Source organism: Ursus arctos, unplaced genomic scaffold, assembly GCF_023065955.2.
Source record: "Ursus arctos isolate Adak ecotype North America unplaced genomic scaffold, UrsArc2.0 scaffold_10, whole genome shotgun sequence".
NCBI lineage: Eukaryota > Metazoa > Chordata > Mammalia > Carnivora > Ursidae > Ursus > Ursus arctos.
The window spans coordinates 51,174,287-51,318,465 of NW_026622764.1; the positions used below are offsets into that span (position 1 = coordinate 51,174,287).

General features: G+C 38.9%; 1 protein-coding gene, 1 long non-coding RNA gene and 1 pseudogene across 4 annotated transcripts; 2 read left to right on the plus strand and 1 right to left on the minus strand.

Annotated features, from left to right (window-relative positions):
• The first annotated feature begins 23,449 nt into the window (after positions 1 to 23,449).
• On the plus strand, positions 23,450 to 82,444 carry LOC125281807 (uncharacterized). Its single transcript, XR_007188937.2, has 4 exons — positions 23,450 to 23,632; positions 61,297 to 61,402; positions 62,543 to 62,645; positions 82,273 to 82,444. It is a non-coding gene; the product is annotated as an uncharacterized LOC125281807 (long non-coding RNA).
• On the minus strand, positions 33,680 to 120,669 carry EPSTI1 (epithelial stromal interaction 1). Of its 3 annotated transcripts, XM_026493327.4 has the most exons (12): positions 120,236 to 120,604; positions 104,016 to 104,074; positions 102,273 to 102,356; positions 98,971 to 99,044; positions 98,225 to 98,308; positions 89,096 to 89,169; positions 73,415 to 73,508; positions 65,479 to 65,511; positions 63,254 to 63,337; positions 48,269 to 48,342; positions 44,078 to 44,177; positions 33,680 to 37,825 (listed from the first exon to the last, which is right to left on the minus strand). In XM_026493327.4, the coding sequence occupies exons 1-12, from the start codon at positions 120,412 to 120,414 to the stop codon at positions 37,817 to 37,819; spliced, it is 948 nt and encodes a 315-aa protein (XP_026349112.1). In that variant the 5' UTR covers positions 120,415 to 120,604; the 3' UTR covers positions 33,680 to 37,816. The 3 variants fall into 3 exon arrangements, with proteins under 3 accessions (XP_026349112.1, XP_057164400.1, XP_057164401.1); XM_057308417.1 differs by lacking the exon at positions 33,680 to 37,825 and having other exon boundaries at positions 38,907 to 44,177; positions 120,236 to 120,669; XM_057308418.1 differs by lacking the exons at positions 33,680 to 37,825; positions 65,479 to 65,511 and having other exon boundaries at positions 38,907 to 44,177; positions 120,236 to 120,668.
• A 19,225-nt stretch (positions 120,670 to 139,894) lies between these two features.
• On the plus strand, positions 139,895 to 140,462 carry LOC113251095 (40S ribosomal protein S2-like; annotated as a pseudogene).
• Positions 140,463 to 144,179: the final 3,717 nt, after the last annotated feature.

Genomic DNA, 144,179 nt, shown 5'->3' on the forward strand with positions numbered 1-144,179 from the left:
GGTCATTCTTAAATGAAATTCTTTTTTTTTGTTTTCTGCCAGTGCATGCGGATAAAGAATACAACGTCTCCTAGTGCAGTTGGTGGTACTGCCCTGATCCATGCTAAGCCTGTGGTTTCACCTACCACCACTGCTCTGTATTATAACTGCAAATGTCAACACAGTGAAAAAAGCAAAACTGAAACTAGTTTTGACCTCACAGACACCCTGGAAGTGTCTCCAGATTACCAAGCACGCATGAACAATACTTTGATGTCCACTGTGTTCATATATTAATATAAAGACATGATGGTAGCACACTTAGCTTCAGGACAGAGCAGAGAAACAAGGGGAGAAAAGAGGGGTGGGGATCCATTTTTTAAAACACAAAGTTTCATCCCAGGCCATAATATTCAGACATCTGGTTCTATAGTACAGATACCTTGTTATTTTTCCCCTGTTGTTAACAACTTTTTAAAAAATCATACTAGCTAATAAAAGCATATTTATATGTTAGTTTCCAAGGGCTGATGTAACAAATGACCACTTCTGGTATTTCAAAACAACAGGTTTTTATTCTCTAACAGTTCTACAGAACAGACCTCTGAAATCAAGGTGTCAGCAGGACCGTGTACCCTCCGAAAGCTCCAGAGAAGAATCCTTCCTTGCCTCTTTCTAGCTTCTGGTAGCTCCCCCAAATCCTTGGTGGTGCTTGGCTTGAAACTACATCACGCCAGTCTCTGCCTCCATCTACACATGGCCTTCTCTCTGTATCTGTCTGTCATCTCCTCTTATAAAAACACCAATCATTATATTTAGGGCCCACTCTAATCCAGCAGGACCTCATCTGAACTCAGTCACATCTGCAAAGTCCCTATATCCAAATAACATCACATTCATAGGTACTGGGGGTTAGGACAGAATATATTTTTGGGGGGCCCCAAAACAAGGGGTGTGAATTGCTATTAATTTATTATCATTATGTGGTACAATGGGTTTGTGTCCTTTAAACCCCTATACTGCATAATAATGAATTAACAGCAATTAATGCTCCTCATTTGCTTTTGATCTTCAAACAGAAATATTGGGGAAGAAATTTTATTTTCTGAAACAGTTTAATTGAGGTATAACTGATATGCAATAAACCACACATTTTTACAGTGTACAGATTTAGTAAGTTTTGACATATGTATATCCCCAGGAAACTATAACCACAATCGAGATAGTATACATAACCTTACACTCAAAAGTTCCCTTGTGCTCCTCTGTAATTCTTCCTTCTTGCCCCTCCCCACCCCCACCTCATAACCCCAGGCAACCACTGATTCACATTTTGTCACTATTGATAGTTTGCATTTATAGAGTTTTATATAACAGAATCATGAAGCGTGTACTCTTTTATCTGGCTTCTTTCACTCAGCATAATTGTTTTGTGATTTGTCCATGTTGCCACAGGTATCAGTGATTCCTTCCTTTTAATTGCTAAACAGTACTCCATTGTATGGATATACCACAATTTATTTGTCTATTGATGTACTAATAAAAATCCAGTTGCTTCCTGATTTGGCTATTACAAATAAAGCTAAGAAAAAAACTTTCAAATCTTTGAAATGCAAGGAATTTCCTTTTACTATATCTTATATATTTTATTTATTTACAGACCTAACAAAGTATTAGTTGCTGTAAGTAAAACTAAGCTTTTGTGGTTTCCAAGAAGGTTGGATTTTCCACTGGTATGGACTGGTAAGCCATTTGTAAAGGAAGATGCATGATAAATCAAGAGCCAAAAAAAGCTAATTTTCTCCTCAGTAATCCTACTCTTAAGAACTTAGCCTAACGAATTGATTTAAAAAAAAGAGAGAAAGAAAAGGAAAGCTGGTGAAGATATGTTCTTCAGACCTCTCTAGAATAGTAAAACTTCAGAAATGATCTAAACATGTAACAAGGAAATACTGAAACAACATGAGAGAGTGCTTCAGATATAACATCTATTCAAAAAAGCATAATATAAAATTATGTCTCGATTATGATTGTAACCATATAAAATTCATATATGTTTGTGGATGAGTGAACTTAAAAGTTATTAATGTGTTATAGTTACATAATTATGAATAATTTTTTACTGTCTTTATTTTTGCCATAAAACTTATATGATAATAAACATCAGGAGGAAACAGTTGGCTGCTCCTAAATCACTAAACCTGTAAGCTTCTTCTCCTTGCTGATATGCAAAACTGTGTGTATCCATGTGACCCATTCTCTATCATCAGTGAAATAAAGCAGGATGTTGTCAGAGGCCCAATATAATCTACCCCATATGTATTGCTACACTCAGAACCTGGAGGCTTGTACTAGAAAGTCTTCTCTACTCTGGGAATCTTATTTCAACTGAAGAGTATATACATATAAATGAAAAAGATGGAAAATATCAAGTTCTGGTGAGGTCTCACCCACCTGCTGGTGGGTGTATGACTTGGTTCAACTGCTTTGGAAAATTATTTTGCCTTATCTAATGAAGAGCATACTGCATACACTATGACCCTAAATCTCCCTTCTAGGTCTATACCCAACAGAAGTGCATATGTATGTTCAGCAAAGATATGTACTAGTATGTTGACGACAATATTATTCGTAATAACTCCAAACTGGAAACTCTTCAAATGCTCATCAACAGAAAGTGGATAAAAAAAAAATATGGTAGAGACCCACAGAATCCCTTATGACAATGAGAATGAACAATTTACAATTACATATATTCATGTAACTGAATGTCACAAATGTTGAGAAATAAGCCAGATGCAAAAGTGTATATACTATACAGTTCCATTTATATAAGTACAAAGCCAGGAAAAATTAATCTTTGCTTTGAGTTATCAGGATAATAGTTGTCCTTGCAGGTAGAAGGGGAGATACTGAAAGGAGCATAAAGAGGCTTCTGGGGTGCTTAGGATGTACTATTTATTGATCCAAGTGCTGGTTATATTGAGTGTGTTCAGTTTGTAGAAATTCATCAAGCTGTACACTTATATGCACTTTTCTGTAATGTATATTATACTATAATAAAAGTTCTTCTATAAAGTCAATAAGTATTATCAAAAGCTTTAAGAGTGTTACCAGGAGCTTTCTTTTTTATGTAGATACTGAAAAGAGGGCCAGTTGGCAGAGTTAGGATAGTGTTGTGAATTTACAACGAACTAGAATATCAGGGTTATATGGCACAGTGCATCTGGGGAACTTTGTAACCAGCCAGGAATGGTTATTGCTAGTCACAGAGCTGAAACCTCTCAATAAATTTTGTTTCCTCCACTGCACACTGTCTGCTGATTGGCAAAGAAATAAAATACAGAATCAAGGAAGCCAGAATGCCCTCTCTGAGAATAAAATCTATTGCCAATATGGCACACAGCTGCACCTCCATCCAAAGTTGTATGGAGCTGATGAGAGGTCCAAGCTGCTATATGACTTGGAGAGCTAGTGTACATCCCTTTGCCAGAAGCACAGTTAGAAAAAGCAAACAGAAAACGTACTTTCACTAAGATCCCCAAAGGAAGGAAGGAAAATTCTTCTCCAACCAAGAGAGGAGAGAAAGGTAAGATAAGAAACCAGATAAGAAGCTGGCTAAAGATCAGCTCCAGGAAGCACAGGAGAAGTTGTCTATCTGCTTGAAGAAGTATTATTTTCCCTTAGTCCTCACAGAATGCCCAAGAACTACTGGGTTCTTGGAAGTTTATAAGGGGAAATAAAGCTGACCACACCTGAAATTACTGATCAATTTCAGCATCACTTAAAGTAGGCCAACCAACGCTCTCCTCTTCCTAATGTGACACCCCAGGAAGCATGAAACCACCAGCTGTTCAGTATTCTTACTACAAGAACTGAACCTGAATCTCGTCAATCCTTTATATTCAAGAATCTAAAGGAAACATAAGTAAAAAAAAAGTGTTAAATGACATTATAAGGATACAATAAGCCAAATATAGAAGGTGGGAAATTCTACAAGGAAGTTAACCTGGTTTCTTCAATAAATAGAGGCATTAAAAGGGAAAGGGAAATGAAAACTTGCAAATTTAAAAGAGATTTATAAGCCATATCAGGAAAATGCAATGATTGGCATTTGAATTCTCATTCAAACAAACCAACCATAAAAAAGACATTTTTGGGGAAATCAGGGGGATTGACCATAAACTGGATATTAGGTGATTTTAACAAACTATTATAAATTTTGTTTTAAGTGATAATGGTTATTATGGTTATGTTTTTTTAAACATCTCTATTAGTGATTCATACTAAAGTGTTAATCTGATAAAAATAAAGTGTAGGTTTCCTTTAAAATATTCCAGCAAAAAATAAATGAAAATATTTTAAAGTCAGGCAGAATACATGAAATAAAATAAAGTGGCAATAATTGTTGAAACTAGGTGATTGGCAGTGGAGATTCACCATATTATTTTCTCCATCTTTGTATATGTCTTAAATTTCCCATTTTTAATTTAAAAATAATAAAAGAATAAATTAGAGTTCTGACAATTGGCCTGGAGCAATTTTCATGATTTCTTATTGAGTAGAAAGAGCAAGATGAAGTAAAGTGCATGTAACAATAATAAATAATCCATTTTTGTAAAATGATGACCTGTTTTACAATATACACATTTATTTTTACAAATATGTGGGTTATATAAATACACACATAAACAAGCACATAAACACATATGTATATATACATATATGTATATATACACATATATGTATGTTTACATGTGACTTTATAAGATGAGCACTGAGAATTACTTGGAAGGGCACAAGCTAGGTTATAAACATGGAGTAGCTAGGGGTACAGGCTGTTATGGGTTAGGAAAGAGTAGGTAAGAGCAGATGAAGAAAAATATTTCACTTAAAAAAAGGCATTATGTAGCATTACCTTGATCGCAAAACCAGACAAAGACCCCAGCAAAAAGGAGGATTACAGACCAATATCCCTGATGAACATGGATGCCAAAATTCTCACCAAGATACTAGCCAATAGGATCCAACAATACTTTAAAGGGATTATTCACCACGACCAAGTGGGATTTATTCCTGGGCTGAAAGCGTGGTTCAATATATGCAAATGAATCAACGTGATACATCACATTAATAAAAGAGATGACAAGAACCAAATGATCCTCTCAATTGATGCAGAAAAAAAAAAGCATCTGACAAAATACAGCATCCTTTCTTGATTAAAACTCTCCACAGTATAGTGATAGAGGGAACATACCTCAATATCATAAAAGTCATCTATGAAAAGCCCACAGCAAATATCATTGTCAATGGGGAAAAACTTTTTCCCTAAGGTCGGGAACACAATAGGGATGTCCACTATCCCCACTGCTGTTCAACACAGTACTAGAAGCCCTAGTCTCAGCAATCAGAGAGCAAAAAGAAATAAAAGGCATCCAAATTGGCAAAGAACTCAAACTCTCACTCTTCACAGATGACGTGATGCTCTATGTGGAAAATCCAAAAGACTCCACCCCAAAATTGCTAGAACTCATACAGGAATTCAGCAACGTGGCAGGATATAAAATCAATGCACAGAAGTCAGTTGCATTTCTATACACTAACAATGAGACAGAAGAAAGAGAAATCAAGGAATCGAACCCACTTACAATCGCACCAAAAAAGCATAAGATACCTAGGAATAAACCTAACCAAGGAGATAAAGGATCTGTACTCTGAAAACTACAGGACGCTTATGAAAGAAATTGAGGAAGACACAAAGAAGTGGAAAAACACTCCATGCTCATGGATTGGAAGAACAAATACTGTTAAAATGTCTGTGCTACCCAGAGCAATCTACACATTCAATGCAATCCCTATCAAAATACCATCGACGTTTTTCACAGAGCTGGAACAAATAATCCTGAAATTTGTATGGAACCAGAAAAGACCCCGAATAGCCAGAGGAATGTTGAAAAAAGAAAACCAAAGCAGGTGGCATCACAATCTTGGACTTCAAGATCTATTACAAAAATGTAATCATCAGGGGCGCCTGGGTGGCACAGCGGTTAAGCGTCTGCCTTCGGCTCAGGGCGTGATTCCGGCGTTATGGGATCGAGCCCCACATCAGGCTCCTCCACTATGAGCCTGCTTCTTCCTCTCCCACTCCCCCTGCTTGTGTTCCCTCTCTCGCTGGCTGTCTCTATCCTGTCAAATAAATTAAAAAAAAAATCTTTAAAAAAAAATGTAATCATCAAGACAGTATGGTACTGGCACAAAAACAGACACATAGATCAGTGGAACAGAACAGAGAACCCAGAAATGGACCCTCAGCTCTCTGGCCAACTAATCTTGGACAAAGCAGGAAAGAATATCCAAGGGAAAAAGGCAGTCTCTTCAACAAATGGTGTTGGAAAAACTGGACAGTACGTGCAGAAGAATAAAACTGGATCATTTTTCTTACAGCATACACAAAAATAAACTCAAAGTGGATGAAAGATCTAAATGTGAGTCAGTAATCCATCAAAATTCTCCAAGAGGAGAACGCAGGCAACAACCTCTTTGACCTCGGCTGTAACAGTTTCTTGCTACACATGTCTCCAAAGGCAAGTGAAACAAAAGCAAAAACAAACTACTGGGACTTCATCAAGATAAAAAGCTTCTGCAGAGCAAAGGAAACAGTCAGCAAAACCAAAAGACAACCTACGGAATGGAAGGAGACATTTACAATATCTTGGCTAGTATCCAAGATCTATAAAGAACTTATCAAACCAAAAAACAAATAATCCAGTCAAGAAATGGGCAGAAGACAGATATTTCTCCAAAGAAGACATCCAAATGGCCAATAGACATATAAAAAAATGTTCCACATCACTTGGCATCAGGGAAATATAAATCAAAACCACAATGAGATACCACCTCACACCAGTTAAAATGGCTAAAATGAACGAGTCAGGAAATAACTGATACAGGGTGTGTGTGTGTGTGTGTGTGTGTGTGTATAAAAACACAATGGAATATTACTCAACCATCAATAAGGATGAAATCTTACCATTTTCAATAATGAAGATGGAACTGGAGGGTATTATGGGGAGCAAAATAATCAGAGAAAGACAATTATCATATGGTTTCACTCATATGTGGAATAAAAGAAACAACACAGAGGATCATAGGGAAGGGAGGGAAAACTGAATGGGAAGAAATCAGAGAGGGAGACAAACCATGAGAGACTCTTACCTATAGGAAACAAACTGAGGGTTGCTGGAGGGGAGGGGAATGGAGGGATGGGGTACCTGGGCATTAAGGAGGGCACGTGATGTAATAAGCATTGGGTGTTTCATGCAACTGATGATTAACAAAACTCTACATCTGAAACTAATGATGTACTACTATATGTTGGCTAATTGAATTTAAATTTTAAAAAAAGGCATTATGCTATGACTCCATGCATGGATTTGTATGAAATGATATAAATGAATGTATATCTGCATGTATAAAGAAAGTTGTTTAACTTAAAAAAATAGCAAAATCTGCTCACATTTCTGAAACTCAGCTGTTCTCCTAGCACTGGAGCCTGGTGTCTCTAGTGAAACTCTACAAGTCTGCCTGTAAACGAGGCAAGAACAAACCACGAGCTCTCATGGCGACGCGCAGTGAGCTGAAGTGAAGCAAGCAGAAATGGGTGTGTGGTAGGTTGTTTGGGATGGGGGCTGACTGGAAATCAATACTTCAAAAATACACCGAAACACTCACCACTGTGGTATAGTCATGGATGGCAAGGAAACAAAATGAAATGTCAGTTGAGCATACAAGAGAGGACGAATATCTTTTTCAGAGCCCAGGTGTCAGGCAGAAGGTGCCCCAGCATGAGGCAGTCATGGGGCAGAGGGAAAGCAGTGACCCAGGGATCGAAGGTCCGTTGTTTACACTTTACCTTGGCTCGTACACATACCAACTGCATGACCTTGGAAAAGAAACTTGACCTACTGGCCTCAATTTCTACACATGCAAAAATGAGAATAAAAACAACACCTCCCCTAGGATGATCGGATGCCATAATATGCTTTTACTTTACTTTACTTTAAAAAGTGCCATACATTTGGAAGTGCCAAAAAAGATTGCTTGGCCCCCCATACACACATATGTGCACACCTCACTATGCACACATACATTCCCCTATACAAATGCTATATATACATAAGTGTGACAGCAACACAACTCTCCTTCCCACTCACAGATGGGAAAGCCAAGGCTTAAAGGCCTCAAAATGCTAAAGGTCACGAAGTGACCCATTATGATGCTATTGGGATCCAGCAGAGATACACGTATTTTCTAAGCACTCTCAAACATAGTTGTTAAATATTATTTCTAATCTGGAGAGGGGTCTGTAATCCTTGACCTGAAAAGCTTCTAAACCCAGCTGTTGTGAACTAAATTATGTCCACCCCGAAAATTCCTATGTTGAAGCCCTACCCTTCAATGTGATGGTATTTGGAAACAGAGCCTTTGGGAGGTAACTGGGTTTAGATGAGGACATGAGGAGTGGGCCCTCATGAGAGAACTAGTGTCCCCATAAGAAGACACCCCAGGGAGCTTGCTCTTTCACTCTCTGCTATGTGAGGACACAATGAGAAGGTAGCCGCTCTCTGCAAGCCAGAAAGAAAGCCCATACTGGGAACAGGAACCCAGAAATCTTAATTTTGGACTTGCCAGCCTCCAGAACTCTGAGAAAATAGAGGTCTCTTGTGTAAGACCCCTAGGCTGTGCTACTTTGTTACGGCAGCCCAAGAAGTCTAAGACACCAGGTCAGGGGTCTCTAAATCAGGCTTTCACATTATTCTGAACTTCCCACATCACAACACTGTCATCTTGTATTGTTAGTGCCACTTCTAGGTGTGGCCTTGGGCAAGTCACTTAAAGCTTCCCTGTGCATCTGTTTCCCTTTCCGTACAACACGGATAATAATGGAACCTAGCTCAGAGGACCTTCCCTCACTGTATTGTCAGGATTACGTGATGTAATACATGACCTCACCTAGAACAGTATCTGGCGAAGAGTCAACACTGAGAAAACATGAGAAGCTGTCGTTGTTACTGTTGTTTTTTTATTGTCACCTGTCTACTTGGCTGAATTATAAACTTCATAAGGGCCTAGTGACCTTGATTATCTTGCTCACAATTGTCACCCTAAGAAAAAACACAGTAACTCAGCCATAAATAAATATTTGCTAAATGAACAACTAAAGGATGAGAAAGGAGAGAATGATTCAGCACAAGGGAAAACATTTTCAGGAGGTACATACTGCATCTATAAACAGAAACAAAAGCTATTTTCTCGGAGATTTTAAGCAGAAATTTATAAGTTGCAATTTAATTGATTCAACACACGGCCAAAAAGATGAGGAAAGAACAGTATAAAATTCTTGTGCATAATAAAACATCCAGCATGGAATGGTTGGCGGTGTGCTCCATCCCAAAGCCCATTAAAGCTGCTTGAACAACTACCGTGTGGATTTTGGTTTTTCATTTAATTTTAATAAAATATTTTACTGGAGGAAGTTTGGGGTGTAATAGCAATGAAGTGTGTCTACTGCTTTAGGTGACATTTCATTTCATTTCTGGACACCTGTGGAGATGAATATACTCATCTTAATGCCTTGGAATTTGGGCTGCTGGTTATCCAAAAGCGAAATGTCATGTACAAAAACTTATTTTTTATTGTTTAATATCCAACTGTCTGCCCAGCAAATCAGAATGGCAAAAACAATAGCTATTTCAGGAGAGGGCACCACATGCATTATAGAAAATGCATCTCATTTGGAACTTCAGTCCTATTCTTGATGAAAGATCGATGAAAATGTGAACTTTAAAATATTCCTCATTGCTTCCTGAACAAGGGTGATTATGAGCCTTTAATTTTGTTTGGACTGAAATCATAAAGCAAAGGCAGGGATATATTGCAGAGCGGGAGTCACACCATCTGCATAAACAATCCATATCTCTAGGCAAACCTTTTATAGCCTAAATAAGTCTGGAAGACAATGAGAGCAGTAAGTAAGTTAGATTTAAAAGCGAGATGGTGATCTGTAGCTCAAGGAAGTCAGAGCAGACAGAGAGCCTGTTCATTCTATTACCAGGACCACGGCTGACAATTTTTGAACCTTATCGCATATCTCAAAACAGCAGAGCATAATTCCCACCCTGGACTAAATTGTCTGAAGAAATTTAGCAATATCACTCCGCTCTGCTAGAGTATAAATAATTTGCTCAAATGCATAACTTAGTCTCCCCAAAATAAGGAGGGAGGATAATGCTCTTCTGGTCTATTCTCAGTAGCCTTTGGGGATGCAGCCTAGATGAAGCTCCCCAGAGATTTCTAACATAATTGTTTATTTTGGGTAATACCCATGTGTCATCTCTGTCAGACCGTCCCTGCACCAATCCTTATAGAAAAGGATGAAAGAACATATTTGTGAAATCTTTATGCACATTTGTTTGGGGAGGTCAAGTCATGTTGGAGGGAGAATCCAGAAAGTTTATTTCTCCTCCTCTGAAAATCCACGGTGGCCATCAAACTAGTGGTTCCATGTGTTAAGCTAATTAGATAAAGTTTTCATCATGTTGTTTAATTTCTTTATGAAAAGGTACTCCCTCATTTTGCATATATTTGTTCAATGGTATCACCTTGAAGCTCTGACCATGCCACATTGGTGATCATTTCAAAAGATGTATTACCTTCTCTTTTCTAATGACACTTCACGCCTCCCCTGGGTACTACCATTTAGTCACATGGCTTTAAATATTATCTATATGCTAATGATACCCACATGTATATCTCCATCCCTGACTTCTGCTTGAGTTCCCGACTTTTATATCTAATTCCCCACTTGATTTATTCATTAGGATGAAGACCAGGAATCGCCAACATAAGGAATCACAAACATAAAAACAGCATTTTTGTCTTCCATTTCACATGTATTTCTCTTACAGAAGTCGCTCACTTGCTCAAGCCCCAGATCTAGGATTCATCCTTGATTATGTCTTTCCTTCTCCATCAGCAGTCCCTGGTAGTTGGTCTCCAAAATAAATAGTAAACAAGTACAAACACAAATCAATATGAATTAACAAAGTGGTAAGTGTCATGAAGACTAAGAAACAGGGTGATACAAGAGGAAGGAGTGAGGTCCTACTTTTGATATGCAGTGAGGAAAATCTTTTAAGGAAGGTGACAATTCTGCCATCACAGGGCAGTGTGAGGCAGGAAGCTAAAGAAAATAAGAATTCTGCATAGAGCAAAGTTCTAGGAAGGACTTCCTTCTCTGGAGATGGAGGACTAAAGAAATTCCACCCATCAGCTCGGTAAAGGGGGAAAAAAGCTTACAAATTGCTGGGAATCTGGATGGAAAACAAACAAAATCTTTTCCATGAAATTGAAACCCAATACCAGATATGGTGTCAGAAGTTACAATGTCCAAGGAATATAATAAATTCAAACCAAGAGAATATTATAAAAACTGCTCTAGTACTAGAGATCCCCTGAAGCCCGAGCAAAAGTAAATGCAAAATTGAGCCACAAGGGAGTACATGACTTACACGGGAAAAACAATCCCAGTTTAATAGGAGCTTACAGTAAAAATTTACAAAACACACAACAAATGAAATTACTTGAAGGAGAATAACACACACAATCATTAGTAGATTTAACACCATATGTTCTAGGGTACTTGACAAAATACTCTGAAAGAGATCATAAAATAAGAACCAAAACTAAAATGGAAGAGCTGAGAACTAGGAAAAAAAATGAAACAAGTTAAAAACAAAAACGAAACACATATTACCTTTAAACTTTAAAAAAAAAATTAGCTATTCCAAAACAATCTACAAAACAAGCTAGAGGCCTCATATTTCCTGACTTCAAAACATATTACAAAGCTAGTAATTGAAACAGTGTGGCAGTGGCATAGAGACAGACATATAGACCAATGGAACAGAACAGCCCCTAAATAAAACCACACATACAAAATGCCAAATGATCTTTGACAAGGGTGCCATGACTGCTAGATGGGGAAAGGACAGTCTCTTCAACAAATGGTGCTGGGAAAACTGGATATCCACATGCAGAAGAATAAAATTGGATTCTTATCCTACACCATACATGAAAATCAACTCAAAATGGATTAAAAACTTACGTGTAAAATGAAAAACCATAAATAAAACTCCAAGAATAAAATATAGGGGAAAGCTTTGTAACATTGGTCTTGGTGATGATTTCTTGGATCTGACAACAAAAGAACAAATAGACAAGTGGGATTATGCAAAGGAAACCACCAAAAAAGTAAAAGGGCAACCCACAGAGTGGAAGAAAAAATTTGCAAACCATATATATGATAAGGGGTTAAATCCAAAATATTTAAGTAACTCCTACAACTCTAGCGAAAAAAACATTAACTGGATTATAAAAATGGACAATGGACCTGAATAGGCATTTTTTTTCAAAGATGGTCAACAGGTATATGAAAAGATTCTCAACATCACCCACCATCAGGGAAATCCAAGTCAAAACCACAATGAGAGAGCACCTCACACCTGTTAAGATGGCCATTCTCAAAAATCGAAACAGAATAACAAAAAATAACAAGCATTGGTGAGGACACAGAGAAACTGGAACTTCTATGTGCTACTAGAGGAAATGTAAAACAGTGCAACTGCTGTAGAAAACAGTATGGAGGGTCCCCAAAACACTAACGATAGAACTACTATATGACCCAGCAAACCTAAATTCAGGGTATTTATCCAAAAGAATTGAAATCAGGATCCCAAAGAGATTATCTGCACTCCCATGTTCATAGCAGCACTATTCACGACATACAAGAGGTGGAAGCAACCTAGTGTCTGTGAACAGATGAACAGATAAAGAAAATGAGGTATATACAAACAATGGAATATTATTCAGCTTTTCAAGAGAAAGAAATCCTGTCATATGCTTCAAATGGATGAACTTCGAGGACAAAATGCAAGTGGGATAAGCCAGGCACAGAAGGACAAATACTGCATGATTCAACTTACAGGAGGTATCTAAAACAGTCAAACTCACAGAAGCAGAGAGTAGAATGGTGGTTGCCAGTGGCTGGGGGAGGGAGAAACGGGGAGTTACTGTTCAATGGCTATAAGGTTTCAAATATGCAAGATGAAAAAGTTCTTGGACATTTTCCGCACCACACTGTGCCTATAATGGACAACACAGTGCTATGCACTTAAAATTTTGCTAAGAGGGTAGATTTCATGGTATGTGTTTTTTAATCACAATAAGAGGTATTAGAGACAAGTTTACATTTTAGTAAGCTGTTGTATTTCAAAAAATTATTTATTACAATTTAAAAACTCAATGAATAGATTATAGCAGATGAGAACAGGCTCAAGAGAAAACTAGGAAACCCCAAATATATTTGAGGAAATTACACAAACTGCAGCACAAATACAAAGGAATATAAAATATGTAGGAGGGATTAAGAGACTTAGAACATGAGGGGAAATTGGACATATATCTAGTAGAATAACACCAGAGAATGGTGAAAAAGCAGTCTTAAGGTCTGATTAATCACAGAACTCTATTCTCCTAGACATAAAGTGTGCTCCAAGGGTGAGCACACACTGACAATTCCAAATATTGATAGGGTAGACAGATGAGGGTGGGAGACATCTTTTCAGTGGGCTGCAAGATACAACGTCAGGAGAAGGTACTGTGCCTTGGGTGGGGGTAGAAGAATGTGCAGCAAAGGACGGAAATATTTTATAACTCCTTAGCTTTTTTCCACAGCTATTCTTCCTTTACACAAGCAATGTCCAGGGGTGGGGAGCTCTAAACACAAAAGCACACACTTATGAGCACCTACTGTGAACCTGACAGTTTCCTAGGCAGTGGGAGGAGTGAATAAGACCTGATCTGTAGAGGCGCGCCTGGGTGGCTCAGTCGTTAAGCATCTGCCTTCGGCTCAGGGCGTGATCCCAGACTCCTGGGATTGAACCCCACATCAGGCTCCCTACTCCACTGGGAACCTGCCTCTTCCTCTCCCGCTCCCCCTGCTTGGGTTCCCTCTCTCACTGGTTGTCTCTCTGTCAAGTAAATAAACTAAATCTTTAAAAAAAAAAAAAAGAAAAAAGGAAAAAAAAAGACCTGATCCGTAGAGAACCAGAATGCCGTAGAGAACCAGAATGTCAGGGCCTGAGAGGGGCTGGGACCCAGGCTTCCTAATGTCTAGGTCAGAGCTCCTTCTGCTCTGTCTTCCTCCCTCATGATTCTACAGCACTGTGTGCCAGCCATGACAATGACTGAAAGCTAAATAAAGGTATTTTAACCTCCTCTCGACCCTGGTTTGAGTTCATAATGAAACGAAATACACCAGCCTCCCTCTAGTAGCGAGAGCTGCTCTCACTGCGTTCTTTTGGCACGGCTTGGGGTCCCTGGGCTCTTTGAAAGGATTGGTGGGGATGAGTGTCTATGTTTTATGATTGTTGTGAAAAATCCTCTGCTCACAGCCTAAGGGAGAGCAAGGCCGTGTGCAGAGTGGGGACCAAACAGTGCAGGCAATTGGGCATGCTGGAACCTGCAGCCAGGCGGCCCTGGATGGCGGCAGGGTCTGCTGAGTGATCAGCACAGGGCAGCAGACACAATGATCACAAAGGGGGCTGCAGAAAATGGAAGAAAACACTGCAAAATAAATAAGCACTGCCACACTCCACCCTTGACAAACGGCTGAAATAATCTACTTAAACCCTTTTGCATTTAAGGGAAACCTAAGTGAAAATCCAAGCAAATCAGCCCAAAAGATTTCTGAATCAGCAGCTCCCTCTCCAACGCTATGAAATGGAAGTCCTCCTTTCTCCTGGAAATCATGCCTTGAGCTCCACTAGAGCCAGGGTGGCTGTCGCCGGATGTGTTGAGGGACAGCCCTAGTTTATAGCTGCTGGCTCAGGTGTTCCCTCTTTTGGCGTTTGTGCAGGATTTTGTAAGTAAAGCGGTAGTTCTGGTAGCAGCAGCAGCAGCAAGAATAGTGGTGGCATAAGCTAGCCAGGATGGGCTCAGTACACTTCCAAGGGGGGATGACCCTCGGGGGTGGTACCCCCCAGAGCCCCCGTCAGGACTGCAGGACTCAGCTGCCCCAGCTGTTGACCCACATCAGAACTGCTTTAGATGAAAGTGTCATCTCAACATGGCCACGTCCTCTTCCCAGGGCACCCGTGTTCAATGACTTGTTTAAGAAGAAGCAGAAAGGCCTGGCCCAGCTTCAGAGCTCCCCATGGGGTTGGCCTGTGTCGAGGTTGCCTTCTGCTTCTCCTTCTGCCCCGGCCGCCTCCCCTCCTTTCTCTCCCAGAACTGGTGTCTGAAGAGCACTCCCCACAAAGTCCTGCACGCCAACTCCATCTCAGAGGTGGCTTTCTGAGTAGCTCACAGCCTCCGACTGGTGCCATTTGGTGCTTTCACTTTTGACATTAGATGTATCTGGTCATCCACGAGACACACAGGTAGTGAACAGAGTTCTTACTCTGGTTAGATCAGAGGATGCCCAGAGGTAACCTATCTCACTTTTCCCAGTCTTAACTAGACACAATGTGCGCCAGACTCTGTGATGGCCAGATGCCTCTTCAAGGGAGGACTTGCCACCCGGGTGTGGGCAGCACAGTGAACAGCCAGCTTCTACCTGTCAGCCCCTACAGGGTCTGCTCAGCTGCAGAGAGTGGCCCCATCCAAGGTCACGCACCTTCCAGGACGGTCCACACCTGGGGACTGAGTAATAAGTAGGTGTGAAAGCCCAGCTACTTGGCCCAACTCAGGACACCTCTGATGGGCCACCCTTGCTCCAGAACGCCCAGCCAGGTTAGCCAAGTCTCTGTCAAACCTGCATCACAGTTGGACATCTTCTTCCCAATTCTGCTCTTCCCCCTTCCTTTCTTCTTGATCCCCCCAAAAAACCATCATAGACCCCAAACCTCCTCTCATCATCTTCTTCTGGATAATTCGACCTGCAGCACCACATAACACCCCCCTTTCCAGGACAGCTTGTTCACTTAACAAAACAAGTGCCAGAACACTAGCAGCAGGGAAGAGCTCTCATCCATCTGGGATGATGATGAGAGAAGATTTGGTGCTGCTGCCTCTAATGGCCTCTTGATAAACCAGCCAGTTGTGGGGTGACCTCTGTCTTAATTTAAGAGATGCCTGAAGTCAGCAGGCCACCATTTCAGCACAGTCAGTGAAAAACCAGGGAAATTTTAGCCTAGATGTACTTGAAATATGGGTAACGGACACTGAGCAGTCCCGTCACAGTGTATGGAAGCAAATACAAATGCTCTTGCTACAGTGGTTTTAACACTAATGGTATGCTGTATGCATCTACAACTATTAAATTTTGTTAATATTTGATAACACTTTAAAAACTGGCAACAAATATTTTGGTATTAATTTGCTCAAAAAATGAAAGGGACTGTATAATGGAAAAACAAATAACTCTATTCATGACAAAGTTGATGACAAACCTATCAATTCCAGATGCTGATCGATACTTACCATCTACTATGGGGGCCATATATCACTGATACCACAAAAACCAGAAGATGTAAATCTGCTAAAGTATTTGTATTAGCTCCCAAGACTGACACACGCAGCTGTGGAAAATATGCAGGAAAACAAGACTTTCATTTAGACCAAATTACTACTGTTCTAAATTAACTTTATTCTATTAATTATTATCATTAATTTATTGATTTCTATTTATTCTATTTATTAATTTAATAAATTAATTTCATTCTATTTTTCTTGTGCACAGATGAAAAGTGTAGATAGCTATTAATGTGCTGGCTCCACTGGCAGAAAAACGTTTTAAGTAATTAAATGATGCCACTTTTATATAAATGTAATCAGATGCTATAAACTGAAAAACAGTTATTTTTAATAATGATTCCTTTTTTAAAATTTTAATTCATGGTACCAAAGTAAAGCATTTGGTATTTTATTCTGTTGAAGGTAAACATCTGACATTACTAAAAGTGAGATGCTGTTATAAACTCAGTTAAATGGGGTGCCTGGGTGGTTCAGTTGGTTAAGTGTCTGACTTTGGCTCAGGTTGTGATCCCAGGGTCCTGGGATAGAGCCCCACGTCAGGCTCCCTACTCAGAGGGAGCCTGCTTCTCCCTCTGCCTCTCTCCCTACTCCTGTTCTCTCTCTCTCAAATAAATAAAATCTTCTAAATAAATCAATCAAATAAATAAAATCAATTAAATGAATCACTGCTGCTGTAAATTCAGTTCTTAGTCCAAACCAAAGATAAAGTTATCCTTGCATAAGTACAATTTCTTTTAAGAGAGAGCACACATGCACGTGTGCACCAGGGTAGGAGCAGGAGAGGGAGAGAGAGAATCCTCAAGCAGACTCCCTGCTAAGCATGGAGCCCATCACGGGGCTGGATCCCACAACCCATGAGATCGTGACCTGAGCCTAAACAAGAGCCGGATGCTTAACCGACTGAGCCACCCAGGCACCCCAAGTACAAGTTTTGACGGAGCACAGTACCATGATAAAACCACATTTTCTCTTAAAAAACTTATGGAGTAGAAATGTGCTCCGAATTACGTGTAGTGCAACATAATTTACACTTGCATTCATTTCAAAAGAGTACCAGTGGTTACAAGAGTCTATAAATATTAGTGTGTGTGTGTGTGTGTGTATGTATACAGAATATTTAAATATATATATATATATATATATATATATATATATATACACACACACACACAGTGTGTGTGTGTGTGTGTGTGTGTGTATAAAGAATAACTTAAGGCGCCTGGCTAGCTCAGTTGAGCATCTGCCTTCAGGTCAGGTCATCATCTCCAGGTCCTGGGATCCAGCCCCGCATCTGGCTTCCTACTCAGCAGGGAGTCTGCTTCTCTCTGTCTCTCTCCCTCCCCCCTGCTCCTTCTCTCTCTAAAATAAATAAATAAAATCTTAAAAAAAAGAATAACTATACATTTTCTGTGAAAATCTGATTCTGAATACAAAGCAGTATGTATAAGTAGGATTTTAGAAAAATTTGAGCCTTTGAAAAAATAATTTGTAAACCAATCTAAGTGCCTGATGATGGTGTTGAACTCTATAAATGAGCCTTCTAAATTTGGGCCATATGTTTCCAAATCAGTTTTGGAAATTTGTTATCAACATTTTCAGTGAGTGGAAGATCAAACTTCAGTTTCCCAGAATCTCAGCAAACTGGGATTATTTTAGGTTTAAAAACAGCAAAGGCAAGACACTAAAATTTGTTCCCACAAAAGAGTTGAACAAATCAAATAACGACAGCTCAAATGATGTGTAAGATTCAATTCTAAATTTCAGAATTGCATTTGGAATATCTCAATTTGTAGAAAGAATTTCTTTTATAGACTTCCTATTTTTCACTGGACCAGACTAGGATAAAATCAAGAATTAAATTTTTGCAAAATATAAACTTGGCAAAATAGAGACAGCTAACTTGACAAGCTCTGCCTTATAAAAATACTTTTTGAAGAAAGGTACTCTCAATGGAAGCAAAAGTACCCTTGAAACTACATTAGAATCGAGAATATCACCCACTTAGAATTTATTCTGATCCTATTAAGTATGCTAGAGAAAGTAGTCTCCAACATGATATGGTCTACAGAAAGGTTAATTGAAGGTTCATCTCAAATTTGTTAGCCATAAAATGCAACTTTAAAGAAAAAGTCAGGTAATTTTTTTTTTGTAGTTTAAATAGCAAGATCATATGGGAGAAAAAAAGCCCACATCTTCAGAAAAATGCAGTGCCATGGTGTGTGAGATAAATGTGTTTTAAGGTACTGGTTTAAAGGGTGAATAATGATTCTAATTTTTTTTAATGTTTACTTTTCAATATAAAGCAGTTTTAAAGTTTATTCTAATGTACACACATAGATGTTATTATACATTTTAGGAAAAATATGTTTAAGTAGTTCTTGAATATAACTTTTATGGGTCCATCAACATAATGAAACTACTTTATCAATCATTAAAGAAACATTTCAAAAATATAGTTATTTTTAGTACCTCCTTTCACTCTCAAAAGAGTGCTCTGGTTTGAATGGTAAGTTCTATGGTCCCCCTAATTACAGGGTCATCAGGCTCTTTGCACTTTAAAGAAAATGAGTGTTCTCTGGCTCCCCTTTCTAGGCTCCTCTTCTAGGATCAAAGGCTCCCAAGATGTGAAGGTTCTCAAAGAAAGATTGACTCTCTTCCCTAAAATTTTCAGTGTATATAAGGATTTCTTTGGGAACCTATTATAAAGCAGATGCCTGCCCCCTGCTCACAAAGTCCAAGATGAGGCTCTCTAGTCTGTATTTTGCCCAAGACCTCCCCATCTCTCAGGAGATTCCTGGCAATCCAAACCACACTTTGAGAAATGTACCTGGCCAGTTCTCAAATCAACTTCTAGAAGCTTTTCTTGGCCTGGAGTTGAAATCTACATCCCTGAAGTCCCACCCACTAGTAAGAATAGTCACGAAGAAGGAAAATGGAGCTCACTTCCCCGTGATGGACCTTCAGATATGGCAAGACAACGGTTATCCATTTCTGGAGTTTTCTCTTTTCCAGCCTGATTAAATTTAGTTACTTCAACTCTTCAAAACATAAAACCACACAACATAAACTCATACAAGGTTATTGAGAATACAAAATATTCCCACAAATAAAGATTAGGCTGATATGGCTTGGGAATAACGTTGAGTAGAAATGTTAAAGATTTTAGCTAACAGTAAACTCAGTAGGAGTCAACAGTATTAATCATTACAGGAAGAAGAAAGAGCAGGAGAATAAGTAGGAAGGAGGAGGAAGGAAAAGGAAAAAGAGGAAAAGGAAAAAAAAATGCCTACCTCTAGCTGTTCGTATCAAATGATGCTGGTTACTCAGATGTTGCCCTAACACATTCCACTGTTTCCATTTACACTTTTTTGATCAAATATCTCCTACGTCCTGGAATACAAGCTGTACCCCTCCACTAAAGCACCAGCTATTTTCAAACCCATTCATCTTTTAAGATTCAGCTCATGGATCAGGTCCACAAGTGCCCAAGAATTTACTCCTCCTTACTCTATGCACCCACTGTCCCCAAAGAGCCTTACATGTCACCATGCCCATCTGTTAACACATCTCTTATGGCACGTACAACTTCAAGTATACTATATAATTTAGATGTTATGTTTACTGCTAGTCATCTATCTGTCCTCTACTATAAGCTTCATGAGGGCAGGGCTTTGGTTTTATTTAAAACCCTTCTCCAGTACCTGGAAGAGTGCCCAGCACACACTGGGCCACTTAATATTTGTTGAATAAACAAAGAACTAAATTCATATTTTTTTCCTCTAACTGTAAGAACTATAGGGCAAGAACTATGTCATATTTATCTCCCTAGACAATACAACATAGTGTACACTCAACAAATGTTTATGGAATGAGAAAAGAAAGAAAGGGAGAAAGGAATGGATTATTTGACAACTGTAAAATAATGTCCATGTTAAGGGCTTATTATGGTGCTAAGGAAGGGGACCACATACTAGATAGAGCAGCTGGGCCTATCAAAGGCTTCCTCGAAGATCCATAAAACACTTACTTGTACATGTAATAATGCATTGGATATGGATTAAACTAGATATTTAGGCCCTTTCCAAATCTGGATTCTACAGTTCCCAGGTAGTAGAATTTACCTATCTCCAGCCAGCTTGCTTTTCTCCCTTTCTCTACCCTCAAAGCTCCCCCTCCTTAGATGGGTAAACTCATTGGCAAGTTTTCTCAGAGCCCTGCACTGCAATTCATTCAGAGCCAGAACCTCAGGCTCATTTACAGCCAAAGCATGCTTTTGCAGAATCTCTTCACCCATCTTGGGTTTCAATTCTTCTCTTAACAATGTTCTTTCTACCCTGTTTAGTCCAAAGACAGCTCTCCTTAACAGAGAAGACAGGAGAAATGGGAGGAAAGGAGTTCTGCTTTCTTCACATTATCCATCAACGTCACACCATTGGCTTGAAGCAACCGGCCTCTTCCTTCTCGTTCTTGCTTAGAAGTTAAAGCCTTCCATTATCTGCCCTTAACCTGTTTTTCTTCAAAAGCCTCAGCACACTCGGGCCTTTGTTCTTCTGTTCTCTGTTACTGGCCCTTGCCTCTCTTTCACATAATCTTTGGCAATAGGCCTCTCTTTCCACTTTTTGGCACATGCCCTTCTTAAATGTGAGTTTCTTGGTAGAGAGTGCTGCCATGGTAGCTCTAGATGCCTTCTCTTTTCGTCTTCAACATGAACAACATGTGTAATTACAAAGATAGACTATAATTTTGACAGCTCACTCTTCCCTATGAATCCCCCTTCAGTAGAATTATATCCATCTTTTCTTGAATTCATTGAAATCTGCCTTCTCTTAGAGTTGAGGACTTGTCTTAGCATTTCAAGTCTTCTTTCTGCTTGGCTAGCAAAAATGCTGAAATGACAGTTACTTCCTCAAAAGATTCCCATTGCTTCCATGATACCATGGGAGTGAGGTGCAGGGTGCTGAAGAACCAGGTACTTCTATCTGACAATGGTCTCTTTACAACATACCAAGGGACCAAATAAAGTGGATGACAGTAAACTGAAAGAAAGGGGACAATTGCTAAGATACTGTGGAAGTCTGACAAGCCCTACCAGTAAGTTCTGTGTGGATGAACAAAAGGAAGACTGTTGAGTCCTGCAAGAGTTGATGGTGTTCTACAGTAAGAGGTATTCTATGAAACGGTGATAAAGTAGGAAGGAGGAAGAGCAAACATTTTCAAAGAAAGAAGAGCAAAAGCTAAGAAAGCATCTCAACTGTTTTAGTGGATGGCAGAGATATCTTCTCACATCTCCCAGCAACCCAGTAGTTCTTCTTTCTCTTCAAGGCATTGCTAGTGATCAGCAGGCATTAAAGGACAGGCTTTGACAACATCCTTTTTGCCAGCCCTTTGGTTTGTGCCCACAGCACGTTTACCTGGTCTATCCTGACTGCTCTGTTCCCTGAGGATAGAAACTGTACACTTATCTTTGTGTCTCCACAGACCAGAATATAAATACTGCATTTAAATTGATTTCTGATTTTTCCTAATTCATAACGTTCAATTTCAAATGTTCTTCTCTTATCTGTTTCTGCTTCTCTCTCTTGTTTCTCAATACTAAAACACAATTTCTGCTCCATTTTAGCACCATTATGGTTTATAAAATACAAAAATTAAAATGTCTAACCAGTTCATAATACAGTATTGATCACTCACATAGCATTTTGTAGAGAATGAAACAGTCCTCCCTCTGATAACTGACTAAATGGTTCCTACAGCTTAGCTGCAGCAGTGCTCTTCAGGGAACGAGAAGGGAGGCCCCGAGCACATGCATGCAGCCCTGAGTGGCAAAGCAAAAGGGCGGTAAGCAGCTTGCTAGGGACATGAGTGCAGCACCAGTCTCCCTGTATCCTCTGCTCCAGAAATTGGCACAATGATGTGGCAATAAATGGAATGAAAAAGTTCCTCCATTTGCCCTTATATGCTTTTAAAAACCCTCACTTTTGAGCATATAATTCTGTGAGGAAAAAAAAAGATCTATGATCCCTTTTAAGCTCCCCTGTTAAACGGTGGACTATTCAAAAAGAAATGGATTCCAACACAGAGCTTCCTCCTGAAAGAAATGCCTAACACTATTTATTCTCCCTGTAATCCTTGTGGTAACTTGAAAGGCATAATTTTTCTTCCTCGTGTAAATGTATTATACATCAACCCAATCGTATTTCATGCACATCCGCACAGAGCCAGCTACTATATGCACTAGTTCACAGGGTTAAAAACAAAATATCCACAGCCTCTTCACGATTTCCTTCTACCCATTACAGTTCTATCGCAATGCCTGCTACCTCCTCTGGAAGCTGCACCCCAAACACCTCTTCCGCAGGTCCAGCTAATCATCTGTTTAACATACTGGAAGTTAAAACTAAGCCTGTAGGTGTCACTATGATTATGGGTTTAACTAAAGTTAATTACAAACTTTCAGTTAGTTACCAAAACTTTGAATTTTAACTTAACGTCTTCATTGTTTTATAAATGCCAAGAATTTTATTTTGGAGAAATAAACGTCCACATTTACCTTACGTACAATGTAATTTCCCAAAGATGTTTTCTGAAAGACAACCAAATCTTCAAGCTAAAAATAAGCTTACCAAATTTTAATAACATCTAATAAAAATCAATCTGAAGAAAAAAAGTCTAAGTTTTTTTTTTTTTTTTTCAGCTTAAAAGTGTTCAGGGAACATAGGAGAATTTAATACAACGAATGTGGGTGCTCAGGTCTATGCTAGGAATGGAATAAGATCACCTGCCCCATATTGCCCATAACCACTCCCAGCAGTTTTTCATTTTCTTACGATGAGTCACTGGACGGGCTGCTGCTTTGCACATTTTAAAATCTATCCACACAGAACCCGCTTCTAGGTTTTGGTTCAAGATGGCGGCTAGGAGACTCTGAACTCACCTCCTCCACAGAACACACCAAATTACACCTATGAACAGAACAGTTGTTCCTGAGCGGAACTGAGAGCCGACTGAACAGCTACTGAACCACCAGAGAGAGAACAGCCGGAGAGATGGAGACACGGTAAGGAGGAGAACCCTCATCCCCGCTGCCGCCAGCGGCAGTCGGGAGGGAAAGCACCGAGGGCTCAGGAACACGGGCACAGAGAAAAAGCTGGGGTTTAAAAGAGGAACTAGCAGAGAAAAGAGACAAAGCTAGATCTCTGCCATGCGGTGGAGGAGCTCTCCAGGTCAGACGGGCTGGAGAAGGACACCGTTTACACTCCCACCCTACCTTACAAGCTCAGACTGCAGCAGGGTCGCGGGCGCCATAACGGGCAGGCGGTCCTCTCGGTGAGCTTGCGACTTCGCTGAATCCGGGGTCCGAAGTCCACCCCAACCTTAGTCACCCCGCGGCAGAGAATAAGAAGGCGGAGTTGAAAAGGGCTCAGCAGCCGTTGGAATGCTCTCTCCCCTCCACCTTAAAATCCTAGACCCGCGCAGCGTCTGGATACCGTAAGGGGTGGGCTCTGACGCCATAATTAGTGAGTCCTGACACCATAACTGGCGGGTCAGATCTCACAAAAGTTTGCAGCCTTCCGCAAGCCCAAGGTGTGCAGGCCCACACCAGCCCCTGTTGCGCTGCGGCCCAGAAAAAAAAAAAAAAAAAGCCAGTGTTTGAAAGGGCCAAGGAAGTGCGGCAATGCTTCCCTCCTCACACCTTAAGAGCCCGGATTGAAGCCGGGTGTGGCCACCATAAGGGGCGGGTTCAGATGCCATGATTAGAGGGTCTAGTAGTCCCAGTGAGATTGGCGACCTCAGCAAGCAAGGGGTCCTCAAGCCCATACCAGTCCCAGTTGCACTGGAACTCAGGAAAAAAAGCCGCAGTTAAAACTGCTGAAGAACTGCGGGAATATTCTCTCCGCTGGCACCTTAAAGGCCCAGACCAGAGCAGGGTCCAGCTCATTGTAAGCTTGGGACCTGTGCCTGCCTAGGGCCCACAAGCCCACACCAGCCACCCTGTGATGCCAGGGCACAAAAAAACAAGCGGCGATTTTGTGGGTTTTTAAAATTTTTTTTACCTAACTTTATTTTACTTTTTAAAGTTTTGTCTTTTATTGTTTGGGTGGCTTTTTTGGTTTTGTTTTGTTCTCTTTTTCTTTGTTTTTCTTTTTTTCTGTTATTATTTTTTCTTTATTCTTTCTGTAAAAAGCCACAGTTTAAAGGAGTAAGTAGCATATATAGCCACAGCTCCAGCCAGCCTGCAAAATCAGAAAGCACACACAGTCTGCACAGGGAGCATCAAACACGACACCATTGCTTCACCCTTACGAGAAGTAGCCGTTTTGCCTAGTCCATAGAACCAAACACAGAAGGTGGAGTAAAATAAGAGGCAGGGGAATATACTCCAAAAGAAAGAATAAGGAATAAACTTCACGGGGAGCCTGGGTGGCTCAGTCATTAAGCGTCTGCCTTCGGCTCAGGGCATAATCCCCGAGTTCTGGGATCCAGCCCCACGTTGGGCTCTTCTGCTGGGAGCCTGCTTCTTCCTCTCCCACTCCCCCTGTTTGTGTTTCCTGTCTTGCTCGGTGTCTCTCTCTGTCAAATAAATAAATAAAATCTTTAAAAAAAAAAAAAGGAAAAAAACCTCAGAAAAGGAACTAAATGAAACAGAGATAAGCAATATGCCTGATAAACAATTCAAAGTAATAATCATAAAGATACTCACTGGACTAGAGAAAAGAGTGGAAGAACTCAGTGAGACCTTCAATAAAGAGATAGAAAATATTTAAAAGAACCAATCAGAATTGAATACAATAATGGAAATAAGAAACACACTAGAAAGAACCAACAGTAGATTAGAGGATGCAGAAGAACGTGTCCATGATCTGGAAGACAGGGAATTGAAAAGCACACAAGCTGAACAGCAAAAAGAGGAAAGAGGAAAAAGAGGAACACTAAAAATTGAGATTAAAAGATCTCTTGGACAACATCAAGTGAACACACACACACATTACAGGGGTCCCAGAAAAAGAAGAGAGAGAGAATGGTGTAGAAATAATAGCTGAAAACTTCCCCAACCTAAGAAAGGAAATAGACATCCAAGTCCAAAAATCACAGAGTTCCAAACAAGATGAACACAAGGAGGCCCACACCATGGCCCATAATAATTAAAATGTCAGAGGTTAAAGATAAAAAGAGAATCTTGAAAGCAGCACGAAAGAAAAAGTTACCTATTAGGAAAAAACTGTAAGACTATCAGCTGTTTTTTTCAGCAGAAACTTTGCAATCCAGAACGGAGTAGTGTGATATATTCAAAGTGTTGAAAAGAAAAAACCTACAACCAAGAATACCTGGCAAGGTTATCATTCAGATTTGAATGAGAGAAGAGTTTCCCAGTCAAACAAAAGCTATAGGAGTTTATCACTACTAAACCAGCTTTACGAGAAATGTTAAAGGGACTTCTTTAAGTGGAAAAGAAATGGCCATAATTATACATAAGAAAAATATGGAAGAAGGATGTAAAATATGCAACATATACATAAAATGTGGAGAAGGGAGAAAAAAGGGAAGAGAAGGGGGAAAAGAAAAAATATATTTTTCTTTATTTTTTAATTTTTTTTTCTTATTTCAATGCGTTTGAATTTAAATGACCATCAAATTAATATGGACTGCTATTTACTTAGGATGTTCTATACAAACCTCATGCTAACCACAAACCCAAAACCTGTGATCCACAAAAAAACAAAGAAAGCCAAACAAAACACTATAGATACTCATCTATCACAAAGAAAGACACAAAGTGAATAAGAAAGGAACAAAGAAGAATTATTAAAAACAATCAGAAAGCAAATTTTTAAAATGGCAGTAAGTACATACCCATCAATAATTACTTTACATGTATATGGCCTAAATGCTCCAATCAAAAGGCATAGAGTGGCAGAATGGATTAAAAAAAAAAAAAGACCCACCTAAATGGTGCTTACAAGAGACTTACCTCAGACATAAAGATGCATATAGCCTGAAAGTGAAGGGATAGAAAAATATTTACCAAAGAAAGAAAGAAAGAAAGAAAGAAAGAAAGAAAAAGAAAGAAAAACATTTACTATGCAAGTGGATGTGAGAAAAAAAGCCAGGGTAGCAGTACTCATATTAGACAAAATAAACTTTAAAACAGACTAATAAGAGTCAAAGAAAGGCATTACATAATGATTAAGGGATCAATCCAATAAGAAATTATAACAGTTGTAAATATCTATGCACCCAACACTGGAGCACCTAAATACAAAGCACATAAAGCAAATATTAACAGCCATAAATAGAGAAATTGATGATAATACAATACTAGTAGGGGACTTTAACACTCCTCTTACATCAACAGATAGATCATCCAGACAGAAAATCAATAAGGAAACAATGTCTTTGATTGACACAATGGCCCAGATGGACATTACAGATATATACAGAACATTCTATCCAAAAAAGACCAAATACAGATTCTTTTCAAGTGCACATGAAACATTTTCCAGAATAGATCACATATTATGCCATAAAACATACCTCAATAAATTGAGAAAGATTGAGATCATACCATGCATCTTTTCCAAAAACAACAGTATGAAACTAGAAATAAATCACAAGGAAAAGAAAAACTAGAAAAAGTACAAACATGTGGAGACTAAACAACATGATACTAAACAACTAGTGGGTCAATGAAACAAAAAAGGAAAAAAAAATACATGGAGACAAATGAAAACGAAAATACAGTGGTTCCAGATCTCTGGGACAGAGCAAAAGCCATTCTGAGAGGGAAGTACATAGTAATACAGACCTCTCTGAAGAAACAAGAAAAACTTAACCAATCTAATCCTACTCCTAAAGGAACTAGAAAAAGAATAAATCCCAAGGTGAGTAGAAGAAATAATAAAAATCAGAGCAGAAATAAATGATATAGAGATTAAAAACACAATAGAAAAAAAAATCAATGAAACCAAGAGCTGGTTCTTTGAAAAGATAAAGCTGACAAACCCTTAGCCAGAGTAATCAAGAAAAAAAAGAGAAAGGATCCAAATAAATAAAATCTGAAATGAGAGAGAGGAAGTAACAGCTGATACCAGAGAAATACAAAGGATTATAAGAATACTGTGAAAAATTATATGCCAACAAACTGGACAACCTAGAAGAAATGGATAAATGCCTAGAAACATACCCTCTTCTTCCAAAACTGGACCAGGAAGAAATATAAAATCTGAACAGACTGATTACAAGTAACAAAATTGATAAAAGTCTAGGACTATATGGATTCACAAGTGAATTCTACCAGGCATTTAAAGAAAAATTAATACCTATTCTTCCCAAACTATTCTAGAAAGTAAAAGAAGAGGGAAAGCTTCCAAATACGTTCTGTGAGACCAGTTTTACTCTGATACCAAAACCAAACATACCACACACACACACACACACACACACACACACACACAAACTACAGGCCAATATCCCTGATGAACATAAATGCAAGAATCCTCAACAAAATATTAGTAAACTGCATACAACAATACATTAAAAAAGATCATTCACTATGATTAGGTGGGATTTATTCCTAGGGTGCAAGGATGGTTCCATATTCACATATCAATGTGATACATCACATCAACAAAACAAGTGATAAAAATTATATGATCATTTCAATGGATGCAGAAAAAGCATTTGACAAGATTCAATATCCATTCATGATAAAAACTGTCAACAAAATGGGGTTAGGGGGAACATACCTCAACATGGTGAAGGCCATATATTAAAACCACAGCTAATAACATCCTCAATGATGAAAAACTGTGAGCTTTCCCTCTAAGGTCAGAAACACAGCAAAGATGTCCACTCTTCCCACTTTCATTCAACATAGTACTAGAAGTCCTAGCCACAGCAATCAGACAAGAAAAAGAAGTAGGAGGCACCCATATTGCTAAAGAAGTTAAACTCTCACTGTCTGCAGACATGACACAAAAAACAAAAACAAAACCTAAAGATTCCACCAAAAAACTACTAGAGTAATAAACAAATTCAGTAGAGTGGCAGGATACAAAATTAATACCCAGAATTTATAGCATGTCTATACATTAACAACAAAGTTGCAGAAAGAGAAATATATTAAAAACTATTTACCATTGCACCAAAAAGAATAAAATACCTAGGAGGTGAAAACTTAACCAAAGAGGTGAAAGAGCTGTTCTCTGAAAACTATAAAACATTGATGAAAGAAATTGAAGGTGACAGAAGTGGAAAGATATTCCTTGTTCACAGATTAGAAGAATTAATATTGTCAAAATGTCCATATTACTCAAATCAATCTACAGATTCAGTGCAATCCCCATCAAATACCAAAGCATTTCTTCACAAAACTAGAACTAGAACAAATAATACTAAAATTTGTATGGAACCACAGAAGACCCTGAATAGCCAAAGCAATGGCCCCAGAGAAACAAGAACAAAGCTGGAGGTATCATAATTTCAAATTTCAAGATATACTACAAAGCTATAGCAATCAAAACAGCATGGTACTGGCACAAAAACAGACACATAGATTAATAGAACAGAATAGAGAGCCAATAAATAAATAAATAAATAAATAAATAAATAAATAAATAAATTTATATGGTCAATTAATCTGTGACAAGGGAGGCAAGAATACATAATGGGGAAAAGACAGTCTTTTCAATGAATGGTGCTGCGAAAATTGGACAGCTACATGTAGAATGAAACTGGACTACCTTCTAATGACATACACAAAAATAAACTCAAAATGGATTAAAGACCTAAACCTGAAACCGTAAGAATTCTAGAAAAGAATGCAGGCAGTAATTTCTCTGATATCAGCCACAATGACATTTTTCTAGATATATCCCTGAGGCAAGGGAAACAAATGCAAAAATAAACTATTGGGACTACATCAAAATAAAAAGCTTTTGCATAGTAAGGGAAACCATTAACAAAACAAAAAGACAGCCTACTGAGTGAGAGAAGATATTCACAGATGACATATCTACTAAGGGGTTAGTATCCAAAATATATAAAGAACTTATACAACTCAACACCAAAAAAAAAAAAAAAAAAGAACAAAAAATCCAATTTAAAAATGGGCAGAGGACCTGAGTAGACATTTTTCCAACATAGATATATAGATGGCGAACAGATACATGAAAAGATGCTCAACATCACTCATTATCAAGGAAATGCAAGTCAAAACCACAGTCAGATATCACCTCACACCTATTAGGATGGCTAAAATAAAAAACACAAGAAACAACAAGTGTTGGCGAGGATGTAGAGAAAAAAACCTCATGCACTGTTGGTGAGAATGTAAATTGGTACAGCCACTGTGGAAAACAGTATCAAGTTTCCTCAAAAAATTAAAAACAGAAATACCATATGTTCCAATAATTCCATTATTGCGTATTTACCCAGGAAAAATGGAAACACTAACTTGGAAAGATATATGTATCTCTATGTTTATTGCAGCATTATTTACAATAGCCAAGACATGGAAGCAAATTAAGTGTTCATCAATAGACAAATGGATAAGGAAAATGTGTGTGTATGTGTGTGTATATATACACATACTATGGGATACACATATATGTACACACACACGATGGGATATTACAAGCTATAAAAAAGGATGAGATCATGCCATTTGAGACAGCAAGGATGGACCTAGAGGGTATTATGATAAGTGAAATAAGTCAGACTGACAAAGACAAATACCATATGATTCTACTCATAAATGGAATCTTTAAAAAAGTAAATAGGGTTGCCTATGTGGATCAGTCAGTTGGGTGTCCAACTCTTGATTTCAGCTCGGGTCATGATCTCGGGGTCATGGGATCAAACCTGGTGTCTGGCTTCATGCTCAGTGGGAAGTCTGCTTCTCTCCCTCTCCCTCTGCCCCTTCCCCTGCTCACTCTCTCTTTCTCTCTCAATAAATAAATAAATCTTTTTTTAAAAAGTGAATAAACAAAAAGAAGAATCAGAATTATAAATATAGAGAACAAACGGATGATTGCCAAAGGGTAGGGGTGTGGAGTTTGGCAAATGGGCTAAAGGGAGATGGAGATAGAGGCCTGCAGTTATAAAAGAGTAAGTCACTGGGAATAAAAAGCAGAGCATGAGGAAAACAGTCCAAGATACTGTAAGAGCATTGTAATGAGACAGATGATAGCTACACTTGTGAACATAGCATAATATATAAAGTTATCAAATCACTAAGTTGTACACCAGAAACTAATGTAACATTGTGTGTCAACTATACTCAAATAAAAAATTAAGTTACATTTTTAAAAATAAAAAAAATCTATCAACATAATACCAAGAGGAAACTACAAAGGGCAAAGATTGATAGATCCAAATACATAAATATTTGAAACTCAATACTAAGTTAAATAATACTATATTAAAAGATATACAAAAATTGGAATTCTTACAACATATCTTTACAGAGACCTTTTACAAATCAATTGTACACACACACACACACACACACACACAAGAAGATAAAGAATGACGGTAAATCTATGGAAAAAAGAAGGTTTAAGCCTTCAAATGACATTTTTTGCTCAGCATATAAGCAATGATTTACAAACCACAAACAGTATTAGGTATAGGGCATGCTTCTGGTGGCAATAAATATTTGTGCCACCTTTAGGGAAAGTAATTTTACTATATATATTAAAACCTCTATAAATTCCAATTCAAGGTGTTTGTCCTTATCAAATCATTAGACAAGTAACTATAAGGATTTTTATTGCAGGGATTTTGACATACATATAGATAGAAAAATATCTGAGAGGGTGCATACCAAAATAATACCTATGGTTGTCTATAAATAACACCTGAAAAATCACTGGTTTATTCCTTTTTATTACTCATCTGTATAAAGTTTCTATAACAAAGACCTATTTTGTAACAATTTGTCTCATTTTTATACTCTTTTTTTTCAGAAGAAGAAAGCACTTCAAAAGCATAGAAATTGTGATGAAAACTTTGAGATTCCTATCCAAAGTTATCCACAAGTCAGATTTTATTCCAATTGATTCAACAGGGCAGATTAAATGTGAAAAGCAAACAGTAGGCTCCCTTACACAGCAACTCTTGCTTCTTTTCTGCTTACTTCCACCTACATAGAGAATTGTTCAAAAAAGATGTTTATAACACCATACATATTCTAGATAATTTTGGCCAGGAAGTCACAATTTTCCATACCTGCCCAATGATTTTTTCTTTTTTTAACGAGACTAGATACCTGAACAAAATCTTTGTTTTAGGGAGGCAGGATACAGCAGGCAGAGGAAGGGAAATTAATGCCAACTGTTCTGATATCCACTAAGGTAAAAAGGCATCCCTTTTCCCTATATCAGCTCCGCATTACACACTGGGAAATAGCAGCATGTGAGGAATGCTGGGCGTAGACACAAAAATCAGAACATGACTGTGGACTCTAAGGTAGCCAGGCTGGCAGGTGCAAGGCTGAAATGGCTGCATGCCACAGCAGTAAAATGCCTGCAACATTCACACATTTACAATCATTTTGGTGATGTTTCCAATCCAGGCTGAGGGATTTAGTTTTCCCCATATTAGGCAATGACAAAGATTTCAAATGGACCAAACATTTTATGTTAGTGTCAACAACACTAACACAGCTTCAGCTGGCAGAAGAGAGGAAAACCAAGCATATCGGCATTATTTACTCCAGAGAAGCTAGCTGAGTGTCATCTGTTCTCAGCCACCCACCCTACCCAATGCAGCCCTATCTATACTACACCTTTGTCTTGCTTCTGTGAGCCCCCTCCCCTCATTCTCGGCCCCAGAACCTAAAGTCCCAATGCTTCCCTGAATACACATTTGGAAAGTTCATTTCAACAGAACAACTGGTAACACAGAAGATCTCTTAATGCTGCAAAGCATTATTAGTTTGGGGGAGATTTCCACAAGATGGTGGCATAGGAAGATCCTGAACTCACTTCCTCCCAAGGACACACCAAATCTACAGCTACATATGGATCATTTTTCTCTGATAAAGATCTGAGAACTAGATGAACTGCTTCTCCACAACAGGGGATTAAAAGACCAATATTGAGATGGGTAGAAGTAGAGGCACAATCTCACCAAAAACCCACCCCCAGCCTGGGACACACAACAGGGATGTCACCAGTCTGGCACTTCTGCTGGAGAGAGGGGTTGGTGTCCACGTCAGTCACCCCAACCCCTGGGACCTGTACCAGAGTGATGAGACCCCCAAAATCTGACTTGGAAAGTCAACAGAGCTGACATTCAAGGGACCCAAAGTGCTGTAGGAAACTGAGACTTCCCTTTCAAAGGACTTGATACAGTCTCATTTGTCCCAAGACCCAGCAGAAAAGCAGCAGTTTCATAAGCATATAAACTTATGTGAAGGAGATTCATTTACTAATCTAAAAGCATCTGCTAGAGGGGTATGGGACAGCTGAAACTACCCCTGCCGCCAGAGATGGAGGTACTAGCAGATGCCATTTCTGGACACTCCATCTACCCTGCTAGCACAGGTGGGTGAGCCTGGACACAGAGCTGTCCCACCACTTTGCTAAGACAGGCAGGGGCCAGAGGTAGCAGCACTATCTTGCTGCCTTGCTGAAGCCAGCAGCACAGGTGGCTGTAGCATTCCCCTACTCCCTGGCTAGGGCAGACAAACTGGAACAGTGGCAGCATTCTCCTATTCCCTAGCTAAAGTCCATGAAGTGTGGAAGGTTGCAACACTCCCCCATTCCCTGGCTAGGGCTAGCAAGTGTAGCCATGGTGGCATTCTCCCATTCCCAACATAAAGCTAGTACACTATGCTGCTGCATTTCTGAAGCCCCTGGGCATGTTCAGTCAAGACATTTTCCTGCTGCCTTTCTGAAGCCAGAGAGTGTGCCTCACCCCTTACACTTTCTGCCTAGCTAAAGCCAGTGGGGGCACATAGGAATGCCCCTTAATCACCTGGCCCTGGTGGCCAAGGGGGCTAGCATTTGTGAGCTCCATAGGAATGTAACAATGGGACAGTTCTTGGAAGGCCATCAACCCCAGGGCACTGTATAGACAGAAGACTAAAACATAACCGCAGTTTTCTTGTGAAAAGGTTTATTTACTTAACCTGGAGCTTCAGCCTGAGGAACAGGCTTCCAAAAAAAAAAAAAAAAAGGAGAGAATGCTTCCAAATTCATTTTATAAGGCCAGCATTACCCTGATGCCCAAACCAGACAAGGACACCACAAAAAAGCAAAATTACAGGTCAACATCCCTGATGAACACAGAGGAAAAAATTATCAACAAAATGTTAGCAAACCAAATCCAACAATACATTAAAAGGATCATACACCACGATTAAGTGGGATTTATTGCAGCATGCAAGGATGGCTCAACATCCACAAATCAATTGCAATATACCACATTAATAAAATGTAAGATAAAAATATGATCATCACAGTAGGTGCAGAAAAACATTTGACGCAATTCAACATCTATTCATGATAAAAACTCATTAAAGTGGGGATAGAGGGAATGTACACAACCCACAGCTAATATCATACTCAATGGTGAAAAGCTTAAAGCTTTTCCTCTAAGATCCAGAACAGAAAAAGGATGCTCACTCTCCCAACTTTTATTCAACATAGTATTGAAGTCCTAGCCAGAGCAACTAGGCAAGAAAAAGAAAGAAAAGGCATCCAAATTGCAAAGGAAAAAGTAAAACTGTTAAACTATTTGCAGATGATTTGATACTATAAATGGAAAACCCTAAAGACATTACCAAAAAAAATTCTATTAGAATAAATGAATTCAGTAAAGTTGCAGGATACAAAATTAATATATAAAAATCTGTTGCATTTCTATACACTAATAATGAACTATAAGAAAGAGAAATTTTAAAAAGCAATTCTGTTTACAATCACATCAAAAAGAATAAAATACCTAGGAATAAATTTAACCAAGGAGGTGAAAGACCTGTACAATGAAAACAATAAGATATTGACGAAAAAAATGAAGGTAGTACAAATAATTGGAAAGACACTCTATGAGAGACTGTGGACTCTGGGAAACAAACTGAGGGCTTCAGAGGGGAGGGGGTGGGGATTTAGGATAGGTTGGTGATAGGTATTAAGGAGGGCACGTATTGCATGGTGCACTGGGTGTTATACGCAATAATGAATCATGGAACATTACATCAAAAACTAAGGATATACTGTATGGTGACTAACATAACATAATAAAAAATTATTGTAAAAAAAAAAGGAAAGACACTCTATGCTCATGGCTTAGAAGAATGAATATTATTAGAATGTTATACTACCCAAAGCAATCTACAGATTCAATGTAATCCCAATAAAAATCCCAATGGCATTTAAAAAAAAACCAAATAATTCTATAATTTATATGGAACCACAAAAGACTCCAAATAGTTAAAACAATCTTGAGAAGGACAAGCCAGGGTTATCATTCTCCCTGATTTCAAACTATAATATAAAGCTATAGTAATCAAAGCAGTATTGTACCTGCAATAAAAACAGACACATAGATCAATGGAACAGAATAGAGAACCCAGAAATAAACCCATGCATATATGACCAATTAATTTATGACAGAGGAGGCAAGAACACACAATGGGTAAAGGACTGTCTCTTCAATATATGGTTGTGGGAAAACTGGAGAACTATATGCAAAAACAAAAAAAAAAAGAAAGAAACTAAACCACTATCTTACAGCATCCACAAAAATTAACCCAAAATCAAATTAAAGGCTTGAAAATAAAACCTGAAAACTGAACACAAAACTCCTAGAAGAAAACTTCTTTATAGTAAGCTCCTTGACATCAGTCTTGGGGATTTGTTTTTAAATCTGACTCCAAACACAAGGTAAACAAAAGCAAAAATAAACAAATGGGACTACATCAAACTAAAAAGCTTCTGAACAGTGAAGGAAACCAACAGAATAAAAAGGCAACCTAGTGAATAGAAGATATTGGCAAATCGTGTATCCAATAAAGGGTTAATACCAAAATATATAAAGAACTCAATAACAAAACAAACAGTCAAGTTAAGAAATGGGCAAAAGGGGTTGCCTGGGTGACTCATTGGTTAAGCAATGGCCTTCAGCTCAGGTCATGATCCTGGAGTCCAAGGATCGAGTACCGCATTGGGCTCCCAGCTCAGCAGGGAATCTGCTTCTCCCTCTGACCCTCTCCCCTCTCATGCTCTCTCTCACTCTCCCCCTCCCAAATAAATAAAATCTTTAAAAAACAAAAAAGAAAGAAATGGGCAAAAGATCTGAATAGACATTTTTTTCAAGAAGACATACAGATGGCGGACCGATACATGAAAAGATGCTCAATATCATTAATAATCAGGAAAATGTTAATCAAAACAACAGGAGATAATCACTTTACACCTGTCAGAAAGGCTATCACCAAAAGACAAGCAATTAGTGTTGGCAAGGATGTGAGGAAAGGGGAACCTTCATGTGTTGGTGTTAGTGATGTAAATTAGCTCATCCACTATGGAAAACAGTATGGAGTTTCCTCAAAAATTTAAAAATAAAACCACCATATGATCCAGCAATGCCACTACTGGGTATCTATCTGAAGAAAACAAAAACACTAATTTGAAGAGATACAGGTACCCCTATGTTCATTGTAGCATTGTTTACAGTAGCCAAGATGTGACAACAATGCCTAAATGCCCATCAATGAATGAATGGATAAAGACATTGCAATACTAAGCCATAATAAAGAACGAAATCTTGCCATTTGTGATAACATGGATGGACCTTGAGGGTAGTATTCTAAGATAGATAAGTCAGAGAAAGATGAATACTGCATGGTTTCACTTATATGTGGAATCTAAAAACAAAACAAACAAAACCCAAGCACACAGATACAGAAAACAGATTAGTAATAGCCAGAGAGGTTTTAGAGAAGCAGGGGACTGGGTGAAGGGGATGAAGAAACACAAACTTCCAGTTATAAAATAAGTAAGTTATGGGGATATAATGTATAGGACAGGGAATATACCAAATAATATTCTATTAACTTTGCAAGGTGATAGATGGTAACTAGACTTACAGTGGTGATCAGTTTGCAATGTATACCAATGTTGAATCACTATATTATACACCTGAAACTAATATAATGTTGTATGTCAATTACATGTCATTAAAAAATAGTATTAGTTTTCCGGCTGCAAAAATTATTTGCTCTTCCAACCTTCATTCTAAGACTAAATGCGATGCTCTCCTATATAACATGGAGCTGGGACTAGAGCATAAAGCATGGAAAACCAATATTCTTGCACTCTAAGGTCTCTAACCTGGTTAAAGGGCATAAAAGTAGAATAGGAAAGCCTACTGAATTAGCTATAGGACATAGGTTGCATAGAGAAAAGACAAGTTTCCAAAACACCTAAAAACCACACATTGTATCTATATTTGTATCCAGTTGATTTTTATATAAACAATGGCCTTTCAGGCAATTAACTGGCCCACTATGAAAAACCAGAGGAACGGTATTAGTAAGTAAATCAATACCAAAGGCAGATCCAATAATGACTGCAGTCCTACATTTGATCTACATGGACTATAAAGAATATAAAAATGAGACCCATCAAAAGAGAAAAACTCAAGAGCTTTTCATTAAAAATAAAAACAAACCATTTATACAGAATTATTTCAAAATTTATTAAAAATGCGTTTAAAAGAGTATAAAAGATTTATTTTTTTCTTTTGCTCAAGTTTGTACCCTGGGTTAAGTAGAACTCAAAATTTTAAAAATGCCAAATCTTCCCCAAACGTGATCTGAGAATTACATAAGAATTAGCTGCTTTGAGAGACAAGCATGCAGCACCCATAGCTCTTGCAAACCTGAAAGTATCAAATGATTCCCTCCTTTTTCATCTTACTAACATTGCTGTAATTAGGCTTCCAATAAGATGTGAAACCAACGAGCGAAATAGTATAACATTTCACTGGCAGTAGAAATTAAATATGAGCTCAGCAATCAGCTCCTGCAAGCATGCAAAAATAATTACAGGGAAAAACTGGTCATCCCCAGTTGTTCCTTCAGCTGAGTGGATGGGCAATTGAAGTCAAGGTAAAAACAGTGAGGATGAAAAGAAAAAAAAAAACTGAGGATAAACAAAGGAGCATTACGGAAAATCATCAAGTGAGGTTCTTCAAGGTCAGTTGACAAAGGACAGATGTAAGTAAGTATTTCTCATATATCCTGGAAAAAAAAGAAAACAAAAATGAGTATAAGCAGCAAAACAAAATTCAGAGATTCTGTAAGTACAAAATGAAGTTCCCTCAAAGAACACTCTTTACTATATTGGGCTTAAATGCCTATTTTTATTTAATGATTTGTCCCAATGTCATGTTTTAATTTTCAAGTCCCACTGCATTTGATTCACAAAATAGTCTCTGTCAACAATGTAATGGCTTGTTGAGTGACAGCTCATCAGCTGTGTTCTTAGAGATAGGTTAACATAGGTCACAAATAATAGTGGTCACAAATACTGTCACCCACCTCCATAGTGACAGCAAGGACAGGACGAACACAGTGTGAAGCAGAGCAATTTCAGTGAAAATGTATGGAGTAGAATGGCATCATGTTATGCAGCAGAAAGGTGACTTCTAAGGGGACCTCCAGGAAGGGAGCTATACTAAATGAGTCCCTTCCACTCCTACCCTGGGCAAAGGGTCAAGAAGTCTCCATCAAGCCTCCCAGAATGCTGGGCAACATTACGCTTGGGATTCAGACTATTGCTGTTCTAACGTTCTGGGAAACTAAAATCTCAGGTTGCCTCATAGGTCATGGCAAACATGCAACTGCCCTTGAAGACACAGGATTTAAAGTTTCCACAGCATTTCAAAGAGTCTCACCTACTGGTATTAGAGAAAACAGAACTTGAAGTGATTCCTTCAAAGTCCTACCCTAGTTACATCATAAAAAGGAGTAGAGGAGTCTAGAAATCCAAAAAAATTTTTAATGTAAAAATAATTTTAAATTATCAAAGTATACACGTGTATATGTATGTATATATATATATATATATATATATATATATATATATATATAAAGGGATATGAGATTAATGTGATTTAAATTTAAAAAGATTAAAAGATAAAGATCAATCTAATTTGTCTACCCAAAATACACTTATCAAAGACCTACTAAAGTGTTCATATGATGTTACTTGAAACAATTTTTTCAAGTGTTCATATGATGTTACTTGAAACAATTTTTTCTCTCTTTGGCTTTCATCATTGTTGTATTTTCTGCCTTCCTCCTTTTCTTCTTCTTCAGCTTTTTATTGATTCCAGTAGTTCCTTCAAGCCCCATCTGTGAACTCTCCTCTCTCATTCCTGGGGGAGCTCAGGTGTCATCTATCAACTTCTGAATAAATGACACAGTCTAAATACATTCTGTATATTAAACTTTTGTCCACTTGTTATTTACAAAACATGTCCAGGATAAAAATCTTCATATATGGCTTCTCTTCTTTCTTTTGTGTGGCATCCTTTGATGAACAGATGTTTCATTTTAATAAATATTTATAATTTCCTTTTGGTTAATACTTTGGGTCTTAAAAAGTCCACCCTAGCTCAATTTTATAAATAGTCTATTTTCTTCTATAATTTGAAAAGTCTTCTTTTCTACTTAAAAGCCTTAATCCACCTGGAACTGATTGGTTATGATTTCATGTGGGTAATCAGCTGTCCCAATAGTATTTGTTGAAGAGTACACTTTCTCCCAATGATGTGCTTTGCCTTCTGTCATATGTCAGAATTCCAAAAAGGGTTGGGTCCACCTGTGCCAATTACAGACTGTATAAAATGTTTAATCAAGTCTCCATACATACTTCTTTATTTTTAGTAGTGAATTGGTTATTCTTGGTTGTTTGCTTTGATCATAATTTAACTAAATCTATAGATTATTTGAGAGCTCATTCCTATTCCTATCCATTAATAAGGTATAACTTCATTAATTTATCCTTAAGATCTTTCTATAAAAATTTTATATATTTTGTGAAGGTTATGTGCATTTTTGGTTTTGTCTTTTTAATATATTATTTCTTAATTTGCAGTTTATAGAAATGAAGTTTTTATATATTGATCCTACATCTACCAACATTGTTATCTTCTTACTTATTCTAATTCTTTTGGCTTTTCTGAGTAGATAATTGTATCATCTATGATTTATGAAAGTCTTTTCCTTTCAACTCTTGCATATGATTTATTAGAAATGCTTTTGATGTATTTCTATTACAGATTTTTGCTCCCTTTATTAGCTAAAGAAATGTCCTTTCTATTTCTTTTTTCCTTGCAGCTTTTACCACAAATGAGTATTGAAATTTATCAAATGTTTTTTTCTGTATCTAGGAAATGATCATGCTATAATTTATGAGGTAAATCATCTCAGTTTTTTTTTCTTTTGTTTATTCATTTGTGATAAATCAAGCTTGCATCTGGGATAAATCCAATTTGATAAGGATATATTATGCTTTTTAAAGAAATTCATTATTGAATCTGTCAAAATTTTGTTTGTGATGTTTTTAAATCTGTGTTTATGAGTGAGCCTATATTCATTTATTTTTTCTGTATAGTCTGTGTGTGATCTTGATTCAAGTTATATTCACTTACTTAATTCTTTGGAGATTATTTTCTCATTTTTTCATTTATCTGGAAAACTTTCTAGACTTTTGTAATAATCTGTTTTTTGAATATTTAGTAGAGCTTTTATGCAATATGTCCAGGCTGATTTTTATTTTATACAAAGATGGTGACAAGTTAATTTAGATAGTGTTTGTATCATTTTGAATTCCCACCAACGATGTGTGAATGAACACTTCTCCCCACAGCCTTGCCAAAAGAGTATATTGCCAATCTTTTGTTCTTTTGCCAAAATAATAGATGAGAAATGGTATTTTGATTTAGTTCTTAATTTGTGTTCCTTTTATTTTGATGTATTCATTGAGTGCTTTAATTCCAAAGATTATATTTCTTTATTCCTAGAAGTTCTATTTTGTTCTTTTTCAAATCTTCTTGGTTGTCTTTGTCTCTTGTTTTTGCTCATTATTTCAAATCCAATATTTATTCCATCAAATGTTTTATATATAGCTATTTTAAATTTAGTATCTCAGCATTTTAGTATATCAAATCATTTGGTTCTAAATTTTTGTTGTTTTGCCAACCCTCAATCACAGCCACCTGTTTCCTTGTGCCTGTGCTAAATCCCAATCACTGTCTTTTGCTTGGGATAGATCAGTGAACAAAACAATTAAAGGGCTCTGATTGATGCAATATGGAACATACATCTCAGGAAGAGACTAAGAGCAAATAGTAAATAACACATATAAGCAAATAACATTAGAAAGATATGTTAGAAGTTGCAGCACAGAAAAAGAAGGGGAGCCCAGAAAAAGGATGGCTAGAGCCAGGGATAAGGGTACAAGTGGCAGCTTTAAGTAGATGGCCAAGGAAACCTCACAAGGTGGGATTCAAGAAAAGGCTTGGAGAACAAATCATATGGAGAAGAGTATAGAGGGGACAGCCAGTGCAAAGGCCATAAGGTGAAAGCAGCCAGTTCCTTAAGTTTTCGAAGCGCAGCAAGAAAGCTAGTGTGGCAGGGAGGAATGAGGAGGAAGGGAAGGGAAGGGCAGTGGTAGGAGAGCACTAGAGGGATAAAGTGCAGTCTAGATCAGGAAGCATCTGGTAGGCTACTGTATGAACTCTCCATGTGATTTGGAAAGTCATGAGAGCCACTGGAAGATTTTAAGCAGGGAAGTGACAGGATCTGGCTTCTGTTTCCAAGGGATCCGTCATATTGAAAATAGGTTGTATCTGGGTAAGTGTGGAAGCAAGGAAAGGATCTAGGAGACTATTTCAAGAATCTAGATGAGCACTAACAGAGTTTGGAAGCAGGATAACAGTGGTGGAGGTAATGAGAAGCTGCTGGTTTGTACATATTTGGAGGAGAAGTCAGGAAGATTTGCTGATGGATCAATTGTGAGTGATGTGAGATGGGTTGTACCAATATATAAAAGGAAAAAGTGCAGATGGAGCACTCAGGTAGAAGGAGTCAAAGGTTAACTTTTAGACATGTTAAGGTTGAAATGTCCATTAGACATGCAAGTAGAGATGTTGAGTGGATTAAATTGGATATGCAAGTCTGGAGTCAAGGAAGAGGTCAAGGCTGGAATTAGAAATGTGGGAGTAACAAACACATAAATCATATTTAAATTTATGAGAATGAATGAGGCCATCAAGGTGTTAAGTGAACATAAAGTTCAGAAGGTGATCCAAGGTGGTTTTCTGAGTTGCTCCAATGTTGAGAGGACAGCAACATGCACGAGATTCAGCAAAGGAGAATGAAAAGGAGTAGCCACTGGGATTGGTGGAAACCCAGGAGTGTATAATGCCCAGAAGCCAAGTAAACAGTTTCAGAGAGGAGGGAGTGATTCACCATGACAAACGATGTTGATAGGTCAAAAGAGGAAGACTGAAGAATAACCACTGGATTTTGTGATGTGGACCTTGTTAGTGACCATGACAAGAGCATTATGGTTGGATTGATAAAGTCTAAATCATGATTTAAATGAGTTTAAGAGAAATGGGAAGAAAGAAATTACAGACAGCTAAAGGATAGCTACCTATTGAAGTTTTGCTTGAAAGGGGAACAAAGAAACAGGACAGTAGCAAGAGAGAGAAGGGTATCAATATAATTGATATTTCTATTTTATGCTGATGGGAATTTTCTAGTTCAGATGAACATTTGACAATTCAGGAGAGAGGGGAGTATCGTTAGAACAAAGTCCCCCGGTAGGTGGATGAGAAAGAATCTGGTCCCCAAGGAGAAGCAGACATAGAGGTAAGGATTTATAGGGAAATGGACGTGGAGGTAGGGGCATGAGGAAGTTCTCACCTTTCTGTCACCGCTTCTTTCAAGTAAGGGAAGAGCTGATAACCACTTTGGACTTAGCCAAGACTGTCCTACTAAGGAAACTTTAATAATCTTCACTCATATCACAAGAAAATGATGTTCCTTTCTTTTTATCCATGCAGAATCTAAGCAGAGATTTTTAGCTCACTTCCATAAGGCCTACCAGTAGTCAGTGGTGAACCAGATTTCCAAATCCTCGTTCCCCTAACAGCAGCCCACATGGTATTCACTTACTCTCAACCATCATCTTCCCCTCAATCCCAGGTATTTTTCTAAGTGCTTTCTAAATTTCGAGAGTTGGTAAGTAGAGGGAAAAATGTGCAGAGTTTCCAAGTCTTGTCCAAAATCCAAGTTTCAATTATGTCTCACAATTTGTAAATTCCATGAACCTGGATAATGTCTTCAAGTCACAATGCCCCATTTTCCACAGGACTCCCACTTATATATTCTTATGAATAAGTCAATAATTTATAAATTGTAACTCGTGATACAAAAATACTGTGTTTTGATCCTTTCCCTCTCTCTTCCATATTGTCCCTATTCTGAATGCCATAGTAATACACATGAGCATACATTATGGATACACATCCAGTATCATTCCTTGCAAATTTGCCTACATTCAGTTATCTTCAATATATATACATTTGTGAAATCTATTCAATTTCAACCACTAAATGCCTTTCAAGAAAACATGCATAAGATTTCCAACAGATTATCTTCTCAAAAATTATCTTTTGTCCATGAAGTATTTATTAAAGGGTGATTGATCTCTAGAGTTTCCAGCAAGCACTTGATTATTTTGTTGTATTTTACCAGTTTAAAGATTTCCATATCCTCCATTTTTTTTAGTAGGTACGTACGCACTTGGGCTTCAATTAAATTATAAAACCCAGTGTAGTTAGTTTTGATTCTATACACATTGCAAAGCCTGCAATCATACACATTCCAAAGAGTCAGCACTGGTTCAGTGATATATTGTGCACACAAAACACATGAAGCACATATTACAACACAGTTGCAAGGTTTCCTTCACACAAATCCATAAGGACATTTCATTTCCAAAAAGTGCCTTTTGCTGTAGGGTTTTTTAAAAATCATTTTGTAGTGAAAAATTAAATACTGGCTTCTTTGATGTGCTAGTTTCACTGAAAGAATATATTACTACAGAATGCTTACTATTTTTATAACCATATTGCACTTAAAATCCTCTTGAAAAAAATTCATTTGTTTTTGTTGTAGGTCTGGGCAAGGGGTGATAAAAAAATCTTTACAGTCCAGGCAATCACACTGAGAACAAAGGGCAGGTGTCATTTTTTATTGTGATTGGCCAGCAGTGAAACCAGGACTTTCTCCCTCTCTCTAGAAACTATTGAGGAATTTACAGTAATCACCCTGGCTGACTGCCCATCACACAGCTGAACAGCACACCAAAAAAATAATATCTTGGGACAAAGCCACAACATATTTTTAAAATTCTCATTGTTTTTACTCTTCAACTTTGAAAGTTTTTTTTTTAAGAGAAAAGAAAAAACTCACCCAGCTGTTACCACTATTCATATTCCAGTGGCCTCCAAAGTGCTCAAAGCCACTTCGTTGACTTTTGCCTTGGAGCCGGTCCAGAAAAACATTATTTACCCTTTAAACAATGAAAAATGCATGTAAGTGGAAAGCTTGCTACAGGGCTGAGAGATTTTTGAGAACCTAACATGCTGTATGAACTGACTGTGAGGATTGCTTTCCCCCCTCTGCTTAGAAGTAAACTATAAAACTTCTTTTCACATTAGCCCTATGACATGCTGTTAACAGCCCTTTGCTAAAATTGATGCCAGCTGTGACTCCAGCCAGAGAGGGCACAATTCTGAACTTCAGAGCTTCATTCCTTCATCTTCTACCAGTTCAGCAAGAGCTTTATTCCCCAGCAACCATACCCTCCAGGCCATCTCAGGTGTGAACTCTAGAGGCTGAGGAGAGATGGAAGGTTCAGCAAGTCTTGAAACATGAAGGGGAACCACAAATAGATCTGTGACACTATTCTTGCAATGGAGATATCCCTCTCATATGCCCTGTACCCCACTGCAGTCTTGCTAAAGTAAATCCCATAAGTGCAAAGTAGAGGAAAATGGGAAGAGAGTATAAGAAATAGGAAATATCAGAACAGGGAAACTCAAACTTTCAAAAGAAAGAATGGGTATATCTTTCCCCGACGTTCGGTCATACTTGCAGCAACCAGTTTCAGAAGTTAAGGTTAACACATAGAAGGTAAAACCTTAAGGAAAGGCAAGAAAATGATTATCATAAAGGTCAGAATAAGGGTTAACTATAGGATGGTGGTTATATTCTATTTCTGGAGCTGGCTACTTAGATGTTCACTCTGTAATTAATCATTCTAAATATTTGTTTCATGGACTTTCCTGAGTGTTATAGAATATTAAAACAAACAAACAAAAAAACTTTCCATGGCCACCATTCTAGTCCAAATCACTATCCTCTCTCATCTTGCTTTTGCTTCCACTCCCACCCTCTGTAATTCATTCTCCACACAACCACCTTACTAAATTATAAAAGGGATCATGCCTTCCTTTTGCTTAAATCCCTCCTATGATTTTCCATTAGTCTTTTTAATTTTTTATTTAAATTAAATTTAATTAACTTATAGCATATTATTAGTTTCAGAGGTAGAATTTAGTGCTTCATCAGTTGCATATAACCACCAGTGCTCATTCCGTTAAGTGCCCTCCTTAATGCCTATCACCCAGTTACCCCATCCCCCCACCCACCTCCCATCCCACAACCCTCAGTTTGTTTCCTATAGTTAAGAGTCTCTCATGATTTCTCATTAGTCTTAGAATAAAATCACTGGCTTAAAAAATCTTGTATTTTCTGACTCCTACCAACCTCATTTCATCTTATTCTCTTCCTCACCATCTATAATCTAACCACTGGAGACTCAAAAAGTCCAAACTCATTCCCACTTTAGGGGCTTTGCATTTTTTCCTATACCTAATAATAGGGGACATCTAAGTGTATGTTTTGGACCCCAATCTCTATGTGACTGGCTCTTGTCCTTTGATTATTACCTCTTCATGGAGGAATTATCACCTCCAATCTCTCTCCTCACAGTACATATCACTGTCTGAAATACTCTTGCTGTTAACTTATTGACTTCTATTTCTTTTCTCCAGATTGTAATTTCCATACAGTCAGGGATGTTCTCTGCCTATTCGCAGTACCTAGAACAAAACCTTCTTTGAGTGTGTCCCGATAGGTAAAAAGTGAATAAATGAATAATCCGGGTGCGTGTTCCCCACATCTGCCTGCCTCTGCGACTGCAACTGCATCATGAAAGCACCAATGGTAGTGAGTATAGGCTGCAAAACAGCCCAATGTCCACAGCTCTCAGTTCGTTCACACACTGTGAAGACTGATGGCCTGTCATGTACACAGGTGGTATGATTCACTTTTGAGCATCAGTTACTAAGAGGACAGCACAGTGGGTCAACAAGAGATCATAGGTGGTAAAGAGATTGTTTATTCTCAATACCTATTGAGAATTCAAAGAGAAGAAAAAGTACCAGCTTACAGATTTGTCTACTAGTGTTAGCATATATATTTTATTGCTGTCAAACCACTGCTCTGGATTTTCTTCTAAGGGTTAATATGGATAAAAACTATTATTTAAGGATTGTTCAAGTTTCAATAAATCAACTCAGTTCACTCCAGTTTTCAGTTCATAACCCAGATCTTTTCAAGTCGTTGACCCCCATGCTTTGTCTTTTCTCTCTGAGGTTTCAACTTTCTTCTCTTACTCAGAAAGTTACCATGGGTCAGGTTCAGGTGCAGCTGGGCTTAATCAATATAGGATGGATGCATTGAAAAACTTAAGAGGATTTCCACAAGCTTTCTATTATAAAACTCAGAGTTGAGTTTTCTGCTATATCAACTTCTAACAGTAGAAAGCATGTTGTCTTTTTGACTCTAATAAAATTGTGTCCCTGGAGAAAGCCTAACTTATGGCCCCTACACACACACACACACACACACACACACACACACACACACAGCTAGTGCTGTTGCCCTCAGCAGAAACAGTCACAGTGATTTTATTCGTTAAGAGACTACTGAATGAGTATTTTCATTTAACATGTGAAAGCTCACTGTAAACTCTAAAGGACAATAAAAACATATGCTTTCTTAGAAAACTGAGAACATAAAATATGTGTTCGAAAACTTAATCAGTTACCTCAAAACTGGTTACTGAGGTTATTACCCAAAGAGATTTCCTCTTAGATTAAATTTGCATCTATATTTAACTAGAATCAATAAAAAGAGAAAATAAGGTGTAGAAAATTAATAGCCCCACCAATATTTAGGTATCTAGTATTATGGAAATAAAGAATGAGGGTCAAGTTTCCTACAACAAGAAATTAATCCTTTCTACTTCTAATCAAATAAGTTGCACTTTTATTGGATGTCCACTGAACATGAATTTCTTAGCAAGAGGGCCTATTAATATAACATACTGCACTATCTTTAAGATGCTTAAAGCTTTACAATCTAATCAATCCTCGGAAATCCAGAGAAATAACTGGCTACTACAAACAACCAATGTTAAAGAAATGCACTATCAGGTTTTTTAGTAGAAAGAATTTTAAAGAGAAAACGAGAAAAACCAATGAGACTAAACAATTTTATAACCTGCTTTATTAAAAAAAAAAAAAGGTAGCAGTAACTGTTACCCCCTACCCCCTCAAAAAAATAGCCTAACCAGTGTATCAGAGTTTTGATGTTTTAGTCAGAGAAAATCACATAAATTCACATTTGACATTTTAAAACTATTTTCACTGGACTATGGAAGCAGAAATAATCCAGTCAAAAAAAAATATGAGTCCCCATCCATTGTTCACAGCTCCAGCGGAATTGGGAGCTTCTATTAACACTTTGTGAAGTCTCAATTACAAAATGAAACCACCACAACTAAAAAGCACACATTAGCAAAAGCGGGAAGGTTAAACGTATAAGTGAAGCCACTTGGTTTCAAAAGAATTTGCTGTTTTAGATCATGAAAGCCTTTACATTAAATTCTCCTGAGATCCTCAAGCACACTGCAATAAACTCGGATAACCCAAGCGCCCCCAGGAAAATCCTGGAGTAATGATAGATATGGAGGTTATTAGCACTGGCCCAACATCCATATGGTATTTTACTGGGTACTCTTAATGTCTGATATTAGGAATAAGAGAGAACTTACAATGTTAAATATTGTTTAATGGTTCTATTTTAAGATATTTTTCCTAATATGTTAGCCAATATAAAACAGTTCTTGTCTGACCTTTCGTATTCAAGTATGAGTATCTCACCATCTATACAATTCAATTATTTTAAAGTTGTCTACAAATAGTAAAAGATCACTTCAAAGTAATAAGATACTTTGTCCCATGGGAGGCAAAGTATCACCTAAAGATATAGCTTGACAGCATGATTCCATTTTCTAGTGTGAATTTATGCCACCTATCCAGAAAAATTGGATATTGTATGTGTATATATGTGTGTATATGTAACAGTTGGCATCCTCACATACATATCATACCCCAATAATATAAAGATTAAAAAGGGAATATAAATTCCAAAACCATATTCAATATGACTATAGTGTTTTCTTAAAACATTGCAAAAACTTTATAGATAGCTATTTTAATCATGGATGCTTATTTTATTAGCTGTTTATACCTCCTGTGTTCAGCTTGGTGGGTTTTGGTTCTTTCTTCCTCCTGTTGCTGTTGGTGAAATTTCAGTAATTCACTCTAAGAACAATAAAAGTTTTAAAATATGGCTTTCAATTAACATGGTTGTACCAAAGATACCCAAATCAATTACATATTTAACCTGAGCTGGTATAATATTTCATTTTTGAAACTTTTACTTAAGTACCATTTCCATGTGAAATTATTTTCTTATATAATTAGGTAGCAAAAATAATTGTGCCTTAGTCAAACAAGAGCTCTGGGAGTGTAAAATTGTAAGATTAAAATGCCAGTGTGCATGCTCAAGATATTAGACTAATAGGTACAACATACACAGAGGAAAATACAGTAAGTCAAACTCACCTGTGTCTTCCAAAGAAAAATGAAATCAGTTCTTCAAGAAATGTCACACAGTACTATTTCCTGGTATTTCTCTAGCACTTCTTTCCCAACAAATTTATAGCAGCTTACAAATAAATGTTGGACTCAATTCTGTAGTGCAATTCCATTAGTAAAACATTCTCTATCCTGGAGAATAATCAACTTACCTATTATTGACTAGGTACTTCTAATACCAGCAGAACTTTGGACTCCCTAGAGGGGATACTTTGCTTCAGGTAGGAAATCATGTTACTACAGCTAAATCTCTGCTTCTGACATTCTGATTATTTTCCTAGAAGAGACAACTTCCAAACTTAGTTACTCTGCTTATGGTATTAAGCCGAAGAATTAGGTGCCAGGATTTCTCTAGTATTCAACTACCTTCCCTGAGGCAGACTGATTTTTAACCTCTATTTAAAGACAGGAAAAGGCAGAGGGATGAGAGTTATCAGGACCATGTCATAAGTTAGTGCCTGAGCCAGAGGATTTTCTGGTAGAGAAAATACTGACACATCTTGATAAACACATGCCAACATATGTATTTTTTTTATTTTTTTTTAAGATTTTATTTATTTATTCGACAGAGATAGAGACAGCCAGAGAGAGAGGGAACACAGCAGGGGGAGTGGGAGAGGAAGAAGCAGGCTTATAGCAGAGGAGCCTGATGTGGGGCTCGATCCCATAATGCTGGGATCACGCCCTGAGCCAAAGGCAGACGCTTAACCGCTGTGCCACCCAGGCGCCCCAACATGTGTATTTTTTTTAACCACAAAATGTCCTTGATGAAAAGTATAAAATAAATTCAAAGATCAGATTGACATTTTATTTTTTTAACTTTATTCAAAGGCCTTCTAATATTCCAGCATCCCCAAAACAAAGAGACTGGTTTCATATACTGTGATATTCCAGATATATTACTCATCAATCCCTAAAGCACATTATTTAATTCTAATTGCTATCTAGCACCACCACCAAGAGAAAAAAAAATCTGAGTTATCTAAATAATTGAATAATATTCTACTCAACCATTCTATAGGTATTTATGCACTAGATGTCAAGCCTTGTGCTAGAGTCTCACTTTCCTACAATGGCATTAAGTCATTTATTTCATTTTATTTTTTGTCACTATAATATATGAACATAGTTTTAAAAGTCTACCAAGTAAGAGAGCTACTTACTAATACTACCAAGCCTTATCCAAAATAAAAGAAACTCCTGTCCTTTCCCATCGACCCCAGAATCACTTTCAATTCTTGTGTGTGGTTTCATCTGCCAATTACCTCCTTCTGAATAGTATGCATATTCTTCTATTTCTTAACTTTGAAAAAAACCTATTATCTTTTGCCTTCCTACTCTGGAAGATTTTGGTCTCTATTACTACCCCCATCCCAATCCCAGCCTCCCCTCTTAGTATACCACCATCCTCAGCCCTCATCCTTACAAAGTTTTCCAAAGTTCAGTGTAGCAGGGGGAGAGGCTCCAGGGGTCCTACGGCTTCTCTTTAGACTTCCAAGTTATCCTCATCTCTTCAACCCCAGCCCGGGAGGTAGCAGGTGCCTCCAGTTCCAGAACTGCATTGGGACTGCTTCAACTCACACCTTAGTACTTCTTGCAAATGAGTTCTGGCTTTGCCTGCTCTATGGTTCAGCTTCTGAAATTCTGCTGGTTCCCTTCCTTTGCTGCAGTCTCCAACCCGTTCTTTTGCTCTTACTGGCTTATGGCTTTAAAAAAATTTTTTGGAGGGGGGCGCCTGGGTGGTGCAGTCTGTTAAGCATCTGACTCTTGGTTTCAGCTCAGGTTGTAATCTCAAGGGTTGTGAGATCAAGCTCTGTGTGGGGCTCTGGGCTCAGCGTGGAGTCTGCTTACGATTCTCTCTCCCTCTCCCTCCCCCTCCTGCTTGTGCTCTCTCTCCCCCCTAAAATAAATAAATAAATAAATCTTAAATTTTTTTTCCCTTTATCATCTTTTCAATGGGCTTTAGGGAGAAAGGGACTAGAGATAAGCAAATGAAATATTTTGGTGGTACAGTGTTTAACCAGAACTTAACATTTTCCAACAAAAATTTTACCAGAATTCTGTTATTTGATCCTTACAATAATTCCCAAAGATAGGCAGATAAGTAAAGTATTAATTGATGAGTGAATGAATGAATGGAGAGTATGCTTATTTTACAGATGAGGGAATAAGATTAAAAAACTCAGCTTAAGTAACTTAACAAGAGCTAAATGGCTCATTAGTAGCAGAATAAAGATTAAAACTTAGACGTTTTTTGTCTCTAATCTCCGGCAAGATGCATCCAAAATAGGCAGTTAAGATTGAGAATAACTTGTCAGTAGTTCATCATACTCAAGTATAAATGCCAGAAAGACAGCACCCATTTAAACTCAAAAGTTCTAGCAGAACATATCTAGCCTAAATAAAAAACTCTCTTGTCAAAGGATGCAATTCTTCTCACATGCATTACCCCATTTCTCCAAGGAGCAACCTCTGATATCCAGCCCATCCTAAGCTTAATCACATGAATTCTGAACAAATTAAATTCTCATCAGTTCAAGATGTGAGACAGAGACAAAAACTACAAAAGACACATATTCTGGGTATACATGAATATTATTACGTATTTCTTTAAAATATATTTTTTTAGCCTTGGCAAAAATGATATTGTAGTTCATCAGGAAAAAATATGCAATCATAGCCATGAAAAAAAGAGAAGAAATGAGGGAGAATCAGAGTCTCCAAATATTAAAACCTATCATGAAACTTCATCAACTTAAACAATTTGGTGGAGTTTAGGAATCCATGGAAATGTAGTTTACCACAAAGTTGTATGCTAAATGCATGCAGGAGAAACAATTCAATGAATGATGAAGAACTAGCTAACTATTCTGAGAAAAATTAAAACTAGATTTTTTAAATATAAAAATAAATTTTATAGAGGTCTAAGATTTGAATTTAAGAGATGGAACCATAGGAGTTTTCAAAGGAGGCTTGAGTAAATTTATTTATAGGTGTAGAGCAAGGAAGGTTCAGAAATCATAAAGTAAAATGATTGATAAATTTGATTGCATAAAAATTCAAAGCTTCCGTAGGAAAAAATAGCATAAACAAAATTAGAAAAAAAACTTTAAAAATTTTTATAACACATACAAATTAATTCAATTATTCTTTCATTCATTCAGCAACATCTGAGTGCTTATTATGAGCCAGGCTTGGATCTATGTGACAGGGATACAACAATGAACAAGATAGAGGAGAACCTTGCTCCTTAAGAATTTCTACTCTAGAAAAAAAGGAAACCCATAAACAAGTGAGAAATACATCCAGTTGTAATCCTATGTGGAGGGTTAAACACACCGATGTGAGGCTCAGTTGCTATTTTAGATCAAGGCTCAGGGGAGGTCTGAGGAGGTGGCTAAAGACCCCATATAAACTAATGAGGAAAAAACAACAATCAAACAGAGAAAGGGCCAAAGGATAGGAAGGGTAAATTCACAAAGTACGGATTACTTGTAAATTCAAAATGGTTATCATCTTCACACACAATCAAAGAAATATAAATCAGACAATGAGATAAAATTTTTCTATCATACTAGAAAAAAAACTAGAAAATGGATCAACAGAAAAGTTTAGTCAAGCACTTTGGTGACATATCTAAATTAGTGAAAACTGATTTCGTTTTTGGAGGACAATATTGGCAACAACCATCAACATGTAAAACATACACATCCTTTTTAGAACTGTTCAGAGATACACATAGAGGGATAGTCACAGTTATATTATTGAAAAGTAGAAGTTCAAGAGAAAGTCTTAGTGCCCATTAATAAGGAACTGGACCAGTGAGTTAAACCATTTACATAATGGAATACCATGCAGGAGATACAAAGAATAAGGTAGATGGGAGAGAAGGGGACGCACCTAGAGAAGAATCTCTAAGATACATTAAGTAATAAAAGATAGGTTCAGAGAACAAATTGATGGTTGCCAGAGGGGGGGCTGGGGGTTGGGCAAAATGGGTGAAAGCTTCTAGTAATGGAATGAATAAAAGACAGCCTACGGAATACAGTCAATAATATTGTAATAGTGATGTACTGGGACAGATGGTAGCCACACTTGTGGTGAACCTAGCATAGGTACAAACTTGTTAATTCACTATGTTGTACATTTGAAACAAATGTAACATTCTGTGTCAAATACTCAAAAAACTTTTTCTCATGGGACAAATAGAGGGAAAAAAATGGTTCAGAGCAGTTTCCTTGGGACTATTCCATGTAAATAGGAAAGATACATGTATATCCATTTCAACTTTTATATACAGGTTTGTATCATATTTAAAATAATTTAATAAAAAACATACACCAAAATGTTAACTGTAATTATCACTGGGAAGAGAAGCATGGAAGGTGGATAGGCAGGGTAAGAAGCTTTAACATCACATATAATTTTTGCTTTCTAACCCTTGATCCATGTGCATACGTTACTTCCTCACACCATCAACAGAGTTTTATCTGCATGGGAGACCATTGCTGGTTCTTTATATTTTCTTCTATTTAAAAATCCTAATGAATACATAGTTTTTCATATGTAAAGATGTTAAAAAGCAAAACACTACCTTATGAAGCCAAGAACTGCCAGGGAGGAAGAAAAGAGGACAGGAAGAGAGTAACATGCATCATCCTATGACAGAGCAAGGACGGGAAGAGGAGAAAACACAGAGCAGGAGGGAAACGGGGACAGAGCTGATGAGGCATCACCATGCAGAAACATCACTCCAGATGGCAGAGGGAAGGCTCTGGCAATGCCGCACTCAGGATTATTATTCTATATCTAGCAAAGCGTATTTACTAGGGAGAGGCTGGTTTTCCTTTGGTACCATGAAGGATAATTTCAACTAATTAATTTGTTCTGCTGAATTGACAGCCATTGCAGATGCGTCCACATGCCTTATAAGCATATCCTTGGTTCATTTACTGGTTTTTCATCCAGAAGTGCAATATCTAGTTGGACAGATACAAGTAAGTTGTTCTTGTTCCAAGGACTGAGCTTTGGACATTAAGGAAATCAAAACACTTTAAGCAGGAGGAACTTGACACACAGCGTCTGGGAAACCGTCAAGCCTGTCCCATTCAACATGCACTTGTTAAGCACCAACTGTTTTCCAGACACCTGGATTCATGCTGAAGGTACAGATGCAAATAGACACAGCTCCACCATGACGGAAACCATAGCGTAACAAGAGAGACAGACCCAGAAATGACTGTGAGACAAAGCACAAAGAGATGTATCGCAGAACAGCAGTTCAAGCAACAGGACACAGGGCTATGAAGGAACAGGTGCAGAGAGACAAGGAGCAAATGTTGCTGGATGTTGTTTAACAACATACGTGGGTCACGAAGGCTCCCAGAGGAAAAAGAGCATGTCTTCTCACTGCTTTCCACATCTCGCTACATTCAGACAGAGCTGCATACAAAGAGGGCACTGAAGTAATAGAATAAATAAAATAACAGCTTGGAGATGCTAAGAGCAGAACCTCCTATAAACATTGGCCAAAGTGGGGTAGGTAAATCCTGACAACACAGCAAACCATGACTCACCCCTCTGGTGGGGCTGCTTTCGCCAGGGGACAGGCTGCTGGGCTGGGAAGCTGCAGGAAGTGCCAAAGATCAGCGCTGGGGCCAAGCTAACAGTAAGAGGTAGGGGGCTCACCATTTCCTGCTAGAGGTTGTAGAAGTCGCTTCTCTACGGTCCAATGTACCAAAGGGTCAACCATGGGACAGGCAGGTGTGTGCAAGCGGGACACTGGAGAAACCTGAAGTGGCCAGAGTGGAAGGGATGCCCCCGAGCAAAGCTGCCGTGCCGTCATCGAAGGGTAAGATAGGGTCATTTTGAAATCATGTCTGAATCCCAGCGAGGCGTGTTCTGACATGGTTCAGCTTGACCGCTTCATGTAAACATTAAAGTGCTGTCGCCTGACCAGGACAAACTTCTCCCAGGAGAGGATGTTCTCTCAAGAGGAAAAGGATAGTGGAAGCAGGAGACTTGATGCCACCGATGTTAAAGAACCCCTTCCTTCGAATGTTTTTTAATACAAGAGAGGAGCTTTATAGGGAGGTGACAGTTTAAAAAGGTCCTGGTTTGGGGTCTCCTCATAGCAATACCTTTACTCAGAAGGACAAAGATGGCCTTCATTAAGGAAAAAAGTGGACACCACTTTAAAAAATTAAGAGGAGACAACAGAATCAAAGGAAGAAAATATTAATGGGTAAAATATGGGAGTCAAAAATAGCGTTAATAATATCTTTACAAATTATTTACTTTTACTAATTATTGTTAGTTCTACCATTTTAATATAAAGAGAAATGGACTTCCAGCTGTAATAATCATTGAATCGCACAGCTCTCTAACTCCCAACTCAGAAATATATCCTATCAACTTTTTTCTTTTAAAAAATATTTCTCCGAAAGTATAGAAACTATAGAGGAAGACATAGAGGTGCCTGGGTGGCTCAGTCAGTTAAATATCTACCTTTGGCTCAGGTCATGATCCCAGGGTCCTGGGACCGAGCCCTGCATCTTCAGGCAGGAGTCTGCTTCTCCCTCTCCCTCTTTTGTCCCTCCCCCTGCTCGTGCTCTTTCTCTCTCTCAAATAAATAAATAAAATCTCTTTAAAAAAAAATAAAGTAAAGGAAGACATAATAATCACCCATAAAATCTCTCTACCCAGGAATAACATGTCAGTTTCCTTCACTTCTTGATTTTATTTACACAGATTATAACTTCTTATCACCAGCTCAGGTCACATTTGTAGGCTTACCACGTGCCAGGCATTAAGATAAACTTTCCACAAGCTTTTCTCTCACTTGATCCTAGAAACAGTATCATGAGGTAAATAACTATCATACATAATAAAGCTTTGAGGGGTGAAGTAATTTGCACAAAGTACAATAAGCGGCAGGTTTCAAAACTTGCCCAGTCTATTTTGTAATTTTTTTCATTTTTATATAGGTGATCATATTCCCATATTATTAAAACACAGTAGAAATTGATGCATGGTATTTCCAAATTTCAAAATCCTCAAATCCTCAATCCCTGAACAAATTGTTTCCAAACTTCCAGTAATATTTAAAAAGAAAAAACAACGATGTATGTACATCTTGTGTGTATCTCTGATCTCTGATTATTTCTGCAGAACAAACTTACACCTTTATATCTAATACTTTCACATTTTGGAAACTCTAATTTGATATTGTCAAAGAGCCCTTCAGTTCACCTCTTATGGGTGGCAGTACAAAGGAGTTTGAGGTATTTTTTAATAGCTAATTCTGTACACTCTCCTTGCCCCAGCAAACACACAAATTATTATCCATATTTTTGTAAAGCTCCTTATTTAATCTTGTGATTATTCTCATGGTTGAAATGTAGAAATAGTTTTTCAGACCACCTCATTCCACTGAAAATTTTGTTGGAATTGCACACACCTCACAAATTAATTTGGCTAGAACTGCAGTTATTACAATATTGAATTTTACCACTCAGGAGTATCATCCATCTGTACATTATTCAAACTGACACTATGGATCATAGGAGAGTTTGGGGTTTTGTTTTTTGTTTTTTTGGCTTATTTACTTTTTTTTAATTGAGGAATGCTACATAGTTGCTTTTTGATAAGGTCTTTTTATTCCATTATATTTTCTAATTGATGTTTGCTAATATTTGAGAAAGTTGTTGATTCCTGTATATATTTTATAACCAACTCTTTTATTTAATTCCATTTGTTCTAATAATTTTTCAGCTGATTCTTTTAGGTTATACAGGCAAATTACTCTCATCCAAAAATAATTTTACTTATTTTCGATAATTAGAAAGTCTCCTTTATTTTTGTCTTACCAAGTTGGCTAAAATAATTCCCAAACCTTATTCCATGCTACATTAAGAGTTTTCAGTTTCAAAAAAAAAAAAAATTTCCATCAAATAATTTTACAAAGCACTAGGTTAGAATTTCCAGGTCCTGATACTGGTTGGTAGTAAGGATTGCAGATGTCCCGATATTGTTCACTGCTCTAATATTTCACCATTGCGTTAATGTTGGTTATTGGTTTGGAAGACTACGAGTATGTTAAGACAACCTTTTAAATTTCTAGTTCCCATAGTTGTTTTTAAATTAGTAGTAGAGATTAAAATTTATCAATGCCTTTTTTATATATATAGTTAAAGAGGTGGTCCAATGGATTTTCTTTCATGACCTATCCTACTGTAGTGAAAAGATATAAAAAGTTATAATATATAGTCAGTCACCTTCACATTCCTAGAATAAACCTTACTTTGCCCTGGTAAATTAGTTAAGAGAAAAAAATATCATTAACTAGAATTTTCTTTCAAAGTTAACCTCTATAAGTTTCTACGTATGTGTGTTCTCTTTATCAGGCTATGACATCACATCACGGAGATTACAGTTCAATATTAATTCTAAATTGCTTCATCTTTTCCTTGCTCTGAAACAACTTTAAAGCAAGTTGTTCCTAAGGCATAAGAAAACAATTTGTTCCTTGAAAATTCCAATGAACCTGCCGGTAAAATTTTCCAAGTTTAGCTTGTTAGGGGAGAATAATTCTCAGGAAACTTTTGAAATCACATGCATTTTCATTTGCCTTTATGTGTTTTAACTCTGAATCATTTTAGAGTTTTTTTTTATATAATTTTTATTTTGTTATATTAGTCACCATACAGTACATCCCCAGGTTTTGATGCAATGTTCCATGATTCATTATTTGCGTAGAACACCCAGTGCACCATGCAATACGTGCCCTCCTTACTACCCATCACCGGCCTATCCCAAACCCCCACCCCCGTCCCCTCTGAAGCCCTCAGTTTGTTTCCCAGAGTCCATAGTCTTTCATGGTTCATTCCCCCTTCTGTTTACCCCCCCTTCATTCTTCCCTTCCTTCTCCTACCAATCTTCCTATTTCTTATGTTCCATAAATGAGTGAAACCATATGATAATTGTCTTTCTCTGCTTGACTTATTTCACTTAGCATAATCTCCTCCAGTCCCGTCCATGTTGCTGCAAGTATTGTGTAATCATTCTTTCTGATGGCTGAGTAATATCCATTGTATATATGGACCACATCTTCTTAAACCAGTCATCTGTTGAAGGGCATCTCGGCTCCTTCCACAATTTAGCTATTGTGGACAATGCCGCTATGAGCATTGGGGTGCATATGGCCCTTCTCTTCACTACGTCTGTATCTTTGGGGTAACATTTTAGAGTTTTATATTTCCCTGTAAAATCATTCACTTAATCCACATATTTGATTTATTAGCATAGTATTATCTAAAGTAATATAAGCTTAATCTCTTCCAAATCTATGATTCTGGCTCCTCATTTCTAATGTTGTGTATTTGCATTTTTACTAATCTCTTCTTGATTAGACTTGCCATAGATTTGTTCATTTTGTTGACCTTATCAAAAAACAAGCTGTTGGATTTTTATAACAGCTGTTTCTTGAAGTTGTTATTAATTTTTGTTCTTATCTTAATTACTGCCTTCAGTATCCTTTATTGTTCATGTTCTAAATTCTTAGATTGGATGCTTAATTCATTTCTTTTTTAGTACTGATTGGATTTAAAAGTTACGATTTTTCTTTTCTGAGTACAACATCTCAGAATACAACTTTGCATGCATTCCCCATAAAATGCTCTCTTAATTTTTTATATATTCTATAATAATTTTCTCTGTCACTCAATTATTTCAGTATTTTTTTTGGCTTGTTTTTATTTTCCAAATGACTATATACAATCAATAAACATGCAAAATCAGTTAATGCAACCAGCCTATTGGAAAGCTGTTTAAGTTCCTGAATGGTAGAAAGGAGACAGGATAAATTACACAGGGAAACAAATGTGCAGGATAAGCTGAGCTGAGTTATCTGTGCCTCTGAAAGAGTTCCAAGAGGGAATACTGAGGTACTCATTAAGAGGCTGAGTTGGAGAAGTTCACTGAGAACAGCTTGGCAGTGGGCCCTTCTCCCTCCCACACTTGCACTACACAGCAGACAGCACTGACATGGGCCACTGGGTAACCAGTGAATGGAGGAGGGGTGTCTGGGCTCAGAGAAACAGGACAATGTCCAGGTACCTACTGACTATAGGAGAAAAAGAGGCTACTACTCCCAGAAGACAAGCTCCTAAATACCACACTTGGTAGCATGCCCAAAGAAACAAGATGGCAAGAATCATACAATTGAGAAAGAAACCACAGGAGAGAAAACTTAAAATAGAAAGGAAAAAATACAGTTAAAATAGTAAATAGAAAACTTTAATGTCTGTGTAATTACCATCAATGACGAGATCAGAAAGAATATGATGCTTATAAAGCATAATATTGCTGTGAAAAAGTCAGCAATCTTGGTAAATTCAGTACATGTGCCAAATAAGCAAAATGGCAACTTATGAAATAAATTGGTAAGCAGGATGATCTAATTAAAGATTTCTCCCAGAATGCAATGAAAAAGGCCAAACAGAAAGTATAAGGAAAACAATTAAAAGATATAAAGAACAGGTCTCAGATTTCCAAAATCCATTTGATATATATCCCAGAAATAAAGAACAGAGACAATATAGGAATAGAAACATAAAAGAATTAGAAATTTCCCTAAAGTGAAACATATATTTTGAGATTAAATAGACCAAAGGTCATACAAGATCAAAAACAAAAACACTGAAATGTCTTACCACTACGGAGACGAGGGGAGAGGGAAAGACAGGAGACGAGAAAAAGGAAGAAAGGAAAATAAATGGAATAGAAAAAATTCAGAGAGTCAAAAAAATAGAGAACAGAAAACAAGAAAGAAAATATAGCTGAAGGGGCGCCTGGATGGCACAGCGGTTAAGGGTCTGCCTTCGGCTCAGGGCGTGATTCCGGCGTTATGGGATCGAGCCCCACATCAGGCTCCTCCGCTATGAGGCTGCTTCTTCCTCTCCCACTCCCCCTGCTTGTGTTCCCTCTCTCGCTGGCTGTCTCTATCTCTGTCAAATAAATAAATAAAATCTTTAAAAAAAAAAAAGAAAATATAGCTGAAAAGCAAATTATGTAGTGAGAATATGTGCAAATGCACTAGTAATCCCAATAAATGAGAATATGTTAAAAGAAACCACGATAGTGGGTAAAGGAAAAACAGCTACTTTTTGTCACTAGAAATATAATATAAACCAAATGACAAAGAGAGGTTAAAATTAAGTGAAGGAAGAAGAAATTGCCATATAAATTCTAACGTAAAAGCTAAGAGAAAATATTAGAATCAGACAAAATAAAAAAGCAAAAGAAGAAATCAAACTGAAAATCATTAAATGGGAAGACTAGTATATTTCATATTGATAAAAATCTGTACTGACAGACAGGCTTCCCTTAAGTCTTATTGGTTGGAACGATTTCCCATGTCCACAGCTAAACCAATCACAGTTGGAGAGAATGGACTACCCATGAGCAGTTAGACCCTTTGGGATTAGATCTCTGGGACATGGAAGTGCCTGCTTTCTCTGAAACATGGGCTATGCCAAGTAGGATGTATACCTGAGGGGGAAAAATCAGGGTTTTAAGAGAAAGGCAGGCAATCAACAGTATTCAATACACAAACCTGAAGTTATCACAATGCACAATTTCCTTCCTCTGCAGCATTAATTACTACAAAGTGACTGATCACCATAAATTTAAAATGCAGTATTTGTCTCCTTTTAATTATCTATCTCCTCCATTAAGAAGCAAACTTTGGGAGGTCAGGGATCTTGTCTATCCTGCTCTTCATTGAAACTCTAGCATTTTGCAAAAGGCTCCAAATACAATAGGAGTTCAATACATGTTTGTTGATTGGATGGATGGATGGATGGATGGATGGATGGATGGATGGATGGATAGATTACTCTGCGATAGATCCACCGGGGGGGGAGGGGGGAGCTAGAAAAGGAAAGCCTCAGAGTGGTATTAAATACTGTTACAGAGTTACAGGGAGACAGGGATTGCAAAATGACCACTGAATTGAATGGTCACAAGGAATTTACCTTTGGAGAGGGTTCAGTACGAGCATTTCTGAATATAAATCAGAACATAAGGAACAGAGGGCAAAATGGATAATAAAGATGTGATTACAGTAAAATTACCTTTGTCTTTTTTTTTTTTCAGTAGAAGCAGAAAAGATAGTATTTCTAAGGATAGCAGAATCAAGGAAGGGGTTATTTTAGAAAGGCAAGAGTGAGTGTATTTGTTCCTCCCAAAGAAGTAGTCAAATGAGAAGAATATACTGAGTATATAGGGGAAAAGGGAAATTATAAATAAATTTCTATAGGAAGAGGGAACTGAATTAAATGTAAAATATTGAAAGGTTAACCTTAAGGAAGAACCAACTGTGTCCAGAGATCAGAGTAATGAAAGAATGTCAAAGAGATATACAGAGCAAAATAAATGTGCTATCACCTCAACTTAACCTAGATTATCTGCTCATGAATCACTTCATCATGGGTATTCACTAAATATTTGTTGAATGAATGAAATGAGTAAACACATGAATAGATGTGATGTTATTTGTCTGGGTTTTTTTTTTTTTCTGTATCTTCTTACCATAAACATGATCCTTGTTCTCTTAAGCTAAATCATCGAAGTGATACCCAATGAGAGTCTCTACCAATTAGGAAATGCCTTCATGGACATGTAAACAACAGATTGAACAAAAAGGAAGAGAAATAAAAATAAGGTAAATATCCTTCTCTATTCTACTGTTATTGAAAACTCTTAATGATGAGATTATGTATATGCCAAAGCTATTCATTTTACTGAAAGCTACAGTAAGTAAAGGAAAATACTTTATGCAAAAGAAAAATATGCTCAATCAATAACCAGAAAATATATATCAATATTTGTCTAACTCTAGAAGAAAAACAAGATTAAGAAATAAAAAGCTTAATTTTCACTGTTTAAAATAACTGCTCAACCTGAAAATTAAATCCCAGATCTGATTTTCTAATCTGTTGAGCATTCTTTTTGTGAAATGTTCTACTTTTAATGGTTTTCACATTGCAAATATTCCACCAAACTTTATAAAGTACTATTTAAAATTCACTAGAAGTTATTTTTGTATAAATCATATCTTACACTGACTTCACAACATTCTCCTCAGTATCTAAATACCTCAGGACTTGATAGTAAGTTAAAAGGTCACAGAAATAGACTAACATTTACATGTTACTTAACAGACGTTATTGAAAACACAACATGAGTGTGTATCAGACTTAGCTTCTACATGCTAATTATTACAGAATCTTACTATAATATTATTTAATTGTGGAGTTCAGTATAAGGACTTTGTCAAAAGAAAAAGATGTTTTAAAAAAAAGCACAAAGGAATAAAAATGTTTCTTGGTTTCTTCATTATTTACGTAGTAGCTCAATAACTAAATGTACAACTTACATTATTTCTTCCAATGATTTAATTATTACCTACTATGCACAAAGCAGTTGAGTGACACTATATCCTGATGGAAATGACGAGTAAGGGGTTAACCATTGTTGGAAGGAGGATAGCACTAAAAAGGGTCAAATTATAGCAGTGACAATTAGTACATACAGTCTATCTCATAAAGTAATTTTACACACAATTGCTATAATTACGTTGTGCAGCAAAGACATGAGGAAAAAATTTAAACCAACTGAAGGAAATCAAATGGGAGTTAGAATTAAAGTTAATTGTATAATAAAGAAATAGATTTGAGAGATGTTCTGGAAGAAATGACAGGATTTATCAACCACCAATATGGCAAGAGGAGAACTTGGGAAATGAGAATGATGGGGAAGATAATGGTGTCCAACTAGCTAAATAATTTATTTTGTTCTTTAGAAGATCTGGAATGAAGTGGCACCTTGGAGCTAATCACTGGTCTTCATTCTCATCCCATGTTGAGCAGCTTCTGGCCCCATCTGAGCACATGTATAAAAGGCAGGTATGACCATCAAGTCACAACACTGAATGTTTTCTGTTATCAGGCCAGAAATTTTATATTCTCGTGAGAATTACCTCTTAAGCACTGTTCTTAGAAGGCTCTCCACTCATTTCACTAATTTATATTCTCAAAAGATTTGGACTACCTCACATATTTGTATACATGTGTAGAGTATCCTTGTTTTATCATATGTGTATTTTAGGTGAATATTTAAGCTAGTTTTGTAACTTTTTGTGGCTATTTGTGATGCATTAGAGTATTCTCTGAACACTATTTGTAATTTCATATATCTTTGGTTTTAAATGACAGTGACATTGATATATCTTGTAGATCAGAAGTTCATGAGTGTTATCTTCTGAATGACTGGCCCACCTATAGCAGATACACTATAGCCCCTCTGCGAGGCTAAGTACCATGAGAGTTTTGACCCGAAGTTTTGACCACACCCCATCATACTCTTAAAACACACCCAAATCTCACTTTTTATTTTTAATGCTTGTTTTTTTCATAATTTTCATGTATGTAAATATTTTTGTTCAGAAAACTTTCAAAATTATATGGAACTATAAGCAAATAATTAGCAGTAACTAATAAGGGTTTGTGAATACCTTCTGATGTTGTTCCTCTTTCATCTTTTGCAATTTTTTATTTTCTTCTTCCTTTAGAGAATCCTTATAAGCCCGGCTTCTGGCCTGTAAATGTGTAGGGAGAAAAGCATAGGAAAAAGCATCACCACTATATACTAGTCTGCCTACCACAGGACTGGTTCTAATAACTCAACCTCTGTACCAAGCATACAGTAAGCTCTCCATACACACTTGCTTATTGAGTGATTTATGCATATGTCTGAAGATGTCCCTGGGGATATATAAAAACAAGGCTAGTATAAGCATAATCATCCAGCACATTTTAAAGGATGATCTAAATGTTTGTTTAATTAAGCTTAAAAAATATCCCCTCAGAGATAATCAACATAGTTTATTCTTCTGGTGATAAGGATTTGAAAAACATACTTAACTTTCCTCTATTTCAAGTATATTCCAACTAACTAACAGCAATTCCAACTAGACTGTGGTAAGGAGAGAGCATGGAGATGAAAATAGACTAAGAATAAGCACATCAAGGAGGAGAAAAATCTATAGTTTTTACCTCATTTACAATAGTGTCAATGCATTAAATTGCCAGACATTTATATTACTTAATTTAACCCTTAAATTCTAGGAAGTAGATATTATCCTCCTTTTGTGAATAAGGAAAAGTTCTTGGGTATGTGGAATAACTTGATTGGACCACAAGGCCAGAATGGATCTCCAGTTGCAGTTTATCAGACTCCAAAGCCCTGAATCTACCATTCTCCTCCTTGCTTGCAGCGTAGCTCCTTCAGCCCTTGCTACTCCTTTGCTGCTCAGCTAAAATGCTGTCATATCCAACATAAAGGGAACTCAACGAATGCCTTACACATGTAAATTCTGCAGAGTGGGCCCTGCCTAGGAAAGATACTGCTCTCAAATAAAGCTATATTCTTCTGTAAATTATATAGACTCCAAATAGCTGATCAGTTCTTCTCAGAGACAAGCAATAGAGACAGTGACTTTAGAAGCACTGATACGCCGACTGCTCATTAATGGTATCCTATTAAATAGCCTGGCAACTGGTGATTGATACCACAGAATTCCAGAGACGCATTTCTTTCTAAGTCTTTGCATCCTTCATCGGTACCTGAAGCTCATTTTTATTTCTGAGAAGGAAAACAAAGGCTGTTCAGAAGCACAAGAGTCATTACCTGTGGCTGAATTAGAGCCTCAAGGGGCAGCGTTAGGAGAACCAGCACACACAGTAGGATGCCCTCCAGTCCCACTGACCCAGCACGACAGGGTTTCACACACTGGCACAGTGATGCGCCTTCTGGAATTTATGAGATTTCAAGTATTTTGTCTGTTCATTTGTCATACACTTTCTGTGCTCACAGTGATTTGTAGTCCACCCTCTGTGAGGCAGAGAGGGCAGCCTGGTAAGCTAATATGTAGGAAATGCCATTGTTCCCATAAACTACCAGCAGCATCATGGCCGCACACTACATAATTCAGGCCTCGTTCTTTGGACTAATAACCCATAAAGCTTATGAAGGCTGGTCCCCCCCCCCCCCCCCGCTTTCCTTACTATAATTTTTCTCAAGCACTTCTTAATTCATTCCCCCATTTCTGTCACTATAAAACCCCACATTCCATCAAATAGTAAGCACTTGACAGGAAGGGAGAGAGGCTTTTGGAATGGTATCATCTACAGCACTACTAATTAGAATAGTGGAACTCCAGATGTGTTCAGAAAGCCCTCACATATTCAAACCCTGCTTCATTAGACAGGCAAAATATCCTAGGATTTTCTCTTATCTAAATCTTAAACACAAGAGGACTGTGATAAGACATTGAAGGTGGAGAGTGGTTCTCTAATGACCCCTTCCTTTCACATTAGAGAAGGCTAGCCTTTATCACAAATATTCCACATAAGACCTGAAAGAGGGAAATGGACAAGGGGCACATATCTTCTACTCAAGAGATTAAAAGGAGTAATAAAATATTTAGTTAAAGCAGATATGATGATTGAGTGAGAAACCTAAATTCTATTTGTATAACTTCCTTTTAAACCTCACCACTTTATTGGTCTTTTATCAGAATACAGGTCCTAGTTTCTTACTTAGAAAAAAAAAAAAAAACCAAACCAAACCAGTGATTAGACACAAAGTGTCATTTAAAAGGGCACAGAAACTGGGAAGTCACGTGGCTCCCTAACTATGAAAAGTTCAAAGTTACTTGCAGTCCTAATTCTTGCTTACCCAGCTGTGATTCCCAGGCAGGACAGGAAGTTTCTGTTCAAAAATAATAGGGAGGAAAAAACTTTCAATCACGATTTTTCTTAGTTCTAAATCCCAGCAATTTCTGTCATTGTATTCACATGATTTTTCTATCCCTAAGTATTAATTTAATAATATTAATACTAAATTTTTGTTATCAACTAAAATATACATTTTTACTTACCCTGCCCCAAAAACTATGCTTATAATACATTCATTCAATAAATAATATTTAAGCCTCTATGTGTAAGCACTTTGTGAGACATGATCTCAGCCCTCAGGTACCTCATAGCCTAGTGTGGAAGTCAGACAAGATGAATGATGATTACAGTATAGCATAATGGGTATTACGACAGAAGAAGTTAAACAGGACATTTAATTAAACTGGATGAGAACACCTTCTTAGGGAACGTGGGTGGCTCAGTCGGTTAAGCGTCTACCTTCTGCTCAGTTCAGGATCCCAGGGTTCTGGGATCGAGCCCCACATCAGGCTCCCTCTGCTGCTTGCCCTGCTTGTGCGTGCTCTCTCTCTCTCTGACAAATAAATCAATAAATAAAATAGTTAAAAAAAAAACCACCTTCTCAAAATGGGTTGACTCTAAGTTGTGTTTAGAGAGTGACATGAATCAGACAAAGCAGGAGGAAGGGCACTGTGTGAACAAATGAAAAATAGCATGGCATTAGTTTGTTAGGGCTGCCATAACAGAGTACCACAGCCTGGGGGCTTAAACACAGATATTTATTGTCTCACAGTTCTAGAGACTAGAAGTTAAAATCAAGGTATCTGTAATGTCGGTTCCTTCTGAGGTCTCTGAGGGAAGGATCTAGGCCTCCCTCCTTGGCTTGTAGATAGCCATCTTCTCCCTGTCTCTTCACTTCATCTTCCTCGTGTACATGTCTGTCTCTGTGTCCAGATTTCCCGTTTTTATAAGGACACCTCTCCTGTTAGATTACAGCTCACCCTGATGACCTCATTTTATCTTGATTATCTCTGTAAAGACCCAATCTCGAATACAGTCACATCCTGAGATACAGAGGGTTGGGACTTCAACAAATGAATTCTGGGGTGGGGGCGGGGAGACCACAATTCAACCCATGCATTGGTTCCCATTTCAAGATGGTGGAATAAAAATGTTTCTGTTCCATCTTTCTCTCAAAAATTACCCTAAACAGAGGAGAAAATGAATCAAACTCTACATTTAGAAACCAAGATATATCTGTATTTTCAGACAAAAATTTAGGAAGGTGGAGTAGATGAAGAATCAGTAAGTGACTAAAAAGAGTTTGAAAAGAGCAAAATGAAAGACATCCTGTCTGGGATGGAGGATACTCACAAGAAGACGGTTTTCTCCACAGAGCAACATGAGGGCCCAAGAAGTACAAAACAGCTGTTGAGGACAACAGATGGAAGATAGGAAAGTGCCTATGCCTGCTCCCACCCGAAAATTCAGGCACTAATTCTCCCAACCCTGACAGTATATCAGAAGGGTATTCTCTGGATAAACTAAACCAGGCACACCTAGCACGGAAGGTCGCGGTGGTCAAACCCCAGGTGGAGAGTGAAAGGACTGTATGAAATCCTGCATACTGAGTAGTGAGCCTCTGGGCCCCCTTCTTTGAAGTTTTCTTCTGCTCCCTGCACCGGGTCCTCTGAGAGCTAAGGGTGATATTTTATCTATGAAACAAGAATAGGCTGCTATTTTAAAAAGCAACAGAGAAGAAAGAAGCTCTTGGAAAATAAAAATATCTTCCCTCCCCCCATAAAAAGGTGGCCAGTAAAATATCAAGAAGATAGTCAAAAAATGTGTGAGATAACAGAAAAAAAAAATATGTGTATACACACATGCGCACGCACGTCTCTGCCCCCGTTCCTGGCACAGACCTCCTAAAACCTTTGTAATTTCCTAAGCGATAAGAGCATTAGGAGCATCTTGTGGTTTCATATTTGTCTTTGACCCCATCCCTCACACAGGGCTCCTTAACCCACATAAATTCCTAAGTGTTATGAGCATTACAGCATCTTTTGTTCTAATGAGGCTCGCTGGATGGGCTCCTGGATGGGAACTGGTCACCAGAAAGACCGAGCCATGATTAGAAGCTTAGAATTTCCGGACCTGTCCCCTCCAACCCTCCAGAGAGGGGAGAGGGGCTGGATATTATTGATCATGCCTATGTGAGGAAGCCTTCACAAAATCCCAAAAGTATGATGGTTCCAGGAATTTCCAGGTAGATGAACACATCCACACTGAGAGGGTGACCATATCTCAACTCACAGGGACAGAAACACCTGCACTCGGGACACTCCCAGACCTCACTCCATGTATCTCTTCATCTGGCTGTTCAGCTGCATCCTTTATCATATCTTTTAATAAACCAGTAAACATAAATAAGTGTTCCCTGAGTTCTGTGAGCTACTCTACCAAATTAAGGGAACCCAGGAAGGGTCCATGGGAACCCCCAATTTGTAGCCATGTTGGACAGAAGTTGTGGATAACCTGGAGACCTACTACTTGCAGTTTGGCACCTGAAGGGGAGGGCAATGTTGTGGGACTGAGCCCTTAACCTGTGGGAACCTCCAGGTAGATAGTGTCTGAACTGAGTTAAACCAAAGGACCGCCAGCTGATGTCACAGAATTGGCTGGTGTGAGGCAAATCCCCACACGTCTGTTGTCAGAAGTGTGTGTGTGGCAGTCACAGGACAGGAAAGGAGATGCTCAGGAGGGAAAGGACTGGGGATTTGTCTAATCCAATATGCCAGAAAGGAGGGGAAAAATGTCAAAGATAAATTAAAGGAGAAAAATATTTTTTTCCCACAAAGAAGAAAATAAATCCAGGAGGCCTAGGATTTCAATAATAAGAATTCCTTAGAGAAAATGAAGGGAAATAAATCAAAGAAATAACACAAGAAAATCATCTAGAACTAGAAATGAGTTTCCAGACTGAAAATGAATATAAATGACCCTCATACTAGGGCACATCATTACAAAATTACAGAATACCAGAAAAAAAAAAGGAGATATTAAAATATTTTCGGGGGAAGCAAGGTAAAGCCCTTATACATAAGGACTGAAATTCAGATGGCCTTGGATTTCTCAGGAACTAATACTCAAAGGTAGAATAGCAATGCCTTCAGATTATGAAGGAAAATTATTTCTAATTTGGAATACTTAGCAGAAAATTACAAGCTAAGTGTGAGGGCTGAATAAAGATGGTTTCAGACATGCAATGACCCGAGCATGCACCTTCTCTTGGGAAGCCACTAAATAACACGCTCCATCAAAACAAAGAAATAAAACAAGAAAATAGAAGATAGGAGACCCAGGAATCAGGGGACCCAACACAGGAAAGCAAATAAGAGCCATTCCCCAGATGACCTTAAAACAGCGAGCCTTGTCCTAGGCTGCACATTAGAATTACCTGGGGAGCTTTAAAAGCCCTGAAGCCCAGGCCACAGTACAGCAGCATCTCTGGGGGTATGACCCAGGCATCAGTGAATTTTAAAAGCCCCCCCAGGTGATTCCCATGTGTAGATGAGGTTGAGAACCATTCTGTGAAAGGAAAGTCCCAGAACAACAGCTGTGTAGGAGGCCAAATGAACAGCCAGTCCTGGTTAAGGCAGGAGACTGCTGCAAGAGGGCCGGTTCAGGAGGGAAAGAAACCCGAAACTGACAAGTTATCTGACAGGCGCAAAATGGAAAATTGTGTGGAAATTTGTATCAGAGACACTTGGTGGAACAGTGACAAAATCTGAAGGAAGGCAGTCAAATAAATGTTCAGAGAAAACTAAGCAAATGTTAAAAACAAAATTTTTGAAAAGTTGTAAAAGAAAATGTAAAGTATACTAACTGGCTTGGCAGTGAGAAAAAAATTATGTAGTCATAGTAAGAGAAAGTGTGAAATACTGAATAGTTATATTAGGAGAATGGAGGGGAAGAAATAAATTAACAAAATCTAAACCTGATTAGTCAAGCAATAGCAATCTATACATTAAGAGATACATGAATCCAGGGGCGCCTGGGTGGCACAGCGGTTAAGCGTCTGCCTTTGGCTCAGGGCGTGATCCCCGCGTTATGGGATCGAGCCCCACATCAGGCTCCTCCGCTATGAGCCTGCTTCTTCCTCTCCCACTCCCCCTGCTTGTGTTCCCTCTCTCGCTGGCTGTCTCTATCTCTGTCGAATAAATAAATAAAATCTTTAAAAAAAAAAGAGAGAGATACATGAATCCAAATAAACAGCTAGGAGATTGTGGTGGGATGAATAATGGCCCCCCAAAGATGTCCACGTCCCAGTGCCTGGAAGCTGTGAATGTCACCTTATATAGCAAAAGGGACTTGGCAGAAATCGAGGTTTCTGAGATAGAAGAGGATCCTGGATGATCCAGGCAAGCCCAGTGTCATCACAAGGGTCCTTACAGGAGGAAGGCAAGAAAGTCAACGGGAAGTGATGTGAGGATGAAAGCAGAGGGTAGATGCAGCCACGTGCTGAGGAGCCAGAGTGTTGGCAGCCGAAGGGAAGCTAGAAGAGGCAAGGAACGGATTCCCCCCTAGAGCCTCCAGGAGAAGCCAGCCCTGCTGACACCCTGATTTCAGCCCCTTCATACTCACTGCTGACTTCTGACTTCCAGATCTGTAAATGGAATAAATCTGTGCTGCCTTAAGCCACTAAGTTTGCAGTAACTTGTTACAGCAGCAATGGGAAATTTTTGTATTGAGGCATAACTGACATAACATTATATTAGTTTCAGGTGTACAACATGATTCAATGTTTGTGTATATTGCAAAATGATCACAAGAAGTCTAGTTAATATCTGTCACCATACATAGTTGCAAAATGTTTTCCTTGTGACGAGAACTTTTAAGATCTACTCTCTTAGCAACTTTCAAATACCCAGTCCAGTATTGTTAACTAGAATCCCATGCTGTGCATTACACCCCCAGGACTTATTTTATAAGCAATAGGAAATTAATAGAAGGAGTTTAAAATATTGGGAGTGGGAATGAGGTGGAAAAGGTGCAAGGGACCCATGTCTTTAAATGCTGACTTTTTAAAAACGTGTGGCACATGGATAAAAGTTAAACCAAACTGCACTAGGACTTCCAAGGAGCGGAAGTGAGAGGAAATGGCTGGAAAGGCATGAGCTATAGAGCAGGGTCCCCCAATGTAATGTTACACAAGTCACCAAAGACTATGCTTAAAAGCGGCTTCCTATTCAGGTCTGGAGTGGGGCCTGAAGTTCATCTACACCTCTATAGGCTCCCAGGTGATGCCCATGCTACTGGTCCACGGACCCCATACTTGGAGTAGCAGAGACCTATATTCTATGTAGAGAAAGGTATGCAGAGAGGGAGGGAGCAGAGGGCAGAAAGGGCTTTGTACTTAAGCTAAAGCATTTTGACTCTATCTTTGAAGATACAGGGAGCCACTGGACGGTGGAACAACAGGATGAGATTTTTTACGTTATTATTCTCTGTAGAAGAGGAGGCAAGAGGCAATGAAGTGGACTCGAAACCATTTAGTATATAACTGGAAATATTCAATGATAATGATTAGAGAAGGCAGGATGATGGTGGCATTTCTGACCACACATACACAGTACAGAGAACTGTATCAATCAACCCATGTGAAAGTAAACACTGCGCCTTTTGTCTGAAGTTCTCTTGTGTGTCACTTAGAGGAATTTTCTTGTAGTCTTGATGGAATTATATAGTATTTCTTAAATTCCCATCTGCCCGTGGAAGATCCACAATTAAATAAGTGTGATAAGAATAATTTTCTCAGAAAAGTTATTATGTTAAAAAAATTTTTTTAACTTGAAACCTTGTAGCTCATCATACCCCATATAAATGGGTACCACACAGTGTTCACGTTCTATACACTGACTATAGTTGAGGCAAACTGCTGGTGTCTTCTTTCCACGTCACAAAAGTGCCCTGTATATGTGGGATGTTCCTAAAGCATTAGCAATGGTTCTGCAGAGCATTCTCAGAGGCATTCTATGCATAGGGATTAGACAGAATGAGAAGAGTACAATATGGGTAAAAAAAAAAAAGTCACTTAAATATATTGAACACCGACAAATTATTAATAGTTTGGTGTTGAAAGGGGAGCAGCTATTGAATGCAGCTCATAAAGAACCATCCTGGGCCCAATGCTGCCCCATATTTTCTATTAATAGCTCTGAGGATCGTGTGACTAATGCACTAATCAATCCACAGAAAACACAGCTCTGGGAGAAATGACTCATGTTTTGGACAACAATATTAAAATTCAGGATGATCCTGTTAAATTGAAGAAACGAGCCAAAAATCAATTGAGCAGGCACACATAGTTCTGCCACATGTTTCAAACCACAGGATTCAGGAAGCCCTCAAACAGAATCAAGACCACCCTAGAAGCCAAGCACCCAGTTGATAAAGCTACCCAATTCCTGTTTTCCCTCCCCTCCCTCACAGCCACAGGGTATCTGGACAGACATCAAGGACTGTCCTACACAGGATTTAGCTCTACTAGCTACGGCCTCTCAAGTCTTTCCTCTAGTGCCCTGCAGTGAGGGAAGAGATGACGGATGTGACAGGACCTGTGGCAAATCTAGACTTGGAACACCACGTTAGAAGTGGACAAAAAAATAAGGAACACTTAAACTTTTGTAAGAGCATAATGACCTTTCCCTAAGGAGTAACATAATGTCTTGTTGACATTTTAAAACACGGTCACTAAAGAGAAAGGGGGATGGAGGAATGAAGATCAGGTTTCTCTAACATCTCATTTACCTACCCAAACCCTGGAGAAGTGAACGCTCTTGAAAACTTAAACCTATCTTTTCTTTCAACTACAACCCTTTCCCAGAAGCATCCTTAATTACACTCACTTTCTTGTCCCCAGTTAGCCAGTCAATAATCAAGGCCCTGCCAACTTCACCTTCTAAGTGGTTCTCTGACCTGGGCTCTCATCCCCTCCCAGCCACTGCCCTACTTCATGTCTTCATCGTTCCTTGCCTGGACTAATACAGAGCCTCTTACAGGCCTCTCTGCCTCTGTCTTCCTTTAGAGCCATCTTTCACATGGTTACCAGCATGATTCCACTAAAATACAAATCTGACCTTGAACCTTCCCTGAAAATGTTTCTACCTTCAGCACTCACAGAATGAGGTTCAAGTTCTCCAATGCAGCATACAAATTTCTGCAGTGGTGTTCTGCCGGGAGCACCACAAGCTTCCCGTGTGAGGCATTTCTGGATGTGTTGATGGATGCTACTAGCATTTTGTGCCCAGGGGTCAGGGATGTTACACATCCCGCAGAACTCAAGACAGCCTACACAATGAACTACTCCACCCAAATTGCCACCTGACTCTCCTCATGGTTCTTGCATCCTTCTCCAGCCTTCTCTAGAAGAGTAAACTGCACAACTTTTGTTCCCTAACATAAGCTGTGCATTTTCTTGCCATTATACCTTAATTCTTGCTTCTATGTTCTTATTCCTGACACCTGGAATGACTCTTCACGTTACTGACTCATCCTTTAAGCTTTAACTTTCTATTTGTTATATGTTCTACACTCACCTGTTCACTTTATAACGATGGTTTTCTTCTTCACTTAACTAAAGTCCTTCTAGGCAGAAACTGTATACACTTGGGAGACCTTATGTAAACATAAAAATTTGAAGGATAGAAAAATAGATGGATGACCAGGTGAGATCAAAGTCTTTTCAGAGGCTGAAAGGTGCCCATAATGCAGATAACAAGTACAGCATTGTTTTATAGCTGAAGGAAGCAACAGTTGAAGTCAAAGTTTCAGATCAGGTCATCTGCCTTTAGTCCCAACAATCTATGTTATAAGGACACTCTATGCCTTTAGTCTTCATTCACCAAATGCTTCTTTATAAAGTACCAGACGGCAACCCTGAATGGCATCTCACTTACCCAAGTTGAAGACTGTGGATCACGAAGAGCAATTTGATGGGTACTTCTGTCTGGCAACTCTGCATCCAGTCTGCTAAGGAACTCAGCAGTTTTGCTAGCAGGAACACAAACAGGTGTTAGTGCCTTCATGAAAATAGAAATATTATTTACTGTGCCTTTGGATACTAGCCTAGACTTTTATTGGGTGATGACTGAAAATCTCCTGAGTAGAACAAAATGTGAGTTTGAGAACAAGGTAGTGTAGAAAACCAAAACAAAATGCTATTGCAAGACCACATTCTTGAAGAACATTAGTCTGAAAAATATAAAATTAGGGTTGTGGAATGTGAACCTATGATTTCATATTTTCTACTTCGTGTACTTTGACATGGAGATAAATGCTTTCTCAGATTCTACAGTGTGGGGTTCTAATTTCCCTTCTGAGCATTTAAAGCTTGACACTTAGTCTTCATGATAGAGCTGTGGTACACTGGGTCCCCTGTGACTCTCATTCCACACTGGTTTCACATGGCCCTTGACCCACTTTCTCCTCTCATTTCCCTCATGGCTTTGACTGCTCTCAGGATACATAGCCCCTCCAATACAGTAACTCTTAACCACATACGGATCATGGACCACCCCCCGCCCTTTGGGATTCTGAAAGCAGCAATGGGCCCTCTCTCTCCACACAGACACACAGACACACACACACACACACACACACACACACACACACACACACAGCTTCACATTTGATTTGTACCTCCCATGGAAAGTAAGAAATGCTGATGGTCTGGCCTGCATTTCTGACATCTATTTTTAGCTCAGAAAGATTGGCCTAGAAATATCCTCAGTTTTAATAAGTTCTTTGATTTTCCCTTAAAAACCCGAACCATTGGGGGCACCTGGGTGGCTCAGTTAGTTAAGCGTTAGACTCTTGGTTTTGGCTCAGGTCATGATCTCAGGGTCATGAGATCAAGCCCCAAGTCGGGCTCTACACTTAACTGGGAGTCTGCTTAGATTCTTTGTCTCCCTCTCCCTTTCTCCCTCCCTTGCTCTTTTTCTCGCTCTCTCTCAAAAAATAAATAAATCTTTGAAAAAAGGAAAAAAAACCCATCACCCCAATTTCTCCTCTCCCCTATGTCAAGCAGAACACACTAGAATTGTTTCCTAGCCCCTACTTCGATGACTTTCCCATGCTGCCTGACATTGATCTCCATTCCTTTGTCCCTTCCTCTTGTCATTTGTGGGATTTTTACCACCTTATTTCATATTCCCAACCAAATACCTCATGGAGGCCTAATTTATATTACACCAGCCCCTTGCAGCCTGCTCTCTGCCTGCCTCCTTCCCTCAGTTATCCCCTCTTCTTCCCCCTAATATTTTAGTCCTACTGCTAAGATCCAGTTCATCACACACTTAAGATGTGGGCATCAAAGGAAACACAACTGGTCTGGTAAAAATAAATGGTATCCAGTGAAGGGAAAATCAAAACAAGGAATTCAAAATTAAACAGAGATGCCCACATGACTTCAAATAATTACTTAGATAGAACATGGCATTTGAACAAGGTCAGAAGCTTGAGCTAGGAAAGGAAGAGCAAAAAGTTAAGCGACGTACATAACCCTGAGAAACATAAGGCTTCAGCAGTTGAGACAAACAGCCTCTCCATTTGTCTAGGATTGCTTATCTTGCCCAGAATAGACAAGGAGACTAATGAAGTCGCAGAGTCTGGAAGCTGCCCCACTGTCTGGGGCTTTATGAAGTCATCAGTCAAAAGTGTTAAAAGAAGAGAGTTGCCAGAAGTTTGGATGAGATTTCTGAATATCCTTAGCTGAGTTCAGACATAGGAAAAGCAGTGAAAAAGAAACACGGTGATAAACAAGAAAGGAACTTCAGGCCAAGTTGACCGGCAGCCCTGCATCGTGTACCGGCAGTTGCTTCTTAACTGTTAGTGCCAAGCACTTAGCTGCAGAGCCAACCACTAGCCATGGCCCTTCTGCCAATTATCACTGCCCCACTTATGCCACAGGATTAAATCATAATGACAGGGTCACAGGACTATCACAAGAATACAAGTAGGGGTCTGTGCAGAATACGGATTATTCCCAAAGATTAACTATACAAACAAGCCAAGTTCCAAATTACTAACTAACTGGTATTTCTCTACTATTAGTACCATGCCTCGGTATATAGTCTAATTTCCATACTGAATTGGGATCCTTGTAGGCAGCTGTGGTCATATTTAATAAAAATAAAATACACAACCTCCTTGAGGGCAAAAGTAGGAGAATCTCCTGGTGGGAAGTCCAACAAGACTAAGAACCCTGGACTGCAGCACCAAGTCACCTTTCCCTTGGAGTTTCTTGTCATTTGTCATCCCTGTGACTCTGCCACCTACTGAGGGGATGATCCTCTTTTGCTTTAGGACCCTGACTCAAGCGTAAATAGAGGACCCCTTCCTTTATTCTCCACAGAACTGATGAAAGGACTGCCAATTAACTCAAACTTGGTTTTGAAGATTTAGTTCCTTCATGTCCAACTTAAGATCTTCAAGGGTCCTTCCTGCTTGTTTTTAGGGTGATTCCTATAGCTTATCCTAAAATGTGTCTTCAGGATAACCACACTTCAACATAGCCCAGTTGCAGCAGAGATTGCTAAATGTCCAAATTCATGTTCTCCTATTCTAGTCACACAACTTGACTATATTTCCTGGCCTCCCTTGCAGTTTAAGTTTGGCCACAGGGTTGAGTCTTGACCAGTAGAACATGAAAAGGAGTGATGCATACCCCTTCAAGGACTAACTAATTATAAACTTCCCACACGTGCCCCTCCACACATTTTTCTCCTTCTGGCTGGCTGGAGTCAAGATAACCCCCAGCACAAACTTGAAAGTTGTATATTGAAGGTAGGAGAGCCTATATTGTCTTGGTGCCTGAATATATGAGTAGAGGGGACCTCCACTTGAACTTGTTCACCCATGCCTTAAATAAGCAAGAAAAAACCCCCTCCATATTATTCAATCTATATATAAAGTCTATCACAGCACCTAGTATATCCTCATAACACAACAAAGAAATATATGCAAGAGAATCATTTCTCAATTCAGGTGATCAATTTCAAAAGTATAAGAGGGAGCCAAGAAGAGTTGAAGAAGAGAAAAAAAAAAGGATTCTCAAGGATTCAGCTAGGCTGCTTAGGTATTTCAGAACCTTAGTTGGGGGAGGGGAAGGTGAGAAATGGGGAAGAATCTGTTCATCCTTGAGCTTTGTCTTCCTTTCAGTTCTAGAAGCTACCCAGGTCCACAGTATAAAAAAGTATGATAACCTTCCAGAGTTAGGGAGGGTGTCTTGTAAAACTGGTCCTTTTTTAAATTGCTAATGGAAGGAAAAATTGGTGTTACCACTTCAGAGAGTAATTTGACAATACTTAGTGGAGTTGAATATATACATCATGTCTAGGTGCCTACTCTAGAGAAACTCTTGCATAGGTATTTAAAGACACCTGAACAGGGTCATCTAATCCAGCACCATTTGTAAGAGTTTCAGAGATAGAGAGAAGGAAGACAGAGGGATCTGAGGGTGGGAGGGGGTGGGGGAGATGAGAATGGAAAAGAAGAAGGAAATGAACTACATCTATGTCAAGAATTGATGTGGTTCAAATAGTATCCAGTGGGGGAGAAAAAGTTGTAAAAGTATGATACAGTGATCAAAATATCTGAAGGACACAAAACAATAATCTGAATATGTGAGTAGAGGGGGTTGTGTGGTTTCATATATATGTAATAAAATTGGAAAAATGTACATGACGAGAAAAAGAAAAGCAGCCCAAGACATCTGGGAACTCTTCTAATACATCTACACCTCAATGTTATTACAAACTAATCCAACTAAGCCATGTTGTTCTACTAATGGACATAAATGGTCCCACAGATCATCCATTTCACACAAATACATCTCACAAATTACCAAATATTCCCCATCTTGCTAAATGAACGGCGACTTCCTTACCAATTACAGCTTTATACTCATCTAGGCTGTCTTTCCTATACGTAAGATTTATTGAGACACCCAATCATAGAATTGTCCCCACATGCTGATAACACACAATCTAGCGTAATCCCCTGCTTCTTTAGACCCTTCCCAAAATTACCCAACCAAAACCTAAATCCTAATCAGGTATTCCTAGCAGCCTTACTGAGATATCCCACCTTTCTTATGGTGTGTGTTTTCTTTATCTGCAATAAGTAATAAGCCCAGCATGTTCAACTACAGGTGTATCCCTGGTGGTCTTTGGCTGAAGGGCAGTGACAAATGTTACATACCAGAACAGCTGTTACTGCGAGGAGAACGATGGAGGGATGGGGAGAACAGAGAAAGTGTTCATCCATCTCTATGCCATTTAAATTTCTTTTTAAAAATGAACCACATGTAAGCAAAATCTTAGATATGACTTTAGTGGTTGATACATATTTTCTGTGATTTTGAAATGTTTCTCAAAAAGAGAAAAAGCATACATACCATTGTGGTGCCTATTGGGGAAAAGCTTTACACATGGAATTCTAGGTTCCTTAGAACAATAATTTCCAAAATGCCAATAGGAAGACCTGTGTGAGGCTGGTACCATGAAAATCATCTATGGTGCTTCTTGGACTCAAGACTTGGACTTTCTAATTCAGCATGCCTGGAGTTGGATCTGAGAATCTGTGTTTCTCAGAAGCACCCCTGGTGATCTTGAGAACTACTATAGCCATAAAGATGGATATTTAATATGCATAATTCTCTTAGGTCCATGTGATTCTGACTTAAGATTAAATCATGCTATCACATGCATTTGAAAACAAAACCTCAGTGTTTCTTAGGAGCCCTTCTATATGAGTACTATCTAACAATACATTCTTCCTGTCTTTCACAATAGCTTCACAAACCTGAACTTCCCCACTGTGAGGTTTAGGTGAGCAAGTAATCATTCTTATATTCACACATGCATTTGTGCAGGCAACAGATATTTCCTTAGTCTCTGCTTTGTGCTTAGCAATATGGGTTATCGGATAAACTAAACAGATACTGTTTTGCCTGAGTCAGTTTCATGTAAGTGGGTGTGAACAAAAACCATTCATATACTTATAAGCACTCAAAGCTAAATCAGTGGGGAAAAATTTGAGAGTAACAGGATATTAGAATAGTCCTAAAGTATCTTCCCCAATTACAAAGGGAAAAAATAACTTTACAGTGGAGATTACCACAACCAGGTAATGAGAGTTAACATCACCAATAATGAGGACATCAACATCATGTACCCTCTGAAATGATGCTCTGAGGACACAGCATCACTTCTTAGTATTCTGAAAATTAAAACCTCAATCTGATCATAAGAAAACATCAGATAAACCCAAATTTGAGGTACATTCTACAAAGTAACTAACCAGTACTGACTGAAAGTGTCAGGGTCATGAGACATAAAGACAGATTGGAGGAAAAAAAATAGTCATGACCACTAATTATATTATGTGATCCTAAATCAGATCCTAAAATAGAAAAAGAACATTGGTGAGAAATTGGTGAAATTCTGATAAAGCCTGTAGTGTCATATCAATGTTAATTTCCTAGTTTGATAATTGTACTATGGTTATATAAGATATTAACATTAGGGGAAGCTAGGAGAAGATCTTACTGCAAAACGCTATACTACTTTTATAACTTTATCTCTCTTCCTTTCTTTGCTACTGCCACACTCTATACTGTCCGGTCAACCATCTCTCATTCATTACCACTAGCCTTCCTCCCTATCTCAACTACTGTCATCGACATAGAAGTCCTTGATCTCCTCCCTGCCTCCCAGCCCCCAGGCTCTGTTTTTTTTTTTTTTTTAATTTCCTCAACTCCAGTAGCTCTTCCTTCTGCCCCAGACATACCCCTAGAGTCCTACCCTAGATTTTATCATCATTAACAAATATCTTCCCTCCAACATATGAAATGACAGATCTCACTCTTGGACAGAACTTTCTATCCTTCCATGTTCTTTGCACAAACCTCCTCACTAGAATAATTTTCTAGCCTCTTTAAGATTTCCAAACCCCTGTTTCTCCCTTTCTCACCATCAGTTCCCACCCATCTTTACTTACTGGGCAGCTTAGAGCCCACAGTCCATTTTTACAATGTTTCCTTTACAAATGCCTTTAATTCTCTTCCTCCTCTTTCTCAGATAAAGTCAACCATTTGCTTCCTCTGCAGGTGTACCAGAGCAAGTGAATCAAACTTGGAGAAAAATAACATATCAGGTGTTTGGAGATGGTAGGCATGGAGGAGGATGGAGGAGTCGTGGGGTAGATTGGCTTCACTTGAAATTCACCAACACAAACATCACTCTAAACTGAGCCAACACCAACTCCTACATGGACTCAGGCAGTAATGTTGTCTCTAGCTTCTCCATTTCCATTCTTGCCTCCTCAAATCTATCCTTGACACAGCAAATGGTAATCATTTCTTAAAAAGAGTAAAAAAGATTCTGAGGGTTTGCCCCCTATAGTTAAAATAAAACTCAGACCCTGTGCCATGGCCTACACGATCTGTCTGGCTCCTGCCTATCTTGGCAAATTCAGGTTGTCTCATCCTCCACTTCAACCCCAATATACCAGCTCCCTTTCAGATTGATGAATACACCGTGTGCTGTTCCCTCAACCTAGGACCTTCTTCCCTGGTTCTCAGCAGAGCTCACTCTTTCTCATGCCTCCATCTTCAGTTCAAATGCCATTTTCTCAGAGATTCAGGTCTTCCTGATCATGCTAAGGAGATTCTCCCCTCCCTGTATTCTTGATCACTGGTAGAGATCACTATCTTCACCACTAAGTTCTTTCATAGGAATTATAGTCTGTTATCCTATATATTTCTTGGTTAGCTTGTTTATTATCTGAATTTCCACGTTTGGTCATGGGACTGTATTTGTTTATTCATAGTACATACCTAGAACCTAGTCACTTAGTAACCTGGTATAGTGCTTTGCCAATTTTCCTAGAGTTGTCTTTTTCTTACTAATTTGTAGACTTCTTTGTAAAATTAATCCTTTGTGCATTACTCTTGAGGCAAATATTTTCTCCAAGACTCACTTGTAATATTGTTCACTGTGTCTATCATAAATTTTTTTCTGTAGTCAAAACTGTACTTTTCCTTATAGCTTCTGAGTTATGTGCATGACTTATAATTTCTAAAAACATTCTTCACTATATTCTAATTTTGTTGGTTCAATACAATTTGTCAAATTGGCTTTTTGATACTGATTTGAAAGGATACTTTTAGCAATAGCTGATGTCCCAAATACTAAATGCCCATATATGCATGGGCCCATTGTAAATTCTCTTTCATTGAATAGATATATTTATTACAATGCCAATAACACCTTATTACTACCATACTTTTATATTACATAAATGATACGTGGTACAATAAGCCTCTCCCAAGTCCCTTCAATTTTTCATTTTCATGTTTATCTACTTTTAGTATTTTCTCTTTAAACTTGATTTATCAAATTCCACAAAAGGCCTGTTCAGAAGAAATATTATCTTTATAATATTGAATTTTTCCTTTTATAGTACATGGTCTATATTTATTTTCATCTTCTTTTAAGTATTTCATTTATGTAGGCTCTATTTATTAGACATAACCACCTATTTTACAATGTAGATGATTATTTTAAATGGGATTTTTTCTTTCAATTATATTTTATAATGAGCTTTTGACGGTGTATAAGAAAGACAAATATCTACATATTGGCTTTAGATCCATTCATGTTAGTTGAATTATTTGTACCAGTTCTAATAATTTTTTAGTTGATCCCTTTGGGATATTTTAGACAATCAGAGACACTTACCCCTTTCTAAAGAGCCAATATTTAGGCTCTTTATTTCTTTGTTAGAAATAGAAATGGTCTCTAATTGCAGGTCAGTAATAACAAGCACTCTCGTCATCCTGTTCCAGACTTCACTGGCTTTCTTCCTAGAATTTCAAACGAAACCTAATACCTTCCTTGAAGTGTTAGTAGAACTCACTGGAAAAAACCCAACTGGGCCTACGGTCTTTTGTAGGTAAAAGTCAAACTACATTTTCTCTTCCAATTTTTGTTTTTATTCTATTCAGGCTTTAAGTCTAATTATACATATTTTCCCAGGAAATACTTTTTTTCACCCAGATTTCCTCATTTAACAATTAGAAGTAGGACAGTATTTTGCTCTTCCAGAATTTTGGTTATACTTCCTTCCTCGTCCTTGCAGTTCTTTTTTTTCTTTCTTTCTTTTAAAACCAAATAAGTTCAGAATTTGTCTGAAATTTTATCAGAATTTTAAAAACCCTAGTTTTTGGATTAATTTACAGATGATAAATTTCTTTTCTACCTTATTAAAAGATTTTTCTGTATTATCCTTCCATCTCTTCCATCTCTTTGTATTTATTTTATGGTTATAATACTGTCTTAATAAAATGCTTGCTTTTTAATTTCCATTTTTACTAAATGCTTTTAAAACTACATTTTCTAAGTAATTTTGTAGCTACATTCTGTAGATTTTAACATGGGATACTTTAAAATTTGTATTCTTTCATCCCTAAGTAATTTATAATTTCAGTTTTGGTTTCAATTTCTACCCTAACAGTCATTTAGAGAAGGGATTAGAAAAAAAATTTAAGTGAATAGATGTCAAAGCTCCTTATTGCTTAATTTCTAACTTTATTAGATTTTTCTTAGGAATGGTGGCTTTCTAGATTTGGGAGTATTTGGGGGATTTTCTGGGAAACTTTAAAAGCTTAGTCATGGCCAATTGTAGTTGCATCAATATTTTAACATATATATATATATATATATATTTTTTTTTTTTTTTTTTTTTTAAGTAGGCTCCACGCCCAGTGTGGAGCCCAACATGAGGCTTGAACTCATGACTCTGAGATCAAGACCTGAGCTGAAATCAAGAGTCGGACACTTAACCAACTGAGTCACCCGGTCACCCCAAGAATATTTTCATAAACTAGGTACAACACTTTTTAACTGTCTATATAATCACACTGAGCCATTGTTATTTAAATCTTCTATTCCTTGTATTTGTTTTTTGGTTCACTTGATGTGTTCATTTCAATGGAAATAAAAAGGAAAATTTGACAAACCCATTAACTATATTATAGACTTTAGCAGTTTGCTTTATAGGTTTCAAATTGATATGGATTTATAATTCACATTATTTTTTGGGTTACATATTTTATCTCTAGAAAAGACCTTTATCCTGTTGAATGGTTTTCACCTTGAATTCAATTCCGTCTCATACTAATAGTGATATTAATTAATCTGCCTCTTTTGTTAGCATTTATGGTTATATTTTCCATGCTTTTATTTTCAACTCTTGTTTTGTGGCATCTCTTACAGTAGTATATAGCTAGAGTTTCATCTTTTTATGTGATCCAAGAGCATTTCTTTTAATAAGGAAATTTGGTCTATATACCTTTTCTGTGATTGCTGACTTGTTTTTAAGAAAACTTCCACCCTCTTTTCTGCCTTCTGTTGTAATGATCAAATTTTCATTGTATTCATTGTATTTCACTGTTGTATTTTTTCTCCTAAAGTTTTTATGTTATATAGCTTATATATATCCTGTTATATATCCTATAATCCTGTTATATATCCTTTTTTATGTTACACATCCTGTATCCTATCCTATTTGTACATATAGTTAAACACATAAAACACATGTCACTTAGTCTTCTATCAATATGCAGAATTCACAAGCCTTTCCTCATGCAAAGAAAAAAGTACTTATGTTACTTCCTATCTCCCTCTCTTCCTTGTGCCTTTTCTAGCACTAAAATCCTCTATGATATTAATTTGATCATGCCGATTCTTAATTTAAAAACAAAAGATAAAAATCCATCATATACTTGACTATAAATATCACTATCTTCTTTGTTCACAATTATTCTGATATCTTCTCTCTTCCTTTTTCTTGGATTCATTATTTGTTTGACCGGAGTTCATTTTGTGGTAATTTTTTTCAGTAAGGATCTTACTCAGTGATAAAGTTGGCTCCCCAGGTAGCTTGTCTCCAGGATGCGGGGGGGGGGGGGGGGGGGGGGGGGCCACATATGCCCCCAGGTACAGTATATTTGCCAGAAGCACTTTCTGGGCCCCACAGCCTTAATAAATCTCACCTGTCAGAAAGAAGTTCGAGGCCGTATTCTTGGGAACAAAGGCCAGAATCAGCTAGTCCCTCTCTTCTTCCTGTGCTGTCCTTATTTGCAATGACTTTAGATTTTGTTTAGTTTCTCCCTATAAGCACAATACTAGATGTCTTACTTGGATTCTATTGATTAATCTTCTTTTGAATTAGCAACTTTTACTAGTCCCACCCCATGCTCTCCATAAGGGAAGAGAGGCTCAAGGAGTTAAATAATGCTCAGCTAGTGAGCAGATGGGTTATAGTTTGAGCCCAAGTAGTCTGACCCCAGATCTGCCCTCATAAGAAGGAAACACTTGACAGTGTCCCAGCGTCCAACAATAAGAAACTAGTTTAGAAATAAGACACTAGTCAACTTTCATCTTTTACCAATTATTAATTACATATTGAGAAGGCTAGAAGCTGTCCCTGACATCCAGGAGCTGGCCTGGCACTCGAACTAGGCCTTGGTGTTCTGTTGGAAGCAGTTTCACCTAGTATCAACATCAAAAGAGGTCACTCTGTGACTGATGATCCTGACAAAAAAGATACCATTCATTAACGTGTCTGAGCAAAGATACGAGAACCTCCTCTAAACCAAAGCGACAAAATACCCCCAATTCCTAGTTAATTTGTGTGACTGCTACTTCTTTATTAATTACATTACCATTACAATTAATCACTCAAGTCTTCGCTCCTTTTAGATAAGATTAAGATACCTATCACAATCACGCCTGTCTCCTGATAACATTCAACTCAGAACAAAGCCCTGCTTCCTCAAAGCCTCCTCCAGTCACCCTGACACAGGTCCTAGCATGGTCTGAGATCTTCTTACCAACGTGGCCCACAGTTCCCCCACAGTGTGGCTAAGGAGTTTGGAATTCATCCAATAAGAAATGGAAAATAAGTGGCGCTCTTAGAATAGGGTAGAGACATGATTAAAGTTGTGCTTTAGAGAATGAAGTAAGGCAACCAAAAGAAAAAGACAGTGGGCAAAGACGGTAATGAAGCCATTCCAGTGGTCCAGGGGACGACAAGGACATAGCCGCCATAATGCAGGTGGCATGTGATAAATACCTATATGAAGGTGGTAGCAGCGGGAATGAAAAGGAGTTAACATGTACCAGGACATCTGCAGGAAGAATCAATGGTGGGTAGAGATTTTGATATGGTCTTAACCACCAACATGATTTAACATTCACTAGGCAGGGATTCTGTCAGATCAGATGTCCCATGAAATATTCAGTCTTATTCTGAATAAAATAGAGAGGGGATTTTTGTATCTATAAGTTCACTTCATTAGCATAAGATAGAAAGTTATGAATAGGATGACTTTGGATTCACCTTACTTGGATTATAAAATGTGAAGTTGGATTTAAGCCTACCATATGGATAAGGGATCGATTTAGCCCTTAAGTGTCTTTTGGAAGCTCCCATGAAGGGCATTAGAAGTTTTGTGAGCATATTAGAAGGCAAACTTGGGGCCGAAGTGTGCATATTCAGCAGACTGCCTGGATCCTTCACTCTAGGAAACTAAAATAGATGATGATGTGCCTCCTAGGAACTAATCATACAATTATTCAAATGGAAATAAAAGAGATGCATGGTTCTGATGGTAGAAATGAAGTAAACTTTCCAACATTACAACTGACAGGCTGCGCTCAAGGTGGAGCTTGGCACTTTAGGAACAGGAAGGTCCAGTTTTGGAATGAACTTGGTTCCAAGAGTTTTTTCAACTGCAGTTTTAAGAACTGAGGCCCTTCTCCCCTAGAAATAACAGAAGCAGTATCTAGGAATAGAGTACCGCCCAGAGAGGTCACAAAAGCCCACAGACCCGCTACTAAGTTTAACTGTGGTGCTAACCCAGTGTTGGACCTGGAAGAGGATCACATTCATATATGATGAAAATCAGAAGAAGCAGACATACTTCTTCAGTTTTTCTTTCACCTACTCTAGGCAAAATTTAGATCTTGGTTGGAAGAAATGCATCTGTTTACTCCCATCCTACGGGAGCCCCCACCACTGATTAAATAGGCTGAAAATTCAAACCTATCTCTACATCTATCCAAAAGACATTATTAGAAAGATGACTGCAACCCTCAAAATAAGCTACCCTTCAAAATTCTAAACACTGAGATTTTACTCAAGTGTTTTACATCACCTATATCCCAACATTCCCTCTTTGATATATTTTTTTAAAAGCACAGCCAAAGGTTTAGTAACTATTACTTCAAATGCTCAAATCCACTAGTAAAATTGATTAATAGAAAACGCCATCCTGAAAAGTGCCACATTTGACTTTTTATAAGTAAGTAATTACAGAAAGTAAAAATAATGGTGAAAACTACACCAGGGTTAGACGCCTATTTCTACCCTCTGGTTTCACGCTCAAGAATCCTAGAACTAATTCTAAATTGTGAAATGAATCTGTCCCCAGCCAGAGTAGCAGACTTAATGCACCATTAATCTGGTCTGCTCTCAGCTGCCAATTGAAATAGTCACAGTCATTCGATTTTTAAGGAAAAGACAGTACTGCAGAAGTACATTCCAGAGGTCTTTCCATAAAAGCCATCCTGTGTGCTCCATCTGCACATGCAATCTGCTTGTGTATTTCCAGCCAGCTTGCATGGGCAGATTAATGCGTACAATTAGAAAGCAACCTCACAGGCATTCAATAAACTGCCTTCATTATTACACTCAGGAGAGTCCCTTTGGATGTCAATAAAAGCCTAGTTTTCTGCCTGTTAGCTAAATAATTGACAACACTAAAAATAATCAGAAGCAAATGAACGAAGTCAGGAATAAGGTGTTAAGAAAGAGCACATTAAGATTCTCATGGTGGTGCCCCAGGATGCTATCATGAGCTTTTTCTCCAGCAGCTTGGATTTACAGTCTGCTCAAGTCCATGGATTCACTTCTATACAAAAAAAAAAAAAAAAAAAGAAAAACAAAAACAAAAAGAAAAAGAAAGAAAAGAAAAGAAAAGAAAAAAACCACCACCATTCTGGTCTGCTATTTGAACCACATATCACAGTATGCTGAAACTAGCAAGGACATGAGGTATTGACTACTTTGAAAGAATTTCTTACTTGTGTTTCTATTTTGTGTTGCTTGGTTTGACAGCTTCAGGAGAATCTAATTCTTTTGGTGGGGGAGGGGGTGTTGGAGAATGGGGAATAGCCTGGTTGGTCCGGTGAAGACTTTGTGCTATTAGAATTCTAACAGCTCCCCTAGACAATTTTTAAACCATAAACCAATTATAAGAAGGTATGGTAGGGGCTTATTATACAGAGGATCCATGTTTTCCAAGAAGTTCCTTTCATATTTCTAGCTATATAATGATCATTCAGTTCATGAGCTATTAGTCTTTTAATTTCAAAAGTAGTTCAAAACAAAATACTCTTTAAAAAAAACACATATATTTTTTATGTTTCTCAATAGGCTTTAAAAATCAGTTTGAGATACTTCTCATTTTTAGTCAACTCCTTTTTCCTGGTTAACTGGGACTTTCATGATAAGCAGAAGAAAGAGCAAGAGTGAAATGTGCGTGTAATTGAATTCAGCTCCACCAATGGTAGAGGAGGTGGTTGAGGGTAAAACTTCTTTTTTCCCTTCAGAGAAAAAGGGTGATTGATCTCTGGTATTCAGTAACACACAACTCAAAAAGCTGGAGATTATGAAAGAAAGGCAGTTAGGTGACATAACCTCCCATTTCCTTTAGATTCTGAGAATTTCTCATCCTTCACCTTACCATGTTTAAAACTCTTCAGAGAATGGGCTTGTTCAAATTCCTAGTCCTGTACCTAAGACCCCTCATTGGTAAGCAGCTCTTCCCTTTTCCAGCGAAACTAGGATAACACAGAATACATACATTGGTCTTTATTGTCTCTCTAGCCTACAACTGCCCCCATGGCATCCCCTTGTCTCCTTCAACTCCTCTGGCTGGCCTAGAAATACTCTCATTCATCCTCTACCAATGAATGGAAAGGCAATAATATATTAACAACCTTGATCTACTGCCTTCCTCCTGCCATCTCTAAGACAGTTTCTCCTGGTGTTTAGATTCATCTCCACCAGCTCCCTCACCCCCATGCCGGTCTTAGAACAGCAGGGACTCAAATGAGGGCAATGCCTATTTTAACTTAAAAAAGATAACGTCGCTCATTGGCACTTCTACCCAACCCATTCCATCTCCCATTTTTTCTGGCCTGGGTAGCAGAGGCCAAGCCACCTCACTTGCTAAAAGGCAAAGTAAAGCATTGAGAAACTTGCTCCCACTCCTCCCTGGGAGACTTAAAGCAAGAAACTTAAAGCTTAGGATAGAGGAAGGATAATTGCAGTGGAATGAGAAAACTGGAGGACATAACATACTTTAGGGTGTCACATATGCTCACCCCAACATTAGAATAATCTTAAATTCTGAAAATGAGGTACAACAATGGGAAGAGAGAACAGGAGGCAGTCAGATAACAATCCATCCAAAAGTGGAGACCAATTGCCAGTTCTGGGTGGGACCAGAATAGTCTCTACATAACAGTTACTACAAAATAGAAGTCGTCTGATCCATGCAACAAGGACCTCTGTACAAAGTTTCATTTCTGTCTCCATAAAATAAAGACACTTATATGCCATTTATGTAAAATATTTTATTTAATCATTACAAATGACCTAGGGGAGAGATACTGTCATCCCTATTAAAAAAAAAAATGAGGTTTAGTACTTTGTCCAAGGTTACAGCTGGGGAATGGAGCTAGGACTTTGAATCCAGATCTGCTTGGTTTTAATTCTACCACATTTGGAATTAACGTAGGTTTATTTCTAGGTTATATATAATATATTTATTCCTAAGTTATAATATAATAAAAAAATACGGGTTTTGGCTTTTTCTATTCTTTTAAGCAGCTTGCAGGTAATCTAGCTAATGTTAGGACAGGAGCTTATCTTTAAAACCTGTGTAACAGGGTAGATTACCTACATTATATAGTACATAGTAGTTGCCCTATACGTATTAGCTGCTGATATTCACAAGTCCTACTAAAAAAAGTACCTTGGTGTTTGACCACCAATTGGGAATTTTGCCAATAATTGCTAATTTTTTTCTCAATTTTTATCTACAAAAATACAACTGTGACTAGTCCTCAGTCCATTAGATAAACCCCTAGTTAGTTTTGATTCTCCTTGGCTACTTCTTTTCAAATATCATCTTTGTTATATCAGTATTTTGAAAGTTGACATTATCAGAAGTACCTCAGATCACCAAAGAATCAGCCCTCCTAGTTATTTAGAATGGGGAATTTCTCAAACTTAGCAGTATTATTTCAAATCGATTGACTACTAAAGAATACTCTGTGAACCTCAGAACCTCACTTACATAATGACAGAGTTTAATTACATAATTAATATAACAGCCAATAATCCAATATCAGAGGTCTTAAACAGTTACCATCACCTAGAATTTAAAAGCAGAATGAGCAATATGCCTATAAAGGTACAAAGTTCTGAAGATACAAACTTACTATTGCTGGTGCTCTCTAAATGCTTCTCTTCTGAGGTTTTCCTGAAGTCTTTTTTTCTCCTCTAGTTTATTGCTCTGAAATTGCAAATATCAAAATGCCACCTGTTAGGGAAGCTTTAAGCAGAATCATGGTGTTAAAGTTACCCAAGGTCCAGAATCCTAAGGTTCAAGTGGCCCCAGTAGTCCAAGGTGGTACCTACCAGGGCTTCCAAGATGTGCCCTCTCAACCCATGGGCACTGTTTACTGAAAGCCAGGAGCCACAGATTCCTGCCATGGTTCCTCTCTCCCAACTGGATAGGTATAATCACAGAATTGTATTCACATTTTTATTTTATAGTTCAAATGATGGCAACATTTATATTTTAAGAAGTGTTTTCAAGATGGTTTAAGGGAAACATGAAATGTGCACACCAAGTATGTTAAATGAAAATTATAAGAAATTTTAAGAAATGGTTAAGTAGTTCATAAAAATTTATACACACACACACACACACACACACACACACACACACATATATATACCCACATTTGACTCAAAGCATTCAGAAAAAGATTTTCAATAAGCCGACTCAACTCCCTCCTGACTTAGAATTAGATACTTAAAGCTGTTGAGAGATCGAACAGCAAATGTCATAGAAAATGGAATGGAAAGAGTTCTTTTTTTAATTAGCTGTTTGGTGAATCTAGAAACAAAGGACTTCATATTTGATATTACTGTCACCAAGGCTCTGGCATATTTTAATTCAATTTAAATAACCCTGGAGCTTTTTGTTCACTATGAAGTAACTGTCATTTTTTTTTAACTTGCCTATGAAAAACAAGTGAAATTCCTAGAAAACAAGTTTAATGTGGAGTTGAAACAAGTTCTACAACACAGGGGAGACTTGAAGTTTTAAATGAATCCAAGGGAGACAGCAAGCAGCTGGGTTTGCTTTAATAAAAAGAATTGGATTTGCCTAGCAGGAAGACCTGTGAAAAGGGAGTAATGGAAATCATCACTTCTAAACCCTGACATAAGTTTGGCACCATCTTTCAAAGAAGGGGAAAAACTGTTCATGTTGTTCATTTCCATGAAAGTCTTCATGCACACAGAACCACTTACTAGTCCCATTTTGAAAAATAAAATGGAGGTTTCAGTTTCAGAATAAAACAGGAAATTTACTACAAAAGGAATCAATTACAATACAAAGCAATTGGATTATTAATGAAACCAGTTCTAGGAAGCAAACTAATAGAGAATTGTGAACCAAATCAACAGGCTCTCAACCTAGAAAAAAAAATCCTGATACATGAGACCAAAATGATCAATTGTGATGAGCCCCTACATTTCTGGGAAAAAGTAGGGAGCAGTAAAAGACAGCAAGCAAGCAGTAGGGATTCATTAAACCACTATTAGGAATGGTACTTTGACAACAGTGAGAAAACCACACAAGCATCTGGAGACCAGGGCTGGGTTCCTTTAGCAAGGTCAAAAATTGGAAACCATTTTGATCTCTTCACTAATAGATTATGATTGAATTCAACTCATGAAAACAGTTACTCAGTAGCTAAATTCTGTCCAAAAAGGTCTGTTTATCCCTCAGAAGTTGATGGAGAAGTATTCTGCAAAATACCAGAGTACTTAAGAAAATCTATTCAATACCTATCAATGTCGGAGCTGTTTATTATACTAATCTGAATACTTACGTTTAGTCATACTATTTATTTCTTTCCATTTAACAGAGAATTAAGGAGTCATCCAACCATACTTTGTATACACACACACACACACACACACACACACACACTCAAATGCAAAATGTAAAATGTCTAGGGACACCTGGGTGGCTTAGTTGGTTAAGCATTCAACTCTTGGTTTCGGCTTAGGTCATGATCTCAGGGTCATGAGACTGAGCCCCACATGGGGCTCCATGCTGGGTGTGGAATCTATTTGAGATTGTCTTTCTCCCTCTGCCTGTCCCCACCCTGCTCACACATGCACACACACTCTAATTAATTAATTAAAATATCTAGGAGCATGGGGTCTAAAAGAAAAAATTGTGTAATCAGCTCCAGATCCACCATCACTGAGTAACCATAAGCAAATCATTTAGTATTACTGAATCTCATTTGTTCAAACATTTATCAAATGCCTATTATATGCTTGGTACTATGTTAGATGCTGAGAATACAGATATGAACAGAGCAGTGCCTCCTCTGGAAAATTTCAGAGGCTAGTTGGGAACACAGACAACAAAGCAATGATGGCATATAAAACATATTTTATATGTTGGGGGATAGAGGCTTGCAAATTATACGAACAGAGAAAAAGCACAGAAGTAGGTCATCGGGAAATGCTTTCAAAATTTCCACAAACGTTAATTTGGTGTCTACTAAGTGGCAGACCCCATCCTGGGCACAAGATTAACAGTCAGAATGTTAAGGTTGAGGAAATGGGAAGGGGTGGTTATAGATGAATTTATATGCCAAGTAAAGGAGTTTGGACTTCATTAAAGGCAATGATGAGCCATTATGTTATTTTAAGCAGGACAGTAAGCAGCTCACTCTGAACGCAAGGTGGAGAATAAACTGCAGAATATAAAACAAATGGAGTAGTTCTCACAATAACCCAGGCCATAAATTACGAGTCTCAAATTAAGGCAATGGGGACAGAGAAGGATGGGCAAACTCTAGAAAAATGCAGGGAACAGAAATAACAGGAGAGAGGAAAAAAGAAATACTAGGAGGTAGACTATATCAATGAAGGGTGAGTAAGGCAAGGGGGAATAGTACAGGAGGATGGCCATTAAAAGCATCAGAATGAATAGAAGTTTAGTTTTGAACCTACTACATTTTAGATCTACTTGTGGTATATCTAGAGAGAAATATCAAGCATTCAGTAGAATTTGTGGTTCTGGGATTCGGGAATATGGGCTAGAGACACAGATTTCAGAAATCACCAGCATAAGCTGTGACTAACCCTTAAATGTGGAAATGTGAGGACTTTCACCTAAGACTATGGTTGGATAGGTACAGGGATGAGAGAAGACCAACAGATAGGACCTGGATAGAACATCGATAGTAGAAGAACATGTGGGGTGGGAGGAGGATCTGGAAATCCAGAGGGGTGGAATTTGAAGGACAGAATACTTAATAGTTACAACATTACAAAGAGTTTAAATAAATTAGAAATTAGAGTGTCCATTAGGTTTTTTAAATTAAGAGCACCTTTGGTGCTCTTAGCTAGATCAGTACCAGTGGAGTACTAGAGATAGAGGTCAAACTCAGCTCAAAAAAGAACAAATAGAGGTGAGAACTCAAAGAAGGCAGGTCCCTAAGCCAGATGCACTCAGCATCACCTAAGGGACATTTTTAAAAAGTAGAGATTCTTTGTTTCAGGTGATTGCTAGAAGTCGGTCCACAGACTGGCATTTGGGAACCAAACGTGGTGGAGAGGCTTTTGAGCAGCTGAGCCATGACACTTGGCAGGAAGGAGTTGAAAGCAAACCAGAACAGAGAAAGACATTTTGCTTTTAAGAGAACTGAGTAGGATTATGTCCCAAGAGACAGAGGAGGTGGGGGTGGGGGGACAGGAAAGTAACAAGAAAAAAGGGGGCTTAATTGATGGAGCAGGAAGGTTCCTGGGGAGATGGGAGGGAACATGAGATAATAAACACAGGTAGAAGAATCCATCGTCTAACAATGAAGAAAAGCACTTTCTTATTCCTCCTGAGATGGGGTGGGGGTAGAAAGAGCAAAGGAAGAGTACAGAAACAGAAAAATGAAGCTGATGGACTTATGGCCTGATGGACTTTATTTCCCAGAAGGTGAGAGAGGAGATTATGAACTGAAAATGAAAGAAGAGGATAAGAAGAAAGTGAGGGAAGGAAGATCTTGGTAATTAGAAGTGGGCCAGGCCTGCAAAGTGAAGTGCCATACGGTAGGCATTGCTAGAGACCCTGCTGAGAGGGAAGCCCACAAATCTGGTGAGGCAAAAAAAGATAACCCACAAAAGCATGTGTATTTGCTTTCTCCAGCCTCATTCACGGGCGTTTAGTAAAAATGAAATGAATCCATTTGTAAAATAATTCTTTGCCTTCCACACACCAGTTTGATACAACAAAGTCAAGTGAGATAGTATTAAAGCACTTCTCTACATCTATAATTAATTAGGTGAGGGTACCGCAAGTCAGTGATTACTACGTGCTAGGCATTGTACTAAGGGCTTTGCACATATTGTATCCTTTAAGGCTTCCATTCCATTGTATTATTATTAAACCCATTTTACAGATAAGGAAATGGACATTTTTCCTAGTTTATAAAAATAATATTGCAGTATGTACCTCAATGTGGTTTTACACTGTAATCTGTCTTAAATTGTTAGCCCCTGGAGCACCTGGGCGGCTCAGTCCTTAAGCGTCTGCCTTTGGCTCAGGGCGTGATCCCAGAGTCCTGGGATCGAGCCCCATATTAGGCTCCTCCGCTGGGAGCCTGCTTCTTCCTCTCCCACTGCTCCTGCCTGTGTTCCCTCTCTCACTGGCTGTCTCTCTCTCTGTTAAATAAATAAATAGAATCTTTTTAAAAATAATAAATAAATAAATAAATAAATAAATAAATAAATAAATAAATAAAATTGTTAGCCCCTGCTACTACTTGCTTCCTAGAAATAAGTAACAAATGTGATTCCTTCAAAAATATGTATATGTATGCATCTCTGAATCTAATATGCATACCTTATTTTCTATTGGTTAGTTCCTACTTCCCTTTATAGCATTAAAACTAACTAACAGGGGCACCTGTGTGGCTCAGTCGGTTAAGCATCTGCCTTCAGCTCAGGTCATGATCTCAGGGTCCTGGGATTGAGCCCCACATTGGGCTCCTTGCTCAGCGGGAGCCTGCTTCTCCCTCTGCCTGCCTCTTCCCCTGCTTGTGCTCGCTCTCTCTCTCTCTCGCTATTTCTCTCTCTAATAAATAAATAAAATCTTAAAAAGAAAAGGCTTTAAAACTAACAATGCTCCTCAGTGTCTGCATAAAACACCCTGACCTCCAGTGCTCCAAATGACTATCAGCTTTGTGACTTTATAGTTTACTAGAAAGAAGAAGGAAAATCATCGGATGCCACCCAGATATCTGACTGGTTTCCTGCCCTTTCTAAGGTTATGAGACCCCAAAATGTTCTGAGTATTAGATGAAAGTATTTATAAACTGTATACCACTGTATAATATTATTTCAAACATAAGTAGATCAAAGGCAGAATAAGAGGAATCCAGGAGGTAGGAAGGGTCTTTAACATGGAATCGGAAGATTTTCAGGTTTCAAGTGTGTGGCTGTTATGAAACTCTGGGGGAAAAAAAATCGAATTATTACCTAATCCATCAATGTGATTATGAGGGGAAATCCTGGTAGAGGTTTACTCCCCAGCACAAAATTCAGGTAAAAGGCTTTTTGTGAGAATTTATGAAAACCTGTGTAGTTATCCTGCAAGATCCAGTCGGCAAAGTACGTGTACCCTATATGCTGCCTTTGTTTAACGACTTTGTTTCACTCTGATGTTCTAATATTTTAGTGGTGTTTTCTGTTTTTGTAGATTTCCAGAAAGAGAAGCTAATACATTATCATAAAACCACACGAGTTGTATTTGTTTCCTCTTGTTGCTGTAACAAATCGCCAAAACTTAGTGGCTTCAAACAATGCAAATTTACTCTGATAATCTTACAGCTCTGGAGGCTGAAAGTCCAAGACGGTCTCACTGGGTTAAAGTCAAGGTGTCAGCAGGACTAGTTTTCTTTGGAGCCCAGGGGAGAATCTTCCTTCTTGTCTTTTCTAGCTTCTAGAGGCCACCTACATTCCTTGGCTCATGGCCCCTTCCCCCATCTTAAAGCCAGCAGTGGCAGGCCGGATCTTTCTCCCGCTGCCATCAGTGCTCCATCTCCCGCCTGCCTCTTTCAGTCTGATTACATTGGAGCCACCTGGATAACACAGGGGTCTCTATTTGAAGGCAAGTTGATTAGCAACATTAATTTCACCTGAAAATGTAACCCCCCCCCTCCCACCTTTGCCATGTAACATAATACATTCCTAGGTTCCGGGGATTAGAATGCGGAGGGGCAGGGGAGGGGGCCTTACTCTGCCTACTGCATGGCTTATAATCTAGTTTTATATCAATGAGCATCAGACATATAATATGCCAGATACTTCACGAAATCTTTGCCCTTCTTAGCCCTCAGAGGCTTGGCTTTGGAATGGGTGTGGTAGGGAAGGTGAGGGAGGCCCTCTTTCACTTAGGGCTAAACAAGCAGTGTGCTGATAAACTTAGCCACCAGCCCTAGCAAAGAGGAGGAGGGGAAGGTTGACTTGTAGCATTTACTGATTTCTGTGGTGAAAATACTTCCGCCATGGTCGGTTTCAAGTTACCAAGATGAAGTCCAGGAGGCTCTAGTACACACCAAGGGATAAACACATAACCTCAACATATCCTAGTACAGAAAATAAAAGTTTGTTTGGAATATCCAAGTGCCCTTTCCAAATTTCCCCTTCCTGAACCCACTGACATGACCAGATGCTAAAGAGCTGGCTGCCTTTCACACCCCTGTGCTTATTAAAAATCAAAGACCACTCACATGTGCTAGCAGGGAATACAGTTCACTCTCCCCTCACTCACACACAGGTGGTGACCAATTAGAGACCCCGTGTTCCATGGTGACCCCTCCTGGGAGAGGGAAAACTGAAGGGCAAGAGGGGTTAAGACCAGAGGCCAAGCTAGGGAGTCTCAGGTGGCAACAGGCTGCTTGGTTTCTACTTGACTCAGAGTTTCTGGACAGTAGCCATTTGCCTGGGGAGAAGGGTGGTATTTTGCAAGCTGCTGTCCATATGCATGTTTGTTGTGCATTTTAAAGAATCAATGCTCCATAAGCACTGCCATTATTGCTTCCCTTGGCCATTTCCATACTGGCAATGTGAAGTATGCCATCCCTAGATGGCTAATGTCCATTTTTCTTTTATCTGACATAAGATACTAAATAGGCTCACATTTAGTAGGAAAAGCCACAGATTTATGTCCAACAGGAAGAGCTAGGTCCTGGTGGCAGCGCAGGGCAATTAACCAGAGAAATCAAATCTGTGGAAGGACCGGGGTAGGCTGCTCCTTATCTTGTTAGGTAGCTTACTTTAATGCTCCTCAACTTTTCTACGCACAAGAATCAACTGGGGAGCTTATTAAAATGCAGGTTCTGGTTCAAAAGGTCTCAGGTGGGGTCTCAAGATTCTGCATTTCTAACACGTGATGCCAATGCTGCTGGTTCAAGGACCACGTTTTGAATGGGAAGGATCAACATATCAATGTTCTCTCCCCATCTTTCACTTTTGGACAAAGTTATACCAATAATCATTACCGTTATCACATTAGAAAAGCCAACCCAGTTAAGATTTCTGTAGTTAATGATTGCGATACATCTAGTGTTACAGTACAACTTGGAAAGAGGAAAATGTTGCTTTTACTCAATGTGAAAGAAAGCCACTTCAGCCACCAACATTTCTGAATAGTGTACATTATCTGACCCTGGGAAGAAATGAGCTATAAATAACCCACAAGCCAGCCAATTATGGGTATTAAATGACCACTAATACACAGCTTTAGAAGAAGTTAAAACACAGTAATTCTTCAGGACCTGCAAGCCTCTTAATTCAATTCCTGGTGATGACTGGATGATTTTCTTAGTACCACCTGAAATGTAAATGGCACACCTCCTCTACAATCACAAGTCCAAAGTGTGAGACTTCCTTTGAAGAAAAAGAAATGAGAGGGGGGAGTTGGATGAAAAAGGATGGGGAATAGAGAAGTAAAAAGACCCAGAAAACGAAGTTTTAAAGGTTAGAAACAAATTATTGTAATAAAAATCTTTTCAGTGAAGGTATAGCAGCTGATCAATTGGAAACAGATTGCCAAATCAAATTTTTGTAAGCAAAAGTCCTTATACTCTTTTGTCTTACACCTCCAGCATTTCATTAGAGTTCCTCACATAGAAGTCCAGTCTCATCTCCACGCCAGAGCCCACATCTCCATCTTCAAATGCTCCCAGCCATGAGAGAAGAGGAGGAGGTGGGGCTTAGTCTAGGGGCATGGCGGGGAGCTGCCCAAGATCATACAACATAACCGAATACCTTATAAGAAAGGCAGTCTACTCACCAGCCAGGTGGACAGCAGAAAAGACTCCTATACTCGCATATGTTTTATAAGCCATCACCTTTTGGCTTCATTAACTCCCCAACTGGTAAAAATATCTACTGCTTGGTAACCAGGCTTAAATTTTGACCAACGCTCAATCTTTAAAAGAAAAAAAAAAGAAAGAAAGAAAAGGACGGAGGGAGAGAGAAAGAGATAGGCAGACAGGCAGGCAGACAGACAGCAAGAATAGGAAGGGTGTTTCCATGTCTTATACTTGCAGCAGGTGCCGTGCTTGGTGGTGAGTAACATGCACCAACGTCCCCATACCTCCAGTACCTAAAACCAACTACAGCTTAGGACTTTGTGGGGAATGGGAGGAGGAAGGAGTGGTGGGGGTAGTCACTGGCATTGTTTCTTCTTCTGTAGCAGAAAAACATTTTTAAGAGACTTTTTCGCCAAGCCCCAGAAAGGGTATCAAAACTAAAAATATCACTTTCGCTTTGAGGTTTAGCAGAGATCCTATCAGTAATACTGAAATGCAAATGCATGCTTTTTCTTTGATCAGGAAGAGAGGTATGGTCACCTAGTGAACACTTACCCCAGAAAATGCAATATTTGGATATAAACATGGCAGTGCACCGACTGCTATCGTTACTAACTGCTTTGCCTTCTGGTCAAATACACAGCGCCTACTTGGATCTCTTGCCTGGGAGGTGAGACAGTGTAGTCACTAAGAACTCTAGCTCTGAGGCCAGGCTGCCTGGATTTGAATCCTACTTCTGTTGACTGGCCATGAGCCCTTAGGCCAGTTATCTATCCTCTCTGCCAGTTTCCTCATTTGTAAACTTGGGGAATAAGCATAACATATACTTGCAAGGTTATTGTGAGAATTAAATGAATTTGTGTATGGCGGCCTGGAGAAGAGAACCTGGCACGCAGTAAGCCTTCCGTGAGTGAGAGCTTATCATCCTTTCTACTGTCTTACCTTCTCTCTCTGAGTTGCCTTCATTTTCTGTATGTTGGCTTCTTCCGCTTCCTTCTTGATTCTTACAGATTCTTCTCTTTTTAGCTAAATTGTATTGAAATTACAGAGGACAAAAAACAGTTACTATTTTTCAGTCTGAACCTTTGGAACACAAAATTATGATGAAAGGCAAATTATAGTATTGTTTGTGCTATACCTCGCCATGATGATAGGTTGGCGCTTCCAGCTACTTAGGTCACAGAGAATGGTCAGGCTGTATCCCCTGCCCGTGAAATTAATCCCTTGTGTTTCTTCCTTGGTCTCTGTCTTCCCACCCCCCTCCCGGGTTAGGGGGGGAGAAAGAGCAGGTAATATTTCCTTACTATAAAACTCATAGAGTTCATTATTTTTTTAAAAAGTCACTGGCATCTTAAATCTTTCTTACTACTTTCATGACTGGCATTGGGTAAACAAATCCATGTTCTTGGAACAAAACATTCAAAACATGGTAGAGTTAAGCTATAAACAATAAATCCCTTTATCAAGGATCCTGCTGACTGATACCTATGACTTGGATAAGAATTCTAGATATTTGTCTCTTCGCTTCTCTCTTCCCGATTTCTTTGATTTTGAGAGTTTCCTTTTGCAATTGATTTAAAGGTTTTATGTTTTTGGTAAAGTTACTGTATTACTCCATGGTTATCAAAAGTCCTGGTAAGGTACTCAAATTCCTTGCCAAAATTAAACTGAAAGAGATGGAATCTGACCTTTTGCTGGTATTTAGATTGCATCAGTTGGAGTTGTTGTTTCTGCCTGACTTCAGCCTCTGATTGGCTTCCACCTATGGAAAAAAAGTCACAAAGGTGAAGCATGAATATTAAGCTGAAATGTCAGCCTTCAAAGACTAATTAATACATGATAAGTCTACACTGTGAATTTCTTTAACATTTTCATATCCCTGGAAATAAGGATATGACCAGTTTTCTTGCTAAGATATTAGAGAATGGTAATTTCTTAAAAGAGAAACAGAGCTGGTCAGAGTGTGGCGCCATATTCCTGAAAGAAGAGGACAATCACATAGGTATTCAAGTCTTCACTTAGACTGAAATTACACCTAAAGGTCCATGCTAAATAACAAGAAATAGTGCCTGTTTTAGAAATTCTAGAACATTCCTCCTGCTTGAGTATGACCATTCCTTAACCTACTAAGGATGATGATCAGTGATGCTTTGTTTTTCTTCTTCTGACTCTACTGCCCCATATTCTAGTATCAAAGTGCAGGAACTCCTCAGGGGTCTTGCCACTAGGCAAATACATAGTCTTTATAATCCAGTTTTAAAAACTACAATGGGAATATTTTAGTTAGTAATTGTGAATACTATTTATTATTCTTTTTTTAGGTATTCAAGAGAAAAATATGGAAGTTAGATTATCTGCCTGTTCTCTCCTAAACCTCAAATAATTTGGGGACAGAAATCTTTGCAGCTTGACAATCATCTAAGAATTGCTGCTTAGGGATTTCTCAGTGTTTATGCAAGCTTGGTATGTGTATTATAAAGATTCCTTTGAAATAATTCTCTGGTGCTTTGGTCACTAAAATTGTCAGTTCTCTGCAAGATTCATTCTCACAGAAGAAGCATTAAAACAATTTGCATTCACTGTAGTTTTTGTAATTGAACTGATAAAAACACCATAGAGACATTTCTTCTGAGTCCCAGAAGATATATAAGGCCTATTTGGTTTGGGCCCTTCAGTCTCTGTTGTGAGGGATTGGGGAATAGGAAAGAAACAGTGAGGGCTATTGAATCTTTTATCTAATGTTACAGCCACTGTCTTCATCTCCCATAACTATTGCAATATTCTAAAGGGTAGAGGAATAGGGGAGGAGTTGAGAATTAATAGAAATAAAGAAAGTCAGATGCCTAAGAATTTGAAGGTTTTGTTCAAAACTCGTCTCAAAGTTTAATACACTCTTGACTTTTTTTTTTTACCCCCAGCCTCCTCCCATGCATATAACCTTGACCATTCCTACATGTATCATTAACAGAAAGCTGCAGAGACTCATATTGGCTAAGGCCTCAAGATAATAGGTACCAACCGCTGCAAATTCTAAAGTAAGGGGCCTGGCTCCCTCAGTAGGATCTGCAAAGGGGTAACTGAAAAACAGTTTGGAGACCCTTAAGTAGCAATTGCCTTCAGCCTATAAAAGAGGTTGGATAGGTCAAAGGGAGGTAGAAATCAGAGGAAAGAGGTCTTTGTGAATTCAATTTTGTCTGTATGTATATTGGGGGAAGAAGGAATATTCATGTCAAGATGAGCAAAAGAAATTTAATGAAAATCACTTGGAGAACTCAATGTGTCCCCAAGAGACTGAAGTACCTAGTGGACCTAAACCTAGAAAAGTCAAAGCCTACATGCATCTGGCTGCTATTAGGTGGCTACTCAGGTCATCAAGAAGAGGTGGCTGCATGGTAAATGGTCTGTATTCCCAGAGTTTGAGGGGAAGAAAGGATGCACAAGTGTTTCCTGTGCTCCCAATCTGGGATGTCATGAAAGAGAATGCCAATCTAAAGCCATCTTAAAGGACTTGGCCATGTGGGCCACCTGGAGGAATAACGGAACCTTACAAAAATAGTCTACCTACTAAGAGCCAGTGGTGAAGCCAAGCACGCCAGCAGGAAATTATGTCATGTCTACCGGGGAAATCCAGGTGAGAGATAGATGGCAGGCAAGGGGGCTCTGAAGAACTCCAAGAACCCGAGGGGTGGGAATGCACAGTCAGGATTCACCAAGACTTTCAGAAACCAGGACCTGTACAGTACAGAGCCTACCCCTCTTATCTCTCTCTCTTCCTTTGACCCAGGAGGGGTCAGAATCTGGGAACAGAGGAGTCAGTAGAGAAAAATTCAGCCACATCCCATGTCCTTTGCTAGTTTTCTACCCAGAATAGTCCTGGGCTGGAGCAGGGAAGAAGCTTTAATCTCCATTAGTAACAGTTTTGACTAGTACCTAAGACTGAACATTAATTACCAAATGACACTGTTTAATGCCTAGAATTAGCTGGACAGCTTTCATTTGAGAAAGACCAAAAAGATCTAATTTCATCCAAAGAGTATGGGAAAAACTAGTCCCACATAGCCGGTTTGAGGGGGCCCATTAGGAAGGACAAAGCAGTTTCTTGGTTGTACCCTTCAAATATGGCTTATTCAGCATAAAGGTGACACTTGAGATTAACCCCTTTCATGAAGTACAGTGGAATGATGGTGGTAACACCATTACTTTCACCCATTTAGTGATTTCCAAATTAGCTTATGTAACCTATATCCTGGAAAAACTACTTTTCTAGAACTACTGCGACAACGAGTAGCCCCTGACTCCAAGGCATTTGTATTAACTAAATCTCTGGGAATGGTGTATCCAGCCCTTTCAGTTCTCAGATGCTGCTGGAAGAGAAAAGAGAAGAAAGGACGTGAATGATTCCTATTAGGTGGCATCCCTGTTGAATGATTCAAACACCAGGCAAAGGCAGGCCACACAATTCAACACACTGGCATGCACTCCAGAGGCCCAAAGGTCTATCTGTAGAATGATAACACAGGTCGTGTTCTCTTTATACCCACCACCGGGTCCCCAGCTCATTCTCATCTTAGTTTTAGAATTGAATCGCCATTCTTCTTTTTTTTCCCCATTAGCATTTAATACCTCCAGGATTAATATGCTTGCGCTAGCTTTTACTCCCATCCCGACTAGTGCTATGACGAGGCATATGCAGCGCCCCAGGTAAGCTTTCTTCAGAGCTCATCATCTAAGAGGCTCTAAATTATTCAGCAATTAAGCCATCACTTTATTCCCACATAACTGTGGCATCGTACATTTGCTTCTTGCAGAAAATCAGAAACAATAACATACCTGCATACCTAAGAGTTTCAGTTTTAAATGCATTCCATTCCAAGCAGCACAGTGACCCCAAAAACCTATAATGTGCGTCCAAAGACAGGTTTAGGCAAGGTGCTAACAGGATCCCTCAGCCCTGTCCTCCCAGATTCAGGCACCTGGTTTGCTGGCTTACCTAACCGCCTTGGCACCAGGTTAACAGGCTTTGCTCTATGTTGCTCCTTCCACTTCTCAAGACTCTCCAGCTCTTTCTCAGCAACTAAACCAGGTGAGAAATGTCAAATCATCAATTATTAGAATGTGAAAAGAAAACAGGTCCCTTGAAAGCCTAAGGAACAAACAGCAGAGGGCAATTAACTACATGCGAGCACAAGTGGACAAAATATCCAGGAAAGGAAGCCGCCCCTTGGGGTCACCCTGCCCCCCCCCAGGCACTTTCTCCCACTAAAATAAAGAAGTTTAGTTTTCCCTCTCATTCTGGCATTTTTAAAACCTTACATCAAATTAATTTTTTTAATTTCCTCTAGAGAACGTGTACAAAACGAGAAAATTCTTATGTCAATAAGAACTCTTCACACACAGTAAACATATCCCCAGAGAATTCTGATGCCTATATTAACTGTATTTTAAATGACTCCCAAGCTTACTGCAACTAGGAGGGGTGAGGGTTCCTGGGTTCCTTGCGCTGGATACCACCAGGCAGAAATCCTCCTCTTGGTGAACTATTTCCCCAAATATACCCTCTGTGTGACAGCAGGGGGTGCCAGAGATACTAATTCCGTTCTTCCAGTGCACGTCTGACTCTCCCCCTTAGACCTGATTGTTTCAGATGTCCATATATGGTAGTTTTTAATTATTAGAGGGAAAAAAAAGCAACTGCTGAAGCATCCCAAAATTCCAGACCACACTAAGGCTTTAAATACCTGGAAAGTATTTAAATCAAAAGCCTGTAAAATGCCAGAACCTTTAGGATTCAGTTGGTCACCTGCTGGCAGTACTGACAATCACTCTGCATAGTTGTGATTATTGTATTCGGCACTGATGCAGGTGTACCACCCAGGGTGCTACCTGTCTGGTGGAGACCCAAGTCTCTAATTTAGAGACCCGCTTTCCTGTTGTGCCTATAGGTCCATTCTCAGCCACAATATTAAATTTCCTACCAAGATCTAATAAAGGAGAGCAGAGAACGTCAGGGCTAGCCCCAAAGCTTGACTTGAACAAGCCTCATAACTTCTTTGTCAACTAGTGGGACTTTAGTTCTCCATCTACCTCTCAGGTATAATCCTGTAACTTTTAATGACAGCATTTATTTTACCATACAACTCCAGTCAAATATGTTACATACCCACGAGATACAAGGAGCCCAAAAATGAGTAAGGTTAGTCCCTGCCCTCAAAGAGATTGTAATCTAGACAAGGAAACTGAGGTACACAAATAAAAACAGCTGAGGGTAGACTCTGATACTTACAGAATTATGGGAACACAGAGGTTAAAGAAAAATTCCATTAAGAAGGGATGGGATAGGACAGATCAAGAAAGGGACAACTTAGGTCATGATCTATTTCACATAATTCATCTGCTCCTAAGTGTTCATAGTCCATAGTCAGCCCAATTTCCTGGGAACTAGATTTATTGGCAATAGATGTGAAAAAGTTTAAGCCCAACAGAAATGTGAGATTTACAATTGCACAATGAGTTCCGCTATTAACATAGAGAAACAAATTTAGAAGCACTAACAATAGAATAATTTTAAAAGATATAATTAAAGCAGCTTAAGTTAAAAAAAAACTTGATAAGATCTGGTGAGTCTAAGTCTATATAAATGAGAAAATAAAAATACTACAAACCTAAGTAAACCAATCCTACTCTATTAAGAAGATGAGAAGCATTCTAATGTTGATTGAGTAAATATACATACTCCTTTGTATCTGATTTCTTCGGTTTTCATTTGGTGCTATCACAGTATATGCGCCTGTGCTGGAATGAAGAGAAAAAACATTGATTACCACGAGAAGCTACTAATGCATATAAACCTCCAGACATCCTTCCTGCTCGTATATTTATGATCATCACCACCACATAAGTACCATGAAAGATAGTCTTCTTAAGACCCAGCCCTGTTCTCTGGGAGCTTACAATCTAGTTGTCAAAGTGAAAACAAATGCACATGGCCAAATACAGAAATATGAAGCAGTTGGTGAAGACTGACAAGTGACTGCTTCACAATTGGCTCTTGTTAAACTGTCTTTGTAGCGATCTGTTGTTCCTCCAGGTGGCATTTCTGGGCAAGTCCCTTTGAAAGGGCTTTAGATGGGCATTCTCTGCCATTGTGACCCACACTGGGGGTACAGAAAACACTCATGAATTCTTTGCTCCCACCGACTGGAAATACAGGCCATTTGCAATGCAGCCACCTTCTTGCCATTACCCATCTGACTGGCCATCTGGCCGCAATCTTGTGCTTTGGGGCTTTGACTCTTCCAGGCATGGGTCCACTAGGTCCCCTATTCTTCTGGGGACACCGGTAGAACATAATCAGAGAAGGATCCTTGAAGCATTTTAATTCACAAGGTGGGGATCTGGGAAGACTTCATTTAAGCAAAAATACGCAACACTGAGATACCAGGAAGCTGTTACAGTATCATGAGCTTTTGAGGACAGAAACTTGACTGATCTGTACACACCCAGCCTCCGACACAATGCCTGGCACAAAGTAGTTGCTTGATGAATGTGGGCTGAACCAAAATGAAATGATGCCCCAGAGCCAGTCTATAAATCTGGGGGGGGGCGGGGCTCTTCTTTGAGATGATGCATGTGGTCCCACAAGAGCACGAATACTTCACAGAGCAGAAATCTAGCACAGCAACAGACTGCAGCATATGTGTGGGTCCAGTTTTAGGGGAAAAGCTATGGATAAACACAATCAGCTTATAAATGTAGGATTGTTTAAAAAAAAACCACCCAGATACTCTTAGAATTCTCTCTTCAACATAGAATGTACAATTTTAAAGGACAAATTAGCAAAGATTGAACAGTAGAGGCCAAAGTGCTGATTAACAGAAGTCATTTCTTCCTTATCTCATTATTTTTCTAGCAGCAAGACTTCAGCCTGCTTCAAACTGGGCTTTAATTTTAGACTTGTAAATGGGAAGCGTACAACCACCTTTGCATGCAAATGGGGCTGCAAGATGCCCAATTACCCAATGTATATCAGCAGACGTTGCATTTGCAGGCTCACATGCATATGACGTTATGAATACAAAATTAGGAGGCTGCTACTGGAAATTAATCCCTTGTCCATTCCATATTCTTTGTTCACCCTAAGAAAGATTTTTCACTCCTCAATTGCCAGCACTTCAGAGGAGCTTGGGAGCTGCAATTCTGTGTGTAATAGCTGCACGCTTGAATATGATGCAGTGGTGAGCCATTGTACAGAGCCTTCAAGATGAAACACAAGGTAGTGGATTTAAATGCCAGAGTGACTTGATCGCATAATCCTCAATGTCCACTAACATTATGGTATAGAGCTTCTCACCGTACCAGGGATTTGCCTCTACAAAGATCAGTAGTTCTCAAACTTCAGCTTGCCTCAGAATCACCTGGGGGGTCCATTAAAGTGCAGAGTCCCTGATTCAGGAGGTCTGGGGTGGGGTTTGAGAACTTGCATTTTTAACAGTTCCCAGGTAATGTCCATGTTCTTGATGTAGGGACCACACTGTGAGAACCACTGCTATAGATCAATCAAGTTATCCTTTTACATTTGGACTTAAGGGAATTTAGGGATTAAATCACTGATAAAGACATAGACATTAAATCATCAGCCATAGGCCACGAGGTTAATTAAGTGATGATGCTTAGACTCAAACCCAGGACTTTTGTCTTAGACCAGCTGGGTGTCTGCAGCTAACACTTCAGCTCAACACAGAAAGCATACAGTATAATTGCCATTTATCTCCACCCTCTTGACAGACTTCCAGAGTACTCTACTGAACTGAGCCTATTTATGGACTTGAGTTAAGGGGCTTTTGAAGAGTAAGGGGAAATACCAAAAAACAGACACCAACCACTTTAACAGAGCTTAGACTTTAGTTTGAAACAATTTATGAAGCCACAGGAGCACACCACAAGAATACCCAAACAAATGTGAAAGTAGGATGATGTTAAGTAGACAGCCAAGGTCGGAGAGAGTCACAAAGGCCCCAGAGGTGTAGAAATCTTCAGAGAAGTATAGCAAGCTGAAGTTTAAAAGATAGGATCCGAAATGGCAAAAGAAGTGTTTCTTTGGTAGGACTTTACTAACAGCTGCTGCAAAGAGAATTTTCCAAGTTTCGCAGGCCTCCCATACGCAAATTTCATGAAAAGATTTGGAAAGAAAAATCAATCCGTTTGTAAAAGATCTTACTCTATGATATCTAATCTGGGTAAGTTTAAGTCTGATAACATCATACTAGAATCTTTAGTTTTAGGACTAGAATTACAATCTATTGCAATACATGTAGCCTACAAGTACCCAGACACAGTGCAGGACCATGAAAAGAGGGAAAGAATTATCCAACCATAAATTCAGAGCCTTTTAATTGAAAGCATTTTAACATAACCCCAGGCTCAAGGACAGAGGTCTCAGTAATAAATGTTTCATGTTAGAGAATTCCTTAGCAACCTTCTCAGTAACGTTTTCTTGGCTGAACATGCCAAATCTGAAACACAATACTCAGAAGAAAGCATGGCAAGTAATTGAGCTTCTATTCCTCTTACTTGCTATAGGAAGAGGAGCCTACATCTAAGGATCTGCTTTTTTTGTTGTTTTTTGTTTAATCATGTGGCAGAAGTAACACCTCGGTAGATACAAATAGTCCTCCCTTATCTCCTCTCTTTTTTTTGACATGAGTAACAAGTATAATTTATTCATGTTTTCAGCCAATTAGTTTCCACCCACAGCAAGGGCCTCTGCTGTTTTAACCTGCATGTCTTCCCTTTCAACAATTTGACTCTCAAAGAGGCTGATCTAGACAAGCCCAACCTACCTATATTTAGTATTCTGGGCATTTCCTGATTAAGCAACATTCAAGTCACTGCAATAAATGTATATCTTTGAAAATGAGTTTCCTTAATTACCTCATTGGAATTTAATGACATATCACAATTTGTAGGATTCTTTTCATTTTCCAACAGCACACATCCGTGAGACAGACTAAGGGAGAACATAGAAAGAATAGCGCAAGAAAAAGAGGAAAATGTGCTCTTGCACCATAAAAAAAATAAATATATAAAAGAAAAATATATTTTAGGAATGTTTTTCCTGTGAGGTCGCTCCTGAGCAACACAACTGCTTCTCTCGTGTCCATTCTTGCACAATTTTTATAACGTCTCATCAATAAGCACTCTATGAAAGAATGTTATGCTGAAGTTATGAAAAATATCTTGGCTGGCTAAAAGTATTACATAAATATATTCCCTGGTGTGTACAAACTGCAGCAGATGTAATTTAAATTTCTAATTAGGAACAACACTGGTTTGACTGAAAAAGAAACGTAGTCAAGAGCAAAAATTCAGAAAGAGGTGGAAGATTAAGCAGCAAACAGATCTTTCCAAGCAGAATAGTAGACATGTAGTCTACCGTCCTACAAAAAATTAGTTTGAGATCTTCCTAGTTCAAGAAAATCTTAACCTTGCTTGAACTTGAAAAAAAAAATCATTTTTTGGTTAATCAAAAGCACTGGATAGAGGTTTATTTTCTAGCTATGGCTTTTCATGTTGGTTTTTGTTTTATGACCTTAATATGGGCTTCTGAAGCTTACTGCTTTTAGCCAAAATGAGTCAAAACTTTGAGGCTTTCAGGTTGCCGAAAGTTCTTTTATAAACAGACCACATTCCCAAGAAAAACAAAAAATGACAAGATCAGGCTGAGCAAATCATCCTTAACCTCTAAACCTGTTACACCAACTCTGATCCAGCACTCCACAACTCCAGTGTAGAAGGGCTCATGAGTTCTCTTTGGTCTCAAAACCTGCAGAGCCCAAAACATTGTCTACACATACAAGAGGCTGATGTGAAGCAGGTCAGTTCTTTAATTCACAGCTTCTGTTGGACAGTTGAATAGATCCCGGAGGGCTAAACAGACACCCAGGGGGAAAAGATAAACAAGAGATGACAGGTCATCTGCACCTTTGTTCATAGGATATCTTCATGAAAAGTCTAAAGAGGTATATACACACATACACATCCATCCATCCAGCACCCCTATGTAGGCTCATCACTCAGTGAGATGTGGTAAATTTATGCAAATTAGAAAAATGTGCCCCTTCTTTCAGGTGGAGCTAACCCTACACTAGGCCATATGGTTTGGCATGTATTTCAGCTCCAAATGATCCCTTTAGCCAGGCAAGTCTGTATAGTTACCAACCTGCACAACCATACAGGGTAGACCTGAAAGATGTCACATTTCATCACCTAAAACACTAGATACACACATAAATGATAAAAGCTATGAGGAAAGCAAGAAGGATTCACTCTAAAGATACAAAGAATATATATGAAACATAATATTATATGTTTCTTTAAACATATCATCATCTTTTAAAGATCATCTTTAAAAGGCCAAAAACCAATGATGGGAGTAGAGGTGGGTGGGGGCCAACTGTTAGGTATACTTGCAAAATGTATAAAATTGCTTCCTTGGTAAAAATACCTATAAGGCATTCTTATTTTCAGAACATAAAGATATCAGATCTGGGATTTGATTTGAGCCTACTTCCAAACTAATCTTAACCTAACAAGCTAACCTTAGCCTAATAGTGAGCTTGTTACTGTTTCAGAGGTGCTGGTAAAAGCCATGAGACTCCCGGGTCAGAGACTTAGACTTTATTACTCATGGCACAGCACATGGCATGAGCAGCAGTAATTAATGTTTGTTCTCTCGGGCTCTGGGTCTTTTGAGGGCGACATGGGAGATGCCACACACACAGCGTGTTTGCGTGGCAGGTGAGGAACACAGCTGAGGAATCCACCACTTTTACAGCATGTAGTAAGCAAGCCTGATCTTGGTTCTGGGGAAAGCTCACCTCATCCCTCAAAGTTCCCAGCTACACAACAACCTTGAGGAATAGTCCAGATGAAAAAATGGTCTGGTGTGCTGTCTTGGCACACCCAGCAAGACATATAAGGGTGGAAGAGGCCCAAGCAGGACTGTCTTTTCCAGCAAGAGAATATTCAGGATAAACACTCTTTTAAGAATGGCTTAACGAGGGGCGCCTGCGTGGCTCAGCTGTTAAGCATCTGCCTTCGGCTCAGGTCCCGATCCCAGGGTCCTGGGATCCAGTCCTGCATAGGGCTCCCTGCTCAGCAGGAAGCCTGCTTCTCCCTCTCACACTCCCCCGGCTTGTGTTCCCTCTCTCGCTGTCTCTCTCTGTCAAATAAATAAATAAAATCTTAAAAAAAAAAAAAAGAATTGCTTAGTGATAAGGATATTGGCATTTGCATAAAAACCACATATTTACCAAATGGTTGTACATTTTCTATTATTATTATTATTATTAAGATCTAATTATGTCCACATGTCTTAAGCATTGCTCAAGATTATCTATAACTTAAAGTAGAAAACCAGGAATGCAAGGCATGAGGGATTTATATCTAAATCTCTGCATAGAACATTTAAAAACAAAATTCATCTTTTATTTCTGATTTTGAAAGAAACATGCTTATAGATGAAAATGCACAAATTATATTTTTTAAATATTGAGAAGTTGCTCATAATCCCAACCCTCAAAGATCTACTTTTTTTTAGGATTTTATTTATTATTTGACAGAGAAAGAGCACAAGCAGGGGGAGCAGCAGACAGAGGCAGATGGAGAAGCAGGCTCCCTGCAGAGCAGGGAGCCCAATGTGGGGCTCGATCCCAGGACCCTGAGATCATGGCCTGAGCCGAAGGCAGATGCTTAACCAACTGAGCCACCCAGGCAGTCCCACAATTACTTTTCTTTGAGTGAATTTCTGTCCAGTATATATTCTGTACCTATTATTACACAGCTGCAATCGTATCTTAAGTCCAATTTTATGTCTTCAGTTATAAGTAGTTTCCCAACTATTCATGTAACAAGCTTAATATTAAATGGCTACATAGCACTTCACAACATGGATACAGCATAACATAACCTCTCACATAACTATTTCAGTTGTTTCAATTGTTCACTATTATAAACAACCCTGCAGGATGAACAAAGCATAAAAATAAAGCTTTGCACAGAATATTATCCAGAAGATAACTCTAATAGTCCTCTAAAATCAATACTCTGAACAGGAATGTGGACTACGTTTAAATTTTTCTTCCTTAGATATCCCATTTGCATTTCTGAAATCCCAGAAATGTCTGCTCTTATGTTTGACTCTCCTCAATTCTCACACTAGGAAAGATGCTGGCTCTACCCATCCATTCATTTTCACCTTCTCCTAAGGCACCTTTATATTATTCAGGTTGACAATGTACCCAATTAAAAGACTACAGTCCGCAAACTTTTTTATAGCTATGGGAAATTGAAACATAAGTGGAAGCTATTGAGAAGGTTTCTAGGAAAGCTCCTTCAAATGGAGACAGACAGGAAAGGCTTTTCTGTTGCTTTCCCCTTCCTGGAAGACTGAAGTGGTAGCTGGTGCTCAAGCAGCTATCTTGGTCAATGAGGCACTGAATACGGAAGACATGCATCAGAAATGGCAGAACAGAAGGACAAAAGCCATCTGGTGCCCTATGACTATAAAACCACCACATTAGTTGTAATCTATTGCCAAGGTGCCTGGTTTTAAACCTTAATTCTGTTACTTTCTAACTACAATTTTGAGCAACTTACTAAGTTTTTCTGTTTTTTCACCTGTGAAACGGGGATAACAGCTATGTATATCTTAGAGTACAGATATAAAGTCCTCAGAACAATGCTAGAAAATAAATGTTCTATTATGGTTGCCTGCTATTTGTACTACATCACCCCTAGACTAACTACCTTCAGATTTATTTCATAGGTGAGAAAAATATAAAGCCCTCTATGCTTCAGATACCTATTTGCAGATATCTATTACATATAATTGTAATAAAAGAATTATGTATAACCTATATATATATATAATATGACACCTCTTTCACCATATGTAATAAAACGTAGCCCTGAGTCACAGTACATCTCCTTTTTCATGCTGTGACTGAATTCTTTGCTCCATCTTCTTCCAAATTTATGAGATTTAGTTTTGCTAATTGTCTTTTTACAACCCTGGTTCTGGCATTTGTCTCTAACATCTATATCCTAGTTCCTGATTCTTTTCTTTGATCCGTGTCTTAGGAGTAATAAGAACCACTGAATGAAATAAAGTGGTGTTGATAAATAGCTCATTAAAGATTAGCAAATAGTCTTCCATAAAAGATAGCATGGTTCTGAGCCCAGGTTTTTTTTCCCTAAATTATTTATTGAGCTATAATACACTTAGGACAAGCTGTATAAATCTTAAGCATACAGCTCCATGACAAACTTCCTTTTAATTTTTCCAGATCCCAAAAGAATAAAGGAAAAAAGAAAGAGGCACAATGAACTTTAGAATAATCTGAAATTACTTTTTCCCTAATTTTTTATCTTAAATTTTAAGCCTACAAGCAAAATTAAAATATTAGTAAAATGAAAACCCATCTACTATTTACCTGTATTTACCAATGGCTCATGGTTGGCCACATTTCTTTTACTTTCCTCATCTTTATTTTTTCTGAATCATATGAAAGTAAGCTGCAGAGTCAGTAACATAACCCTGAATTCTTCAGCATGTATCTCTTAAGAACAAAGACATTCCCCCACTTACATGTTAAAAAAACTATCACACCCAAGGGAATTAATATAATATTTACTCTATATTCAAATTTCTAAATTGTTCCAGTGTTTAGAATATTCTTCCCTACCCCCACCACATCCTGGATCCAATCACGGATTACACATGCCTGTTGTTTGACACGTCTCTATAGACTTCAGTGATCCAGGACCATTTCCTTGACTTTTTTCATGACTAACATTTCTGAAGAGTCCAGGTGTGATGGTTAACTTTCTGTGTCAACTTGATCTGGCAACAGGTTACCCCAGTATCTGGCTAAACGCTATTTCTGGGTGCATCTATGAGGATGTTTCTGAAAAAGGTAAGCATTTGAAGCCACGGTCTGAGTAAAGCAGATGGCACTTCCTATTGTGGGTGGGCATCACCCAATCCATTGAGGGCCTCAACAGAACAAGGAAGGCAGAGAAAGGCTGAAACTAATCTTGACTTGACTGAGCTGAGAACGTATCTTCTCCTGCCTGTCACCTTCTATTGGCAATAGAAGTCAAAAAGCATAATGGCTCTAAGACTTTCTACTTTGCATAAAAAAATCAAAGAGCACAACTTATGCTTTAAAAATAAAATGTCTTCATATCAAACTATTTGAAGTGTTTATTTCTAAAGATTAGAATTGCAGGGGACTTTTACTTTCTATATTATTTTTGTAATGTTTGAGTTTTTATAACAAGCAGATATAACTTAGCTTTTACAATCAGGGGAAAAGATTTCGAAGATTTTTTAATGAGGAAATATTTAAAATAATGACTTCAAGCAGGAGATCAGATTTTCTTTCAGGATTGGGCAGCACAGGATTTCCATTCTCTGGTGCCACAGTAAAACAAACACTGGGCCATATGAGCCCTTGAGTTTTAATGATGATAAATGTCTTTAGTTTTTCTATAGGACTTTAACGGATTGCCTTTTAAGTGTTCATATTTGGGGGGGATTACAAACATTACAGAACAAAGGAAGATCATCATTAGCTGATTCTCTGATATAGAACAGACCCTTCAAATGCAGGCTTCTCCCTTTGATGATTTTTTTCCTGTTAAGCTTTTGTTTCAGATTCAAATAGATTCTGAATAGATGCAATTAACCTTAACAATATGTATAACCTTACAGCACTCTACTGACTTTGAATTAAATCACCTTACTGTGTAATTGAACTAAGTTTCTTTTTTTCTCATTTCTGTTATGCTTCTACTGATTATTAGAGGTATTATGCGTTTTCCTGCTTTCATCATCCTGTTGGTTTATTGTTTCACTGTTTCAGCTATCAAAGACTTTTTGAGACATGCCCACTCATTTTTGATACTGTATTTGAGCAAAAATGATTGCTCCCTAAGACTTGGCAGACTGCAAATGCATTCCATACGGAGGAGTGAAATCTAGTGCAGAAAAGTTGGAAATTTGTCCTAAACAGAACCATGATTTCTACCCTCCTGTATAAACAGGAAGATAAATTGGAGCTTAGCAAACCAAAATGTCTTTTCTTTCCATCCACTCCAGCAATTTCTTCTGCCATGCACAGAACTACGTTTTTTTCACGCCATACAGATAACCCACTAATGGGTCATGAAACCAATTTAACAGGTTTATTTTTAATGAATGAGAGTAGAAAATGTCAGAGTGCATCACACAAAGGAAGGGTGAGGGTTGTGAATTTTTTTCCTGTTATATATAAACTCATATATACCTACACATGTCCTAGATCATGAATGTCAAACGAATTGGTTACTCTGGCCTATGGTCAGAAGTCTGAAAGATCACCAGAAGGCAGGACGTTGTTTAGGTGGCTCATAAACAGGGATGGTGAGAGAATTGTTCAAATGCAAGCCTGCCAAACTGTCATTGAAGACAAGCACCAGAGACAACAGAATCCCCACAGAAACTGGACTCATATAAACTACTTCTCTATCCAAAGAATTTTAAAGCTGTCAATGTCACATGACTGTTTCTATAGTATCACTCCTTTTAGCCTATAGAATATCTATTTTCTTGAAGTGAAAATATGATGATTGATGGGAACATACCCAGCTGTATTACCACTTCCTCCTCCAGCTCCCTCTCATGTGCAGTATCTAGACTTTGGTAGATAGACTCAGGTTGGAGTGCTGGTTCTACCATTTTAAAAAAAGCCATGAGACCTTGGAAAATCATTTAATCTCTCAAGACTCAGTTTCTTCAACTGTAACGTGGCAAAGTGTTTACTGTGATGAGAAAAAGGAATTACATGACATGTATAGTACAAGGTCTAGCATATGGTTAAGAGTCCAAGACGTAAGAGTTCAAGCTATTGATTGTTATTCTGGTTTTATTCTCTCGGGGTACCCAGTTTGACTATTCTAGGTCACAAGTAATTTACTTTAAGCTACTACAGTATTGGCATGCTTTGCCACATTTTTCATTTCAAAAATAAGTCAAATAGGTAGAGTTCTACTGATTAGGTTGCTAGAATATAGTAATCACTGAGACACCTAACAAGCTCATCGAGCCATATAATTATCATTAAGAGTTAAACACTATCTGTTGTTTTACAAACTTTCTGAATGCTTATGAGCCTTGTCTGAAGACTGAGTTATAGTTCTCTAATGAATAGCCATCTATATTAAGCCATCAAGAAGATTACTCATCGGAATCAATCATAGATTTTCGCTTCCTAGGTCCTATTATTTCATAGCACTAAAAGGAACTTCGTCATTATTCAGCTCACTATCCCCAGGGAGGAGTAATAGCCCGATGCTTTCATGCCATTTAACATCTATAGGCAAAAGCTTATTTTCTCACACTCATATGAGGATTCAGAAGAGAAATCTGGGGCATTGCAGTGAAAAGAAATAGAGCAGTTCTTATAGGCTCTCATAAGTTTGTAAAAACTTGCACTTAATTTAAGACTATTTTATGTGGCTAGTTCAGATTGAAATGAGGTGTGTCAAGAATGACCTAAGAAGTTTTTGATGATCTGTCTTGGACATAAGAAATTATACTTCAGGATTCAGAATAAACAATTATTAGATAGTGATGTTCATGAAAATTGAACACTATAACTTAATGATTGTGTTATGACATATTCCACTTTATATCCCACCTTCTATTTATAAAATGCTTAACACTAATGTAACACAGTGCTCTTGACGGGGGGAAGACAGAAAAATTGGGAATTGGCCATTAATTAGTCGTCTTACCAAGCCATCCTTTAGTCTCCCTTCACTGTCCCTTGAGACTTCAAGGATGAAGGGAAAGAAAAGTATCAGTTGTCAGGGTTATTCTCTTCCCTGGAGCACAGCAAACTGGGAAATGTTTTGAAGTTTGAGAAAGGAAATAAGGAAACTGGAGGCCCAAAGGGAGGAAATAAGAAAAAAGAGTGGGTTTCTCCAGTACAATTATAAAGCACTTCAACACACATAGTGTCTAAGCTGTTGTAACCAGGGGTATGGTGTGTCTAAGAGGCTGTGTCTGTTTGGGTCCTCCAAAAAAGAAGACATCAAGGCAGGATTAGACATGTAAGAGGTTTATTGGGAAGAATACTTGTGAAGGACCAAAGGGGAACAAGCAGGGGTAGGCCATGAAAGCCTTAAGAACAAGAGCAGACCTGATACCTATGAAAGCAGAGAGGGGAGGGGGATTGAGTGGGAAAAGCCTCATACCTCTGTACAGCTCTGCGAAAATCTTAGCTAGTTCAATGGGGAGCCTTCTGGCAAAAGTTGCCCAATAGAGGAGTCCCACCTGGGCCAGGAATAGGCTGACACTAGTACCCTGGAATGTTCAGACACTGGCTGGAAAAAGGCAGAATCAACGTGCTCTGAGAACAAAGGGTATAATGGACAAAGAGGTGGCAGCTGGGACTGTCAATGGACTATGCAACTATGCTTCCCACAGTAAGTTCTTTTGAAGGAGACCGGGATAGCAAGTTTCCCTGGGTGCCACAGAGGCTATATAAACTCCTGTTGCATAACAAAATATAAAAACTTCGTCTTTGTCCCTGGTTCCTGGCACAGAACTCCAAAAATCCTTGGGATTCCAAGTGATAAGAGTGTTGATTATATGCTAATGAGATGACCCCAGAATGCTTTAGGATGGAACCTATTTGCCAGAAAAACCAACCATATGATTAGAGGGTTAGAACTTTCAGTTCTGCCCCTTTAACACCTCTGTGGAGGGGAGAGGAGCTAGAGATTGAGTTCAGTGATGAACTCAGTGGCCAAGGCTTTCATCAATTATGCCTGTGTAATGGAGCTGAAATAAATATTCTTGAATAAGGACTGAGGATTGGTGAGCTCATCAAAGTGCTAAGAGTGTGGCCCACCCAGACAGGGTATGGCAGTTCTGTGCAACACCCCACCCCCATATCCTGCCCTACGTGTCTCTTCCATTTGGCTGTTCCTAAATTGTACCCTTTATAATATAACTGTAAAGGTAAATATAGCAGTTTCCATGATTTCTGTGATTCGTTCTAGTGAATTATCAAACTGGGGGAGGAGAGGTCAGGGAAACACCCACATTTGTAGTCAGCCAGGCAGAAGTGTGGGTAGTTTGGGGATGGCATTTGTGGCTGATGTTTGAAACAGGGGCAGTCTTGTCAGACTGGGCCCTAACCCGTGGGGTCTGTGCTAACTCTGGGTAGTGTCAGAACTGAACTGAAGTTGGTTGGTGTTGGAATAATGTAGGATGTCAGCACACACACACACACACACACACACACACACACACACAAAACCCACATAACTCCTAATTACCCTGTAGATTGCAGCTCCGACATCACTTCTTGGGAACACTTCTCCTGCTCCTGAGACTAGCTCAGACCCTGGCTTTCCTTTACAGCACATATGAAGAGTCATTCCTGTAATTATCTAATCACCGTGTGCCCCATCAATTAGACTATAACCTACATAAGGGCTTATCTTCTGTTGAGTAGTTATTTGTTCCTAAATATTTAATTAAATATCCAGAGCTAGAGATCCTCTTATAGGGTTGTGGTGAGGCCTGGAAGAGATAAGACCTATAACGCACTTTCACACACTGAGCATTACATGTGTTTGCTATTATTATTGCTCATCTTTAAGTGTCTTCAGTTCTTAGTATAAAGTAGGCCGCAAATATGTTAATTTATATACGAATTCAGTTCATCTGATGTAAACTTAACTGAACAGCAAAATTCCACATTACAGGTTCATTTTCAGAATACCTTTTTATTTCCTTTAAACAGCATCAAGCTAAAGCACCACTTCAGGCATGATTAGAGGCTAGCCTCTGAATGAAGTGAACCCTGTGTTGCTATCACAGACAAGGGCCTATTGCCCAGAATTGGGTAAAGTCAGGTGAAAACCCCCTTACAGAAAAACCCACGTTTTATTCTTATATTTATCTAGATATTTTATAAGTGAGTGTGATATATTTATAAAAAAGCAAAATATTGAAAGGGAAAGTGTTACTTTGGATTTGAAGTATATATGAGTTTTTTTCTCTTTAAATCTGTGTAGATGGCTTATGATATTTAGGGACAAGAGAAAAATCAACTAAAAATAATTGGGAAAGCCGATATGAATTAGCACTTATAATTACTTAAATCCAAACGTAGTCTAGACCACAGCCTTGCCTTAGAGTCTATTAGAGATTCTCAGAGTCATTTAAATTTTTAAAAGATAGCCTTAAAATCTCTATTTATATTTATATGTAAGTAGGTGTTCTAAATCAGTGTTATTTTTACAAGGTACAAACACCCCACTTCAGGGTGACAGCATGGTACTTGATCAATAACCATTTGTTAAATGAATTCAAGGCTATCAGCACCCAACACTTACTGGACATTTCCTTTCCACCAGGCATGACATTACCTTTTATGCATACACACACGCAAAAACAAAGAAACCCTCACAGGTTGGTATTATCTCATTTTACGGAATGAGGAAACTGAGGCATAAAGTAGTTAAGCACCATGTTGATGTTCAGAGAGCAAAGATTGGCAGTATCAGAATGTGGGCCCAAGTGCATCTGTCCTCAAAGCCCGTGCTCCCATGCCTGCATGGCGCTTCCCTGATGAATTAATGGAGGGATGCACACAACACAAGGTTAAATTTCAATCTTTATCATATAAATAAGCTCATATTGAGAGTGAACAAATGAAGCTTACTAAGCACTTTATACTTCCTTTTTCTTTATTTCCCATCAGAAAATGCTGTAATTCCTCTCCAAAAATTAAAAAAATGAATAAATTCCCCCCCCCTTTTTTTTTTTAAAGATTTTATTTATTTATTTGAGAGAGAGACAGAGATAGTGAGAGACAGCACAAGCAGGGAGGAGAGGGAGAAGCAGGGTCCCCACTGGGCAGGGAGCCCAATGTGGGACTCGATCCCAGGACCCTGGGATCATTGACCTGAGCTGAAGGCAGACTGTTAACTGACTGAGCCACCCAGGCACCCCAAATTAAACCCCCTTCTTAATGGCTTTTAGTGTGTGTGTGAATTTTACTAAAATGTTATTTACCAGGCAACCATTTTCCCTAGTTTTCCAGTTCTATTAAAGGAGACAAGTGGGAATAAACAGATAGAAATGACTGATGGAGGTGTAAGAATTCAGAGCGGTCCAAACAAGATCTTAGATATTAAACACCCGAAGGGGGATGTTTCTTATAATTCTCTACTTATTGCAACTGGTTCATATTTTTAAAAATAAATAAATAGGGGCACCTGGGTGGCTTAGTTGGTTAAGTGTTTGACTCTTGGCTTCAGCTCAGGTCATGATCTCAAGGTTCTGGGATCAAGCCTCATGTCTGGCTCCACACTCAGTGTGATGTCTGCTTGAGACTTTCTTTTCCTCTCCCTCTCCCCTTCTCTCTCCCTTTCAAATAAATAAATCTTAAATAAATAAGTTAGTTCTAGGAAAGCTAACTGAACTCTCCCATGTACTCTCTAATGGTCTACTGGCAAATCTTAAAAATCACAAAATAGTATACAGCGAGGTCTTCAGGAATTGAGGCCTGGACAATTAATTAGAAAACTGCCCCTTTCTGAGCAATTTCATCCAGCAAGATTCTGGGGGCAATCTACAATAAAATAAAAACAGATGCAGCCACTACTATGAGTTGATAAGAGCTTGCAATTAAATGATCATATCTAAGTAGATGCTCTTTAATAAAACAAAAAGACATAGAAAGGGTGTTCATCAACACAAGACTGTATGCCCATGATCTCTACTACAGTAAATGCTACAGCTTACTGAAATGTAGATTACTTGAAATTAATGAATGTCTATTGTAGCAAGACTTCTCTCATTCTGCAAAGGAGAGAAATGAAGCAATCTCCAACTGAAATCCCCCAGGTCGCCCACCCCATCTACGGTAACCCTAAGCTGAATAATATTAAAAGCCCAGTACTTATGAATTCTTTCAAAAGTGAAGGGATGAAAGAAAATCTACTGTTTACTGGTCATAAGGTTATATACGGTTCCTTAGCAACCAGCTATCTTTCGTGGGACTAGGAGTTGATGGAAAGGGGGGAAATGAAAATGAAACCACTGGGACAATTCCAATCCACAAAGGCAGAACTTCAAAAGCACTGTGTACACCATACTATTGCGTTAAAGAAGCTCTTTCCATTGGGAAGAAAGAGAGGATCACCTGTCGGTGATAGCAAATGTTTCCGGGGTACCGACTGGAGACCCTGGACTGGAGACCCTGAACCGAAGACCAAGTTACCTGTAAATTACCTGTAACGGTTCTTGCATAGAGCACCTACCCACGCCAGGACAGGAAACCCTGCAGCCACTCTCGACCTCACCCAGCCTCACTGCTCTAGTCCTAAGAGGTGATTTATTTGGGAACTTTGTTGACATGCAAGCGTGCTCCCAGAGGCTGCATTTGGATCCTCTACCCCCTACCACATTCCCTCCCCGCCCCTACCCTGGCATCATTTAAGGCCCTGATTTTTTAAAACAGGAAGGAAATTTTTTTTTTTCATCCTAGTTAAAGAGAGTGAGTTCTGGAGATACCTGGAAAGTTAATAAGAAGCTCAGAAGCTTGGGCGATTTCTACCAGGTCTTTTCAATCCTGTAGCCAGTCCCAAGAATCAGGAAAGCAGTGTCCTTGAAAGGAACGGGAGCTCATTCAGTAAAGACCCGCAGACTGGCACACTCAAATTATAAGGTAATAATTTCTGAATGCTTTTTGTGTAGGCAAATAAAGCTGCATTCTCTCAAAAACCCTGTTACTGGGTCCCTGTGGTTTCAAACTCCAGTGACTGAGAAAGTGCTTGTATGTTTGAGGTGTGGGGTCCCGCCCCCAAAACAGGTCGTTAAATACTTACAACCGCTGGCCGGGGAGTCCCGGGCTCTCCTGCGCAGGGCTCTGGGGCGCCGCCTCCAAACCCGGTCTGGGACCTCGCAGCTGGCCTGGCTCCGGGCGCCGTCCAGGGGGGTCCCCGGCCGGGCGGGGGGCGGAAGAGGCGCCGAGCCCGGAGCCTGCCACCCGAGTGCGGGTGAACATAGCTCTGAGTCCGCGGGTTCCCGGGCGCCCACTGCGGCTGGGACGCTTAGGGAGTCTCGAGATGCGATTCCGAAGAGTAGGGGCAGCGGTTTTAACAGCTTGAGTTTCGATTTCCCGCTATCAGCTGCAGCTGCGCCCGCCCCAAAGGACTTCCCCACTGAAGCTCTATTCAGGCGCTCTCTGACCTTATCGCAGGTAACAGCTCCCACGGCGCCGCCCTGGGGGCTGGAGAGTGGAGCTGGCTTGGCCCTTATTAGTGAGTCGGTTTAAGGTCTCACAACCACCTTAGAGCATAAAGAGAACTGTCACCAGCCACGGACACCTTGTGAGCCCATAGCCACAAGGGAACCAGAATCCTGAAAGATACTCTAGGGACTGTTTAACAGGTAACCCTAATTTGTGGTTACTGCTGGCTATTTGAGACCATGAACAATATATTAACCTTCGGACACCAGAGATCAGGTGAGTAAATAAAATCATCCAAACAAAATTTTGCCTTTTATCAGTAATGACTGTTGTTTGGTTGTTGTGCAAATACTTCGAGTTACAGAAAGTGTACAGTGAAATAAAAAACCAAAGGAAACCCACAAGAGGAGAAGCAAGCTCTTGCTTTGCATCAGTTACCACGGTGGTGGTGACGTTAGCATTTGTTTACTTGCTTCCTACAATGCAGGTCGTGGGAGGCAAGAGCGGTCTCTCACTTTTGTATAGCGGGCATTATGATAGTCATGATCAACCCAAGACACATCAGAATCATCAGGAAGCTTTTTAAAAAATATGGAAGCTGAGACTTACCCCAGACCTACAGATACAGAGTCTTGCAAATCCATATTTGAGAAAGTCTCCATCCCATAGTTGAGTGTCTTGCACAGACCAGGTGATGTAATCAATATTTCTTGAACGTCTGATCAATTACTTAGCAAGGCTGCCTGGAGAATCATTTCTGCCTCCCCCTCAGCTTGCCCAAGGATTTGCATTTCTAACAAGTTTCCTGGAGACACCAATGCTGCTGGTCTTGGGACCACCCTTTGAGACTTTGAAGAGCCGCTGTGGGCAATGTGGAAGGCACGGAAGAGTTTTCAATAGGGCAGTTATGTAATATTTGAGAATGTTCAAGAATGTTCTGCCTGCAATGTGAAAAGGAGACTGAAAAATGAAGAGACTGAAATCGGAGAGATAGATTAAGAGCCTGGTTGTTATCATCTAGGCAGGAAATACAGATCTGAACTAAGGCAATAGCAAGTGAAACAGGAAGGAGGAGCAAAATCAAGGCATCCAGAATGAAAGGTTAACATGGTTAGATAAAAAACTAGATGCAGGGGCGCCTGGCTGGCTCGGTCTGAAGAGCACGCAACATTGATCTTGTGGTTGTGAGTTCAAGCCTCACATTGGGTGTAGAGATTACTTAAAAAAAAAAAAAACTTAAACAAACACGACTAGATACAAAAGGGAACTGAGCTCCAGAGGTAGCAAAGACAGATGGGAAGACAGTTTTTACAGTACTCTGAAATTCAGCTCTGCCACATACCAGCCCCATGACCAAGGACAAGTCACTGATTTCCCCAGAGGCCCAGTTTCTTGAACTACACTATGTGGAATGAAGTTACAACACTTAACTTGTGGGGTACTGCAAGGAATAAAGAGGTAATCCACATGAGTGCTTCTCAAATGGAGTTGGAGTTGATTTTCCTCCAGCAGACATTTGGCAATGCCTGGAGACACTTTTTATTATGAAGCCTGTAAGAGGGTCGGGGTTTGTCTCCTGGCATCTAGAGGGTAGAGGCCAGGGATGTTGCTAAATATCCCGTGATGGACAGGACAGCCTCCCAGAGCAGAGAATCATCCTGCCCAAAAATCAGTAACACTGAGGTTGAAAAATCCTGATCTCCATAATTTGCCTAGCTTAGAGTCCCAGTGATTTAATGGTTGCTGATTGATGGTCACTGTAAGGTTTTAGCTTTGTGTGTGGGAAGAAGGCAGAACCACTGATCATTAACCAGGAGGAGGGACAGGTTTTTGGCAAAGGTGAAAGAAAGACTTTGATTTGGAAACTGTTGGGTTGCAGGGTGAGAAAGGCAGTTGAGGAGCTCACCAAAAAGTGGATCTGGGTAGCCTTTCAGGAGGCCATCTTCTTCAGAATCTCATCTGCTGGGAAAAATACCCCTGGAACTTTTGTTTCAGAGGACAAAGCAATTGTTTTGATGGTTGGATTCAATTGAAAGTTTGAATAAGGGAAAACCAATTCTTCCAAAGGAGCTAGTAATAGTAATGCTGACTTCAGGAATACACTTAGTTGACCGTTATTTATTTTACAACCCAACCATGTAGCACAGCAAAGTTTCAAACATGAGATGGAAATAGAGGATAATAGGCCAAATCTAAATTGCTTAATCTGTTCATTTCTCATTTTGCTACATTCTCTAAGTGTTAAAAAATGTGACTATGATTTATTACTGCAACAGAAACCTACAGGCTCCTTTAGGATATTTGAGAGTGGGCCATCTACTTGTGTATCACATATGCTCTTAGGTTATACGTATGTGTTTGTGTGAGAATATAGGCTGGCCTTTTACTAGGGTTGCTCAGAGCCATGTGCCTCTGCAGCAATGGCTGGTGGAGAGAAGCATGATGAGTGGAGAAGGTTCTGGATCCCCATCCTGCCTAAACCAGAGTATTTGAGCCCTAATCTCTTCCATGTACCAGATTCCTGCCCGATTTTGTTTGCACAAGAGTTCTGTGGCTTTAAAAGTTCGACAAACCATTGTACTAGACAATTACCTGTATGTTTTAAGTGCTATGGGGGAATCCCTGAAATCCAGTGAGATTGTTAAATTGCCTGAAATTTGGCCAATTAGACATTCCTTAAGGAAATGTTTTTCTTTTAAAATGTAACAGCCTCTGGCAGATAATCATTTATTCATTCCTTTAGGTAAAGGAGTTTAATCTAAGGAAAAGACATTTTGGTTGGGGAAGAGGGAACCTGAGTGGAAAGGAAAGGAGGATTCGAAAGGCTGTAGACCGGATAATGTTGTAAAATGAGACATTGATAGGAAATGGCAATTCCAGACTACAATGAGCAGTTTTAGCCCAACACGCTAGGGTAAGATTAAAAGATAAGATGAAATCAAAAAGAAACTTCACCAATTTGGGCTAATGCTAATATGTCCAAGTATGTCCTTTACCTTCCAAGGAAATAAATGAAAACATATATCTGATTTTAAAATTAGTTGCCTTCCATTACTCTTTTATTATTGTGAGTAAATATATAGAGACAGAGATTCTCGGCTGTTTCTTTCTTTTTTTTTTTTTTAAAGATTTTATTTATTTATTTATTTGACAGAGAGAGAGACAGCCAGCGAGAGAGGGAACACAAGCAGGGGGAGTGGGAGAGGAAGAAGCAGGCTCATAGCGGAGGAGCCTGATGTGGGGCTCGATCCCATTACGCCGGGATCACGCCCTGAGCCGAAGGCAGACGCTTAACCGCTATGCCACCCAGGCGCCCCTTGGCTGTTTCTTGTCATTAAGTGTCTCAATGAAAAATCTACAATTATAAGTCATCTTAAGTTCATGTAATAGATGCTTATTGAATGATAAGCATAGATTGCTCACTCTGTCAGACCCAGGTGCTACAGTGGGGAACAGACAGAACCTTGTTATGCTAACTCCACATTTAAGATCATCTAGCCACCTCATTTTAGACAGGAGGAAACAGAAACTTAGAGAAGTCAAGTGACTTGCTAATATTGTATGACAACTTAGCAGCAGAACCAGAACTTGAATTTAGGTCTTCTGAGTCCACATCTAGCTTTCCACATTTTGGAAGATGATTGTGACAATATATATCTTTTGACAAAATTCAGAATTTGGAATGCTTTTCATTTGTTTTCATTTTCCCCATGAGCAGCTGTGTATTATTTTCCAAAAACAGTTATGTCAAAGTCTCTAAACCTATTAGAATCAATATTAATAAAAACCATTGCACTCTAACATTCATCCCTATAATTACATGGTCAAATAGTCTTTACAGTGACAGTGCTTTACACAACTTGTCAAATTTTCATGAATAGCAAACATGCTAAATTTGAGTTAGAATTCCTTTTTTTTTAACAGCGTTAAAATAGTGAGCTTTATAGTGTAGCATACAGAATTCTACTTTGGAATGGAAAGAGGTACATTTGTGTGCTCTATTTTTCTGATGACAATGAGTACTGTCACTTGGGGAAAAGAGGAGAAATGTGCTTTCAATAATATTTGCTATCTTTAGGAATATATGGCTGCATTTCTTTGTTTGTGAAATCCTATCTGAGGAAAGGGTAGTGGCTTCCATCTCTGGGTTCTAACACTGCAGAGTAGCTGTCATAAGACCTCTGCTGGCTGCAAGGATGAAAGGAATGTCCCTTAACTGCGGAAAGTTCTGAAGACTCTGTCAGTGGCATGGGAGAGAAAATCCCCTGAAGGGTTTCTTTAGCTGGGATAAATGAATCAAACAGAAACTTTGCACAGCACTGCTCGTTTTAAACCCCACCTCTACACCTTTTCCAAAAATGCCCTCTCGTTTTAAACCCCACCTCTACACCTTTTCCAAAAATGCCCTCTACACCTGATGTTTGAACTCTAAGCCAACCCCTGTGAGTATTCACATCCTTTGTAAATATGGCCAGGCATATGTAAGAGAAAGTGTAGTGTAGGGGCAGAAGACCTGAACTTGAGATACTACCTTACACCAGTTAGAATGGCAAAAATTGACAAGGCAGGAAACAATAAATGTTGGAGAGGATGTGGAGAAAGGTGATCCCTCTTACATTGTTGGTGGGAATGAAAGTTGGTACAGCCACTTTGGAAAACAGTGTGGAGGTCCCTTAAAAAGTTAAAAATTGAGCTACCCTATGATCCAGCCATTGCACTACTGGGTATTTACCCCAAAGATACAGACGTAGTGAAGAAGGGCCATATGCACCCCAATGTTCATAGCAGCATTGTCCACAATAGCCAAATTGTGGAAGGAGCTGAGATGCCCTTCAACAGATGACTGGATTAAGAAGATGTGGTCCATATATACAATGGAATATTACTCAGCCATCAAAAAGAATGATTTCACAACATTTGCAGCAACATGGACGGGACTGGAGGAGATTATGCTAAGCGAAATAAGTCAAGCAGAGAAAGACAATTATCATATGGTTTCGCTCATTTATGGAACATAAGAAGTAGGAAGATGGGTAGGAGAAGAAAGGGAAGAGGGAAGGGGGGGTAAACAGAAGGGGGAATGAACCATGAGAGACTATGGACTCTGGGAAACAAACTGAGGGCTTTAGAGGGGAGGGGGGTGGGGGATTGGGATAGGCCGGTGATGGGTATTAAGGAGGGCACATATTGCGTGGTGCACTGGGTGTTATACACAAATAATGAATCATGGAACTTTACATCAAAAACTTGGGATGTACTGTATGGTGACTAACATAACATAATAAAAAATTATTATTAAAAAAAAAAAAAAGAAAAGAAGACCTGAACTTGAGACCTGGCAGAGCCATTTAAGAATTTTATGACCTCAGGCAAATACTGAAGCTCTCTGAGCTTTGGTTGCTTCATTTGTAAAATGGAAATATTAATCATAATAAGACCAGCTGTCCAATCTACCTTCAGTGGTTTGTAATGGCCAAATGAGATAACATATGTGAAAGGGGTTCCTAAATTGCACCTTGATGCCATATAAATGGAAGGTATGTTGTGGGGTTTTTTTGAGCTGTCAATGCAAGCGCTTTATATATGTTTTCTAATAATACTTAAATTTGTCCTCAAAGAGTTCTTAACTTCAGTTCCAGCAGCTCTTGGCTTTCAATTGCTAAAATATTACAGAACTATATCCTCAGTGTGTTTTATCTTGAAATCCCTTTCAGAATAGAAATAAAGCAGTATGTAGTTTTACCTACCAATATATAATATAAATATATTTATATACTATAAATATAAAATTTATGTATAATATAAATATAAAATAAGAGCACAGTCCCCAGTGAAGTAGAACTCAGTTGGCATAACTGGGAGGCACTAAGCACTCCCTAGACATTTCATGACACTGTTCCATCCCTAATATCTTCTAGAAGCCAAGAAGAGTTCCATTTCTATGGCTAAAACATAGAGTTTTCCTATTTGACTTGACTCATAAAAAGGATTCCTATTAGAAATTCCCATGGCCTTGTATGTTTCCAGGATGGTGATTTGGGGTTGGAACTCCCCACAGGCACACCACAGAGGTTAGAGTTCAAGACTCCCCTGAATAGTCCTCAGGGGACAGCCAACTATATGGCTCTTCTCCCTGGGGTTCCAGTAAAACAATCTCTGACAAAGGGAGGGGAATGAAAAGGATTACAATAATGAAGTTACATGCAGTCTGAAGAAAGGGAGTGATTCCCATGTTATCCACCACAAGTTTGTCATGAAAGCTTCAGCCTTTGTCAGATAGACCTGTGTTTAGATCTTGACTCTACCACTTACAACTGAGAACTTTGGGTGAACTACTGAGCATCTCAGGGCTTCAGTTTCTTCAACTATAAAATGGAAATGAGTTATAGAGCTACTAAACGTTGTTGTATGCATAAGGTAAGCATAAAGTGCTTAGTACCATGTATCCAACATAGTATACTTAATAAATATATTGATCAATACTATTCTGAATAAAATTCTCAAAAAATAAAGTGAGGTAGGCAAAAGACTTGAACAAGCGCTTTACATAAAAAAGATATCCAAATGGCTAGTAAATATGTGGAAAGGAACTCCACTTCATCTGTCATGGGTGAAATGCAAATTAAAATTATAGTGAGATACTGCCATACACCCAACAGAACTACTAAAATGAAAGAAAAAAAGTACCATGAGTAAGGATGTGAAATCAAAATTCTCTTGCCCCACTAGCAGGCTTGTACATTAGTACCTTTTTGGAAAATTGGCAGAATCTTCTGAGGCTGAGTATTTTCATTTCTAGTCATTCCACTATACATGTGTTCACCAAGCCCTGCACAAGAATTTCAGATGAGCATGATTCATAAGAGCATAAATCTAGAAACGACTTACATGCCTATCAATAACAGATGAATTGTACATCAAACCATCATGCTGCATACTTTAAACTTACACAGTGATGAATATCAATTATATCTTACAAGTAGGGGAAACATAAGGAAAAGAAATAATAATAGATGGTGGAATATTCCTATGATGTAATCCTACATGTGAGGAGTTCTGTGTTTGTCATTCTCTAAGTGCTAGATGGCTATTTATCTTACTTCCCCAGGCTATTTTCAGGCATGACTGTATTTCTATCTAGCCCGTCTCACTCATGTAACATAGTTAAACTACAGGTTCAGCTACAATAGTAGAGACCCAAAATAACTGTGGTTTATACAGCTTAGAAATTTGCTCTTAAGTACTAATCCTAGCACATGCAGGCCAGGGCTAGTATAGTGATGGTGTTACTGTATTACAGTGTCAAGGGTCCAGGCTTATATTGTGTTGCTCTGCCTTCTCTAGGTGTTTACCTTATCTGCATCTAATAATAAATAATCCAGCCAGTGAGGAGGGAGTAAAAGAAACCGCAGGGCAAGTTTAACTTTCAGTGCACAACCTAGAGATTGCACTCATTACTTTTGCTCACATTTGGCTGGTCAAATTTAGTTGCAGAGCCACATGTAGTTACAAGAGAGGCCAAGAAATGTAGTCTTACTTTAGTCATCTAACACATATTTATTGAGCACCTCGTGTAAACCAGGCACTGGGGATATAGTAATGGCTAAATCCATCAAAAATCCCTCTGCCACATGCTTTCATTCTAGATGGACAACTAACACAGCAAATAAGTAAGATATGTAGTCTGTTAGGTATTGTTAAATACTGAAGTGGTCAGATTTCAAGATGGCCTCCAGTGATTCTTGCTTCCTACCCCAAATTTGGGATAAATTGTAATGCAGAAATTAACAACTGGTATAGTTGATAGTACCTGGAAGTTTGATAGTACATTAGATGATAGTACCAGGAAGTTTGGTGCAGTGTAACAAAAACTGAAAATATGGGCTTGGCTTCGAAACTGATCAGAGGGCAGAAGTGGGAAGGGCTCTGGGGATAATGTCAGCACAAGCTGAGGAGCGCAGTAAGGGATCTTTATTGTGTGGTAGATAACAACACTGTGATTTGTGGCATTGCAGGAAGTAGAAAATGTACTTAATGAACTGAGTGAGCCACCTGAGGAGATATCCAGGTAGACTGTGGAAGATCCTGCCCCTTTCATTCTTGCTGCTTACAGTAAAGTGTGTAGAGAGAGAGAACCTAAACGAAGGGTTATTGACCTAAAAGGAGCTAGGAATTGCTGGTTTTGGAAGTTTCCAACCTCTCTAAATGGCAAACTATGCTAACGTTTTGCTTAGTTTGGCTTGCTAAGAAATGGCTCCAGGGAGGGTTCAAGTCAGAGCTCCATCATGAAAGCCTGACCTAAAGTAGACCATGAAACAGTGGCTATTAATTCCTTTAAGACATCAGAATGATCTAAGGAAATAAATATCTCCAGGAATCATTCAATCAAAGAACAAAACTTTCAGAAGCTTAAAAATGTTGTCCTTTAACAGTCTAGCAGAAGCCCAAAGTAGACAGAAGCCAAGGTGTGGTTTTTGTCCGATGGGATAAACCAAAATGAAATTTGCAAAATTCAGATAGATTTATTTATTTATTTATTTATTTATACATACATACATACATACATACATACATACATACATACATATGTAATCTCTGCACCCAATGTGCGGCTTGAACTTACAACCCTGAGATCAAGAGTCAGATGATGTACTGATTCAGGCAGCCAGGCACCTTCCGACTTTTGAAAAGAATTGTATTTTCAGAAATGCCACCAGTTTGGCCTGAAAGGGACAGATGCATGATGAAATGAAATCTCGTACTGATGGGGATCAGGCTGGGAAAACTACCAACTGCACACGTGGGCTACCTTTCATGGAGAGAGGAAGATAACTCAAAGAGCAGAACTGAAAGCCCACAGTATGTAACCAAATACCACAAACAAATATCCCCATGTCTTGAGCCCTATCAAAGAAGTGCCAATCTGTACCTTGTTAAATTTTAGAATCACAATAGCCCTGTGACACCTATGTTCCTCCCATTTCCCTCTTTGAACAAAGCACCCCTACTGGTTATTCTATGCACATCCCACCGTTTCATGTGGGCTATACTGGTGGCGGATAACTCGACCCTTTACTTCATAAGTCTCCAGGTCAAGAACAACCATACTGGAGGAGCTATACCTAAGTAACTACATGTGTGTAGTCTCACCTGCACCAGACTTGATTTAGATAACAAGATTCTAGATTTTGAGCTGATGCTCTATTGGGATGAGGCTTGGGAGGAGCTGCGTAGAGTTTACATGTGAACCTGTGGGGACCCGTGTGTGTACTGTGGTAGCTGTCCTTCAAGGCAGGCTCCAGTGATTCTTGTGTTCTGCTATTCTTGCCCTTAACTGGTTTCCTCCAACTTCGAATAGGACTGTGTGGTGTAACCTCCAGCCTCTGTCAAAATGACTATAACTCTAGCTGACATCTTGAGGCAACCTCAGCAAGAACCACACAGCTAAGCTGCTCCTGAGTTCCTGCCTCACAGAAACTGCTTGAGAAAATAAATATTTAATATTGTTTTAAGCCACTGTATGTTGGGGTAATACGTGATGCAGCAATGGATAACTAAGACAAGTACGAGGAAAAAAATTAAAGTGGAAAGAGAATGGGAAGTAAAATTTGTATGATATTTTAGATAGGGTGGCCAGGGAATGTCTTCTGTGACCTCTGAGTAGGGATCTCAGGGATGAGAGGGCACAGGAAGAGCATTCCGAGTAGAAGCTTGTTGATACGCAAAATATTTAACAACCAGTATGACACAGGCACTGACCAGTCACAGCATATGCCCAAACCAATAAAAGTTAATGCAAGCCATAAACATCCCCTAGGGCCTCATGTTGAAACCCAGCTGAATTTCAGCCTTGAGCAATTGGAATAGAGTCAAATGCCCTGAGGTAAGAAGATGTCTGTCGGATAAACAACAAAAAGGTTGATGTGAGCAGGAGAGAGTAATAGGAAATGAAGACAGAAGCATAACATGGGGGCCAGACCATATAGGGTCTTTAAGTCATAGTAAAGCTTTTGGGTTTTACTCTTCATGAAACGGGAAGCATTAGGAGGATTTGGTGCAGGGGAGTAAAGTGATGTAACATGTTTTAACAAGATCACTGTGGCTAATATTTTGAGAATAGACTGAAGAAAAGCAAGAGTAGAAGCAGGGAAGCAAGTTGAGAGGCAGGTGCAATAATCCAGATGAGAAATGATGGTGGCTTGGAACACACACACACACACACACACACACACACACACACACACACAGCAGAGGTGGTGAGAAATGCCCAGATTCTCGATATATTTTAAAAGTGTAATGAACAAGATTTTAAGTGAAGGATGAACAGAAACGGACTGGATGTGACTTGTAGAGAAAGAGTCAAGGATGATTTGAAGGTGTTTGACTTTTTGCTGAAAGATGGAGTTACCATCAACTAAGTTAGGAAAGGCTGTGAGGGAGCTATTTCTGGTATTGATGGTGAGGAAGGGTATTGTCATGAGCTCACTTTTGGACATGTTGAGTTTTAAGAGCCTACTAGACATCCAAGAAAAGTAAGTTGTTAAAGTAGAACTGTGGGTTCAAGGATGATGTCCAAACTGAAGTTCTAAATTTGGAACTCATTGACGTATAGAGTGTATTTAAAACCACGTGGTTAGATGAAAATTACCTAAGAAGGGAGTTTAAACAGAAAAGAGAATTTGGGTGTCCTTTTCCCTAGCCTTAAACGATAGAAGCAATTTTATCACTACAGAAGAAGAGAAGCAACAATATCAAAGGAGAACTAGAATTCTCTCCCTGCTTACTCCGGGCCCAGGCTGGTCAGTTAGTTTGAATGCATAGGTATCCAGGGATGGACATTAGTGAGCCAGGCCAATGTTCCAGTGGTATGGGGTCAACACTGAGAGTATAAGAACAAACAGACACATCTGAACCTACAAAACTCGAGTCCAATCAGGAACACAATCACAGACAAGGTAGAAGAGCTATTGACTGATTAGCCGCTGGTGAAACAGCTCTTTATATTCTAGCTCAGTGGTTCTCAATGTCAACTATCTTTGGAACCACCCGGGAAGCTTTAGAATCACTGAGGCTTGGTCCCACCCCAGAATTCTGATTTAATCAGTCTGGGGCACAACATGGACACGGGGAGTTTACATGCTTGCCAGGGTACAGCCAAGGTTGAGAATCAGCACTGTAGATGAAGCCGTACAGTTAATAAGTCAGCATTATCAGCTCTTTTAGGAGCAGCTCTTAGTTTCTTTTTTGTCCAGACAGATGTTAGAGAGAAGATACTAAACTGTAACAAAATGACAGCTTAGAAGGCTGAAAAATAGACAAAGTATAGGGAGAAGTCTTGAACTTACATTTTACATCGCTTCTAGTAGGTCATTTCTCGGAACATTAGGTCTAGACCAAATAAATGCTGGCTGCAAGCAGAACAACAATTTGGGCTTTTTTTTTTTTTTCTTGGTAGTTTGTGATAGAGTAGGTGTTATATAGTATAGTGCAGAATCATCAGCTGGATAGGATAATGAAATATGTACACAGAATGTACTGAAATAGAGGCTGTGGCAGTGAGTGTAATACCTGACACTTTTTAGGAGAATGAGGAAAAAGTAAGGATATAAAAATTGTTTATTGATGTAGGAAATTTCTAAATGTTTAGACAGTGCTTTCAAAACTCCTTCTGAACACACATCCGGTAAGTCTGTTTGTCAAGTATGGTTCTACTTGGACCCCATGCAGCTGACCCTGCAGAGGTCACCCTGTTCTTGGGGCTGGAGTACAGGGACATCACCTCAATGAGACGAGTTTTGTGGCACAGTATTGTGAAAAATGAAAGTATTTTGAAGAGCAAGCCCACATCACCCTTAGTCCCTTTTGCTTTCAATAAATGTTCACAACTATAACGTAGGAAGAACAAGTAAAATGCAAGGAAAGTAGTACAGTTTATACTCTGTCAGTAGTAGATGTTCTTTGCTACTCAGTGTAGGTTAAAATAATCCAATAGATGTTGTCTCAAAACCTCACATATTCCTGCAGAATCTGCCACAAAAACAAAGTTGAGACCCAAAAAACAAACAAAAAACAATCTTTTCTATTTCCTTGTGTTTGTCGGCAATGCTTTTTCTGACGCAAACAGCCTCGGATCATCATGCTGTTATTCCCTTGTAGGATGTATTTAACCCAAGAAAAAACATGTTCCTGGACTGTGGAATGCCAAGACGAATTTTCAACCCACTGGGAAAATAAATGAAGCAATCAAATGTATTCTGTTATAAATAGTAATAGGTGGATTAGTTCTCAGGTACCATCAACAATCTGTGCTTCAAACCAGATGTTTACTTCTGGCTAAGCTGTGTTCTAAAGAGATGACTGACAGCGGCATTTTTAGGAATTTTAAATGAGAAACTTACCCATGTTGTCTCTTCTTCAAAGCTACATGACCTTGAGTGGATTACACGACTCCTCTGAACCTGTTTCCCTCTCTGTAAAACCTCGCCTACCCATTTACTTTTATATGATTTCAGGGCCAAAATGTGATCATTCCACACTGGAAATTATAAGGGTTTGTTTGTTTGTTTGTTTGTTTGTTTGTTTGTTCCTAGTTGTTATTTAACAAGTTAACAATGGCAAACCCGATAATCTGGATCTGCAAATAGTATCGTAAGCATGTATTCGTGTGATGGTAACATTTTTACAGGTAATGTAAATGTTTTCTGTGGGAGGGTTTAAAGGTTAAAAAGAAATTTTACATTGGGGTGCCTGTGTGGCTCAGTCATTAAGCGTCTGCCTTCGGCTCAGGGCATGATCCCAGAGTCCTGGGATTGAGCCCCATATCGGGCTCCTCCACTGGGAGCCTGTTTCTTCCTCTCCCACTCCCCCTGCTTGTGTTCCCTCTCTTGCTGGCTGTCTCTCTCTCTGTCAAATAAATAAATAAATAAATAATCTTAAAAAAAAAAGAAATTCTACATTTATTAACTCATTATTTATTCTGACATAACCTGTGAAGAATATTAGTTCCTCGATCTTAAATTTAAAACAAGCAACACACACACACACACACACACACACACACACACACACATATATATATACATATACATACACATTTACTGGATGTGTACTACTGTGTGTCAGACATTGTTAGGCACAGTTCCAAAAGCAGGCTTCAGATCTAATTCATCTAATTCTTTACCACTCTCTCTACTGCCTCACTCTGCTTTATCGTGTTGGCCATCTTAAAGGAGACACTACCCAATAATAAATAAAACTTAAAATATACTATCATAGTCCATTTGGGCTGCTATAACAAAACACCACAGACTGGGTAGCTTCGAAACAGAAATGTATTGCTCACAGATCTAGAGGCTGGAAGTCCAAGATCAGGGTGCCAGCATGGTCAAGTGCGGGCCCTCTGCTGGGTCAAGACTTCTTGTTCTGTATCCTCACATGGCAAAAGGAGCTAAGGAAACTCTATCTCTTTTATAAAATCACTAGTCCTGTTCATGCAGGTTCCACTTACATGACCTAACTGCCTGCCAAAGGCCCTTACCTAATAATACCGTCACCTTTGAGGGTGAGGATTTCAACCCTAACACACATATTCTGACCATAGCAGACAGGGTGACATCATATGCATACTCCCACAGATATGTGGATGAAAGATATGTGCACAGAAAAATAACAAATATCTTTTATGTGTACATAGAAATACATTACTATATTGCTTTTTCAGTTGCTTTTTAAAAATATTCAGAAAATCATATGCATAAGATGCTGGTGTTAATAGCAAGCGAGTGATTTGGTTTGACTTAGTTTCCTAGGACTGTCATAACAAAGAACCACAAACTGGGTGGCTTGAAGCAACAGAAAGTTATTGTCTTACAGTTCTGGAGGCTGGAAGCTCAAAATCAAGGTGTCAACCAGAGTGGTTCCTTCTGGAGGCTCCGAGGGAGAATTTGTTCCATACTTGTCTCCTAGCTTCTGGTGTTGTTGGAAATTCTTAGCTTATAGCTGCATCGCTCCAGCCTCTGCCTCTACCATCACATGGCCTTTTTCCTTGTGTCCCTGTGCCTCGCAATCTCTCTCCTTATAAGGTCATCGGTCATTGTATTTAGGGCCTACTCTAATCCAGTAAGCCCTCATTTTAACCTTGATTCCATCTGCAAAAATCCCACTTCCAAACAAGGACACAGTCACAGGGAAGAGGTTAAATTTTCAACTTTATCTTTTTGGGGGGCACGATTCAACCTTCAACAGAGTTTTTAAAACTTATTTTTGCTGAAACATTTGAGTGTAAGTCATAGACACATAGCCCATTACTTGTAAATACTAAGGCTGGAGTTTCCTAAAAATGGAGACACTCTTCTACATAATCATAACATCCACGTAAAAATCAAGAAATTAACATCAATACGTACTGCCATCTAGACCACAGACTCCATTCACATTTTGCCACTTTTCTCAAAAAATCCTTCATAACAAAAACAAACAAAGAGGAAACTTCTTCCCTTTTTCCACTTTCTTCTTGATCCAGGATCCAATCTAGAACCAGTTAGTTGTCATGCCTCTGATCTCTTTCAGGCTGGACTGTTGCCAATTTTTCCTCATCTCTAGTGACCTTGACATTTTTGGAAGAGTACAGCCTAGTAATTCTGCAGTATTCTTTGCAAAAGTTTGTCTGATGTTTCCTCAAGATTCAAATAAAGCTATGTATTTCAGCAGAAATACCACTGCAGGGACAGTCTGTTTTTCTCAGTACATCATATTGGGAAACATACAATGGCAGCTTGTCCCATTATTGCTCATGCTATTATCACTTGGTGAAGATAGTACATGCTCTATTTCTCCAATGTATAGTTAATGAATAATTAATAAACAGTTGGTATATAATTTGTGGGAAGATACTTTGAGGCTATGTGAATATTCCACTTCTCATCAGACTTTTACACACTGGTTTTAGCATCCACTGATATTTTTTGCCTGAATCATTTGTGATTGCAAGAGAGTAATATCTAACTCCATCATCTCTTCAACATTTATTAGATGACATTCTGCTTTAAGGAAGAGCTTTCCCCTTTTCCCTTATGTATCCATTTATACAAATAAGGACTCATGGATATCTCTTATTCAATAGGTCCATTACTATCATTATTTAGATTGTCACATTTGGCCAATGAGAATCCCTTTATGCTGGCCCCTGATCTTTTTGACATGGCCTATCATTTTTTGAGCACTCCCTACTTTCTGTTACAACAAAGTCTCATGTACTTTCCCAGTTTCAACCACAAAATTATCCAAGAAACCCTATTTCCACTTAGTGGGGAATGGTATTTAGAAACCATTTGAATGCAAGGCGTACTCATTTTTACTGGGGTATCATTGTTTCTAGGCTCTTTCTAAAGACATGTATAGGAAACACACACATACACACAAATATTTCTATATCTTTCCATAAAGGTATTTATTAACCCATTGATAATATGGGAAAAATAATTCTAAAGATAGCTTCCCCAAGATTCTTGTCTCTCATTTATTCAATCAAACACTAACATGTGTTTGTGTTTGTACTGCTGTGAAGGGATTTTACAGATGTAATTAAAGTCCCAAATTATTTGATCATGAAATAAGATGGTTTAGGTAGGTGAGTCCTTTAAAAGCAGAGAGTTTTCTCCAGCTGGAAGCAGAAGGGAAGTCAGAGATGGGAAGCATAAGAAGGTTTGACACTCTACTGCTGGCTTGAAGATGAAGAGACAATATAATGAAGAATGCAGGTGGCCTCAAGTAGCTGAGGATGGCCCTGTCTGACAGCCAGAAAGAAACAGGGACCTCAGTCCTACAACCACAAGGAACTCTGTCAATAACTTGACTAAAACAGATTTTTTCCAGGAGCCTCCATATAAAAGCCTAGCCTGACCAACACCTTGATTTTGGTTTGTGAGACCTTGAGCATAGACCCCAACTGAGCCCCCTTGGATTTCTGACCTACAGAACTCTGAGCTAATAAACGAGTATTGTTTTAAACCACTAAATTTGTGGTAATTTTATAGTAGCAATAGAAAACTTATACAGATGGGCAATGATATAAATGTAAAACTGAATTTGTACAGATTCTAACAGAATACCACAGGATTTTTCTAATCTTCCCTTTTTCATATCTGAACCTTAAAAAATTAATAACCAATTCCTCTTATCTTCAAGATATTTACTTATTTGCTTAATCACCTTATATATAACCAACTGCTTCACCTGTGGACCAACTGCTTCACTTGTGGGGCATCTCCTCAGCCTTGACCCCACACACAGGGGTTGTACTGGTTGAATTCCCACCACCCATGACCCCAGTATATATACTAAACCCAGACCTTACCATCCATAGGGGCCATGTCAGCCAAGTTACGATGCTTGGCCTATACTCTGCTTCTCCACTTTTGAGGATTTCTGTTTAAGTATATTTTATTTTTTTAGCATCATTTTACAGATAGTTCTTCTCTCTTAAAAAATGGTGGTTATGGGGGAGGGTATCTAGGTGGCTCAGTCGGTTAAGCATCTGATTTCGACTCAGGTCATGATCTCAGGGGCTTGGGATTGAGCCCCACATAGGGTTCCCTGCTCAGCAGGAAGTCTTCTTGTCCCTCTGCCCCTCCCCCTTTTTCGAGCCCTGTGCCTCTCTCTCTCTTTCTCTCTCTCCCTCAAATAAATAGATAAAATCTTTTTAAAAATGGTTATTATGTACCACTTCCTATTCTAACAACTTTATTGCTGCCATCAACATGAAACAGCATTTGACTGAGTACCACAGTACTCACTGCTGTCTAGATGTTCTGAAGCACTTCTAAATGAGGAATGTGATGCCTGCTTTCAGACTGCCATTTTATAATAGAAGTATGGAAGAATTACAACCCTGAATTGATAGCTGAAATTTTACTTTGCCTAACATTCTTTTTCCAAAAGATAGACTCTCTCGTCCAATTCTGAGATTTTTTTTTTTTACAAACAGTCCATGTATTTATTAGTATAAAGGAAAAAAAACCCGTGTTTCTCCTTTACTACTCACACTGAATGTTTCAGACACTCCTGGTCACCAAATGTGTGTGTTGGGCGGGGGAGGGCGGTTTCCCCACACCAGGCAATTCTGCAACACCAGCTGGATGTTCTATTCAATTCAATTCTGACAGGACCTGGAGATAGCATTAGATCTCAGAGGTTAAGGGCTCAGACCCTCAGGACTACAACCTCAGTCTCATCTCAGATGTCAATTGCACGTCCAGGTTGTTACCTGTGCTTCTGACTGACTGGATAGAAATTGGGGGTTTCCAAGACTGCCTCCTTGGGTTTGATTAATTTACTAAAACAACTCACAGAACTCAGAGAAACGTTTACTTTTGTTTACCAGTTGACTCTAAAGGATATTATAGAGGATACAGATGAATCTCCAGATAAAAAGCATGGAGCCCAGAAGAGTGCCAAGCTCAGGAGTTTCTATCCCCTTAGAACTGGGGTGAACCACCCTCCCGCGTTCACCAACCGGGAAGCTCATCAAATCTCGTAGTTCCAGAGTTTTTATAGAGATTACTGTGGAGTCCCAGCCCCTTTCTCCTCCCTAGAGTTTGGTGGGTGGGGTTGAAAGTTCCAACTCTCTAATTACTTGGTTTTTGTGACCGGACCCCATCCTGAGGCTATCTAGGGACTCCACCCTAAGCCACTCATTAGCATAAATGTAGGCTGCTCAAAAGAACCCCTTATGGATAATAAGAGACACTCCTCTTAGTCAAGAAATACTGAGGTTTTTAGATTTGTGCCAATAACCAGGGACAAAGATCAACTATATTTCTTATTATACCACAATTAGGAACACGTCTTCCACACATTCCTTCTCTTTTGGAACAGAGACAGTAAAGGGAAGGGCTAGATTTGGAAAAATGTAAAACATCATACATTTTAATTATAATACGCAGGTAATACAAAGAACTTGTTTTGCTATCCCGTAGAAAAAGCCCTCCTCTCTCAACTATAAATCTGGCTGAGAGACAAGGACAAAATAATTATATATTCACCTCAGTCTTTCAATAAAGGCAGAAAGAGCTTTCCATTTCAAATTTGTTTTGTTTTGTACCACATGTGGGTTAATTAGATAAAACCATGTCATGTGCCAGATTCAATCAGCCTGAAAATAATCAGAAAACCAGGTTTGGCATTGTTTATGCTGTTCTGGCTCAGACAGACAAAAGCACAAAATGTAAATTGGCTCCAGAAAATAACATATGTGTGCTGTGCCAGCTTTTCTTCCATGGGATTATCTCTAGCTGGCACCCAGACAGCAGATGCTGCTCTGGGTGACCATTAGACAAACCTACATGATGTAGATCCCCATTTTCCATGAGTGGACACCTTCATGAAGGGCACTTGTTTTACTGCCTTTGACATAGGCCAAAACCAGCTTTCCAGCTATTGGCAGCCAGTCAACTGAAAATGCATGTTGAAGTTAAAAAATGAAAATGCATTTTTGTTTGGCTTATCCCCTAGTGACTTCCTTTAGGTTTATTTCTTTGTTTTTAAAATCTCCTCTAAGATTAGAAATACAGTACTGAAACCACTCCTCAGCAGTATTTCTTTGCTGTAGATAGTTCAGTGAACATTACTAAGGGGAAGAAGGCAGAACATTTCACTGTCTTCCTACCTGATTCCAAGGGATGAACATTTTAGCAATTATCCAAGCAGTCATGGAATGACAAACAGTCATTTAAAAAAAAGTAATCATCTGATGGGTGAGAGAATCCAAATTAGCTAGTTTTTCCTTCAATTTGTGCTGTGTAAACTATCTGATATCAATGCACAGGGGAATAGGATTCCATATTGTTCTCCTTATACGTTTTTTTTAAAGAATATTTTTTAGAATATTCTAGAATGTGTGATGGGTGGTGATCACTTCTCCCAATATGGATGAAACTACTTTGCTCAGGTGATCAGTGAGTACCTGAGAAACTCCCAACTGTCTTACTATTAACACCTTCTAAAGGGGTCAATGACCTTAACTTGACAATAGCAAGGCCTCCAGTGTCCTGTGAGTCTTCTTTGAAATATGAAAGTGCTTTCTCAGCCTCCCTTTTTCCTCACCTCCCCCAACCCCATGGTATATAATCAGCCACCTCTCAGAACCGGGGGCAGCAGCTCTTTCCGCCCACGGGTCCTATCCCCGTGCTTTAATAAACCATTTTGCACCTAAGATGCCTCAAGAATTCTTTCTTGGTTGTTGGCTCCATACCACACCCCACTGAATCTCACCTATATTCTACGACCTCATCACCAAATGACGGATGATGATGGTGCTGCGGAAGGCTCCGGAGGGCCTGGGGGCCCTGGAATGAGAGCTCGCGGTGGCTTCTGTGGAGGCTTGGCAGCGGCATCTGGGGCCAAGGCCAGGGAGCTCGCGGAGGCAAGGCCGAGGACAAGGAGTGGATCCCCACCACCAAGCTGCGCTGCCTGGTCAAGGACATGAAATCAAGTCCCTGGAGGAGATTTATCTCTTCTCCCTACCCATCAAGGAATCTGAGCTCATTGATTTCCTCCTGGGAGCATCCCTCAAGGATGAGGTTTTGAAGATCATGCCTGTGCAAAAGCAGACCCATGCTGGCCAGCGGGACAGGTTCAAGGCATTTGTTGCCATTGGAGATTACAATGGACACGTTGGCCTGGGTGTCAAGTGCTCCAAGGAGGTAGCCACTGCCATCCGTGGGGCCATCATCTTGGCCAAGCTTTCCATCGTCCCCGTGCGGCAAGGCTACTGGGGGAACAAGATCGGCAAGCCCCGCGTTGGGTGCCATATGATGAGGTCATATCAATGGGCTGCCGTTGTACCCAGAAAAGCTCGCGCTTGAAATTCTGGGCCCTGGGTAGTGGGGTTACAGAGCTTTTATAGGGCAGTGCAGGGGGTCAGGTTACAAGGGCTGTGCTGACTGCTGGTAGGTAGGTTTAAATTAGGGGGGCTTGCTTTAGGTGGAAACAGTGGTCAGGGCAGTGGTGGGAAGCTTGTTTACAGAAGCAGAAATGGCTGGTTATCTCTTGCTCAAGCGGGACTCCTGGTTATCTCTTAGTATTGCTAGTAACTTTCCATCTTCTGGGGCCTGCTGGGCTAGGTCTGCTCTGGGCAATTTTCCTTTTCAGCTCCAGGGCATGAATAACTTATGGAGGATACCTGGACGCTTGTCTTTGTTTAAACCAGTTCCTGGATGCCTGAGAGGACATGTACACCAGACCACAATCCTCAATAAAAGCCCAGACCCCAAGCAAAGGAGAGACTCACCCTCCCTTCAGGGTCTTCCAGACGCTCAGTCTGAATCTGCACTGCCTCTGTATCTTCAGTAAACTCTGCTCTCACTTCCTTCTGGCTCATGTTTGATTTCTATCCTGCGTGAAGCCAAGCACCCTCTTGGCTGGTCCTGCGGGACCTCTTCTGGTTCCTCAGACCTGGCCTGCCTAGGTCATACCTACTTGTCAAATTCAACGGGAACATTTTATCCTCATCTTACTTGGTTTATCTGCAGGTATCTGGCATTTTTCACTATTTCATCCTTTTTGAAATTTCCTTGTTTTCCATGACCCCACTCTCTCCTGACTTCTACCTCTTTTACCTCTCTGGCTTCTTGTTTGTAGTCCCCTTTTCTTTCCCCTTTCTTTCTTCCACTTCTTGAGTCTCAGTGTGCACAGTCTAATCTTTTCTTTTTCTTTCTTTCTTTCTTTCTTTCTCTATATGTTTTTTCCTAGTTCTATAGTTGCCAAAGGCAGAAATCTAAGATTTCTTGGATTCTTCCCTTTTCCTTATCCCTTCTATCTGCTCAACCCCATGTCTTCTTGACACCGTTTCTTCACAGGACCCTTAGGTTTCTCCTCTTGGATTAGTAAGGCTACTTTGGTTGCAAATGCAGAAAATCCCACTAAAACCTGGTTTAAAAATAGGGTGATGGTCTATTCAACAAGTCAATGGCATGAAAAAATGTGGGGAAAGGGATTTTTGTGATTAAATGAGACTAATATGACATAAACATCAGCTGCTACGTGTGTATTTAGACTTTGTTTGGATCCCAACTGAACAAACTGGCTATTTAAAAGGTCTTTTTGTAAACAAAATCAAATCAGAGAGGGAGACAAACTGTAAGAGTTAACCATAGGAAACAAACTGAGAGTTGCTGAAGGGAAGGGGGTGTGGGGTGATGGGGTAATTGGGTGATGGACATTAAGGAGGGCTCATGATGTTGATAAGGAAGCAGAAGCCTAGCTGAAGACAAAGCATAAACTGACACCTGCAACCTCCCCCTACCCCCCACTCTTGGATGGGACATGTGTGACATTCTTCCAGGAATCTCCCAACTGTCTTAATGTTAATACCTTGCTAGAGGGGAAAACAACCTTATCTGGACAATGGCAAGACTCTGGCATCTTGACTGTATCTTGCAGGCTGGTCCTTTTTAGCATATGAAAGTTCCTTCGAAACCTCCCTTTTCCTTACTTCCCCAACTCCCCAGTATATAATCAGCCACTCCTCACTACCCCAGCACAGCAGCTCTTTCTGCCCATGTGTCATGTCCCCGTGCTTTAATAAACCACCGTTTTGCACCAAAGACGTCTCAAGAATTCTTTTCTTGGTTGTCGGCTCCAGACCTCACCCCACCGAACCTCACCAATATTCCAAAACCACATCAGTGTAATAACCACTGGGTATTATATAAGACTGATGAGTCACTGAACTCTTCCTCCTAATAATACATTATATGTTAATTAATTGAATTTAAATTTAAAAGAGAGAAAAAAAGGTTTTTTTGTAACAAATTTGGGTAAGAACTGGATATTGATGACACTGTAGGGGACAAGGGCGGGGTGCCCCAACATGGACCCACTTTGGCATGAACATTATTTTGAGATAGGCTGGTGATGGGTATTAAGGAGGGCACGTATTGCATGGTGCACTGGGTGTTATACGCAAGTAATGAATCATGGAACTTTACATCAAAAACTAGGGATGTACTGTATGGTGACTAACATAATATAATAAAAAATATTATTATTAAAAAAAGTAATCAAAACTCAGCAAATGCAGGAAAAGCTCTCTTCCTGGTCCTCAGTTGCCTAAATTTACATTGGAAAGGAGACCCTATATCAGGAAAAGAGCTATTAACAGAGACTCTCCTTTGCCTAAGAAACTTACCTGCATAACAGGGCAAACTTTGTGCTTTAAAACATCTCCTTTCAAAAAAGAAAAACAAACAAAAAACCGAAAAACCATCTCCTTTCATCTTCCTGCTAATGGTCTTCTTCCCCTTTGTATCCTCAGAAGCTACCCCTCTCATTAGCTCCTATAAGCTTCCTGTTGCCTCCTTGTCTTTGGAATTTTATGTCTATGTGGACTTCCAGTATATAAGCCTATTAAATTTGATTTTCCCCTGTTAATTTGAGTCATGTCAATTTGATTCTAAGTCCAGAAGGACCTTGAAAGGTAGAGGATGGTCTTCTTCCCTGACAACACAAGAGGTTATCAATAATTTTGTTAGGTTCACAATGGTGTGATGTTAGAAAATGCCCATACTGAAACATATACTGAAATAATCAGAGTGAAATGACATGATATCTTGATTTGCTTTAAAATACTTTATCAAAAAAGGAAAATAGATGAGGAATTGTGGCAGAATCTTGATAATGGTTGAATCTGGATTTGTAATGTGAGGGTTCATTATACCATCTTCAGATTTTTAAATACTTTAAAGAGAAATTAAAACAAACTTTTTACTTCATTACTATAGCTCAGAAATAAGGTATACTTCAAGTGAAGCTTGATATAGTAGTTAATATTATTAAGGACTCGGTTTCTTTTTAGTCTCTTTGTGGGTTTCAATGGTGTTTGCTTCATCCTGAAGTTAACATAATTATTTATAGCACTGACTTTCATTCAACTGTGACCTAGTCTGAGTTAAGTTTATGGTCACCTTAGCTCATGGTTGTCAAATATTGCCAACCACAATGAGGGCTTCACACTTCTCTGTTCATGTCCAGCTGATTAGAGAAAAAGCTCCTTCCCCAGAAGCACCCAGCAAACATGTTGTGTAACTCCGATTTCCAAGAAGCGCTATGTGCCCTCCATGAAACAAACACCATGGTTAGAATGATGGGATATCTTGGTTGGCTTAAGTTAATCAGGGCCTATCCTGGGAGTAAGGGGCAGAGTCAATCCTCAGGTCCTTGTTGGGTGGGGCCAAGAGGGATTGAATGTGGTGAGGAGACCAGTAAAAGTCACTATGCCCTTCCTTGCCATGTTCCTGCCACTGTCCTAGTTTAGCACGCAACATTTCTTACTCAGACTACTGAAATAACTTTCTTGCTGATTTCCCTCCTCCAGTTTCGGCCCATCAATCCCACATTACTAGCAGAATGATCTTATTAGCATGTAGATCTGATCATGTCACTGCCATATTCAACATTTTTTTGATGTCTTGGCTTTACCTATAAGATCAATTCCAAATGCCTTTTCTTATTAAGTAAAGCTGTTTAATATCCGGCCCTTTCCTGGTTATCTGTCCACTCTCATCATCTATATTCTCTTCTCT

Bases quoted from the DNA above. Each gene is read 5' to 3' on its own strand.
- EPSTI1 (XM_057308417.1), bottom strand. From the start codon at position 120,414: ATGTTCACCCGCACTCGGGTGGCAGGCTCCGGGCTCGGCGCCTCTTCC. The intron at 98,309-98,970 runs GTCAGATTCCAT...AATACAATTTAG, and splicing joins AATCTAAATACCAGCAAAAG to CTAAAAAGAGAAGAATCTGT. The intron at 73,509-89,095 runs GTAAGTTTGTAT...TGTTCCTGCTAG, and splicing joins TTTAGAGAGCACCAGCAATA to CAAAACTGCTGAGTTCCTTA.